Genomic DNA, 114,554 nt, shown 5'->3' with positions numbered 1-114,554 from the left:
GGGCAGAGCAAGAGAAGAGCTAGGCCATCTATCCATCCATCCATCCAGAACCAAAAATTGGAAAAGACAATATGTGCATTTGTCATAGATTGGGACCTCTATGCTTTGCTCTCTGCTCTATTCCTACAGTTTAGTCCCCACCCCACCCCCCAATACAAGGAGAACAGACACAATTTATCCTGCTTGTGTGTTTTCTGTCAGCTGCATCAAAAGAGATTTGGGCAAAGGTGGGTAGAAAAAGCAGAAGAAGACACATCACATCTCAGAGCAAAGCACAAGGAGACAGCAAAATGATCTTCAGTCTCCCATCCCCCATCCTCCATCCCACCTGCATTGCAAATATGTTGCTGTCAATCTGCAAAAATATTTCTTAGTCAGATCAAGTGATGTGTAGGAAAAGTGGGCAGCCATGGGAGAGTAATGACCTAAAACCCCTAGAAGAAGCACAGGGAATTTTGCATGCTAGCCTAGGACTAAGGAAAGAGGGAACATCTCTAGGGTGACCGAACTGGTCCTCTTTTGATTACATTACTAATGTACACACGGACCCTTCCAGATACTGATTTCCCCTCCAACTTACAAGTGGGTGAGGATTACTGGGGGAGGAATCCCACTCACCAGTATCAATATTACATGTAGGGAGAATCCTCTGTCTATACACAGGCACACACATATACGTACATGAATGCACACATGCATCTAGACCTATATACACATAGATACATGCACACCTATGTAAATACATTTATGTGTTTATATGGACAGTTACATGTAAGTGTATGTTATATGGGAAGACATAGATAGAGTCACCTATCCTAGCCTGCCTCTGTCTCTCTTATTCTTTTACATTAAAAATTAATCTGCACATAATAGGGAATTGTGGTTTCATATCTCGCCTCCATTTTTGTAATTTTTTTGAATCTGAAAGTCTCAGCTTCATGGACGTTTGTCATAAGAAGAATATTGGTAACAAACAAAATGAAAATGCCAGTGACAGCTGCTGAGAGAATTCTTGATGACCACTTCCCTTTGTCTCATCTCCCCTAGCAACATCTTAAAGTGTATTCTCTCGTTCTGCCCTCCTCTATCGTAGACCTCTCAAAAGCTGTGGGTTAACCACAAATGATTGTGACGACATTCACTAATATCTTGACAACCATCAGGAATGAACAGAGTGCAGAGTTACAAGTCTAGGAACTCCAGATATCAAAGAGAATGTCATCCCACTATGCACTAAACAATATCATAACAGCTAGCTTTTACTAAGTACCTACTGTGTGCCAGATGCTGTGCTAAGTGCCTTCTAATTCTTATCTCGCTGGATCTTCGTAACCACCCTGGTAGGAAGGTGCTGTTATGATCCCCACTTTACAGAGTGAAACTGAGGCAAATGGGGTAAAGTGACCTGCCCAGGGTCACACAGTGAGTAAGTGTCTGAGGCTGGATTTGAAATTCCTGACTCCAGGCCTGGTGCTCTGTGCCCTGTGGTGCCCCCTCGAAGCCCTGAATTCCATAATTTTCTACAAACAAAATTCTTAAGCAATCCAAAGCCTAGATGGTAACACAACATACATTGTGTAGCTCTTAACCAGTGTGCACATACACCAATGGTGCTTTCATATTTCGCACTTTAGCATGCACAAAAAGCACCTTCATATAAAGACAAGCACACGGCAAACATATAATTCCAAAATTGCTCATAATATGCTGAGGCTTCCTATACAACATTCATAGCAGCACATTAATTATTGGCATTGTGTGGTCTCCTTGGTAACCACTTGTCCCATTTTTCTGAGAACAGCCTGAATAGACCTGCTTATGAGGAAAATAGCCCAGGCCCTGCCCCCACAGCCACTTGAGCTTGGGGGCAGGCCGCAATTATGATCTTCCACAGATCTCCTGTCCCTAATTGCAGCTAGCACCACTTCTGTGAATCACCTCTGCTCCTTGGAGCCTCTCCACCTGGAACGTTAGAGAATAAAGAGAGAGCAATCAACCCTCCCCCACATCTCCTTCCTCATCTAAACTGGACTGGGGCTTTTGTGTTTGAAGATCTTCATTGTCTGCATCTTCTTCCTCACATCATCTCAGGCATGGAAAAAGAGCTGGCCCTGGAGTCAGAACGACTGGAATTCAAATCTCACCTCAGACACTGCCTAGCTGGGTGACCCCGGGAAAATTGTGGGAATCAAATGAGATCATGTAAACGTGGGGCGTGCGAACCTTAAGGTGCTGTCATTATCATAGCTGAGAGGTGCTTTTCTTGTTTCGAGAAGTGAGCGGGCTCTTAAGATGCTGCTTGGCTTCCCATCCCTTCTTCTTGTCCTCTGGCTGACCAGTGAGGACGGCCCCCAGCAGGGGGCGCTGTCTGGTCCCCATTTTTACAAGTTCGTGCCACTCTCGGGGCTCCCTCGGTAGAATGTCCATGATGCCTTTCTTTTCTATTTCCATATCTGGGAGGAGGTGTTTACACCATTAAAGAGGTTATTTCTCTTCCTTTGTTTCTTCCAGTTGGAGACTCCAGGGCTCTTTGGAAGGAAAAACACAAGAGAATCAGATAGATGGTCGAGGTGGTCCTCAGTCCTGATGGGGAAAAGGAAACCTCCTAAGGGTCATTTTTGGAGAATTTAGGATCAACATCAGGAAAGTGTTCCTGAAGAGCACAGCCAGTAACTGATGCTGGAAAAAAAAATGATGTAGAATATCAGCAGCAATTTATTGTAGAGACTAATTACTGAAAGAAGGAAGTATGTAAGTCTGCCCTGATCTGTTCACGTTCAGATGATATCCAGAGGGAAGAATGCTTGTTCTGAAAAGGGAAGGGAAGGGAATAAGCATTTATAGAGTGCCTCCTGTGTGCCTTGCACTGTCTGTGCTCAGGGCCTTTGCAAATGTTATCTCATTTGACCCTCATAAGAGCCTTGCAAGGTTATTGTTATCTCCATAATAATTATTATGCTTTCATTATCTCTGCTTTGCAGTTGAAGAAGTAGAGGCAAACAGGTTATGTGATTTGCTTAGGGTCACACAGCCAGAAAGTGTCTGAAGCCAGACCTGACCCCAGGCCCAGTGCTTTAGCCATGGTGACACCTAAGGCCATCTTTTTTTTTTTCCTAAAAAAAGAAAAAAAAAGCAACACATTAAAATAATTAATAAAATCAAAACGAGACAAATTACACTTCTTTAAAATACACAGACTTTTCTTCACTTGTTTGCTGAGGAGCTAACAAGAAAACAATTTTTAATGATCCTACTGATCTCATCATTTTCTGTGTAAAAAAAAAAAAAAAGGTGAGGTGAGGGCATTAGGGTCAGAGAAATAAGACATTGGGCTTTACTACATTAATCCTGAAATAATGATGGGGTCAAAGGGTTCAGACGCTCTTTACAAAATTTGGAAAAGGATGGCTAGTACAGCTAAAATAGTCCCATAAGAAAATCAGGTGTGCTTCACAAAAGGCCAGTAGGCATTGAACAAAATGGGGTAAAACAAATCCCTCGGATGGCCTGAGGCCAATTCCAGCCTAGGTTGAAGGTTCTATGATTAGAGACTTCTGGATCACATAAGTAACAAGATGGCAGCCTAGACATTTCCTCCAATCCCCACAACCTCTCAAATCTCCACAAAACAGAAATTATACACCAAAATGAAGCATTGTCAGCTGTTTCTATGGTCTAGAACACCCCAAATCCAAAAGAAGTTTTTAAAGATCCGTGTACTGACACTCGCTGCCCCTGAGCTCCCTCAGCACCCCTCCCCACACACTACCAGCACCAAGGCTGCACTAGCAGACCCAAAGACATATCACAGGCTTACATCAAAACTCACCTCTGCACCACACACAGTCCACCCTCCTTCTTTCCAGTGCCATGGAGACTTTGTTCATGCTTCTACAGCCAGCTTGACCACAGTCCTTCAGGAGCAAAGCCTGCCAGGGGCTGAAATCTGGAAATATCAGTGACACAAAGCTGTGACTTGCCAGTGGCAGGAAAGCAGGGTCTGAACTGCCAGTGCTGGACCAGAGAACTAAGAAACTAAGAACTCAGGAGTGGGCAGGACACCAGGACCCAACACTGCATGTTGAGAGCTGTGTAGCACTCTACCAAGCCCGAGGCATCGCAGGAGCACAGCATTCTGCCGGAGCCAGTTCTGGCAACCTAAAAGTCACTCGGGAAAGGGAACCATAAATTGCCTGTATGGGAGTAGGCTGAGACTTTTTGAGATGGAGACCCCCAGGATACCACCATCAGAGGGGAGGGAGTCAGAAAGTAAGAGCTCAGGAAAATAAGGCGGGGGGGGGGGGGGCGCTGAAAGGACCAGAGATTCCAGGAAGAAAAAATCTCATAGACATTGAACATAAACAGATAAATCAACAGGGAAAGCCATAACAGCAGAAGATCTAGTAAACACATTCAGCCATCTAGGAATAAATGCTGCAAACAAAGGCCACCGATGCCGCCACACTTGATGCCACAGAGGATCCTGTGAACTTTGGAGAACAGAACAGCACAGAGTACTGTTCCTGAGTGGTTTCAAAGAGAAATGAGAATTATGAGAGCAGAACTCGTGGCCTGCACAGCAGGATCTGCGATGGCAACCCTCGATCGACAGGGAATATGAATGACCATCTCGAAGACAAGAAGCAGAAACCAAAACCAGGATGCAGAGATCACTGGTCTCCCAGAAGAACAGGACAGGACAAAAAAAATCCATCGTTCATCCTTCATTTTTGAAGAGGACCAATGACATCCCAGGCCTTGACTAAAATAGGACAAAAGTCAAGATGCCTAGTGACAGCCTAGGATACAGTGGATGACCTCGACATTGTTGATGTCTGACCAAATGCTAAGTGCCCCACAGTGCCTGCTTCAGCTGCCCTCATGGCTTTTGGAACAAAGTGTTCTCATGCGCCCATTTCACCAGGGGAAATCTTAATATGCTTGGGGTAAACACCCCTCTCACTCAGGCCCCTCAGTTACCCTCACCCCGGTTTAGACAGTCTACTGAGAGGATTTTACTGAGGTGTGGCCACTGTGCATGCTACAGCTTCTTGGAGCTGCAGGTGAGAACTGAGAGACAGATGGACACCACAGGTGGATGAGCAGCCTTGGACAGGGTTCAGAAAGCCTTTACCCCAGAGGTGCTAGTCTTCTCTGATCACCCCATGCCCCCCTCCCCCAAAAAAGTGCTTAACGCTATAGTGAAGGGAATAATAGAAGAGAGCTGCCCAGAACTTCCGAATACAGAAAATGAAATTCCAATGGAAAAGATTCACGGATCACCTCCAGAAAAAAAAAAAAGAAAAAAAAAACCTCAGGGCTGAAAACTCCAAGAGACACAGTGGTTCTGAAAGCCATCAGGAGAAAGACCGTCTAACACAGAGGAGAAGTAGAATAATGTGTTCTGAAGAGCAATGAAGCTCAGGACGCAGCCCACGGTGAGCAATACTGCAAATCTGAACTTAAGCATAAAGAAAAAATAATGAACATTCAATCATAAGGAAGAGTTGGAAACATTTTTAGAAAGAAAACCAGAACTGAAGAGATGATTTACTTCTCCAATACTCCAAGAACAGAAATGTAGGGGGAGGGAATCAGTGCAGACAGCGATAGCAGTAGTAACAACAGTAAAACCAGTAAAAAAGAGACTTCTTTGTAAATGCACACAAGAAGGCCATGGCGAAGTGAAAAATCTGGGAGACTAACAGTGAAGAGCTGTGGGGCGGGGGAGGGGGGATTATGAACAGAACCTGACAAGACCCTGCCTGCAAGTGAAAGAGGGGCAGGAGAGCAGGGGTATGGAGAAGACTCAGGGTCAAACCAAGGGCTAACAATGTGGTCTCAGAGAGAGAAGAGGAGAGTGGGTGAGGAGGAAGAGGGAGGACGAAAGGAGTAAGAAAGGAAGGAGGCCTTACTTTGAGAGGGTTCCACTGACAAACGGTCCTATGGGTGAAAGGAGGATGATGAGGACTGGGATATTTGGTGCTTAAAAAGTCTGCTTGGTCTGGAGGGAAGAACTGAAACCTCTGGGGGCAACTGGCACCTGGAGGGGTAGGAAAGCGTGGGCACTGAGAGGGGATTTCCGGGAGAAATGTAGGAAAGGAATAAAAGTCAACAAGAGAAGGTCTAGATCTGTAGAAGGGGCCCTACCAGAGGCAGTGTCCTCTCTGGCACCTGCAATGACTGGCATTGTCCTGAGGCTGAGCCACAACAGGAGAAACCCTAAAAGACAGTGGCATGAAGTGCCTTGAAGGGACAGCCTAGAAGGGATATCTTGGAAACTCTGATTGTACAAAGAAAATAGAGAAAAGAGAGAGACCAGATCAGTATAAGAATCATGAATCAGAGAATAAGGCTCTAGAGTAAATAGGGGAAAAATGGATAATGAAGTGTGGGAAAAATCCTTTATTAAGAGGGATGCAAAAAATAAAGTTTAAAAACTAATGCATAAGGCTAGCCGAAGAGGAGGAGAGGAAGGGCAAATTTACTTGACTAACTGAGAGGAACCAGATAAAATCAGGAGAGAGGAACTAATTAACAAAACCCTAAAGGGAGAGTGGTGACAGATGAGAAGATCAGGCATGAGGGAAGAGAGCCAGTGGGAACAGGGCCACCTTTAGCAAAAAAAAATAACGTAACTAAAGGAACATGACATTGTATTTATAGCATAAAAGGGAAAGATCGTAACTTTAACAAAAACTTTTAGAGATAGAAGAAAATATAAACCTAAATCATAAATGTGAGTAGATTAAACAAGATTAGATTTTTAAAAAAGCTCTACAATTTATTGCTTACATTTTTTTTTACTATGTATCAGATGAACGTAAAAAAGCAGAAGTTGCCATTATGCTATCAAACAAAGCAAAAACAAATGTTCAAAAGGGGATAAACAAGGAAAATATAGTATGCTAGAAGGAACCATAGAAACAAACCAATATAGGTGATAAACTTAGACATTCCATATTCCTTAGCATCCAATTTCATAAAGAAAACATTATCTGAGCTTCAAGAGGACATAAATAGGGGGCACCTAGATGGCACAGTGGATTCAGGAGGACCTGAGTTCAAATCCGGCCTCAGACACACTTACTAGCTGTGTGACCCTGGGCAGGTCACTTAAATTCCATTGCCTAGCTCAAAAAAAAAAAAAGACATAGATAGCAACACAATGGAGACAGGAGACTTTAGCATCCCTCCATCGGTTTTTGGACAAGTCTAACAGAAAGATAAACAAAAGGGAAAATATGAAACTAAACAAATTTCTGGAGAAACTAGAATTAAAAGACTTATGGCATCTTCTAAACACAACAGTAAAAGAATATTCATATTACTCTTCACCACAGGGAAATCTGGCAAAAATCAACCCTGTATTAAGGCACAAAGATATTGCATAGAAGTATATGCAGTCAATACATCCTTTATAGATTGTAATGCAATAAGAATAGAAAATGAAAAAAAAATGAAACAGAAACAAAAGATAGAGACCCAAATGGATCTTAAATCTTAAATAATGTATGGGTCAAAGAACAAATAATAGAAACAATAACTATGTAAAATAAAATAATGATGAAACTACATAGCAAAATTTCTGAGATGAAACTAAAGCAATTCTCAGAGGAAAAATCATAACCTTACAATCATACATTAACAAAAAAGGAAAAGGAAGGATTAATAAACTGAATCTGCATTTAAAAATCAGAAAACTAGCAAATAAACCTTTTTGAAAGAGGAGATATTAAATATTAGAGGGGAAATAGATGTATCAGAAACAAATGATGAAACTAAAAAGACTAATAATATTGATAAACCCTCAGCTAATCTAATTAAAAAGAAGGGAGCAGAAAATCAAATCAATAAAATAACAAATGAGCAAGATGAATTCACAGCAAAATCAGGATAAAGAAAAACAATAATCAGAACATAATAAGGATACCTTTTTGCTAACAAAACTAAGAACATAAAAGCAATGGAGTAATGCCTTCAAAATATATAGCATCCCAAATTCTGAGAAGACCAGATAGAGATCTTAAATAACCCCATCTCAGAAAAGGAGGTAAAGGCACTACCCAAAAAACCCAAGCTAATCCCCAAATAATGAATCAACTTTTGGAGAGAGTAAAAGTGGGTGGTAAGAGCGTAAGAGTCTGAAACCCCCTCTTTTACTCCCTTAGTTGTTCTGGGAATTTAAGAAATTGGGTAGAGGGAACCTTGTGAACTACAGTGGAAGGAAGAAGGACCCACTTTCCCTTTCTGCATCAAGATAGGGCTTGAAAATGTGTAGATCCATTTTATATTTGGAATTGTCATAACTGAATAGCCTAATTAACAGTGTCAGTCACATGGTTTTGTTTGGATAGGATTGGTGTCTACCATTTTCATTCTCCTGTTGAGACATGAGACATTCCAATTTTAGGTAGCCAGGGTGGGTTGATGATTAGACATTTCTCAATCTAAATGTGACATCGGATTCAATTTCATAATGTTAATGTTCACAATGTTAAAATTCTTGGACAAATCAGGCTATTTGGGGATTCTTCATTGCTAGCAAGGTGGAATCAGTTTCAGGGAAGGATTAATTTAATAGTCCCAATGTTGTGGGTAGGTGAGAACCAACCCACATGGAATAGATGAAGTTTTGAGAAAAACACACATTACCATCCTCTACTTTACGCTTTCTCTTTTATATCAAATACTCTCCATGAACCAAGTTGTCATAATCTTGTTATTCTTTAATGATGTGAAGCAGAAAACCATTCAGGCAAATGACCATTTACCCAATTGCCATTTAGCAAAAACAGTGCTTATTTGTACTGATAAATAATTCTTGGTTGTCGGGCCTCAAACCTACATAAGAGAAGAATTATCCTCTGGCTTACCTGACCGAACACACAGGAGGCTTGTTTATCCAGTAATCACCTGGAAATGGCCAGATCAAGAAAGGGACACAATTCTTACGAGTCTGAGAAGTGATACCATTTTAGATTGAAAGAATAGCTGGGCAGAAGGTGACTTTAGGGGCAGTTTGATCCTATGCTTTTACTGCATCCATGTACAAGGTTGTAGCTTTGCTTGTCAAGTCAGCCACTTACCTGACTGATCTTCAACAATAGATGCTGTGAAAAATTGGAAGAAGTGGGAGAGGTGGAAGAGCAGACTTCGCCAAACTTATCCTTAAATAATTGCAGGGTAAAAGGCTTCTCATGCTCTGTGAAAAGTGTGACCAAGTGTGGGGAGTGATACTATCCATCACACGTAAAGCCCAGGCTTGTTGCTCTAAGTCAGTTCAGAAAGATATTGGACAAAATGGCTTCAAACAAAATTCCAAACAACAAATTGACTCGATGAGGATGACCTCTAGCAGAAAATCTTTAAAAGTCCTTCTTTATAACCTTAGTCATTTTGGGACAGCAATAAAATGGGCAGAAGGACCACACCCAAGCCCACTTGGGCAGGATAGAGCAAGGGAAAAGGTTCAACTTTCCCTTTCCAGCTCTGAGAGCCCTACATCTTTGCAGAGACCTATCACGCCTTCACTGGATCAACCAGACTCACGGAGTGGCTCCCACAGGATCTTTTTGGGCAAGACTTCTTGCTGCCTACCACACCTCATTGACCTGTCTAGCCAGGACTCATTTGTAGTTCATCAAAGCTGGGAGATGATAAGATGTTTCCATATTTTCGTAAGACGGAAGAATCCATTGTATGATGCGAAAATTCTCTAAAAAATTGGAACAGAAGTCCAAGAGTAGAGAAAGACTGTTGAGGTCCCTTAGCTATTGATAATGAACTTGGGACTATTTTTTTTTTCTAATGCATGACCTTTATTTTTTTAAAAGATTTGGTGCAGGCCAAATGCATTTATTTTCATTTTTAATCTGTAGATGGTAATATGTAAGGTGATGGCAAGGATCAAAATTCAGAGATTGGGAGCTAGAAGGAACAGTTTTTCTGGTTTATCTCAGTGGGATCAAAATTATAGAACTCTGATCAAACACTTCCAATTAATAAGGCCATGATCTGGCTAACTGTTCAGATTCCATAATCTTTTTTTAAGTTTATAAAATAAACTCTTATAAAATCTTTCTATAAAGTTTTATTTGTCATCATAGTTTTGGGCTCTACTATGAACCTAGTCAATTTCTCCTCCCTTCTCCCAACTCAGAAAGAAAGATAGCTGGGTGGAGAAAGGAAAAGAAAGAAAGAGGAAAAAAGGAACCAGAAAGGGGCAGAGAAAAGAAAGGAAGAGAAACAAAGGGAAAGGGAGGGAAGGAAATTCCCAACTTTAGGAACAAATGCTTCTCTAAGTTGATGCAGCCGAAAAACTGTTTTAAACCTGTATTTATTGATTGGTCTAAAGAGCACTTCTGGATGTGAAGTGAAGAAAGTGAGGAACTAAAATAAAATGCACTTCCTTCAACATTTTTCATATCAGCTGTTCTATTTTCAATAACATCATTAAAATTGTCACTGAATGTAGGTTTCCCCCATTTCTAGATGTAAATCAACTAAACAGGCAGTTAAGAGGCAACTGGTGGCACAGTGGATAGACAGTTGGGCTTGCAGTCAGGAAAACCTGAGTTCAAATCCAGGTTCAGACAATTAATACCTGTGTGACCTTAGACAAGTCACTTAACTTCTATTTGCCTCAGTTTCCTCAAATGTAAATTTTGAATAATAGCAGTACTAATCTTCCAGGATTCTGAGGATGAAATGAGATCATATTTGTAAAGTGCTTAGCACAATGCCTAGTATATGCTAGGTACTACATAAATGCTAATTTCCATCCTCCACCCAATCCAGCAATTCTAAATGGACTCTGTTAGCAATTATAGTGTCTCTAAGCTGCTCTGGGGACCCCGAGTATCTCTGAGCTCCCATGTCACTGAGGCCTTTATCCCTGAGGCTGAGGCAAATGGCAAGAAGACTGGCAAGCCTATAACAAGCATGTTTTCTACACCCTTGAAGGGCTCTGGACTTTCTTTTTTTCACCCTAAGTGACAAATCCATCATTGTTCCTTCACTTATTGCATGTTCTGCTTGCTTTCTTGTTCTTTGTCTACAGTAGGGAATTTTTCAAACTAACTTTGTCCCTTTACTTTCTAAATATCTGACCCTGTTTTCTCCACTAACTCACAATTCAGATTGCCACATCACTGATGGATGCTGGCTACACGCATCTCTTCACTACAAAGATATAAGCCATTAGGTGGGCCTAAGGCAGTCAAGTTGAGGTTCCAAATAAGGCTTGGCTTTTACTGCCTTTAGAACCTTATGAAGAAAGACACAGAGGGCAAATGTCCAGCCCCATCAACATCCTGTAGTTTGGCAAACCCTATGTTACTGATCCACATATGCTAACAACAAGAATGCTGCTGGGCTAAAGAGGTCACTTCTTTGCTTATTCTCACTAGGGACCCAAAGTCTTTCAGCACATGAGCTGGCATCTAGGCTTTTCTGTTGTGGCCTTTAGAAAGTCATGTTTTTTGTTCGGGCAAAGCCCAACGCAGACGGTCAATATTTGAAATACATGTCTCTGTAGAGACTCCCATTCTCTTCCTCTTCAAGACAGTCCCCCCCCCAAAATTCAAACACACACACACACACACACACACACACATGGTTTTTTACAACTAGCTAACATGAATTCCTTGCTGAATTCTCTTAGTTTAGGTTTTAGAGCACAAGAAAATCAGAGTGAACCAACCCAGGTCAAAGTTAGAATTCCCAGGGAAAGAAAACAAGGTCTCTTTTCCCTTTCTGGTCCTAGCCATGACTTTGAATATAATAGGCACATGCAATGTGTAGAATTTTGGAAAAGGATGACATACAATATATACAGTGGTTCCCTAACTGTTTATTCCAAGGAGAAGGCTCCTCTCTGGGCCACCTCCACCCCCACCCCCACCACCACCACCAATTGCAGTGGCCTCTATTGCCAGGACAGGCAGATGACTGGATAATCCTTGGTCTACAGAAGGGCATATTTACTACATTGTATGAAATTCTGTAAAGAACCAAAGTAAGAGTTGTCCTAATTATTGGCAGCTGGGAAGGACTTCTTTTCATTTTATACCTAATATTCACCATAAAGCAAGTTGTAATAATACTGTTTTTCATTAATAGTGCAAAACAGAAAGACATGATAGATGACCTTCAGCCCAGTTATTGTTGAGCAAAAGCAGCATTAAATTTGACGTTTAAACTCTTAACTGATTTACTCTAACAATCTTTATCATGTCCAAATTTATTTGAGAGCCCAGGTAGAGATAGGATGCTTTGTGATTAAGAAAGGGACACTCTTCTTTTGAGCCTGGAATGTCTGACTATCTTTGAATAATGGACTATTTGGACAAACTGAGACCTTAGGGGTGATTTGCTCCCCTGAATTTAGTAGGACATGTTTGTAGTTTGGTTTCTCAAGTCAGCCACTTACCTAACTGCCTTCAAAGTGATGGTTGTTAAAAATGGTCAGCGGATATAATAACAAGCAGGATGATCTCAGAAAAATCTGGAAAGACTTACATGAACTGCTGCAGAGTGAAATGAACAGGACCAGGAGAACATTGTACTTAGTAACAGCAACATTGTAGCAATGATCAGCTGTGAATGACTTAGCTGTTCTCAGGAATACAATGATCCAAGACAATCCCAAAGGACTCCAGAGAAAACTGATATTGATTGAACACAGACTGAAGTAGTCTAGTTTTCACTTTTTCTTTCACTCTTTTTCTTTTATTCTAGTCTTGTACAAAATGACTAATATGGAATGTTTTACATAATTGCACATGTATAATTTATATCTGATTGCTTTCCATCTCAAGGAGGGGTAGGGAAGGGAGAGGGGAAGGATAGAATTTGGAAATCAAAACTTAAAAAAAAATTATAAAGTGTTTTAATATGTAATGAGGGGAATAGTGTGAGTGTGTGTGTGTGGGTGTGTGTGTGTGTGTGTGTGTGTGTGTGTATAAAATAAAAATGATCAGCTAAGAGAGGAGGGATGGGACAGTGGACTCTACCACATGAAGCTTTAAGGAGCAGAACTCTTATTTAAAGACCAAAACACACTTCTCTTCTAAAGAAATACATACTTTGTCTAGTGTGCTGTTTAGCAAGAAGGTAGCAAAAAATTTTTAATAAAAATTAATGTATTTCCTTTCATATAACATGATTGCTGTTAAAATGGGGAAAGCAACAGTCCCCCTGACTTCAGCTCTGAATTAATCATTAAGTAATAATCAGATGAAAGAATTGATGTACTCTCTACAAAAGGCCACAGAATGTGACTGACAAAACAAACCACCTACACAGATCAGCTTCATTCCTTTATGTCAATTTGATCAGGCATCAAAGTCAATATTTCAAAATAAAAACAAAATCCTCTAAACAACCAACTCATTTTGGAGGGATGGTTTAGCAAAGATAGGGGTTGGGCACTGGGAAGAAATTATAACCCAGGGGACCAACTGAGGCCAACATTGTTGATCTTAGAAACAGAAAATGGAGGAGGTGAGGGAGTCTGTCTTCCCTTTCTGGCCAGGTCAGCTTGACCTCCTGGTGCTAGCTAGAACTGACAACTTTCTAGATATTCATCGTGTCCAGAATTTTAGAAAAAGATGACAAAACAGGCAGAGTAGGTCTTGGCTGGACACTCTCTCCACCAGCTCCCGTACACTTACTGTCCTGGGATCCATTTTTTGGTAGGCAGATGACTAGGTATTTCTAGATCTGTATGGAGAAACATATTAAATTATATAATTCTGGGATCTTGTAAAGAAATATGTAAAAGTTGCCAACATAATTGGAAAATAGTGAGGGCATCTTATATAATAATTTAAACTTATAAATATCATTTTTCATGCATAACAAATATTTTCTTAAAGGAAGAACCCAGTGGTGATTGCTTTTGAAAAAGTCAAGTGTATTTTTTATTTTTAATCTTTAGTTAGTAACATTTGACTTCAATTGGTGATATCATAGTGTCAGAGATTTTGGACTGGATGAAATTTAAGAGTTATCTAGTTTAACAAAAGAAAATTCTAGAACGTGCTGTCAGAGTATCCATCTTCCAAAGCTCAGGAAATGTCTGTTTTAGGAAACGTCAGAAGACTTGGAGTGTGAGTTCACATTTTTTTTCTGATTTGTCTCAATGGGACAAAAAGGATAGCACTCTGGTTAAGCACCTCCAGTAAGTGATGTAGAAACTATTAGAACTTTGTCTTGATACCTCATTTTAAAAATCCCAGGGGCAGGGGGGACATTTTTTTTTTTTTAGCTAACCAGATCCCCTCCTGAATTTCCTTAGTTCAGTTTTTAGAACACAATCCAACCCCAGTGGAATGGAATTTGGGGATTCCTTGTGATTTTCTCATTAAGATAAGTTTCTGTGAAAGATTTCTTTCAAAGTTGCATTGATTTTGGTCACGTGAGGGTGAGCAGTGAGGGTGGCAAGAGAAGTTCAGTAAACATGGAGAATGAGACATACATTGCTACCCACTGTTTTCTATTTTTCAATTCCCATACAACTTTCTCCATGAAATAAGTTTTTTTTTAAAAGCCTATTATTCTTTAATGGTGTGAAGGAAAAAGTATAGAAATACTTTCTGTTACTACAGGTGTAGCCTTAAAATCTTTTTTTTTTTTCTGCATTAGCAGCAGATAACCATCCGTGGACAGATTTTTAGAGGAATAAGCTACAGCTGTGCTTCCTGGGCAATCATGGGATTTCTGTTCCAGTGAATGCCTAGAACCTGCCAAGTTAAGAAAGAGAGTCTCTGCTTGAACTCCTAAGCTGTTATATAATCTTAGAAACCTAGAATTTCATAACTGAACTTGGCCTCATAAGAACATAGTATGTACTAAATAAACACTTTTCCGTTGATTCATTCCTGCCAGCACCTCAGAGAGCACACTTTTACTGTGTAGTGTTGTTTGTCAAACTTAACTTTTTCCTTTGTGTGGTAGGAGATTGGTGGGTTGATGACTTGAGCGTGACTTGAAATCTGCCAGGTCACCATACAAAGAGTGTCCTGAGACAACTGGCACGTCATACAGTCTTAGAACCATCTCTGCTGAAATTTCCTAAATTATGATTTGAATGGTTTTATGTGTATTTTAATGAGTTGGGGGGAGGGGCATACCAGTATATAGAGATTGTTTAAATAGGAATAAAATATTGTAAAGTTTGTTGGAAACAAAAATTGGCAGATCTATTGGGTTACTTCAAAAAAAAAAATGAAACATGCTTGCTATTTAACATCAGAGTAATATGCTGGAGAATTGAAGATTGAGATTAAATCTCTACCTGCTCAGGTTCACTTTCTCAAAGCAGTTTCAGTTTGTCAATCTATGAGTCTAAAGTTTTTGGTGCCAGTCTGTGGAAAAGAGAGACTTAAAAAACATCACTTAAAGGAAATGACAAATTTGTTGATTCTTTTTTCCTGATTAAAAGGCAGAACAGGAAAATTTTAGACCACTTTCAGTTTTCTGTCTCCAAAAGAATGAAAGTAAGTAAAGTTGGAATTTATTTACCCTTCTGTTGCTTACTGCTTTTAAACAACCACCCTGAAGACACCAAGTGAGGTAAGCCCTGTTACTAGCTCCTATACTGGGACTCCCAGATTGAAGACCAATCCCAAACGGCTCCCTCAGAGAGAAAAGTTGTTTTTAAAATAAGAAAGCAACTGAAAAGTAAGTAAAATTTAATGTTTTCCTGTGAAGGCTGTAAGAGTTACTGAAGAAGAAAACAGAAGAAATGGATTTAGCCTTTGAGTGATTTCAAAGGAAATAGAGAAAAGATTATACCTTGAGCCCTTCAGAAAATTATAGTCTCTACCAGACCCTGTTTTTTTAGTAATGCAATTCCTAATAATTATAATTAATATGTGAATTCAAAATTGTTTTTTTAAATAAAAACAGGTATTTTAAATCAAGAAATTGTTATGCTACAAATCAAGGGTCTTCCTAATTCAAATCATTGTTGACCATTTGACAATAAGACAAATTTTATTGTAGATCATAAAGGATAATAATCTCCTTTACTATCAAAGAGTTAGTGAAAATGATATAAAGTCATTATATATATCTGTAGGAAGGGGAAGGCTATACCTATGTTCTATCAGTCTTCTTAAATATAAAAGACTGGGCATATAGGTGGTTCAGTGGATAGAGCACTGGGCTTAGAATCAGGAAGATTCGTCTTTTGAGTTCAAATCTAGCCTCAGAAACCAGCTGTGACCCTAGACAAATCACTTAACCCTATTTGCCCCAGTTCATCATATGTAAAATCAGCTAAAGAAGGAAATGGTAAACCATTCTAATATCTTTGCCAAGAAAACCCCAAGTGGGGTTACAGAGAAACACAACTGAACATCACACAAACATCAAAGAATTTATAAAGTGCATTGTTGTTTAATTTATGTTTAACAGAATCACAATTACATCCCAGAAACTGTACTCTCCTCATCACTTTTCAACTTGACTTAATCTTATAAAATTAAAAGCGTAAACTAATTGATAACAGTGGGCCCTGAAATTTTAAATCCTGGCAGTTAGAGGCCCTTATAAAAGTTGATATTTTAAATTGTTAACATTAGTGGTCATATAGCTATGTTTGATTTAGTTGAATCCAAAAATTAAGTTAGCATGTGGATATTAAGTAAGTATATTAAGTAAAATCCTTTAAGGATTTCTGTTCATTTAAAATCATCAGAAAATTAATTTTTCTTTTGAAGAGAGACAAACATAGCCCTCCTAACTGCTTAATTAGATACAATAATTTAATAACCTACAGTATTGGAAAATATCATAAATTTTGTAAAAGGAGGAGGCAATTAGGAAGGAAGATCTGTCAGAGTTAAAGAAAAGGTGATTCCTAGTTTCTTGACATATTTAAGTACCGGTAATCAAAATGAAGTTGCTTTTACACAATAGAATAGAAAAAAGAAAATAGTTAAAATGTGAAGAAAGCTGTTGAGTATTTGATTTAGAGTACACGATAAAGTCAACAGTAATAAAAACTTCCTGCTCTCAGAGGAGTGGCAGGGACTCTGGAAGGTACCAATGGCAGTGACCTTCCTGTATCAGTCTCCAGCTCTGGCCAATCCTCCTGGTCTGCACCAAGCAAACACCTTTGTGAAAGGGGTGGGTGAGTGCTTCTCCAGGGTCACCCTGCTTGCTGCCCAGTGTGACACTTTACAGTGGAGACCTAGGAAGAACCTTGAACTTGGGGAGGAATTAGGTCCAACAAACCGTTCCTCCCAAAAGGATGAGGAAACATCTCCTTTTACTTGACTATTAGCTTCAACACCTACAATTTTCACTATTACATTTTATGGAAATGATTCTTCAGGTCCTTGTCCTATCTGCTTTGTTTATAAATAAAGAAAGTTAGAGTGTAGGTTTTGTTGGAATCTTGAAGGAAGGGTTCAGACAGACAATGCTTTCCTGTTCCCATAACTGTAAAGTGCAAATGCCAAGGCCTGCCCTGGAGTGAAGGCTAGCTAATTGTCTCCTACTGCTATTGAGTGACTTTGGTTTCTAGAATGAATGAACTTTGATGAAAGGCAATGTGAGGACCTGTTCAATTGAATTACTGTCACCCAAATTGAAAGAAGTCTTGTTTCATGTTTTGCAGTACATGAGATGGTGAAGAGAAACAACTTCACTTCACATCATGCGTTGAGCTGTCAAGGTTCCTAACAAGCTAACAACTTAACATTAACCCAACACGTTAATCATTGAATGAGGTATTTATTTTTTTGAAATGGTTAATAATGATACCTTACAGTGGGGATACAAATTTCAGGCACGAATTTAAACTCATCAGAGGTCTCAAGATCTTATCAGCCAAACTGCAGCTAAAGTAAAATGGAAACCTAATAAGAAACTACCCCAAGTGAGAAGATCTGGGAGGCCATTTGCCCACTGTTTCTGAAGATTGTTGTGCCTACTCTAAGCCTACCTAGTAACAACAGGCCTTAAATTTATTCTTTCCACAAGTGCCTCATTCATTACTTCTTCCATCTCACTTCCTTGCTTCCCTCTTTTACCCTTCCTTCCATTCTTTCTTCCATCCTTCTTCCCTTCCTTCATCAAATTCTTTCCACAAATGCCTCCATCATTCTGTCCTGCTTTTTATCCATCCTATGTTTTTGCTCCATCCTTCTTTCCCTTTTTTCCACCCTCTTTCCATCCATCTTGCCTTCCTTTCTTCCTTCTTTTCTTCCTTCCATAAAGCTACCTTCTTTCCTTCATTGATCCTCCATTACTTCCTTCTTTCCTTCTCTCACCCCCACCCCTCACCCCAGGACCATTTCAGGTGCCTCTTGGAGACACAGTGTATAAGATGACAATCTGCCATGTTGACTGCCACGAAGGAAGTTATGTAGGTGATATCTGACAAAACTGTCACTCAGATACCAGGGTGGTCAAGTGGTTGAGGTGTTGGGCATAAGATTCAACGACCGTCTGCCCTCCTGAACCCCACCCGTGGTGGCTCCTTTGCTTTCCCACTCTCCATTTTGGCTCCCAATCCTTCAGAAGCGGGTCAAGGATTTTCTGCAGGGTGAAGTCATACTTTGTCCACATCCACACACCCCAACCCCTCAGCGCCTTCCCTGATGAACCTAGTTGCGAGGCGCCAAGCGTCTGCTCCCTCAAGCACCTTTCCTAAGGAAACCAGGGCCCACCTGCCTGGCTCCTCCGGGATCAGAGCTCCCCCTCCGTCTCTGCTCTGGGCTCGCGAGCCCCTTCAGTGCCCTCTTACAGCTGACATTTACTTTGAGCTGGGAAGGGGCAAAATCCCGAAGAAAGCCTGGGAGGGACCGGCCTCAGGTCCCCAGAGCAGGGTACGTGTACGGGCTGTGGCCGCGGGAGACCAGATGACTCTCGGGCCTGACCCCGCCTCCCAAAAGCTCCGGAGACTCAGCCTCGACGCCAGCTGTGGAGGACTGAAGGAGAGCAGAGCTTGGAGCCGGGAAGGTACCGAACTCAGTGGCCTCGGCCCCAAAGACAAAATACGAGAAGACCCCTTCGTCCCTCCCCTCCTTGCCGGCCTTGCAAAGGGGGCGCGGATGCCCGGAGAGGCCGCGGCACCCTCGAGGGGTGGATGGATTGGAGAGCCTGGCCAACGCACACGAAGCGCTAGAGGGCACGCGAGAAGCTGCCCGGGAGAGCGGGGGATGCACGCCTAAGGGATGCAGGTGTGAGAAGGGTCCGAGGGACCGGGGCGACCGCGACTCAGGGCGGGGCTTAGAACTGCGGCTGCCCAGCCTGGCCGCGGGTTCCAAAAATAAAATTAAAAAAAAAAAAAAAAGTCGGCTGGACCTCGATGTGACTGGAACACGCAGCCTTCTCATCTGGAGTCAGACGCACTACCGTTGCGCGCCAGGTCCGCAGTGGTCGGCTCGGTGCCAGCCTTTAGGATGCTGGGTCATTCCTTGCCCCCCAGGTGGCCGCCAGTCCGCAGCTCTCCCGCGTCACGGCCACGCTCTCCTGAGAGTGAAGGGGGTGGGGAGGAGCCCTGGCACCCCTCAGACCCCGCGTTCTCCCTCCCTCCTGGGAACCTCGAACCAAACGCCCAGGCTAGCCCCTGCCTCTCCTTTCCTCTCCCAGTCTCGGCCGCCTGTCTGCCAGCTCACACTGGGGCAGGGGGGACGCTCCGGGGATGCAGGCGGGGCGCAGCCCCGGCCTCTGGTGTCCCTCCTGCTTTGCCTGGCGGAGACCGCAGTACCAGGGGCCTGGGAGGAGGGGGCCACCTCTGTTCCCCCCCCAACCCCCAACCAGCTTCTCGTGAGCGTCCCTCTTAGACCCTGAGTGAGGATGGAACTAGGCTCTTGGGGCCGAAGGCACCCCATAGAAAGGGCAGGGGGCCTTCTCTGCTCTGTCACCCTGTTGCCACAGGAAGGCTCTGCGACCCCAAGCCCACCCCTGCCTGCCCTCTGATCCTCCTGGCCCCCGAGTGCTACGGTACTCAGGTCCATCCTGAGGCCTGATCCGGGCCTCTCGCTGGCTCCAAGGGCGCCCCTTGGGATCCTCCGGCAATGGGCCCCTTCTGATAAGAATGCCCGGTGCCACCATTGCTGGCCGACTTGGAATTAGGACCACCGGAGGGACCTGCCGGCAGCCCTGGTGGCTGAGCCCTACGGCACACCTGGGTAGGACCCGGCAGTCAGAGCCAGCCAGGGCCTCCTCCCCAGGTTCACTGAGGCCACCAAGGAGTCCTTTCTCTTCCAAGATTCCTTTGGTCTGGAGGCATAGCCCGGTGGTTTTCCTCATTTCCCTGACCCAACAGTGCCGTGCCATAGAGGGCCCACTCCTGTTTTTTCAGGGCCTATGGTTTTGTGAAGAGTTGGAGGCTTTCTCTTGGGTACCTATTTTCTCCTGCCACAGGAGCTGACTCTAACACTTTAGAGAGAGAGGGTCCCTGCTAGGAGAGAGGCTGTCTTTGTGTGGCCCTGGAGGAAGCCAGAGATCACTAGCCTCTTCTGTCCCTGGCCCCACCCTTTCCCAAAGACAGAAAAGCCGGAAGTTGGGACCAGTGAACAGAGAGAGGGGGCACTGGGCTAGAATTCTATCCACGTGCTCCCATCAATAGTGTTAGTATGAGGGAGGGGGCCAGGGAGAAGGACCCCATGCTTTACACCCAAGGCTTGATTCCCTAAAAGCAAATTGCAGCTCCACCGTGAATACACATCGGAAATAATACTCATCCAAAAAAACCTAATTTATCCAAATTAGTAACAAAACAGAAATGAAAGAAGGTGGGTAAAGGAGAACATGGGCCCAGCAAGAGTGAAGCGATTCTCTCATTGGGTTCCACCAGAGGCTTGGCTCTCACCCAAGGGCAAGTTTCCCGAAGTCTGATGTAGCAAGCCTAGGATAAGGTATGATTTATCCATTTATTAGCAAGGCTGAAAAACCAGCGATAAACTGAGATCAGTGATCTCTCTAGGTAACCAAAGGAGCATGTCAAGCCAATTTAAATCCACATCTCTTCCTACTGACAGCGCCTCATCAGACCGCCCCTGGCAAACGAAGGCCAGCCCTGATTGGTGGACGTTTAATAAGGAGGTGGGCTGAGTTCTCAACTCCTATTACTTCATCGCTGTGAGAAGAATAGCTGGAGAATGCGCCCTGGTCACGGGACTCAAGCTGCCTCCAGCAATCTGGGCTGGAAAACCCACCTAGTCAGGATCTCCCCGGCTCCGTTTCCCCTTTATACACCCAGTCACCCCCAACTTTGATTTGAAAGTAAGGGCACAAGGGTGGACTGGCAGGCCTTGGAAGGAGCTAGATTAGAATGGGATCTCATTTCTCAGCTGGAATAGGAGAGGTCTCGCTAAGAGCTATGCTGAAAGGTGGAGCTTCAGAAAAGGGCGTGTTGTATTTTAATATTAATAATCAAAGGATACAGCGTTAAATTTAATTTTGCTCAGTGGAAAAAAAGATACCCCAAGGGGAAAAATGTTTACATACCGATAATGACCACTTAGGAGCAAATGAAAATGAGAATGATTCCACCAACAGAACACAGAGTGAAACTGAATGAAAATAGCAAACATTTATACAGCATTTTCTGGGTGTTTTACACCTATTATCTTATTTGATCCCCACAACAACTCTGGAAGATAGGTGCTATTCATTCCTGTTTCCTAAATGAGGGAACTGAAGCAAACAAAGGTTAAGTGACTTGCCCAGGGTCACACAGCTATCAAGGCTGGATTTAAACTCAGGTCTTCCAGACTCCAGCTCTGGCACAGCCCTTATCTATTGTGCCAACCAGCTGCCCCCAAGGAAAGGACAGAAAAGATCTCATTTTGATTGAATTGAGACCATTTATTTACATGTAAATAGTTACCAAGGAATTTTATTTGATTGTAACTGTGTTCTATGATGTCTAAAGCAACCCTTAGCTGCCAAATGGCCTACAATCCTACCACATCTTCAGACTACAAGGCAGATGATTTTTAAAGAGTCTTCAAACAACCACTATTGCTACTCCAAAGGTGAGCTCTGTTGTCCAAAGATTAGTGAACTGATGTGTTCTTAGAAGATTGGAGCCATCCTTGGAACACAAAGGGAAGTCATGGCTCCTTGGAAAGATGTCTCCCAAGCCCACCTTGGAGAAGGAGACCAACAATTACATTGGCCACTTCCTCATCTCCTCCTCCAGGGTTCAGGATGATGAAGGAAATCGAAAAGACCCAAACGAAGAGAATCACAGCTTATGCACCAACATCTGTGGGAGAAGGTACAGGAGAAAACGTGAAGATGGATTCCAACCAAGCCAGCAACATGGCAGCCATCATCACTGGGTTGTTTCTGGGTTTGTCAGGCACTCCACAGATGGTGTGCTGTTCCATGGTGCTCAGTAAACCCTAATGAGAGAGAATTAATTCAGCAGCAAGGGCCAGAAGTGGCCCAAAGCCCCCTTCTCTCTCTCTGTCCCACTGCTTGTGACTATCCCTCACAAAGGTTCTGGAAAAGCATCTCGGAAGAGTGGGGTGGATTCAGAAAATAAAAGAGACTGTGACTCCTGCCCTTCTCTTCATTGTGAACAGGGTGAGCAACCACCTTCAAACAGAAAAGGAGAAATGCTGTGACTCAAAGGCAGGGCAGGGCCAGTGATGTCAGAACCATCTGTGTGGGCGCAGAGAGACCAACGTCTAACTAGCACAAATAAAAGCCAAAGTTAACAGAAATTTAGAAGTGCCTTAACTGGAGAAGGCCCTAGGCCCAGGGTGGGGAACCTGCAGCCTTCAGGCCACCAGCCGCAGATTCTCCACCCCTCCCCTGAGACCAAGAGCCAAAGCTTCCCCCAAACTTAAATCAGTCAAACAACATACAGGAAAAGACAGTCCAGATATTTCCCTCCATCACTGGCATTTCCTGCAGACTTAACCACCATGAACAACAAGGACCCTGGAGAGTCTGCCGTTTTCAGGACTCACTTCTTCCTCCAAGATGACCCTCCTTCTCTCTTCTGTGGGCTTTCATTTGGCTGTTGCCAGGAATGCCATCTCCCAACTCTTGGAATCCCCAGCACTCATGATCACCAGCAGGTCTTTTCTAGTTGGCCCAGCTTCTAGTTCCACTCCCACCCCACAGGCCACTCTGTATTTATTGTGTTGGCTCTGCCTGGTTTAGGTGGTCTCCCCTATTAGAAGGTAAGTGTCCTTAAAAGCAGTTTTGAGGGGGTGGGGGGAATCTTTTGCCTCTTCTCTATGTAATGTGGCCAGAACTTAGTACAGTGTCTGGCAACTAGTCAGCACTTAATGAATACTTATTTATTGATTGCTGGAACAAAGGTTTGGAAATCAACCTCAATGGTATAGCCCCTTAGAGAAGAAAGATAGAAAATTAAGACCAGTGAGCAAGGCTTGCCATCAGACATGCAAAGTCTGCAAAAACTATTATTATTGTAATAATAAACATGTGGGCCTTAAAGCACTTTCCATGTTAGCTCATGTGGTCTCTACAACTATCCTCAGAGGCAGGTGCTGTTATTATCCTCATTTTACCGAGGAGAAAATGGAGGTGAAAGGAGGGGCCACTGGCTTGCTTAGCATCACATTGCCATCGTGGGCTGAATTCAAACTCAGGCCTTCTAAGCTCTTACTACGTACTCTATCATAGGACTGCAGACTTAGTCCTTGAAGGGACTTCAAAAGCCACCGAGGCCTCGGTCCCCATAGTTGACTCAGTCACACTGTCATGAGAACAACAAAAAGATGGAAAACACAACAAAGATTGTCATTTTCACCACCCATGACAGCAGTGGCCACAGCACATCCTTTCAAGCCTATGACTGAACAAATATTCCGGGCCGCATTACGCCATTGCACATTAAGGGGTCCCATTTTCCTTCATCTCCAGCAGGTGCTCACTGGCCACTCCCTGGCTGGGCATGGGTGTCAATAAACATTTCCCCAGATTGAGGGAAGGATTCTTCACTCCTGAAAGGGTCTGTAAGGTAAATGATAATGCAGGATCTTGGGCACTGCTGTTTGGGGGCAAAAACGTGCCATTTCTGCCTTCTCCAAGAATGAGCTCAAGGGCAGCTAGGGGGTGCAGTGGATAGAGCACCAGCCCTGAAGTCAGGAGGACCTGAGTTCAAATCCGGCCTCAGAGCAAACACTTGACACTAGCTGTGTGACCCTGGGCAAGTCGCTTAACTCCAATTGCCTTAAAAAAAAAAAAAGAATGAGCTCAGTTGGGGGACTGGTTCTGGAGCTGGCCACTCTAGGTATGAGTACGTGACAATCTTTGGAGAAGGAAGTCTCTGAGAGCTTGTCCTCTCTGAGACAATGGAGTGAAGAAGCACATCTGGATCATCCCAAATGAACTCCCAGAAGACAACCATGTGGGAGACTCAGAGGGACGTTTCCAAAAGATTTTCAGGAGGGGAAGATGTCTGCAGGAAGGAAACATTCATAGATGATAAGCTGATTTTAGGAAGGCAGTCTTCTGGCATCCCTGAGGCATGGAGCCTCTCTGTGAAGGTCCCAGGTGAGCCCCAGCCTTTGCTTAATTGAAGCAAATCCAGTCTCCCCCTGAAACAAGGGGGAGAGCCAGGCCCAGCTGTGAGCTGCTCCCTGGCCTCCAATATCCTGAAGTCTCTGTTTCGGTTTTTCAAGTGACAACCACACACCTCTCACCCCTCTTTCCAAAGGAAGCAAGGATCATGCCCCATCTCTCTTCTCTTCCTCATATGATAGAGCCGCTAGACTCTGAGCCTTCTCCGACGGCCGCCTCAGAATGGCATCTCAGTGTCCCTCCTGGAAGGAGGAGCTCAGGCTCACAAGCTGGCTCCTGCTCATTGTTTATGCCTGTGTAGACGTGGATGCCCTCTGAACTTTACTGAGCATAGGGGCTCACAGCCCAGGGTCTTCTTTCCCTCATCTCAGACCCTGGAAATGCCATGCAAAACTTGATGGAGAGCCCTAGCCCCTGGGCCCAAAAGCCTGATGAATGTTCTACTAGCTGAGCTGTTCAGGCCCTGAGAATGAAACTCATGTGTTTGCTTGTTGGAAGAAGACTCAAGCTGTCCCAAGTCCAGCCCAAACCCAGGAAAACAGGACTTCCTCCTTCCTTCCTTCCTGCTGAGATGGTCTCAGCAGCCTTCACCACTCTCCCTACACTGTGCTGGGCAGGGTTCATCACCTGGTTGGGGGGGAGGGAGGAAACTGGCCAGAGGGAAGCCCTTCATCTGACTACTGGCCGCTTCTACTTTCCTCCTTGAGAGCAAGTCCTTGTTCTGGACTTCTTTGTGCCCTCCCACTGCAGGCCTTAAGCCAATAAAATGGCAGCACATGGGCCTTAATGGGTCAAGGAGAGCTGGAGACTGGTCAGAAGGTCTGCCCGGAAAAAGGGCATTCCCTGACATTCTATGGTGATGATGACCATTGGGTCATAACATAGATCATAAGGCACCTCCCTTACATGATGAACCCCCAGAAAAGTTGCTCTGAGAGTCTCTGAGCCTCTTCCTCTACCTCATGTATTTCTTTTCTTTAGTCAGCCAGAGGACTACAGGCAATATGGTACAGTGGAAGAAGCTTGGGCTCTGGGTTCAAATTCCTTTTCAGATGCTTCCCACCAGCTATTTGCCCTGGTCCTCGGTTTGTACAATGAGGAGGTTTGCAGGATTGAAGCAGTCTAGATTTGGAACTGGAAAGAAGATAGAGGCCATCTTATCCAACTCCTCATTTTGTAGATGAGAAAACAGGCTTTGATCCCAGTCGCATGGACTTAGAAGTGAAGTTAGAAAATCACCTAGAAAAAAAAAGGTCAAAGGACACCTTCCATGGACTCCTGAGAACTGAAATGAACTTGATGACCTTGGAGGTCCTGGCCCCCTTGACTTTGCTACAGGATTTGAAACCCTAACCTTCCCTTCCCTAAGTCTGGCCTGATAGCTCTCTTCATCCACAGCCAAGCTAAGAGTGGCCATACCGAGGAGGCTAAGACCAAGTCTACGGTGAGCACTCTCTGTGGTTGCATCTAATTTTCAGCTCTCAGTCCAGGACAGCTGTCTGATCTGGGATCTGAAACTCATAAGTACCTCTCTGACTGAGCCTTCAAAGTATTCTGATCCAGAACCGAGACAAGGAAGGCAAAGTCATTGTTGCCCTCCCACCTGACCCAACTGCCTTCCTTTATTATGAGGATCCAGCCCTAGGAAGAGACCTCAACTTTGTACTGTTTTTACCCAGGAAAACCATCATTCTCTTTCTACAACTGGATGGCTGCTAGATGTAGAGTGATAAGGCATCTTAGCAGTTGCAAAGGTCTTCTGGTACAGTGCCCTCCAGCCAGTTTTAAAAGGTGAGGAAATAGACCCAAGAGTGGCTTGACCTGAGTCATACAGAAAGTAAGTAGTAGAGCTGGGTCATACAAGGAGCTGTAAGCATATGTGGGAAAAGGGCCAGAGGGTTAGGGTTAGGGTTAGGGTTAGAGTCTGAGATGCGCATTTTAGGGTTAAAGTTTGAGTGTGAGGTATTAATCTCTCTTCTGGTGAATTTAGGAGCAATATTGGATTTGCACAAAGTGACAGGCCAGGAGGCTCAGGAACATGTTTTCCTTAGAACAAAAATGAGTCATTAAAAGAACTAAGAGACCTTTCAATTGGACATGTTTCAACTTTTGATTTAGCTGATTATACTATTACACCAATGGAATCAGACATAGGACTGGGGTGTCTAGACCACAGGCAAGGTAGAGCGCCATCTTCCTCTCCACCAAGGAGGGGTCTTACCCATTCTTGTGTCATGGATACCTTTGGCAGGCTGGTAAAGTCTATGGACTCTTTCTCACCAGAATGTTTTTAGAAGCACGAAATTAAATGTATAGCATTAGAAAGGAAAACCATTGGATTGAAATACAATTATCAAAATATTCCAAAGAATAAGTTTGTGGACCCCAGATCAAGAACTTTGGCTACAGAGAAATAGTGCTGCTCAGCCCCTTACTTTCAGTCTAAAGGTGGTGATGGCTCCTTCTGGTGGATAGGTCCTTATGTGGTCATTAAGGACACCTTCAGTAAAAATACAGAGCATTCACATGAAGGTCTTCTAGAGATGAGAAAACAGATCAGTGACTATTTGTGTTCTTCCCACAACCTTTCTGTGTGGTCATCATTTCTAAAAACCATTGAGCATTTTACCCTTGGGAAAACACCTTATAAAAGCCATTCTCCCAATGGTTTCCTAATTTCCTAACTCCCCATGGTCTCCATCATGAACCCCCTTCTGTGCATTAGTGGTCTGGTCCTGCTTCCCACTGTCAGAGATCGTGAAAGTTCATTGCTACAAAATACTAGTAAATGTATCGCATTCCTCATGGTCCGTTTGTTGGGGGCTAAGTTCATTTTTCAATGGTCCAGGAATGAACTGGCTCAGTTGACTCTTAGACCAAGTCTTCAAAACATCCATTTTCAGGGGCAGCTAGGTGGTGCAGTGGATAGAGCACCAGCCCTGGAATCAGGAGGACCTGTGTTCTAATCTGGTCTCAGACACATGACATTCACTAGTTGTGTGACTCTGGGCAAGTCACTTAACCCCAATTGCCTCACCAAAAAAAAAATAATAATAATGCAAAATAGTCATCTTCCCCTTCATCTAGAGGCCCTACTTTGCAGAGATACTGCTTGTCTTCTCCCATCATTTTCCTCCAAAATAAGTCTAATTTTTACTTGGGTGATGCTTTGAATACCTCGGAGCTGGGAGTGCCCAGTCCTCTTCTGGCCACATACAGACGTGCGGAGTCACCTAAAAGCCTTTGGTTCCTTACACTACTTTGCTGTCCCATGACTGCTTTCCCATAGAAGTGAGGATGTCTGCTCACTCTTTCTCTGTCATTTGAACCAGAGTGTCTCCCCTGGAGGCCACTCAGCCTGACAGACATTTAAATCACCGAGCCACCCAGAAAGCCGCACTGAAAGATGACATGAGATGTAGCTGGCACTGCAGGAAATGGAACTTCACTGAAGCCAGGGATTCTAGGAGAAGAGAGAGGGGGAGGGGCATTCCAGGCACGGGGCACAGCTGTGCAAAGACACAGAGGCCGAGATGGGAAGAAAGCAGCAGGCACATGGACAGCACACCAGGGAACCGGGAGATGAGTTGTAAAATGAAAGGTTTTTAAAGCCAACCTGAGAAATCGGTGGTGATCCTGTAGGCCAGAGATATCAGACTCGGGGTCAAAGAACCAGATTAAAGTGGACATGGGAAATGTTTAGCAAAATCACAGACAACATGAATTTGAGTGGCCCTCAGGGATCCGTTTCTTTTTGAATCTGCAACGCCCTGCTGCAGGATAGAAGCAGACACTGGGAGATCGATTGGAGCTCGAGGGGGAGGGACGTGATCCCCTGGATGGAGAAGAGCCTTGGAGAGGCTTCAGTGGGGGTGGGGAGGCTAGAAGGAGACACAGCAGGGCCACACCTGTGGCAGCACATAAGAAGGAACGGGAGAAGCTGCTGAATAGCCAGAGGGTGGCCACCAAGCAGGTGAGGGACCCTGAGCTCACGCCCCACTGGGATTGCTAGGGGTCTGTTTGAGGGATCTGTGCCCAATACTTCATGGAAGAGAGGAGATTTGGTGAGGATGGCAAAGGGATGGCAGCTGTTGTCAAGTGATTTAGTCAGGCAATGGAAGAGAGGGCAGACTTTTTTTCTGTTTGACTTCAGAGTGTAGAAGCCAGAGCAATGGGGATAAGCTTCCGAGAGGCCAGCTGAAGGTAAAGATTAGGGTAATGTCCTAACCAAGAGTGGCCTAGAGGCAGGGACAGCAGCTCCCTGAGGGTCCTCAAGAAGGGTCAGGGAGACCACTTGTCTGAGATGTGGCAGAAGAATCCCCAGTATGGGCTCTGGACTCCCTAGGAGTCGTGATTGGGATGAGGCTGGTGGGGTCTCTGTGCCCTTGGGGAGTGTGGTCCATAGGAACAGGGATTGGCAAACACACTTCCTCACCTGGAAAGACTTTCCATTTCTTCAGAGCTACCTCCAGAGCTGGACGTCCTTTTTGTTTCTCCAAGGAACAAGAAGGGTTTCTGACCTAGAGACGATATTGGAGCTACTCTCTGAAGTGTCATCACACCCATCAGGGACCTCTGCAGAGATTGAAAGGGTCAGATCTCTATTTTCTCCTACAGCCATTTAGTGAAGGTCTGAGCTAAAGCCTTTGACAATTGGGAAATTCCCAAGGAATGAAAACTATCCCAGAAAGGGACTGACTCAGGCCATGGACAATTAGCTTCAGGGGTGGTATTTGGGATTTACCCAGTGGGTTTATTGAGTTAGCAGCTGCTGACACCTAGGAAATGGGGTAGGGGTTAGGGTTATGGATTACGTGCAGTTCAAGCCCAGAAAGCCAGGCCTGCAAGGACCCCTGGTAGGGAGCCAGCACCCAGCATTTGGTGGGTGAGTAGAGTGAAGATGGCGGAAGGAAGGAGGGAGAATAAATAAACTGGGAGGAAAGAGGAAGTGTCCCTGAGGAGTGCGGGCCATGGGGCTGGGGACTCTGATGAAATGGCTTCAGTGCAGGCAAAGAGAGCAGGGTGATTCCCAGCGGACCTGCCCACTGTCCTTCACTTACATTTAAGCCTTTCTCACCATACTGGTGTGGCCTTCTATTATCTCCCACAAAGTGATCCTGGGCCAGATTTAGGAGGGGGAAGGTAAGCTATGATTTCATTAATGTGGAAAGATTCTCTACCAATATACATAGGCATATCACCTTTGGGTATTGTCTGAGGAGCATTATCTGCTACGTTAGGAGGTTAAGTGACTTGCCCAGGTCACATAATATATTAATTGTAATAATAACTCTCAATTATAAAGTGCTTTAAACTTTGTAAGGCATGTTACAAGTATTATCTCATTTTATCCTTACAACAAGGCTGGGAGCTAAATGTCATTATTATCCCCACTTTACAGATGAGGAGATTGAGGTAGGCAGAAGTGAAGTCACATAGCTAGTAGGTGCCTGACGCTAGATTTGAACTTGGCCCTTCTTGACTCCAGGCCCATGTATCAGAGGTGGAATTTGAAGCCTGTTTTCCTGGGAACTCTACAGGGTGCCAGAACCCAACAAAACGGGGTAGAATCTTTCTTCCATGACCCCACCCCAATCCCATGAAGCTCTCTCTTCCACTGCCCCAGTACATGAACATTTCGAGGTGTGCCGTGTCCCTCAATTAAATGTGAGCCCTTGGAGAGCCAGAGTGGTTTCATGTTTCCAGTTGTATTCCCAGGAGTTAGCACAGGCCTTGACACATGGGGGTGTTTCCTCATTCCTAACTCTAAGGGGATCCTCCATCCAGAAAGCCCAGGCTGGAGGTAGCTAGGTGGCGCAGTGGATAGAGCACTGGCCCTGGATTCAAGAGGACCTCAGTTCAAATCCGGCCTCAGACACATAACACTTACTAGCTGTGTGACCCTGGGCAAGTCACTTAACCCCACTGCCTAGCCAAAAAAAAAAAAAAGAAATCACCAGAAAGCCCAGACTATGTGTCCCTCAAAAGCCAGGGCTTTCAGGATGCTCCAAGAGAGCAATTCTCCTGGGTTGTTTTTTTTTTTGTTTTTTTTGTGCTGGCCATTCACACCTCCCCTTTTTGCTGATGGGGAGGGGGGATTTGGAAGTCCTTTCAATTGGGGGAGATTCCTTCACCTCTGAGACAGCAACCACTGAGCCCCACAGACCTGCATTGCTGAGCAAGTTTTGGTCATCCTTCCATCTGAAATCCGTCTTCTGGTACAGGGCCATGTGGTTCATGTCCCCTCCATTGGAGGGGGCTGAGAACAGAGGATCCTCCCTGAGATGGGGCTTGAGACAGACCTCCCCCAAGCCTGGCCCTCTCATCATGCCACCATTGTAGTTGGCTCCTTCGCCTTGTTGCTGGACCCTGAGCCCCACAGCCACCCCCACCTGTCTCACATCTTCAGTCACCTCCGTGACCTTATTTCCTGCCCAATTCCCATGTAGCTTTTCTGCTCTGAGAAAGTCAAATGACTTTGGTTGAATGAGTCCTCTCATTGGACTCGGCCTTCCAAAGCACCTGTCCTACCCATAGCCTGGCTGGAGCCCAATTCTACCTTCTTACAAGGCAAGGTTGATTCAAACTGGAGACTTCAAACATGCTTCTCTTCACTCTAATTCTCCACACTCAGTAAATAATTCAGGGAGAAAATTAGTCTAAGATTCCTGGCACGGTGTGAAGATGTTGGGAGCTTGGCACAGTTTCTCCTCCTAAGTTTCAGCTTCCCAGCTGTGCCTGGCCCCTACACAGAAGCTGATACCCAGCCCCCAGCTCTGCCTCCTTCCTTGTTACCAGCCCAGGTGACCCCCAGGAAGGCTGAGCCATTCTCTTTTCATTTCCCCACCCTGTCCATCAGTCCACCCCACTTCGAAGGGCCATTCCTCCTGGGCTAAGCATCCTCCTGCCTCCCAGAGACCTGACTGCCCTTCCCGCAGGGCTAGGGGGGCTCACACCTGGAACTCGCTGTCTCCGTCTTCTAGCCTGAACCCAAAAGGACAGAGCAAAGAGAAGCAGGACCAGCAGGAGGGCTCCAAAGATCCAGGGCAGAGCAAAGCCTTTGTGTCCTGAGAAGGAAGAGAGAGAGATGAGCATCCAGGTCCCAGGCTCCAGGCAAACAAAAATCCAAAGGCTCCTAGACTCCTAGGAAAGACAAAGCATTCCAGTGATAAACCTTCTTCCTCTCCTGAGGCACAGATTCCAGATGTACCAAGGCATTGGGTCCCAAATCTGCCTTAAACCACAGCTACTGTTTTGGGGGAAGGGCTCACATCAAAGATAGTTCTCATGCCCCACTACTAGTCAATGAAGCTGCTCAGCAGACGAGAACTAGGTCTGAGGGCCCCTTCCGGGTGGACCTCTGACTGAAAAATATCCCCATGCCTGCTAGGAGTCAGCAGGCCTGAGACCTGGCCAAAGACAGTGGGCAGTGCTGAACCTATTTTTTCCCCCACTGGCTAGTGGCATTATCAGTGCCTCCCGTCATGATTCATCACAGTGACTGGATGGGCAAGGATGTTGTACCTTCAGAATGTCCAGTGGCCTTGGAAACACCTGCAGGAAGAAGGAGAGGGGAAGCTGCAGTCTGGGCTCAAGGGTCGGGGTAGCCTGGTTCCTGTCTATGCCCCTAGGGTCAGTACAAGAGTCCCTAAGACTTCTAGAGTCCCCTGGTCTCCTCCCACAGGACGGAGAGGTTTAAGGATAATATTGGCAAAGGCAGCATCTCCAAAGACCAGTGGAGACCTCAGCTATGCAGCCGAAGGCCTCCTCCCCTTCCCATGACCCCAGGCCATCATGTCACAGCCTCCTTCCCCAACCAGGGGCCATTGTTCTCAGTCTCAGGCCAGCTTGTAGATCCTTACCTGAGCACTTCACACTGGCATCTTCCTTGTGCCCACACTCTACCTGCCCCCAAGGATCGGCAGGACAGTCCCACAGAGATGACTCATTTCCTTGGCAATGAACGTTACTCAGCAAGACGGGCCCAATCCCTTGGCCAAAGGCAGCCTCTGGTGGGGCAGCTAGAGCAGAGCCACAGCCCAGCTGCTGGCATACCACCTCTGCATCAGCCAGGTCCCAAGAGTCATCACACACTGTGCCCCAGGAGCCTTTGTACCAGACCTCCACACGTCCTGAGCACGGGGAGCTTCCTCCTTGCAGTCGGATTTTATCTGGAAGTGCAGAAGCAACCCTTATTAACCTGATGGCAGAAGAGCCCAAGAAGATGCACAGGAATGTCAGGTGTGAGCTGCCTGCTCTGGTTCCAGTCATTCTGTCAACCAGAGAATTAACTAATAACATTAGGAAATTATTTTTCTCTAGCCAATAGCTCAGTAATGTTCAGACTCCTTAAGAGCCTGCCTAGGGGCAGTTAGGTGGCATAGTGGTTAGAGCACCAGCCCTAGATTCAGGAGGACCTGAGTTCAAATCCAGCCTCAGACACATAACACTTACTAGCTGTGTGACCTTGGGCAAGTCACTTAACCCCATTGCCTAGCCCCCCACCCCCCCAAAAATAAATAAATAAAAGAGTTTGCCTGACATGACAGATGTTCTAATAAACCTTATCTTTGGCTGAAAGAAGGCTTGGGTCAAATTCTTTTGGGCAGGACCCCTGTGTTATGATTTTGGGATCCCAGCACCCTTACATCCCTAAACCTCAACAAAAGCCAATGATTCCATGGGACACCAAGAAATAATTAGACAAAGTCAAAAGAATTAAAAATAAGAACAAAATGTGAAATATGTCATTGGAAAAGGAATTGACATGGAAAATGGATTGAAAAGAGATAATTTAAGAATTATTGGACTACCTGAAAGCCATGATCAAAGAAAAAGCCCAAACATTATATTTCAAAAACAATCAAGGAAAATACTCTAATATCCTAGAACCAGATGGCAAAACAGAAATTGAAATTATCCACTGAATCCACCTGAAAGAAACCTCAAAATGAAAACTCTAAAGAGTATCATAGCCAAATTCTGGGAAAGGAGTAATATTAAGTGTATCTTTTTCATATCATAATGCAATAAAAATTACATTCAATAAAAGACCGTGGAAAAAAAAAGGAAATTATTTTTTCCTAAGATTCTTCTCCGGTTCCCTGGGTGGATACCTAGAAAGGGGAAAACAGTTGCAGTCTCTGCCTCAGCATGCCTGATATTGTGGAACCCCATCCTTTAAACATAGTTAAACAGCTGTAGGTCCCTAACCAAAGAATCCACACAGATTCATCACACCAAGCCCCACCAGGACTTTCATTCTAGAAACTGATGGCTTGTGGGGAGTGGGGAGTGGGGACTGGGAGGGGAGCACACTGAATTCTATTGCTATCTCCTCTACTGCTGAAAGGTTTCAAAGAAGCCTGTTCAAACTGTGAAGAATTTAGGGCATTTGGAGGGTGGGTTGAAGAGAAGCCTGGGGAATAGGAAGAAAGTCTTAGTGCCCAGATTTCCTGGTGTCAAGGGTGGAACCAAAAGTGTCTTCCAACATACGGAGTCGAGTTAAGTGACTTAGATTGGGGGGGGGCAGGGGAAAGCATGCCAAGGGCCTTTGAAACGAAATGGCAGCTCACCAGGGGGAGAAAACCACACCAAGCCTCAGGGCCTTGGGCCTAGGATGACAGAGAATAGACAGATAAAGCACACCCTAGGTCAAAAAAGAAGGTGAATTCGGTCATTGTTCCAGAGAGTGCATTCTAGCGAAGTGGCCTTATGCCTATGGGGGGAGGTGAAGAGATCTCTGAGTCCCCCAAAAGATTTCTCCTTCTCCAATCCCCTCTACCAAATCAAGACAAAAAGGTGCAGCACCTAGCTTTGGTCCACTCTTTACCTAAGATCTTTATGGCATAGATGACTGACTGTTCCCCTCCAGAGCACCCCAAGTGCCCTAAGACACCTAGACATCCCAAGCTCCCTGAAACCACAGCTGAAAGTTTCCAGGAAAGGTCCATGCCAAGGGTCAGCACTCACACCCTAACACTGGGGAATAGGCTGGTCCCAGCCAATCAGTGGAAGGGTCAGCAATGGAGCTGAAGCTGCTCAGAGCATGAGAACTGGATCTCAGTAGATGTAGAAAAAGGAAAAGAAAACCGAGAGCTAAGCAGGAGTATTGAAGCCTTCCATACTCGATCCTGCAGTACAGATGAGGAATCTTTTTAAAAATCATTTGCGGCCATTGATGCAAAAGGGTGAACAAATAAGGACCCTGCCCAGAGAGGAAAAGGAAGGAGATATCCTTGTCTCCTCTCCTTGGTCTGTTAGCCATGGGTCCATTGTGTGTTGACCCTAGCTTTGTGGCTTCCTTTATTGAAAACATTCAACAATATTTGTAAATGTCATTGAAATTCACATTTTTTTCCTCTTCAGAAGGATAATGGTTTCATATTAAGTGCTCTCTTTTTATCCATTTGAGTCTTAGTGGACCAATTATCTGGGTAAGTGCTAGTCCAGTGCCTGGCACATCTTAGGTCCTTAATAAATGCCTACTTCTTTTCCTCTTCCCTGGAAATCTAGAGGAGTCGAACCATCCTTGGTCCTCTCTGATAATGATAAAACAATTACATGAAGAGTGCCAACTTTCTAGGCTAATATTGGCCAGTTGGGATCATAGCCTGTTGGACTCCCTCATCAGTATAGCTCTACCCTGGACAGAGCCCATGAATGGTGAGTGGAAATCAGAATAGTACAAGATGAGAAGAAGGGGTTGGATTGCCTTTGAAAGATGCAGAAGCCCTTTGCTGCCCCCAAACAGCTCCCTGAAATGAAGACCTATCTTCATCCTACCAACATTCTATCAGGGGCAGCTAGGTGGCACAGTGGATAGAGTACTGGCCCTGAAGTCAGGAGGATCTGAGTTCAAATCCGGCCTCAGACCAAACACTTGATCCAAGTTGTGTGACCCTGGGCAAATCACTTAACCCCAATTGCCTTAAAAAAAAAAGTCAAGAGAAGCCCCAGCCCACTGGGGGAAGGACATATGGACAAGAGTCAGGTGGATGGGGCAGCTATCCACATTGAAAATGAGATTCCAGGTCCACTGGAGTGGAGGCCCTGTCCTGCTGAGCCTCGGTCATGGGTCACTTCCACCACCTACTTGACCACTTTTGTTCCTTCTCAGGGGCTACACAGTGAAGCCAGGGAAAATCACAAAACTGTGCTTATTGGGTTCACTACAAGTTTCATGTGACACAACCTGGACTGGGGCCTCACCGCTGCCAGGCCATCTGCTTAGAACCTCCTAATGACCTTCCTCTCCCACTCTCCACAGGGCTCTCCCTGCTCCTACCCTTTCAGCTGAGATCCTGGTCTCACATGTCACTGGAGCAAGTCTCTGAGAGTCCGAAGTAGGGTTATTCCTTCTCATCTCACAGCACCCAGAGGCCTTCTGCTGCTCTCTCCTCCATGCCTGTCTCCTATGAAGAGGTGGACCTTCTCCTTCCTAAATCAACCTGCTACCTGTGTGAGTGATTCTGCTCCATCCCATCTTCTCCAGCATGCTGCCCTCTCACCCATCTGCAGTCTGTCTGCTTGCTGCTACCCACACACTGCCCTTGTCTCCTCCATCCCTAAAAACCCATCTGTCCATCTTGCTGTGGTCCTACATCTCTCCTTTCTCTCCTTTTTTAGACCCTAGGCAGGTTGGCTCCAGGCCTCATTGCTCAAGGGAAGCTGCTCTCTCCAGTGGTCTCCTAATGGCCATATCACCTGGCCTTTTCTCCGTGCTTGCCCTCCTTGACTTCTCTGCTGTCTATAATATTGGCCATCACCCTTTCTTCAAGATACTCTCTTCTTTAGGCTTCCACGCCATATACCCCTTGCACTAGACATTTTAGATTTACTACATCAGAACCTGAACTTATTCTCTTTTCCCCAAAACATCCCCTCTTCAGAATTATTTTGGGTGGCCCCATCATCCTCCCAGCCCCTCATACAACTTAGGTGTCATCCTGAGCTCCTCACTCTCTCCCCCCATATTCAATCCATTGCAAGGCTTTCAAGTACCAGTCCCACTTCTCTCCTTTGATGCTGCCCCCACCGTGGGGCAGACCCTCATAACCTCACACTCGAACTATTGCAATAGCTGCTGGAGGGGTGGATCCTGCTAGCCTAAAGTCTCTGCCCCCTCCAGTTCATCCTCCACTTAGCCACCAAAGTGATTTTTCTAAATTGCAGGTTTTACCATATCACCCCCCTACTCAACAAACTTCAGAGGCTCCCTATCACCTCTAAGATCAAATGCAAAATGCTTTCTTTGGCCTTCAAAGCTCTTCATAACCCAGTCTCCTCCTCCCTTTCCAGTCTTGTCCCTCCTCCCTCCCCGACCTGTTCTCTGTGACCCAGTGACACTGGTCTCCTGGCTGTTACTTGAAGAAGACATTCCAACTCCCAACACTTTCTTTGGCTGTCCCTATTCCTGGCTGGCTCCTACCCTCCCTATCTCCCTTCAAGTCCACCTAAAATCTCACCTTCTCCAGGAAGCTTTAACACACACACACATCCCCTGCATTTTGCCCCCCAATGCTAAATGCCTTCCCTCTGCTGACCCTCCTGTCTATATCTTATTTCCATGTCATTGTTTGCACGTTTCCCCCTTAAGATTATGAACTCCTTGAAAACAGGGACTGTTTGTTCTTCTAAGTGCTTGGATCCCCAGTGCTTAGCAAAGTGCCTGGCCCATAGAAGTTAATAATTAATCAATTTTATTGACAGTAAATTTAATTATTTTAATAAAATTTTATTGACTGTCTTACCGGATGATAGAAATTTTGAGTTGCCTTGCATTATTATAATATCATTAAACCAGAAATTCTCATTTTAAAGAAGAGGAAACTGAGACCCAGAGAGCATCAGTGACTTTGCCAGTTCAAATATTCTGTGTCTGATTAAGAGAGAGAATTAGGATCAGATGCCTAGTTGTGTGCTCTTGGAATGTTCCCAAAGGTAAGTGAACCTGGCCAGGCTGAAAGGTGGGCAGAATGAATCTGCTCCCAGACCTCGGCCTCCTGAGCCTCCCCTGAGCCTTAACCTGGCTACAAGGACACTCACCTGTACAGGTGATCCAGGTCTCTTCCGCCGGGCTCAGGTATTTCTTCCCCCACGATGCAGATGGGCATTGCCAGACGGAGGCAGGCCCATCAGGGCACTGAACATCGTTAACCCAGGTGAACCCGGAGCTTGCCTTATGGGAAGGGGCATCTCGCACTGTTCCATTGTCCCCACAGCCCAACTGACCACACACCAGCCTGGGAGTGACTGCGGTCATTCTACTTTTGCCAACACTTCCCCAGCTCCCATTGTAATAGACCTCCAAGCGTCCGGCACAGTCCTGAGTACTGGTATCACTGTGCAACCTCAAAGCCAGGACCCCTAGAGAGAAAAGGCATTAGTGATGAAAGAGGTTTCCTGAATAACATCTGGGCATAAGATGCCCCCCCCTGCTCTGGTCAGTTCTCCAGGAACTGAGACAACCGCAGTGTGTGTCCCTGCATCGTGATGCCTCCTGAAGGAGTTGGGATTTTCACCATAGAAGGTCACTTCCACAGTTAGCTAAGCCAACTTCCACACACCTGACCTTACAACAACCTCATCCAGGCATCTTCCAAGAAACCTTCCCTTTTCCATGGACATGAGGACAACTGCATTTTGGAAAGACCTTGTTGCTTCACCCCCTCACCCTGCTCACCTTGGAAAATCATATTTTATTTATTATATAGTTATTTCATATCAAGTTATTATATATAAAGACAGCAATAGAATTCACATGAACTACATCATAATGCTTTGCTACCTGTAGCCTTATTAAGGTAGCACATGTAGGTTTTGTTTCTTTTTTTAAAATGATCAATAACTGGTCTGGACATTTCCACGTATAATCCTTTACAATGACTAGTCTGGGTTCATTTATTTTTTTCCCCTGGTCTGGGGGTAGGGGTTGGTTAGCACTTTCTTTGGTTATGTATTAACCAGTGGGGATTCTTTTTTTTTTAATGATAGTTATAAGTGTTCTATGAAATCATCGACTACAAGACCTTTTTCCAAATGAAGAGACTAAGACTCGGAGAGTTAAGTCAAGAGTGATCCAGGGTTGTTCTCATTACAACTCTGCCACTTCTCCAGATCCAGTCCAACGTATTCTCACAAACATATACTAAGCACCTGGTTGGGGGAAGGCAAGGGTGACCAGGAATGATAGGAGGGTATTTCTCCTCCTTGAAGGACTTGGTGATACCAGTTTAACAGAGAGATTTCCTATTGAAAGAAGGCTGCATGGGAGGAACTGAAGAAAGAGACAGAAAAGTGGGCAAAGGCATTGTGACCATGATCCAGACATTTTGGGTAACAGAATCCACTGGAGGAAGGGAGCTGGTTCCTGGACTTGGGGAGTCATAGAGAGAAGCTAGAAAAAGGAAAGGAGAACTCTCTCCCGCCCAGCTCCTGCCTTCATGCTAAGGCGTTTCCACATGTGAACTGAGGCTCCCTCCAATAGCCAGCTTCCCAGTTATTCTCCTCAGTCCCCTTGACTCACTCCTCCAGTTCTCTCAGCCACATACAGAGATAGCCTCACTCTGGATCCAAGTTCATGAACTCTGGAATTCCTTTATCTGACCACAAGTTTTGATCATTCCAGTTTTCCCAATGCCTTCAGATCCTTAACCCTGTTCTTCCCCTTCCTTGGGACCTCCATGTCCTCCACCTCTCAGGCAATCAATGACCCCTGCTCTGTCTACTCTACTCATTTTTCAATTCCAGTCCTTTGGGGAACCAGGGCTACTCTATACCATGTTCTACTCTCTAATCCCAAATTTCCCCTTGTCCAATCACCCATCACACCTTGCCAAACACCAGTCCTTAACCATTCCCATCATCTACCTCTTTCACTCCTATTCATGTGCACACATATATAACCTATAACATATGGCTTACCATGTTAAGGAGGGGGGAGGGAAGGGGGGGAGGGATGGATAGAATTGGAACTCAAAATTTTAAAAAGAACAAGTGTTAAAAATTGTTTTAACATATAATTTGTGGGAAAATAAAATATTATTAAAAAAAAAACAGAACACTTGTTCTTGACTTGTGGCTAAAAAAGTAAACTTCTAGGGGGCTCTTTGTGTAAGGGCTAGCACCACCCCCACTCGTCCCCACCCTGCCCAATCCAGGTACTGTCAGTCAGACTTTGCCTATGACTTCAGGGCTGAGGGGCTGTAGCTGGGGCTAGGGTTTCAGAAACCCCAGCCCCCAAGGTCAGGGTTAAGTATGGGGCTTCTCCCTTCGCAGTGAGCCATTCTCTTCCTCCCTCCCTCTGCCTTTTCTCCTCTCATTGACAGACCTGAGCAGATAACTCCTGCGTCTTCTTTATGACGGCAGTTGTGACGACCCCAGCCTCGAAAAGGACATTGCCACACCTGGGATTCATCCCCAGAGCACCTCAGGTCATCGAGCCAGATGGGCCCTGATCCTCGTCCAAAGTAGGCCGAAATGGTGGCATTCAAGGCCCCTCCACAGCCCAGCTGTCGGCACACTACATGGGCATCGTTCAAGTCCCAGGAGTCATCGCAGACGGTGCCCCAGGAGCCTTCATGGTAGAGCTCCACTCTGCCAGCGCAGCGGTCTCCTCCATCCATAAGGCGGATCTCACGGATCTCTGCAAGGAACAATGCTTGGTGAGACTCAGTGCTGACTTATAGGGCCTCACACTCCCTGGTTCAGAGGAGTTCCCCCCAGTTCTCACCTGAGCATCCCGTAGAATTCCTTGAGCGAAAAGTAGCCCCAGCTGGGCTGTGCAGGGAGTCACTGCATGGGGCCCATGTTTCAGTCCGGTTTCCTACAAACATGTATCTGCTCAGCCCACTGTCAGACATATATGTGGAGGGTGAACAGGTTGGCCAGTTGGGGGGAGCAGGGAGGGGGAGGATTGAGTAGAGGGTGTTGTCCAGCCCAAGCAAGAGTGTCCTTGTTCTTTGTGGTCCGTCTGAATTGTTCCCTGCCACAGGGAAAGCCCCCTTCTCCTGGGAGCAACTCCCTGCCCTCCATTCTCCTCACCTGTGATTCCCTGAGGCTCAGGCTAAGGCCACCCCTTCACCCTTTCTTCCAAAGGTGAGTCCTCTGCCCCTGGATTATGGCCCTCCAGTCAATTCCCTTTTGTTACCTGAGCATATCACTGAGGCAGTGTCTCCACTGGTACATGCAGGAGCCCCCAGAGCAGTCACAGGACAATCCCCCAGGTGGTGCTCCATTCCTGAGCAGTGAAACATGTGACCCCAGATCTGGCCTCTTTCTTCTCCCGAATGGGCTCCTTTGGGAATTGAGAGAGCAACTCCACAGTCAAGCTGATTGCAAAGGACATTGGCATTAGCCAAATCCCAGGAAGAGTCACACAGGGCTCCCCAACCTTCTTGGATCTGAATTTCCACTCGGCCTTCACACCTAGAGCTTCCAGCAGTCAGCCGGGAGCCCATGTACCCTGCAGAGGAGACAATGTTTTGGACTAGAGTCCAGAGCCAAGTTGGGTTGAATGGGGCTGGGCCAGTAGTTCAGAGGGAGGTCTAAGCATAGGTACGGTTATTCTGAGTCAATGGGGCTACTTAAAGAGTAGAGACCTCATTCCCAAAGGGTCTGAGAGAGAAGGGAAGCCCTAGAAGGGGGCAGTCCTATGAGGAAACATTGGGGACGATGCCGCAAAGCAAGCTGGCAGACAATCACCAGATAAGGCAAAACAGATACGGGAAGGACACGCATAGCCGTCCCAGATGTCAGCACCTGGGCCAACCAAGAACGAAGTAGAGGTGAAGAGGGAAGGGGAGGGGGAGGAGAGAGGCAATGAGCTCTCTGACTCTCACGGGAGCAGATGACTCCGATGTCCCTGCCGTCAGTACAGCTGCCCTCTGGGAGGAGCACCCTGGGACACAGCGACAGATGGGACTCGTTGCCTTTGCATCTCAGTTCTTCATCCAGGATCTGTCCTTTTCTTTCTCCAAAACGAGCTGCCTCCACCACGGAGACAAGGTCACCGCACTGAAGCTCACCGCACAGCACTTTGGCTGTGGGGAGAGAGAAGTCATGTGCACAGATGGAGCCCCAGGTGCCGTTGTGTTTCACCAGAACTCTTCCTGAGCAGGGAAAGTGCCCTCCAACCAGCTTTGCCTTCATGTGCTCTGGGGAACAAAAAGGCTTAATTCAGAGTGGGTCCTCGATGTTCCAGGGCCAAGAACGCAAGGCGGACAATTCCACTGGAGACATTATGTGACCATAGGCAAGTCCCTAATATCTTTCTTTAAATATTTTATTTTTCCCCAATTACATGTAAAAAACATTTTTAACATTCGCTGTAAAGTTTGGAGTTCCAAATTCTATCCCTCCTTCCCTCCACTATCTCCTCCCTGAGATGGTAAGCAATCTGACATGGGTTATGCACGTGTAATCGTGTAAAACATCTCCATGTTAGTCGCTTTGTCACCTAATATCTTAGTCTCTGTGTTTGGCGAAACACCGAGGGTGCTTAGGACAAAACGTGGGAAAGATGAACCACAGCTAGAAGCGGAAGTCATTCCCATTATCCTCCTGTGCCTCCCCCATCCCGAGGGCACACACGTGCCACGTTTGAGGAAGAGCGACTTGTGGGCCCAGCTGCCTCATGTGCTCGCCTTCATTCGGTGCCATTCAGTCAGCAAGCACTTACTGAATACCTCTTATGGGCAAGATCTCAAGGAGTGCACAGAAATCAGCGTGACCATCCCGTGTGTTATCTGGCAGATAAGCCAGAAGCACCCTCCTTAAGCCCTTCCAGAGTGTGTTCTGCTGCTGATGTCTCCCCTGTGAGCGTCTGAGCAGGGCACAGAGCCTGACTGTTTCATTCCATCCAGCACACAGTGAAGGGAAAGTCTATTGGTTGGCTTCCGAGATAGAAGTGATTATGTGTACACAAAGGGATGAGCCTTCTCTTCATGATGGTGAGTGAGCAATGATTTACAGGAGCCTCTGGGTGTAGGGAGAGGTACAGCCAGGGACAGGGGCCATGCGGCACCTCTCTCCCTTGCCTATGTGCATTTGTTTGTCTTTGGTCTTCAGGTCTGTGACCTTCTAAGTTTCAAAAGGTCAGAAGAGTAGAAACTGACCAAGATGGCGAGGAGGGAGGAAGCGCTGCAGCCCAGCTCACAGAACTACTTCAACAAAGGCTTAGACAAGCTCCAGACCAAGCACTCATTGGGAAATCCAAGGAAAAATCATGATGAGTCACTTTCCCAGCCCAGACTGGCATGAAAAGACAGACCAAGGAATACAGACACTGGAGGCAAGATTTAGCCAGGACAGCACCACGCAGCATGAGAATGCTGAGCAGGGTGTTGGGACTGTGCATTGGCCAAGAGAAGTTAGAGCTACAGGTCTGATACAGCACACAGAGAAGCTGGGTCACAGATCTAGTACAGAGAGAAGAGGAACTATGCACCTCAGTGTGGTGAGCTACACAGTCGCAGGTCTGAGGCTATGCACCAGCCAAGAAGCAGGAACACAAGGGAGTAACAACAAGTGTGTGACTTTGACCTAAAAGCGAGGTCTTAGATCCAGCCCCAGGCGTGCTCTGAGAGCTACAGTTGAATGACCAGGACAGACAGCTCAGATGAAAGGGGTGGCTTTCAGTTCTGTCTCTGAATCTGCCTCAACTTACAGGTGGCTAATGGTGGCCAAGGACAGCTGCAGTCTGTTGGAACTCCAACCAGGGCCAAGCAGATGGTTATATTGCCCCAACTCAAACCTTGTCAGGAACTTGTAAAGCTCAGATCAGTAGGGCAAGGATCACACCATGCGATGAATAAGATAGCTTTGGACACACTAAAGGTTTGCAAGTTCCCACGCTGAATCTCCCCTGAGATTCTTGAGGAACACAGCACTCAATACCCAAAAGGATTCAAGAGTATACAAAACAGATTTATACAAGACTCAGACATTCCCTCTAGAAATTTACCAAACCTGGCCCTAACACAAAGTCCTAATTCTGGAAGTAAAGTTGGAAAAGTGAATAAACCCAAAAGAATCTCACAAAGCACTATTGTGATGACAGGGATAAGCCAGAAAAAGAAAATGACTTCAAAACATCTACAAGCAAAGCCTCAAAAAAAAAAATAGTTCAGACACAAGTTCAACTAGAATTCCATCAATGGGGGTTTGGTACTGGTTAAAAGATAGAAAGACCAATTAGTGAAACAAATTAGGTACAAAACATACAAAGAAACACAGGAGACTGGTGTTTGATAAACCCCCAAACCCCAATGAGTTGAACAAGAATGCAGTATTTGGCTAACTCTAATTGAAAAACTGAAAAGCATTCTGTCAGATATGAAGCATAGACCAGCATCTCACACCATGTACCAAGATACAAAGATACATGACTTCAACACAAAGAGTGACATCATAAAAAATTAGTAGAATAAAAAAAAAAGATTGCCTTTCAGATCTATTGATAGAAGAGTTCATGACCAAACAAGAGATAGAAAGGATCACAGAAGATAACAGGGAGAATTCTATTATATGCAATTGTAAGGTTTTTCCACAAGCAAAACCAATGTAGCTAAAATTAGAAGGAAAACAGTTAACTGGGGAAAAAATTCTTTGTAATGCTAGGCGACACAGCGGAAAGAGCACTGGGCCTGGAGTCAGGAAGATTCATTTTCCTGAGTTTAAATCTGGCCTCAGACACTTACTAACTGTGTGACCCTGGACAAGTTACTTAACTCTGTGTGCCTCAGTTTCCTCATCTAGCAAATGATCTAGAGAAGGAAATGGCAAACAACTCCAGTATCTTTGCCAAGAAAACCCCAAATGGGGTCACAAAGCATCAGACAAAACCAAAAACAACTGATGAGCAGGTTTCTCTGACAAGGGTCTCATTTCCAGCATATACTGTGGAAATGCCCCTGAGATGTCTGTTTTCTCTGAGTTACCTTACCAGGTAGATGCACTGGATACAGAGTAAGTCTGTTTGCTGAAAGGAGCCAATCGAGGAGCCTGCAATGAACCAAAGTTTTGCTCACTCCTAGATGCCTTTGCTAGGGCTCATTGGCTGACCTTGCTGAACTGTGTCCTTCACTGCCACCATCCCCACTGCCAACCAACTAGCCCAAACCAGCCTTGCATTCAACTGTTCCTGCAAAACGTTCTGCTTCTCTGCCCACCTGTTCTTGGGAAAGATTGTCCATTCTTTTTCTCAACTCCTCCCTGAACCTCTTCTTTGTGGTTTTCAAGCATAAATCAACCCTGCCCCTCCTGGGCTGTGGACTCCTTTGTACCTAGTACGGGGGCGGGAGTGGGGGCCTCAGCACTAGTGTCTGATTTTCTTCCTAATAAAACTTTTCTGCTTTCAACCCAGCTTAGACTCGTCCACATTTTGAGGAGTGGACTTCACCTAGCTGACTATATGTATGTGTGTATACATATGTGTACATTTGTGTATATACACACACACGCACATAAACATAGGTGTATGTATACATACATATCAGTTGGACAGTGGTCAAGTAAATTATATTACTTGAATTTAATGGAACACGTCTGTGCTCTAAGAAATGATGAAGGGGATAGTTTCAGAGAAACCTGGGAAGACTTGTATGAACTGATGCAGAGTAGGGTAGAACCCCCCAAAATTTGTACAATAATGACAACATTGTCAACACAAACAGCTTTGAACTTAATAACTCTAATTGACACAATGACCAACTGTGATTCCAGAGGACCAGTCATGAGATGTGCTACCCACCTCCTGACAGAGAGGCGATAGAACCAGGCTGTGGGTTGGCATTTTTTTTGGGTAAGGCTGATATAGGGATTTATTTTGTTTGACTATGAGTACTTACTACAGTGTTGTTGTTGTTGTGTTTTTCCAATAGAAGGATGAATGTGGGAGAGAAAGAAAATAAATTTTTGCTAAATGAAAAAAAAAATTTTTTTGGTGGTAAGGCCCAGGTGCAGGGGAAGGGAGCAGTTTGGGAGATCCACAAGGGGTCTAGGAACTGGAGCCCATGCCAGAGTTTGCCAGCAGCTGAGGCAAGGAAGGCAGCAGCAGCAGCTCACTAGGCATCAGTGGGTGCACTCTACGTCCGCCAAGGAGAGACTCCTCTAGTGGTTACGCCACCTTTGGAAGTGAACTGCATGGGGCAACCACTTGGTGGCAGCTGATTTAAGCATGATCCAAAAAGATGTAATGGAGGGAAGACTGTATCTCTGATGCTGTGGGGGGGGAGGGGGCGGCACTGTAGCTCTTACTAAACCCTCTTAGAAAATATCTTTTTGTAAAAACTAATTGAGATTAGTTGTCTAAATAACTTGAGAAGGAGAATCACTGAGTCAATAATATGGGACAGATAATTACTGTAAAAGGTCCTTTATATTGGGGAAAACCCAACAGAATGGGGGCTCAGGCTGAAGCATTGCAGAAAAGTCCCTTCAGGGATATCCCCTAGAAACCTGAAGGAGAGTTGTAGCCAGCCCTGAAGAGCAGTCTGTGTGAGCTAGTCTGGCTAAAGCTGGTCAGGAGGCAGAGGAGTCACTCACTGGCCAACTGACCCAGGCCAGCAGATAGCTGATCTCTGGTGACCAACACGCCATGTCACACAAGCAGAGTGACTAGTGAGTGTGTGGGCTTTGACGTCCCCAGAAGTGAACTTGGTGGTTGGAATGCCTCCCATCACTGACTGTGTGACCGTCTGTGTGTTTCTCTATAACTGTGGGGTGGGGGTGGATGTGAACACGTGAAGTTCGTGCTCCATCCTGGGTGCCCTCCCTGAGAGTCTGTCCTCCCTGTGTTCCATCCAGTGTGTGTACTGTTTCTTTCTCTGGGGGCCTGGAAATGGGGCAAGACTGAGGCAAGGAGGCCAAAGAGGGCAATGCTGAGTCTGGCAGGTTCTTCCTGATTGAGCTTCCCCTGGATCCTGCAAGGCAGGAGACCAACCTGAAGTGTATGCCTCCTACTCTACCACGTCCCAATGGGCGGCAGCCACACAAGCTCCTCCTTCCAAGTGTGAGGCAGGGGTGGGGCTCCAAGCCCCAGGCCTCCATGGGACATTGAAATGGAAGCCCCGATGGTTCCCCAGGCCCTCTATCTGTGTCAGACCCAGTGTCCTGGCAAAGGGGGAGTGTGGCGGCTCTTCAGGTTGCAGCCTGTGGACAGGAATTTCTCAGGAAGGGCCAGGAGGTTTCTGCTCCTAGCAGAGGGTCTCTGGCACTCCGAGAATCATCAGGATTTGCTCTACCCTAATGATCCCTGGAGTCTCGTTGGGATTAACTTAACTCCTGTAAGCCTCTTCTAGGACCCTCACCACAAGTCCTGAAGCCTATCAGTGTTTGAGATCCAAGGTTTGGGGTTGTGTTGTCTCTGGGGACTGTGGAATGGGGTCTGGAGGACCAGCCCAGGACTCAGAAGAGTGGTTGGTTTGGGGATTGGTTGCCTCCGGTGAGGCTGGAGCCTCGGCTTCACCGCCTACAAGCAGGCAGTGGATCCCCTTGCGCTGGATCGCAGGCACAGCACAATCTCATCTGTGTCTGGGACCAAGACTTACCTGAACAGATGACTCTGGATCCGGCGTCACAAGGCTTTGTTCCCCACCACCAGCTCTTGCAATCCCAAAAAGATCCCTCTTCCCCATTGCAAGTGACGCTGTTGAGACCTCTGCGCACCGTCACCTCTTCAAAGCCATCCATATGGGAGATGCTGACGGCGGACCCACATCCCAGCTGTCTACACACCACCGCAGCTGCTTCCATGTTCACTGCCGACTGGCACACAGTGCCCACCAGGCCCTGCATCTGGACCTCCACAGTCCCAGCACATTGACTGCCACCCCCAACAAGCCTCAGCTCCAATTCGTCCTCATCTGTAAATGAGAGAGATTTCCATCATATGAAAGATCTCCTAGAGCCAGACCTTTCAGACCTTGCTCCCTCCCTTATCCATTGCCCCACATACACAAGCACACGCATGAAAATTGGAGCCCCCACCAAGTCTTGGCACCTCAGGTGGGTTTCCTGATTGTGTCTGGTCTATGGATAGGTGACCAGATATGGGATGGATGCTTTTCCCTCCTCCTCTTTTTTTTTTTCTTGAAGCAGTCAGGGTTAAGTGACTTGCCCAGAATCACACAGCTCATAAGTGTCTAAGGCTGGATTTGAACTCAGATCCTCCTGACTCCAAGGCTGGTACTCTATCCTGAGCCACCTAGCAGACCCCCTCTCTTCCCTCTTGACAGGTGCTTCTTTCTCAGTTTAGGGACAGAGAATCATCACATAGAATAAGCTTGCCAGATCCCATGATGGGGTCAACCAGCATCTCTGCATGGCCAGGTTGTGCCCTCTAAGGCTGTGCCAAATGTGGGCTTGACTGTGCGGTAGGTCCATGGGACTTTGACAAGGCCACTCTATGAGGGTGTGCTTAGAAAATATTGGTAAGATTAGATAGAGTTACATTTCCTGTACTTCCCCAGTAGAATCAGGAGGTGTGGGGAGAAGGCGGAGAGATCTGCGTGGATTTGCCCTGAGGGTGAGATGCCGTCTGCCTCAGCCCAGAGACTGATCTTCTCTGCACTGTCTTCCTCTGTTGGAATGGAAGCTCTTGGAGGACAGGCCTCCGTTTGTATGCCCAGTGATTATGTCTGGCATATAGTAAGTGCTTGATAAATGCCTGGTAACTGGCTAACTAGTCTCCCTCCTAGAAGAGAGGTTGAAGGAACTGGAGGGACATCTCCCCCCACTCTTCATTATGAGGGAAAGTGAAATGTTCCTGATGAAACAAACCAGACCAGAAGTGAGATATCAAAGCAGGGAAGTGAGGGTCTGCAAGGGGGGAGGGAAAACTTGACCTGGTTAGGAAGCTGAAGAGTTAATTTGGGGTCTTCAAGAGGAGGAGGTGAAGGAAAAAACAGCAGCTTGAGCGGAGTGAAAGAGGGGAACCGGAGGCTTATCCTGCCAACGCAAAAGGTGACTGCTCTGAGGAGGAGGGAGCAGCCGCCTTCCCTCCCGGGGCTGTGAAACAGAGCCCAGAAGATGCCGGGGGTGGGGGCGGACCGAGTGCGGATAGCCATGGCAACCCTGCGCAAGGGCACCGAGGCTGTGGTTTGTGACTCTGATAAGGGCTAAGGCACGTATCCAAGACACTTCAGGGCACCTCTCAGGACTCATCCAAACAGGTGGTGCCTACACGCTCCTGGTGATTCATGAGGATAGAAATCACACTCACTGCCAGAGATCTAGAAGGTATTGTCGCAGATTGTGAAGTCTTGGGCAAGCAAATGAAGATTGCTGGGATCCAGGCTATAAAAAGAACACTGAATTGGGGGAGGAGGGGATGGGGTCACCGGCTGGCCAAGAAAGTGGGGTCTGAGAACTAGGTTTAGACCTGTGAACCACATCTGAAGACCTAGGCATGATAGACAGAGAGAGAATGGGTTCTCCTGGAGTCATCCATCTGACAAAAGGACGTTAACATCGCCAAGGAGAGGGGAAGAGGACCAGCTATGCATGCCCAGCAAGATAGAAAGGAGCTACAAGAAAGGAAAAGGAAAAGCAGTGTGTACCCCTAAGATTTTGAGAAAAAGCTTAGTAATAAAACCACTGACTTCATTTTGCCTGAACACAAATATCTGACGTTTAAAGAACCAGCAAGCAAAGGACCTGGGGATTCTAATTCAAGGAGGCAGATTTGGTCTGACAGGCATCACTGAGATGTGACGCAGTGAAACCCCTGCTTGGAAGATGGCTCCGAACAGGAGTAGCCTTGGCAAAAAAAAACAGGATGGAGGCAGGGGGAGGGGAGAAGCATTCTTTCTTCAAAAGGCAATTCAGGAGTAGGGAGAGCCCGGCAGAGACAGGTGAGGGTCAACCGAGGGAGAAACAGAAGTGATTTCATCATTAAATTATGCTAGAGAGCATCTGGATAAGAACAAGGAAGTGACAAAGAGCTTAAGAAATAAATCCCAAGCCTGGCAGGGTAGAGTCCTGATGCAGAAGGGGGAAAGCACCTACTGCATACTAGTCTCTGTACTGTGCTTTATCATTCGATGGTGGATTTTATTTATCCACTCATTGGCTCGAATTCTCTCTGCCAAAATCAGAATAGCAAATAATCCCTTGACTTGCCTGTGTGATCCTCTCAGTTAGGTTAGCAACGCAGGCCTAAATCAGCGTTTCCAAGGATGCTGAGGCTGCTGGGTTGCTTGAGCTCAGAGGTTCTGACCTATAGTAGTGGGCCTGAGCTGATCCGTTGTCTCTACCAAGCCAGGCACCAACACGGGGAGCCCCAGGAGAAGAAGGGGGGCCCTACCAAGCTGCCTAAGTCAGGGAGAACCAACCAGGTCAGAAATGGAGCAAACCAGAGCTTCCAGGCCAAAGCAGGATTGGGTCTGGGAGGATGATCACTCACTTGGCCCTGAACTGGTTAGCATTGCTCTCCATGATTTGGATTTGCTGGGGAGGATTATTAACATACTAGATAAAAGACAATCTTGGCAGCCCAGGGGACTGGGCTGAACTGTAGGATGAAATTAATCGGGATAATTGTAAGGTCTTAACCATGGTCCAAAAAATCAACATCACAAGTACAAGATCAGAAAATAGAGTTAGACCTAACAAAGCAGCTGGTGAGGAAAAAAAAAAGATCTGGGGGTTCGATTGAATTCAAGGCTGAAGCTGAGAGTGAGGTGAAGTGACTTCTCCAAGGTCACACAGCTAGCTAGCAAGTAAGGGAAGATTTGAATTCAATCTTCCTGACTCTAAGTCCTGTGCCCTAGTGACCATGCTCCCCTGAGGCCATGAGCTGGAGAGCAGCTAGAAAAGGCGCCCAGGATGGGGAAGGTAATACAAGGATTGGCTGAAGGAGCTGAACCTATGTGGGAAAAGTCGGGGCGGAGAGGGATCGAGGCAGAAGTGGAGAGAAAGGCCCACCCTGTGGAGGAGGGCTCCTTCCTGGGTCTCCAAGGATGAAGCCAGAAGCAAGCTGTAGAAATGATATTGGGGGCCCCACCTGGAATGAGCTGCTCCGGGGCAGTGTGGGCTCTCTTTCCCCAGCACGGGTTGCCTAGCCATTTGCAGACTAGGGAAGAGGGGCCACACCTCTAGATGATGTTAACTGGTGGCTTCCTAAGGAGGCCATCTGATGGAGGCACCTCTCCCCTCTCCACACCAGCCTTTCTTCTGATGTCCCTAATTTCTTGGGGACTACTAAGTCTGTCAGGGACTGAGAAGTGGCTCCCTCCAGGAGATGAAGGGGAAGTCAAGCACAGAAGTGACCACGGGGGTGGGTGATGCAGCTTCTCAAATGGTCTGCCCAGTGGCTTCTGCTCTCCACCCTCTCTAAGGTCATCAGGGGCCATGACAGTGGCACCTCCTCACACTCGATCCTTAGGCTCCCTAAAAGGCCATGTGGAGGAATAGACAGGATGCCAGCCTTGGAGACGCCAATCCTTCCTAACAATGGCACCATGGGCACATCAGTGAGTGCCTTCCTCCTCCACCATGTACCTGTTAGTAATTGCCTCACAAGGCCTCTGGGAGGTGCACATGAAGGGCTATCAGTGTGTCCAGTGTTATTACTTCTCCAGAGCATTTGGTAACTGAGTCCTGCTCTGACATTGCCTTCCCTTCTGCCTCCTTCTCGCCGGCCTGGCTGCCCGGCCCTGCTCTGCTTCCCAGGGATTGATGCCCTCAGGCCTCCTGCAGACATAGGTGCCCAACCTTCACCATTTAAGGGATCAAAGGCCATTCTTCACTTAAGACCTGCACCTTAGGGTCACACTTTCCCCCTTGCTTAGACCTATGAAAATTTGTTTTTTCTGTCTTAAAGTAGATGGTCCTAAGGTGAAAGCCCATTGGAAAGGACAGTGGGCAAAGTTTTCAGAGACACTGATTTGACTGGATACAAGGAAAATCCTGTTCCCCATAAGAGCTGTTCTGAGGTTGGAGAGGGGGTAGGTTCCTCCTCCTGGGAGGTCTTCCAGCAGAGGCGAGGTGACTGTGTTGTTGTGGAGATCCCTTCATGGAAGGGTGAGAGAAGATGGCCACTACGGTCCCTTGCAGCTCTAAATTCTGTGACTCTGAGTTCTACGGCAGGAGCGAGGTGAGGAGCTTAATCAGGCAGTCCTCTGGCCTGTCCAAGAGTCTGAGACTGAAAAGGAGGGGAAACCAGCACACTCTGTGGCTTCTGGGGGAGATAAAGTCAAAGAAAGCATTCAGAGGACTCAGGAAGAGAGGGAAAGTTTGAAAGCTGAAATTCCCAAAATAGATGATGAGACCAAGAGGAGTGAACTACACAGAGACCCTGGCCAGTGTTTAGAGACCTCATCCGTCAGAGACATCTATGAAAGATGGAAGAAGCAGCTGGGAGACAGGGACAAACATGGGCACGGGCAAGTGACTTCACCGCTTGTGTCTCCAGCAGCTCCATACCAAGACTACAGATTACGATGAGGTGTTAATTTGCCTTAGTGGAGAGTTTCCACACTGAGGATCTCATGGACTCAATCATTGAGACAACTAGTTGGTACGGTGGATAAAGCTCCAGGCCAAGAGTCAGGAAGAACTGAGTTCAAACCTGGCCTCAAACACCTAGCAGTGTGACTTCCCTTCCTTTATCATCTCTATCCTAATGATTCTCAGATCTACTTCTCTGGTCCCAACCTCTGCTCACTTCCAATCTCTCATTTCCAACTGCCTTTCGGACATCAAGAACCAGACGGTTAGTAGACATCTGAAACCCAACACGTCCAAAAGAGATCTTTCTCATGATCTTTCCCCCAAACCCTCCCCCGCTCCTACCTTCCCTGCTACTGTGGAGGGCACCCCCCCCAGTCACCCAGGACCACTGGGTGACATCCTCAGTGCTTCATTTTTTCCCCATTCCCACATCCAATCAATTGTTGCACCGTTGTAACATCTTTCCAATATAGCTCCTTCTCTCCCATGTCACTGGCCCCATCCTGGTTCAGACCCTCACCATCTCACACGTGGACTATTGCAATAGCTGTTGGGAGGGAGGCTGCATGCCTCAAGTCTTTCCCCCACCCAATCTATCCTCCATTGAACTGTCAAATCCAGCCTTCTGAAGTACAGGTCTGACTCGTTACCCTCACACTCAATAAACTCCAAGTGTCTCTATGTCATTTCTACAATCAAATAAAAAGTTCTCTGTCTTTGAAAGCCCTTCGTAACCCAGGCTCTCCTCCCTTTCCGGTCTTCCTACACTTCACTCCTGGACACATCCTCTTCAATCCAGTGCCCCTGGCCTCCTGTCTGCTCCTGCACAAGACCCTCCATCTCTTGATTCCAGGCATCTTCACTGGTTGCCTCCCGTGCATTCTCCCTCCTCATCTCTGCCTCTTGGATTCCCCGGACTCCGTCAAGTCTCTGATAAAATCCAACCTTCACAGAAAGCTTTTTCCATCCTTTCTCATTTGAGTGGCTTCTCTCTGTTGATGTTCCCTAATTTATCCTGTATCTAGCTTGTCTGTAAGTAATAATAATAATAATAACTGTCATATGCACTTATTTTATGCCAAGCACTGTGTTAAGTGCTTTATTTGATTCTCACAACAACTCTGGAGGCTGGTGGTATTATTATCCCCATTTTACAGATGAGAAAACTGAGACAGAGGTTAAGTGATTTGCCCAACCCTAGTTGTTGGAATGTTGTTCCCCCCATTAGACTGTAACCTACTTGAGAGCAGGGATCATCTTTTAGGATTAAGGCAAGATTAGGTCTTCCCGGTGCTTAACATATACTAAGTATCCTAGCACATAGTAGGTGTTTAACAAATATTTATTGACTGACTGATGAAATCACATCAGGAAAATAAATAACAAATGGGAGCAAAGGAGAGTGACTGAGAGTGACCACAAACTGTCAGGAGCGCTGTGCCCAGAATTAGCTGAGGCAAGAAATGAATGGGAAAGGCAAAAAAAAAAAATTGTTTGGCACCATACTGAAGACCAGGGCAGGGTCTATGAGAAGCCATTTCCTCCTTGGGGTGGATGGGCTGAGAACAGCAGATGACAGGGAGAAGGCTCCATCACTGATGGACTGGAAGAGCCGGCACTGAGGCTGCTGTGAATTTGGAGGGAAGTCTCCTGGAGGGGACTCCAGAGATCCATTGTTGGCATGCTGCCCAACAGTTTGGTCAATGACTTAGATGAAGGCATAGATGGCAAGGGTGTCACCTCTGCTGGTAACACCAAGTGGCAGGGAGAGTTAGTACATCATCTTACATCCAGTGGGAAAAAAACCATCACACACCTGAAGAGTGGCCTTCTTATAGGTGACTATTGGATTTTCACCTTCTCCCTGTCCCCTTTGTCTCACACCTTTTAATCTCTTCTGGGAGCTAACCCTTTCAACCATCCCTAACCCTCCCATTTTCATCCTCTGCTCTTTCACCATGCTGATTGCCTACAATGTGTTGATGCCAAATGCTCTGACTTTGACCCTTTTCTGTTTTCATGCTGCAAACCTCTCTCCCTTGATGATCTCATCTTCTTGCACAGATCCAGTCATCTGTCTCTTCACTGATGACTCCAGAATCTGTCTATCTAAACTTAACCTTTCTTCTGAACTTGGGCTGAGTGCCCTCAAATTCCTGCTGGACATCTCCACCTAGATGTCCCTCGGGGTACCAAACTCAACATGAGAATTATTCCTACTTTCCTCCATGCTCACCCCTCTCCTAGCTTCTCTATTTCCATCGAGGACACCTCGGTCCTCTCAGTTACCCAAGTTCATTCATAAAATGGATACCATTCTGACTTCTCTCCTTCCTCAACCTCCTTAGTTAAACCTTCTCTCCACCCACACATTCAGGAGCTTAGGCCAAGCCCTGACCAACTTTCACAGAGAAGAATCTCCTGTCTAAGCCTAACCCCTCCCTACGGTTGCCAACTCAACTTCCTTAAGGCCAGACCATATCTAGGGAAATGGAGGCATAAGGTTGTAGTTCTACAAGGCCAGAGTCTGCTGTGGAGATGCAGGTAAAAGGTGATTGGTCAATGGGAATAGATAACTCAGAGGTCAAGGGACCTTCTCTGGGTCTCCTATCTTCAAAAGATAAGAAAGATCTCTAGGTAGGAGCTTGGCTCTGAGGGGAGAAGCTAGGGATCAACTCACAGATGGAATGATGGCAATAAAAGCGTGCACATGGGGCAGCTAGTTGGTGCAGTGGATAAAGCACTGGAGTCAGGAGGACCTGAGTTCAAATCCAGCCTCAGACACATAACACTAGCTGTGAGACTCTGGGCAAGTCACTTACCCCAAATAGAGTGTGGGCATACATGCACTATAAGGTTTGCAGAGCATGACCAATATTATCTCACCTGGTCATTATCACAACTCTGGGAGGGAGGTGCTATCATTATTCCCCATTTTACAGATGGGGAAACTGAGGCAGGCACAGGTTGAGTGACTTGCCCAGTGTCACACAGCTAGTAAGCATCTGAGGCTTAACTTGAACTCAAGTCTTTCAGCTAGCAGCCTGTGGGTAGAAGTAAGGTGAAAGAAAAGTTCTTGACCAAATGCCTCCCCGCCTCCACCGCCCAGGTGACTTACCAGAACAGATGACTTTAGCATGGTTCTGGGACCCACAGCCATAGTTAGACCATCCGTTGTATTCGCAGTCCCAGAGGGCCGACTCATTCCCATGGCAGTGAACATTGCTGAGCCAAATCTGCTCCACCTCCTCGCCACCATCAAACCAGCTCACTGCGTTCTGGGGGGAGGGACATCCGAGCTGCCTGCACACCACTCTGGCAACATCTTTGTTCCAGTTGTCATCACAGACTCTCCCCCACTGTCCGTGCACTCGCACTTCCACCAGCCCAGAGCAATTTTTTGTTCCACCCACCAGCCTCAGCTCCATATCTGCTCCTTCTGCAAGAGAGACATGGAGAGAGAGACGGCAGTGATGGGGAAAGCTGGGAAGGAGGAGGGAACTTCACAGTAATTCCTGTGATGGGGTAGAGGTGAAGTTAGAGGACGGAGGGGGAGAGGGCACAGGACGTAGGGAATCCTGGTACAAAGCCTTGTGGGGTCAGAGAAGAACATGTTTCCCCTATGGGCCTGGACTAAGTCTTAGGGCCCGAAAGTACTGTCCCCTGGGTCCTGAATACTAATGTTCTGGCAACCCCTCATGTGTCAGTTCCTGTGGCCCCAAAAGTGTTCTCTCTGAGGCTGAGGCTGTGGAGGGCACAGGGAAGGTCTGAACACTGAACATTTGGAGCAGCTCCCGCTGTCCACTGGGACCCTCCATTATAGAACCCCGAGGGCCTGATCCAACCCATGCTTTGGGATCCCCGGAAAACATCTCTGGATTGTTGCTCATTAGCACCATTGTAACCCCAGAATCTAGTTCAGTGCCAATTAATTCAATTTAATATTAATAATCAATTACGTGAAGCAGCCCCCTTGCCTAGGGAGTTGTCCTGAGTCCAGGCCAGGTCAGAAGCTGGCTGGCTTTCAGGCGCTGCCCCTCCTCCATGTAACCTCATGCCCAGCCTTCTTCAGTGGGGGCCTCCCCACGGGCCTCACCTGAGCAGACCAGCCCCACGTCTTCATGATGGTTACAGTTGTGCTGACCCCATCCTTGATGGCTGCAGTCCCAGAGAGACGACTCATTGCCATGGCAGCCAACATTATCCATCCAGATGGTGCCAGTGCCAATGCCAGGACCCACCGGCTTCTGAAGGTGGTAAGCTGTTCCACAGCCCAGCTGCCGGCACACGACCTCGGAATCCTCCTTGCCCCAGAGGTCATCACACACAGTCCCCCACTCACCCTGGACTTTTACTTCCAAACGTCCTGTGCAGCGATTTGGGCCACCAGCCAGCCTCACTTCGAAGTCTGCTCTGTCTAGATGGGGCAAAGCTTCTGTCACCAGAGAATATGTCAGGCAGATCCACACACATATGCATACTTACACACTCACATATACCCACACACATATACACTCACATACATATATATATGTGTAGACATTTACACACATTCACACACATACACACTCTCACACATTTACACACACACACACACACACACACACACACACACACACACACCAGGAACCTGGGCTGTCAGGTGAGGGTCCTAAATTCTCTGGTACTTTTCCACAAGAAGTAGACCGAAAGCTTAGGATGGCAGTTAAGGACTGGGAGTGCCCAGAAGGTATCTCCTTTTCCCTTTTCCTTCCCCTCTTCCCCTAGACACACTTCCTCTTCTTCCTGAGGCCCTGACCTTTCTGCCCTGCCCTTCCTTGGGATCACACACCTTAATCCCATTTTCTAATCCCATTGACACCCTCTAGAACCTTCTGTTTCAGACTGGATCCTTCCAGCCTCTGAGTGGGTCTTCCCACTTTGACTTCAGAGGTACCATCAGAGAGATGCCTAAGCACCGTATCAAACCCCTGCACACACGCATGGACCCAGGAGTTCTGCTGAGACCTTGGGCATCTCTAGATCAAGCCCTTGGGCATGGCCTTACGCTGCCATCATGCTAGAGAGGGGGAAGGGGAAGGGGATATGCATTCACATAGCATCTAGCATGTGCCAGGCTCTGGGATAAAGGCTTTTTACAAGTATCCACTGCTTTGATCCCAGAGGCACACCCCAGGGTGCAGAATGCACCCCTACCTTGCCCTGGCCATTCACATCAGGGAGGTATCAGGCAGGCATCAGCCCTAGGGTGGAGGTGCTGGTTCTAGACACATTGAAAGGCTTCTCTCAGTTCAGTTTCTCTCTATGTGTATTGTGACTAATGAATTCCTGCCTCCTCTCCTTTCATCCTTGGGTCCTCTGCCCCTTCTTACCCCAGTCCCTGGTCCATTCCACCCTCCCTGTCCCCTAGGCCATTTCATACCTGCCTCAACTGACAAATTCTATTTCAGATCCCATCTCTTCCTACCCAGTCCCTCCATTTTCTGGTGTGCACAGATGCCCATCTGTCTCCTGGCCCCTTCACCAAGGTGGCTGCTCCATCTTGTATCCCCAGCTTCAGGAAAGGAAGTGGGTGGGCTCCCAGCTCCCCAAGCCACATTCAAATGGCCCTCTGCCACAATCCCTCATCACTCGCCTCAGGTCCTCCCCATTCTTCTCAGACACTCGTCACCATCAGATCACTCCCCCTCTTCCCCAATTCATAGTCTTCTGCACCCCCCCAACATATCCTGTTCCCCTGTCCAGTTCCCATGACTTCTCTCTTCTATAACCTCACTCACACACAAGGACAATCAGTCACACCTCAGACCTTCTTCTTCAGCTCTTCCCTCCCACTCCAGACCACCCTTCCCTCCATCTCCTATAGAGCTATAGCTCAGCAGCTTGTATGCTGGGCCTAGGATTGCCCAGGGGGAGGTCAAGCTGGACCACATCAATGAAACCAAACTTCTCCAGGACATGAAAAGCCATCCCCTCTCTCCTTCCCCTGCCCCCAGCTCTTCAGTCTCAGAAGCATCACCATTCCAGGTGACCCAAAGGTCAATGAGAGAGTATTCTGCAACATCCTTAGTGATGATCAGTGAGAGAGGGTCTCACAGCTAGTAGGGGAGGTGGGCGACAAACCCACAGAGAGCCCAAGAGTCACAAAGTAGCCTCAGGGCCCCAGGGTGCTGGGCAGAGTACCTGCCCATGCCCATGCTTGGGACCCTCACCACAAAAGAAGGTAGGGATGAGGTGAGATCTGCTCTAGGGAAAGGAATGCCCACATCAGGGAGATCACATGAGTCTTTGCCAACATTTTATCACAGTATTTGACTGTAAACTCCTTAGGGACAGTGGGCTCTCAGCTAATCTTTGATTCCATCTGTGGAACTCTCAATATAGAAACCACTTCAGCTGAGGGGGATTGGCAGCTGCGGGGGGCCAAATAGGCTCAGTGAGCCCACTGGGCCATGAGCCATTGTCTGTATCTGGAGGAGATGTGAGGATGGAAAGCCAAGGTCTCATTATTGATGCTGGTGTCAACCTGCCTTGATGCCTCTCTTGATGCTTTATTTTTCCTTCGGTTCCCTAAGAAAGTTCCTTTGAGAATACCCAACTTTGACTTAGCTGAACTGTGATGAGAAGAAGTTTATCCAGCCAGCTGGGCCAGGAGTGGAGGTGGTTCTAGCTGACTCCCACCTACCAAGGTTAGCCAGAGGAACTGGGGCTTTTAGAGAGATGGAAGCCTGGGAGAAGGAGAATAAGGGCCAAGCTCTTGGGGCTGGTCCCTTCCCACAGGAGATGAAATCCCCTTGACTCTGACTCATGAAAGTCAAGCAAGGGGGAAGATGGGAAGGTTGGCAGCTGTCCAGAGAAGGAAGGGGGCCCTAGCTAGGCCAGATCTCAGGCAGCCCAGAGGCAGTCTCCTAGCTCATACATACAGAGAGGGTAGGGGGTTCTCTGACATGCTCAGATGTGGGCACGGTCTCGGTACTTCCTGCTTTTCCCAGGTCAGATCCGGGAGCCGGGTCTCTGGGTGAATGCATTTATTCCCAGGAAGTTGGCTTGTCCTTCTCTTTCTGGGGATGTGGGAAGAGGCAGGTGAGTCTTACCTGAGCAGTTCACCCAGGCCTCCTGCCTAGGCGTGCAGGGCTGCTGACTCCACTGGCTGTGTCTGCACACCCCAAGAGCTGACTCATTCCCGTGGCAGGAAATATTGCCCAACCATGAGTGTCCGGATGGATCACTAATATTAGACCAGCCTGAGCTGCTGACAGCAGAGGGACACCCCAGCTGCTTACAGACCACAGAAACCTCATTTGTGCTCCAGCTGTCACTGCACAGCGTCCCCCACTGGCTCTGGAATTTCAGTTGCACTAAGCCCTCACAGGGGCTGCTTCCATTGACCAGCCTCAACTCGGGCTCTGAATTCCCTGCAAAGGAAAGGCAGACCAGAGTCACATGAGAGACCAAAGGTCATGGGATCAGGATTCTGCTGTATGAAGGCTTGATGGAGGCAGCGATGTGGAAGGTGCTAGGTGACCTGTTACTATACGTGTGGACATGCTGGCTTAGCCTGTCACGTGGGTGTGGGCTGACTCACTGGAAGAGCCTGAATCTTTAGAACCATCTGGCTGGACCCCACCAGGGCTTTTTTTTTCTTCCATGTTAGAAGCTAAAGGACTGTTGCAATCAGCCCATGTGGTCAAGGGGGAGAGCCTCAGAATCAGCTTTCTCCCTCTTCCCACCAGATCATGGGGCCCCAAGAAACAGGGCTAGGTTTTGTTCTTTTGGTCCCCGTGCAGGAAGAACACTCTCAGATCTGGCCTGGGCACGTAAGACAGGACCTGGGAGTCCAGGGGCCCAGGCTGGATGTTTCAGCCAATCCAGCAGCTCCATCTTGAGAAGCAAGACCAATGTGGTCCTCTTGTGGATAGTGGGCCCTTGGCTAGCCAGCAGAAGCACTGCTGGCTTGCTATGTAGGAACTGAGCTGTGTGTTCCCCACCAGAAGTGGTGTGGGGAAGGGGCAGGTATGGAGAGGAGGGCATTGGGGAGGATTTCATCCCTGAAATATTGGGAGAAAGAGGGAAATGTTTGTTCTGGCTATATCTGTGAAGCAAATATCCCTTGTAAAAGCTAATCCAATGCTGAGGGGCTCAAGGGAATTGAAATGCTAGTCACTATGCCCCCCTTAAAAATGTGGGGACACAGCTGGTGTGGGCCTGAGCTAGGGCAGAGAAGAGAGGCACCCCCAATCCCTCCAGAGCACGTCCTAGAGAACCCTTGGGGGAGAGGTGTGGGAAGGTCAAATGTAACAGAACTGGCCCTGAAGGAATGGGGCCAGGGTCAAGCCACTTCACATGGGGATTCTCTAGGGTCCCTCAGGCTTGCTCTGTTCCCTTTGCTCATTCAGAAACAGTTGTCTGAATTCTACCAGCCATCTCAGGCTCTAGGGCCAGGCTAGGACAGATACTGGGTAGAGCCCCAATATGATGCCCCCACTCAGATCTGCTTCTCTGATACCCACTTTTCTCCTGCAACCATCTCCTCACATTTGTATCTTTTTACTCTTTAAACCAGAGGCCCTCAGGTTGAACATTTAGAACCGGAAAGAACTCCAGGGTCCGTAAGCCAGCGTCCTTATCTTACAGATAAAGAAACAGGCACAGAGCAAGGTCTGGTGGTGCAGGCTGGAAGCCACTGACACATTCCCATCCACAAGGCTGGCCAGGACTGCCCACAGACACATTGGAAAACCTGTCTCCTTCACAAGCTCCCTTGAGATAGAGTTGAAGGCAAGGACACTTCATCATGCTAGCATCACCTATTACAGCATCTGCTCCCAGATCCTCAGAATCCCGCCTGGCCTCAATATAATGCAACAGCAGCCTCTACAGCCCTTTGCCTGGTGGGTCTGGCCTTGGCTATTTTGTGGCCTTCCTCATTCTTCACCCTTTCCTCCTCTTCCTTCCCAGGGAATTGCTTTCTGGAATTTTGAAAGCAGTCACAATTCCTTTCTTCCTTCGCCAGATGACCACAACATTTTTAGGGTTAGGAGGGTTTGGAGGAGCATCAGGTCTTTTCAGTTCCCAGAGGTGTGACTTCTGGGGAGGGTACATGACAAGAGAAGAGCCAAGGGCCAAGCAGACTCAAGACCTCGCTTGCTAGTTCCACCAAACGGCTGCCCTATGATGCTGGCAAAGGCACTGTGTAAATTGGAGTTGACGACACAAACAAAGGGCAGGGGTGAAAGAAGTGCCCCAGAAGTTGCCCGGTGCTAGACCAGGGCCAGCCCCTGTTCTGTGCTGGTGTATGCTTTAGGCTCCCTGGGACTTCTTCATAGCTCCAGACTAGGAAAATGGGGAGCAGAGGGACCCAGAACCTACCAACACAGCTGTTGAGGAAGCAGGTACTGACCAGCAGGAGGGAAAGGCCGCAAGCCCAGAGAGGCAGTTGGTGCCAGCATCTTCCAAGTTCTGTAGGGATGAGAAAACCCCAAGGTAGAGTCGGAGTGGCCTCAGGGCCTTGGCACAGGGAGGCAGTCAGATCTAGGGAGACCTTCTTCCTCCTCCAGAACAGAGTGACCCAGAGACACAGACTCAGACTGAGGAAAGTTCAGATCCAAGCTCAGGGGAACTCTGGGGGCACCACGATGATGCCAGGCCCCTGGCTGAGTTCTGGAGGAGGAAGGCTTTTGGGAATGAGACTGAAGGCACGGCTTCCAAGTGACCCATTACAATCATCTGCCCCTAACTGCATTTATTGCTTCTACTAGAACCAGGACGATGATTATTGCTTCCTTATTGGCCAGCTTTGAGTGTTTGGAAGGTGCTGCCCTTATCTGATTCACCACTTCTCCCCTCCCTCTTCTGCGTAGCCCCAGGCCAACACTTCCACTGCTTCTTCTCCAGATGCCTTCTCTTTCCCTTCCCTCCAACCTCTCTCTGTTGACCATTGAACCAGAAGCTCCTTCACCGCTAGGTCCACTCAACTATTCCTTCCCTCCCCCAGTTCATTTGTTCCCTTTCAAAATCTATCCATGAGTATGGCAGAAACTGGGCATAGACCAACATCTTACACCCTATACTAAGATAACGTCAAAATGGGTACAGGATTTAGATATAAGGACTATATATAAGCAAACTAGGAGAGCAAGGAATAGTTTACCTTTCAGATCTATGGAGAAGGGAAGAATTTATGACGAAACAAGAGATAGAGAGCATTATGAAATGCAAAATGGATCATTTTGATTACATTAAGTTGAAAAGTTTTTGCACAAACAAAGCCAATGAGTCCAAGATTGGAAGGAAGCAGAAAACTGGGAAAGAATTTTTACAACCAATGTCTCTGATAAAGGCCTCATTTCTCAAATATATAGAGAACTGAGTCAAATTCATAAGAACACAAGTCATTCCCCAATTGATAAATGGTCAAAGGATATGAACAGGTAGTTTTCAGAGGAAGAAACTAAAGCTATCTATATGAAAAATGTTCTAAATCACTATTGATTAGAGACATGCAAATCAGACTCTGAGGTACCACATCACACCTATCAGATTAGCTAACATGACAAAACAGGATAATGATAAATGCTGGAGAATATGTGAGAAAATGAGAACACTAATGCATTGTTGGTGGAGTTGTGAACTGATCTAACCATTCTGGAGAGCAATTTGGAACTATGCCCAGAGGGCTATAAAAATGTGCATAGCCTTTGATGCAGCAATACCACTTCTAGGTCTGTATCCCAAAGAGATCATAAAAATGAGAAAAGTACAAAAATATGTGTGGCAGATCTTATTGTGGTGGGCAAGAATTGGAAATTGAGGGGATGCCCATCAATTGGGGAATGACTGAACAAATTATGGCATATAAATGTAATGGAATACTATTGTGCTATAAGAAATGACGAACAGGCTGACTTCAGAAAAACCTGGAAAGACTTGTACGGTCTGATGCTGAGTGAAGTGAGCAGAACCAGGAGAACGTTATACACAGCAACAGCCACACTGTGTGGTGACTGACTTTGACAGACTAAGCAAGGATCTAAGACAGCTCCAAAACCCTCTCAGTAGAAAATGTCCACATCCAGAGAAAGAACATGGAGCCTGAATGCCGATGGAAGCAGACTGTTTGCTCTCCTTTTCCTTTGTTGTTTAGTTTTATTGATTCATTATCATGGTTCCTCCTGTTGGTTCTAATTGTTCTTTACATCATGACTAATGTGAAAATCGGCTTAATATGAATGTATAAGGAGAGCCTATATCAGATTGCATGCCATTCGGGGAGGCGGGGAGAAGGAGGTGGAGAAAATTTAAAACTCAAAGTATTATGGAAATGAATGTTGAAAACTAAAAATAAATAATTTTTTTGAAAAAAATGCAAAAATCTATCCATGGCAAATATTATTGCCAAGGTTCATAGGAGTCCCTAGCACCCCACACACATACACCCAGAAGCTCTAAGATGGTGGTGATGGTCAGAGCCGAACACTCTCCCAGCCATTGATCTCCTCCACCCTCCCTCCTCTAAGCCTCGGAGCAGATGAATTTGCTCTGGTCTGTTGTATAAAGTGGGTGCCCAGTAAAGAGGGCCGTCATCCCTCCTGGACCATCTGCTGCTGGTGAGAGAGCAGACACACTCTTCCCTCCTTTCTTCTTTTCTTCCTCTATACTTTTCCTCCTCTTTCCTACTCTGTGCTCCCTCTTGCCTTGCCACTCCCTCGGACCTTGTCCAGGAGTTCACCAGATTGTGAAATTTTCACTGGAAATACTGACACATCATGGTTTGATTTCTTGTTTCATTCATTGCCTAGACTTAAGAAAGTAAAAACATTAATAATTCAGATTCAACTTAAAAATGTTTTCTGCGATTTTGGAAAGCCAGTTGTTAAAAGCACCACCTAACTCCCACTTTATCCCTCAAGGCCAGCTTTGCTCCTGTTCTTATCACAGGCAAATTAATTCCTTGAAACCTTATTGTGCCTCCAGCCCTATTCAGAGCTCCCTCATGCTTTCCCCATGTCTTCCACATTTCAGATCTTTTCTCAACCCCCATGTCCATGTTCTCTGGACTGTAAGAATTTCCCCAAAGACATCGATGGAGACAAAAGAAGAAACCTTTACCTGCATGTTTAGAGCGTTCAGGTAGCCACATTGTGGCTCTGCCCATCTCTGCCTTGTGATGACCACGGGCTCCCAAAGAAGGGGCACAGCTGAGCTCTGAGGGTTCCCTCCAAGTAGCAACAATCTCACCTCAAAAGGAGAAGTTAACCAGAGAGCTGATGTTCCTTTTTATCCTTGCCTTCTCCCAATCATGGAACAAGGAACAACAAGAGGAAATTGAGAAACTTGGCCCCCAGATTTTTTTTTAAGAATTAGGAAATTTTAAACTAACATACTGAATTCTGATGAATTTTCATATTTTTATTTCTTCATTTTATGTCAACACTGCTTTGCCTTAGAGAAGGGATCTATAATAGTTCTTCCCAAAGAAAGGAAAACCTAAAGGAAACCAGGTCCAACCTTGACTAAATAAATAACTTCTCTCCTCTCGATGGACAATGAGGGAAGCTGCCGTGGGGAGTCACTTCTGTAGGAAAATGCTGATTCAGCTTATCCCTGAAACCCTCCTTCACAAGGACAAGTACGACAGCAGAGGCTTGCAGGAAGCTGGTAGCCAAAAGAACCCATTCCAGACTCCTGGAAGAGCTGGCAGGGGTGGCTGCTGGGTCAGTCAGAGATATGGAAACAGTCACGGAAAACAGGAGAGACACATTAGGAATGAGCAAAGGCAAATGTGCCTATTTCCAGAAAGAAGGGAGAATAGAAAACTATGGGCCAGTGGTCTGGAATTCCAGGGAGAATTCTAGAGCATTCATTTAGAAGGTGGCTGATGTTCAAAGAAAAGTGAGTGGCTGATTACAAAGAGCCAGAAGGAACCTGTCAAGGTTCCTGTACAAGTGCAGTCGGACCATAATAACCACAGCTCACGTCTCTGGGGCAAGTTCAGGTCTGCAAAGTTCTTTACAAAGATTCTCTCATTCGACTCTCAAAAGAACCTTTCAGAGTAGCTGCTGTTATGATCCCCATTTTACAATGGAGGAAACTGAGGCAAACAGAAGTTAAGTGACTTGCTCAGCATCACACAGCTAGTAAGTGTCTGAGGCCAGATTTGAACTCAGGCCCTCCTGACTCCAGACCTAGGGCTCTGTGCACTCTGGCACAGCAGGGCCTCTGTCCCCATTTCTTTTTTTTTCTGACAGGGTTATTAAATGAAAACATTATAAATCTAATTCATAATGATAATAGCTAATGTCTCTATAGTACTTACTCTGCGCCAGGCACTTGACAAATCTGCTCTCATTTGATCCTCACAACAGCCTTGGGAGGTGGGGGCTATTTTGTCTGAGTCTGGATTTGAACTCAGGTCTTCCTGACTCCAAGTCCGGCCACTGTGCCATGATTTAGCTCGGGAGCTTTTGATAAAGGGTCTCACACTCCTCTTGTGGAGCTGGACCACACCACTAGATGGATGCTACAGATGGACTCTGGTCTGGCTGAGGGGTCAGAGGCACAGAGGAGTCCTTCATGGATCAGCGTCTCCAGTGGAGGAGAGCCCCAGGGAAGCCGGATCAGGGACTCAGATGTCCCTATTGGTGGCACAGCTACCAATTAAGCAAATGGCATGAAGCTGTGGAGGAGAGCATGCCTACCCTGAATGATTGGGCTGGGATCCCAGAAGACTGTGAGGCTGGAGCATGTACAATAGAGATAGATACAAAGGATCTGGAAGAGTTAAGATCCAGGAGGCATGGTTAAGGTGGTTAGGCTTGGGGGAGGGTGAGCAAACTACAGGGAATTGACCATGAACTACAATGACTACAATGAATTAGCAAAGTGGTGTGGCAGTCTTAAGAGGAACCCAGCTTTCAGGAACAGGGAGGAAAATTCAGGAGAGCCCCAGCAAATGTTTAACAACTAACTCTCTGAAATTCAGTAGACAGCTCTGAGTTTAATCTGCATTATTGGCATTGTCTACATCACTTTCTTAAGTTAGACAATCAATAAAGCAATAAATCAAGTCCTGATGCAGCATTTGCCAGCTTCTGCAGTGTACATGCTCTCACTGAAATCGATGAGCTAGCTACTGCGCCCCCTGGAGGTGATGGGGTCCCCCACCCCAAGACTCTGACCTGGTCAGGTAGATTCCATCTAGAATGTTGTTCGAGGTTCTAGGAAGCCCATTCATGAGCTGGAGTGTCCAGACAAAAGTCACCAGGACAGTGAAGGGTCTCAAGGATGTGTTATCTGAGAATTGGTTAACGATAGAGTTGGAGTCAGGGACATAAGGACAGTCATGTGAAACTCTGATGAGATTTGTTCTAGAAAGCAAAACCAGAAGCGATGGGTGGAAGATACAAAGAGGACATTTTGGCTTGAAGTCAAGAAAAACCTCTGAACAAATAGTGTTCTCCTAAATCAGAGCAGGCAGCTTCAGCATGGGGTGAGTTGATTTCCTCGGCAAAAGCTGGCCAGCCATGCTAAGAAGGGTCCCTTTGGGGATATAGGTTGGGCTTGATGCTCAATGAAGTCCCTCCAAAATCTCAACTGTTTGTGATTCTGTGATGGGAGTTTTGGTGTGACTTGGGTTACAAAGGGTTATCCAGGCAAAATTCACCAACTATAAGTTCTCTTGGTTGAGTACATGTTACCAAACATAATCTTTTGGCTTTTAACCTCTCTGTCTGCCTTCCCTTACAAAACCCCGCGCTTCATCCACGACATGGCCTTGAATCCTCAGATCCTTCAGATCTCTCATAGGCCACCTAGCCACTCTCTCCTCTTTGCCCTATCTTGACCTCTTAGAAAACCAATTCAACCTACTCTATCCTCCTCTCTTGAAACCCTACTCCTATCTATTGGTGGATAATGACCAGTCAAGCCTCAGCTTTGGATCACTCCCACCATCCACTGCCTTCCCTTCTACCCACAAGATAAAATCACACAACTATTCTGACTGGGCTCACTACAAATTTATGCTACACAGCCTCACCTCAGTCATCCTTTTGCCCCTCCCTAATTAGCTTACCATACCACTCTCTACTGAAAAGCTTCCAAGCCTTCTTATTTTTCCTCAAAACTCCCATGGCTCTCTCTTCCCCCCTCCCCCACCTTCTCAGGTGAGAACCTTCACTCATATTTTACAGAAAACATTGAGGTCATTTGCCATGATCTTCTCTTCCTTATCACCGAATACTCAGATATCTTCTGCCATTCTTTCCTCCTTCACTCCATCTCCCATGATGAAGTGGCCTTACTCCTTACCAAGGATAACCCCTCTACTTGCTCAAGTGACCCCCTTTCATCCCATCTTCTTCAACAGATTGGCCCTCTGTCATCCCCATTCTCTGGTTTATCTTCAATCTCTCCCTCTGTACTGGCCCCTTCCCTACTGTCTACAAACATGGCTGTGTCTCCCCCATCCTGAAAAACCCTCACTTACTCCTTCCATCTCTGGTAACTATTGTCCTTTATCTCTTCTGCTCTTTGTGGTGAAACTCCTCAGAAAAGTCTTTACAATCAGTCCATCTACTTTCTTTCCTCTCACTCTTTTCTTAACCCCTTATAATCCAGCTTCTGATCTCATCATTCCAGCGAAACTGCCCTTTTCAAAGTGACCTATGATCTAGTTGCCAAATCCAATGGCCTTTTCTCCATCCTTCTTCTCCTTGACCTCTCTGAAGCCTTGGGCACTACTGGTCACCCTCCTTCTGGATCCTCTCTTCTCTCTAGATTTTCAAGGAACCCTCTCTCCCCCTCCCGCTTCTCCTCCTCCTTCTCTGACTGCCCCTTCCCTGTCTCCTTTACTGGATACTCACCTATATCATGCCCTCTAACCATAGACATCCCATAGGGTTCTGTCCTGGGCCCTCTTCTCCCTCCATACTACTTTACTTGATGATCTCATCAGTTCCTATGCATTCAATTGCTGCCTCGATGCTGACAATTCTCAAATCTACTTGTCCTAACCTCTCTGCTGACCCCTAGTCTCTCATATTCAATTGCTTTTTAGACATCTTGAAATGGATGTCCAGTAGACATCTTAAATTAAATATGTTCAAAACTAAGAGTATTATCTTCCCCAAAACCTCCCCACCCACTTTCCTTGTTACTGTTGAGAGCACCACCATCTTCCTAGACCCTCAGGTTCACAACCTAGTCATCATCCTAGACCTGTCACTCTCTCATAACCCATATCGAAGCCAAGTCAAGGCCTGTCAGTTTCACCTCTGAAACATTTCCTGTATATACCCCATTCTCTCCTCTGGCTCTGCCCCCACCCTGGTGCAGACTCTCATCACCTCATACTTGGCCTATTGCAATAGCTGTTGGGAGGTCTGCCTGCCCTAAGTTTCTCCCCACTCCAATCCATCCACTAAAGCAATTTACCTAGAGCTCTGGGTCAATTCTATCACCCCCCCCCCCTCAATAAACTCCAATGGCTCCCTATGCCCTCAAGGAGAAAATCCTCAGGTATTCAAAGGCCTTTGTTATCTAGGTCTCTCCTACCTTTCCAGTTTTTTTACACCTGTATACTCTTCAATGTAATGCCAGTGGACCCCTGGCTGTTCCACAAACAAGATACTCCATCTCTCCTCTTTGGGCATTTTTTCTGTCTTCCATGCCTGGAATGCTCTCCCCATCATCTTCAGCTCCTGACTTCCCTGACTTCCTTTAGGTCCCACCACTCAGTTGAGGAACTTGACACAAGAACAGCCCACTCCCCTAGCCTGGAGAGTGATGTGGATGAAATAAGTAAGCAAGGAAAACTCCAAATACCATGAGGGAATGATGCGGTTTAAGGATTCAGGGGTGCTGGGACCCCAAAATCACAACACGTGGGTCCTGCCTGAAAGAATTCAACCCAAGCCTTCTTTCAGCCAAAGACAAGGTTTATCAGAACATCCATCATATTGGGCGGACTCTTAAGGAGTCTGAACATAGGTAAGCAGTGGCTAGATTATAAGAATCTGACCAGTGGCTAGATTATAAGAATCTAAACTGTGGCTAGATTTTAAGAATCTGAGCATTGGCTAGATTTTAAGAATCTCAGCGTCTTAATAGAGACAAGATGGACCTTATATACAGAAAGACTGTGGGAGGAATCTAGGCATGGCCAAGTAGTTTGGGGTGATGGAAGGAAGGGCCTAAGGAGATCTGGATGGGAGTGGCTAGTAAGCTGGGGTGAACAGAACTCCTGGGACCTGGACCTCTTGGCCAAGGGAGAATGGAGCCTAGCTAGGATTAAGGGTGGGAAATGGCCAGGGGACATTTTGAGGTAAGACAATGGAGGGGAGATTGGGTGTAGCCACAATGAAAGGCCAGTTGATGGGATTATAGCCTCAGGGGAATGACAGAGATTTGGCCATGTGGCAAAGTCCAGGGTTTTTCCTTTCTGGGGCCCAGATTCTAACACCATCAGGAGTACCTTGGACTGAGAGTAATCCAAGGGCTAAACTCTGAGGAAGGTAGTGATGCCACCACAAATCCAAATAAAGCCTCAGACAAAAACAAAACAAAAAAGTACTATTCACAAGTTCTACCAAAGTATCTGGAAGAAACAAAACAAGAGATACAAAATAAAACAGCTAGGGAAGAAAGAATGGTAAGGAGAACAGACAGTAGAAAAACTCAACAAAAACCAGAATTTCCTGAAAATTATAACAGGTCAAACAGAAAGCAAAAGCTCAATGAGACAATAAGAAATATTTTAAGTCAAAATATTGGGGGGAAAACCAGAAAAAAAAATCTAAGAAATATATCAAAAAATAACTGACCTTGAAAACAGATCAAGCAAAAATAATTAAGAATTATTGGACAATCTGAAAACTGCAATCCAAAAAAGTCTAGAAAGGGCAACGGATAGAGTACAAGGTCCGGAATCAGGAAGGATCATCTTCCTGAGTTCAAATTCAGCCTCAGATACTAACCAGCTGTGTGGCCCTGGGCAAATCACTTAACCCTATCTGCCTCACTTTCTTCATTTTTAAAATGACCCAGAGAAGGAAATGGCAAATGACTTCAGTATCTTTGCCAAGAAAACCCAAGTAGGGTCATGAAGAGTTGGACATGACTGAAAACAACTGAAAAGCCAAAAAGAAAGAGTTCAAGTAGCAAGAAGTCCCCACAAGACTTGGCAACTGCCACAATAAAAAATAAGCCCTGGAAATATGATAGTCCAAAACTAAAAGAGAAAGGCTTACAGCAAAGCAGAACCTATCTGTCAAAACTAAGCATAATCCTGCCAGAAAGAAAATTAATCTTTAAGGGTAGAGAGGATTTTCAAGTTTTCTTGATAAAAAGACCAGAACTGAGCAGATATTTTGAAATATCCATGTACCAAGAGAAGTACAGGAAGGTGCATGTTTGCTTGATTGGAAATAAGTATGTGGGAATGGAGGGTTTATGTTAATGGGAAATAAGAAACAAATGTCTTCTCAGAATCCTCATATATTTAAGGTAAAAAATACCATTTTTGGTGGTTTTGTTTTGTGGGTGGTTTTGTTCTGTTTTGTTGGTCTAAGAAAAGATTAAAAACGGGAAGGACAAGGGGAGTATACTGGGGAAGAAAGGAGAAGTGGAGTAAAATCATTATCACACAAGAGAGGTACATTATATGAATATAATCATGGAAGAAGGGATGGGAAAGAAAACGGGCACCCCATGAATCTCACCTTCCACTTAACAAAATAAAGATTAAACACAGTGTTGAAGCAGAAGACATACAGTGCCCTGAAAACTAAAAGCTTTTTAAAGAAACAAATTTTAATTAAGAGTTATTTTTCCAGCTCCTTGTCAGGCCCCTCCTGAACTCGAACCAGCTCTCCCAACCCTAAACCTCAACAGTGTGAGAGAGACAAAAACAGAGACAGAGCTACAGAGAGAGGAGAGAAAGACAGAGAGAGAAAGACAGGGGAGGGGGTCTAAGAGTGAGGGCAGGATAGGTAAGGATTATAAGTCATAAGAAAAACAAACTCACATGTTTAAAGAGAAAAAGAAGAATAAAAACCCAGGATTGAGGGTGGGGCAAGGGGAAGAAAAGAGTGGTAAGAGAGAGGAAATGGGTCTCTTCATTTATAGAGAACAAGTGTTAAGCAACTCACCCATAAAATAGAAGACCATAGCAGAATGGATTAGAAAACAGAATCAGACAATGTTATTTATAAGAAACATACTTGAAAGAAAATGATTCACATGAAGTCAAGATGGAAAAAAATCAATTTTATTTCAGCTGAATTTTAAAAGTAAGGGTAGCAACCATGACTTCAGATAGGTCTACAGTAAATATGAAGAGATTTACCTTTGCCCCTTTTGGACAATTCCCAGAAAAAACCTTGAAGCTTTTAGATTCCTTGTAGACTCACTTTACCTCTCTCAATTTGAAAACTTATTCAAATGCGTCTTTCTTCTCTGGCCCTGAAAAGAACCTGGCTTCAGTTTGTTTACTAGGAAACCCTTAAAGTTTTAGAAACTGCTTTATTTCGCTCTGAAAGCTCTCCTTATCTCCCATTTGAAAGCAAACTTCCCCCCCCTTTCAGCTCCCTTCATTGTCTATTCTCATTGTCTGTTCAAATGCCTCAGACATTCCAAAGGGAAATTCTCACCTGGACCCTTTCTTTTCCCAACCAACCCCCCCTTCCTCTGGCCACCCTTAATCCTAGCTAGGTGCCACTCAGTCCCGGACCCAGGAGTTCTGTTCACTCCAGCTTGCTCGCCACCCCCATCCAGATCTCCCTAGGCCCTCCCTCTCATCACTCCAAACTGCTTGGCCACTCCTAGACCCTTCCCCCAGTCTTTCTGTACTTAAACTTCACCCCAGCCCCCATTCAGATGCTGGGAATTTCTCCTGCCCCTAGAGGATGAGACCCCATGCATGCTGGCGTCACCTGGCCTGACCACCTTAGACACCAGCCCCCACTCAGACGCTGAGCTTTCCTCACACCCAAGAGGTTGAGACTGCCTCACCTGACCACCTAAACCCCCATTTAGATCTTTGATGTTTGGGTTCCTTTGGAGTCTGGCCTATATGCTTATCTTTAATAAACTTTTTCTCTGGCTGGAAGAAGATCTGAGTTGAATTCATTCAGGCAGATCCGTGCCGCGATTTGGACTTTTTCCCACCATCCTGGAGTGCCTCTGTGGATCTAGGAAGCACCCCAAAACCCCTACCTTCTTCAAATATACACAAGATAAAAAGAGATTAGCGGGGAAATTACCTTACGCTTAAAGGCACCCTAGATAATGAGTCAATGTCAAGACTTAATATATGTGTAGGGTGTTGCAAAAGTTTTGGTACAGTATAAAGTTATTAAGGCTTAACACTGAACTAAGGCTTTTGGCACATCCTATATATACATCAAATAGCATAGCACCTGAATACTTAAAGGAAAAGTTCTTTAAGTTAGAGGAACAAGTAAAGTATAAAATTGTAATGGGGTGGGGGCTTAATTACTGCTTTTAGAAATTAAGAACATGAATAGGATTTTTGAAAAGTTAGAAATGATAGATCTCTGGCAATTAGTAAGTAGTACTAGAAATGCATTCACATATTTCTCAGCTGTAAGAACCTTTACAAAAACTGACCACATATTGGGGAATAAAGACCTTACCAAAAATGTAGAAAAGCAGAATGCTATACACACAATTTACTGATCACAAAACAGTAAAATTATATTCAATCAAAGGCACTTAAAGAATTAAACTGTAATTGGAGATCGAGTAACATAATTCTCAAGAACTAGCGAGTTAAAAAACGGCTTGTAGAAATAATATAAAATTTCATGAAAGAAAATAACAGTAATGAGACAACAGACCATTTCTTAAGGGAAATTTTCTGTCTCTAAATGCTTTCATCAACAAAAGAAAGAACAAATCAATGAGTCACACATTCAACTAAAAAAAAAAAGTTGAACAACAACAAATCCAAAATCCCTAACTAAGCAACAAAATACAAATTCTGGAAATTAAAAAAAAGAGAGATTAATAAAATTTCATGCAAAAAAAAGCACATTAAATCAGTAAATAAAACTCAGAGCTTTTGGAATTAAGGTTAGTTAATCTGATATTTAAAGAGCAAAATCAAATTGTTTGTATCAAAAATGAAAAGGGAGCACTCACAACAACTGCAGAGGAAGTAAAGGAAGCTATTTAAAAAGCCTATTTTGCCCCATTAGATGCTAACAAAAGGGTAGCCGATCAGGTTAGATGGCCCAGTGGCTAGAACCCCAAGCCTGGAGTCAGGAAGACTCTGCTGACAAACATCCGTTCTGAAGAGCCTAAGTGAAATAGGCGGGTTCTTCTGTATCACAACAAGGCACTCGCAGGTGCAGAGAAAGGAAGAGCACGTCTGACTTAGCCAAATCCAAAAAACCTTCGAGCTTAAAAGAATTATTGAGGAGTCTGTCACTATTGAAAGTTTGTTTGAAAAAACCTCTGCTGCCATTGGGAAGCCACAAAATGACCACACTCAAACAGATGTGATTGAAGAGGCCCAGAAGCAGAAAGACAAGAAACACAAACTTGTCTTAAGGAAACAAAACTCTCCAGAGACTGGAGGACAGACAGACAGGTGGAAGAGGCTCTACTCACTGCCTTCCACAGGCAGGGACCAGCCCTAGTCTACGAGGACCCCAAACAGCTGTTCGTCCTACTCACTGATGCTGGTTTGGAGAGAGCTCTCCTCTACCAAAAGAATGACCTTTGCCAGCAGAGTCCTGAATGACCCATTACTTCATTCACAAGCTGGGGTTCCTCACAATGAAATGTGGTAACTGAAAAATTCAAAGACAATGCACACGGGTTGAAGTTACAAGTCTGCACAGATGAAAATTCACTGTCGTCAATTGTGACCAGTGCCATCGGTTCAGGGTAGTCTGTGGGTCTATAATCGGAAAGCTAAGCTCATAAGTCCCTACTGCTTTGCCTTCGATAGACAGTCCGAGGACATAATTCGCTTAAAGCAAAGACAGTTACTTAAATGGCAGAGTAAAAATAATAGTTACAAAAATATACATGCATGCATACATACATACGCACATACATATAGACACATATATACATACATATATACATGAACACACACACAAACACAGACACATCCACGTGTGCATACATACATGTACACATATATGTGCACGTACACATGCGCATGTGTGTGCGCGTGGGCACATGAATTCCCCTATGTTTACGTGCACGCATATGCATGCACATATACACACATGCACACATATGCACACCAGTCTGGGGAGTCCTGTCCCACAAATACACACAGTATCCGAGGGAAGACTGGACAAGCATGGAGCAAATGCTCATACCCAAAGCATTCTCCACCTCCAACACTCCAACAGTGTCTGTCCTCTTTTTGGTGGCTTTCTATCACTCCCCCTGAGGCTAGCCTCTCTGCTGGGTATGTGATGCCACTGAATTTTCTGGATCCTCTTCTCTCTACTCTTCAGATGCATCTATACCTGGACGCTCCCGGAGCATCCTCTCTGTTGGGCATATCATTTCCTACTGAGGATGTTGCTGCCCTGTAAGATAGCATTCTTAATGGGGGATCACCCTCCATCCCTGCACTCTGAAAGGGGTGAAAGGGGAAAAGGAAGGGCAGCTATCTCTCAAGAGCAGGACTTCTCATCTGAGCTGGCTGGCATCTCAACTACCAGGAATGACTCCCCCTCTGGGCTTGTTTTTTATTTTTAATGCCACCAAGCAGTTAGGCCTTCATCCAGGAGGTGGCTTACAGAACATCTTGACTCCTAATGGTCCCTCGAAGCCTGGAAGAGGGGACCCCCTTTGTAAGCTACGAATGGATCACTTTCAGGGGCTACAATTTATGTCTGGATCATTCAGAGTCTGAGTTATTTATACTTTCAGGCCCTTAGCAAGCTGTGGATACAACCATTCAGTTTAAAAGTAAAGCTCTGCAAATCGAAACAACTCTGAGATACCACATCACACCTATAGATTGGCCAATATGATAAAACAGGAAAATGATAAATGTTGGAGAAGATGTGGGAAAATTGGAACACTAATGCATTGTTGGTGGAGTTGTGAAATGATCCAACCATTTTGGAGAGCAATTTGGACCTATGCCCAAAGGGCTATAAAAATGTGCCTTTGACCCAGCCAATAGCACTTCTAGGGCTGTATCCCAAAGAGATCATACAAATGGGAAAAGGACCCACATGTACAAAAATATTTGTAACAGCTTTTATTGTGGTGGCCAAGAATTGGAAATTGAGGGGATATCCATGTGGTATATGAATGTAATGGAATACTATTGTGCTATAAGACATGACGAGCAGGCGGACTTCAGAAAAACCTGGAAAGACTTACATGAACTGATGCTGAGTAAAGTGAGCAGAACCAGGAGAATGTTGTACACAGTAACAGCCACACTGTGTGGTGACTAATTTTGATAGACTCAGCCCTTCTCAGCAATGCAAGGGCCTAAGACATCTCCAAAAGTCTCATGATAGAAAATGCTATCCACATCCAAAGAAAGAACTGTGGAGTTTGAATGCGGATCGAAGTATGCCGGTCATGCCATGCACTCTCCTCCTATAAGGAGCAGGCTGCCAGGGTCATACTACTTACCAGTCTTTCCCGGATAAACACAGAGACGAGCCGATCAGGAGTTGCAAACACTCAAGCTTTATTCAGAGGCCATCACAGCAAGGCCAAGCAGGAAAGCCAGAGCAAGAGAGCAGGAGCAAGGAGAGCGAGCTCCAATCCCTACTGTTCCTTAAGTACCTTCTTAGCCCCTCCTCCTCAGCCCGCCTACTAGTCATTGATTGTAGGATCAGATACCGGAAGGGGATGTCTGGGGTTAGTGCCTAGACAAAGGGAGAGTACGTGGCACAGGAAGTGAAGCCTAGATACTGGAAGGAGGCGTCTGGGGTCAGTGCTACACAAAGGGAGAGTACGTGACCCAGGAAGTCAGGTTTGGACACAGGAAGGAGACATCTGGGGTTAATGCTGCACCTAGGGAGAGGACTAGACAAAGGGAAGTCGTTCTCTGCTGTCCCACTCCCACGTGGCACAGCCCCCTGCCTCAGGAGCACATGCTCCAGCTACTTCCTTGTATCCTGTTCCTTCCCCAGCTTATCACAGCTCCACATAGCACTGCCCACTGCCTCAGGAGCATGAGCTCCGGTTACTTCTCCGTATCCAGTTCCCATCCCAGTTCACCACAACTCCGCCTAGCACAGCCCCTGCCTCGGGAGCGTGAGCTCCGGTTACTTCCTAATACCCAGTTCCTGCCCCAAGTTGCCACAACCGTCACTTGGCAGTAGCCAACATCACACAATCCCTCACATCGAAGCATACTATTTGCTCTTTTTTTTCCCTTCTGTTTTGTTTTGTTTCCTCTTTCTGGTGGTTCCTCTTACTGGTTCTAATTCTTCCTTACAACCTGACTAATGTGAAAAATATATTTAATAGGAATGTATATGTAGAGCCTATATCAGATTGCGTACCATCTTGGGGAGGGAGATGGGAAGGGAGGAGGAGAAAACTTTGTAACTCAAGAGCTTATGAAAGTGATTGTTGCTAAATCAAAATAAATTGATAAAAAAAAAAGTAAAGCATCAACATTTCACTGTCATCTCCCCCTGCCATCCAATCGTTTCATCACTTGATTGATCCCCTGCTGCAATGTGGGTTGTCCCCAGTATTGCGCCAGAATGGACCTCAGAGATCATCCAACCCAACATCTTTATTGTATAAATAAGGGGACTGGGGTTCAGGGAGGTTGTGACTTGTCCACTCCCATGTATCATAAGTGGATGAGGTGGGATTTGAACCCCTCCCCTGACTCCAAATTCACACCTGCAATGTGTGACCTCCTCATCTCTGTTCGTTAGATTTCCTAGTTTCCTTCCAAACTCAGCTCCAGCACCACCTTCTACATGACCCATTTCCTGACATCTCCAACTGCTGGTCCCAGCCCCAGTCCTGGAAGAATCTTGCTTTTACTTTGTGCATACATAGATGTTTATGGAAGAATTCCTTTGATAGAATATCATCTCTTTGAAGACAGGCAGAAACTGTTTCCGTTTTATCTTTGTAGCCTCATCCTCTAGCGCAGTCCCTGGCACATACTAGGTCCTTAACCCTCTTTTGTTGAATCACTGGTGTCACTGCGTCCCTTTGGAGGAGGTGTGAGCTGTTTGTTGGTGCACCTGACTCCCATGTCGCTCTCTGTCACGCTCCCTAGCCTTAACCTACAGATTCTTTACATTCCACGAATTCCCAGAATTATCGAATGCCTCACTACATCTTGCTAGAGTTCAGAGGCTGAGCGTCCAAGTCTCTTGTATGGTATTCACAAGATAGTCATAGTGATCGATTCTTCTGTCTATCACTCATTCGTCTCATCAGAGCATCTTCCATGTGCTTCCTTGGTCCTATGCCTCTCACATTCAGAAGGAAAAGCACTCCAAGATGAACACGCAAAGGAACTGAGGGGTTCATTCAGTTCTTTTCTCTTTCCTCTCTTACCAAGTACACATTCTTGCCGCTATCAACAAGAGCCCTGTTAACCTCATTTCCTTCCTCCTCCCCTGTATGTTGTCCACATTCTTCCCAGCTTGCAAGCTGCAGGATTTCTTATTACTAAGTTCTGCTCCAAGCAGGAAGCTGTAATCCACAGGACTCGATTCTACTCCTTAACTGGTCCTAGAGTCAGCAAAAACTCATAGTCATGCATGGGGTGAGGGGCTAGGGGTCAATATTTCTTCCACTTTATTTACTTGGTGTGTGTGGATAAGCAAGTCCATGAAAAAAAAATGGACTACCCACCCTGAAGACTAAGCATCCATAAATAATTTGGTGGTATAATCAAAGGAAATCTACTACTTGGGCTGACATGTTTAATGGCACGCTTCAGCTTTTTAAGAAAGACTGTATGTCCAGTTATTCAGGATGTTAATGAAAAGATACCTACCCATTTCTTAAGGAACCTTATCAGAGGTTTATGCCATCCAAAGAAAATCAGGGTAAGGTCCCCCTTGAGTAAGAAACTGGGGGCTTCTGCTAAGATGCTAAGATGGCCATGGGAAGACTCGTATCTGAGTCAATTCCAACAATAAGAAATAGGTTAAATAAAGTAAAAGAAGACAAAAGTGAGGAGAAATGACAGGAATCATCACAAGGAAAACTGTAATGGAGAAAAAAATACAGAAGAAGTAAGAAGAAAAAGAAAAACCCCAGCTCCTATGGCGTGAGACCACACAGAAAAAATATACAGACGCTAGTTCTGAGACAATGGCATCTAAAGACCCCCCTCCCCATGAGATTAGAGCAGCCCCAGGAACCCCAAGGTTCCAGTTAGGGAGCTGAAGGAAGCCCCGAAGGGAGGAGCACAGATGAATCAAGTGCCCACAAGGTTGAGCTTGGAGGTGCAGAGCAGCACCAGAGCTAAAGCTGACCAGGTGTCCTCTGCATGAAGGTGGGGGGAGCCTTTGAGATCAGGGGACTGCCAGGCTACCGAAGAAGGGTCTTAAAGCCACCCTAACCCTGCTCAGCAGTAGTAGGATAAAGCCTATTTGGGACTGCAGCATTTCTAGCATAGGCAAGACAAGGAGAGAAAAATGGTGCACCACTCCAGTGGTTTTGCCAAGAAAACCCCAAATGGGATCACAAAGAGTCAGCCACACCTGAAATGACTCAACAAGAACAATTTTAAATTGTAAGCTCCTTGAGGGCAGGGACTATCTTTCTTTTTCATGTTTGTATCCCCTGTGCTTAGCATTGTGCCTGGCACATAGTAGGTACTTAATAAAAGTTTATTAATTGAGACCCTGAACCCCAGAAGGAAGGTAGCTAGGTGGTGCAGTGGATACCGTGACAGGCCTGGAGTCAGGAAGACTCCTCTCCCTGAGTTCAAATCTGATCTCAGACACATACTAGTTGTGTGACCCTGGGTGAGTCACTTTACCCTATTTGCCTCAGTTCCTCACCTGTAAAATGAGCTGGAGAAGGAAATGACAACCACTGAAGTATCTTTGCCAAGAAAATCCCAAATGGGGTATTGAAGAGTCAGACATGACTGAAAAACGACTAAACAACAACCCTAGAAGGAACAAACCCTGATGTGCCCATGGTCCAGTCTCTGCTCAAGCCAGCCCAGCTGAAGAGCAGAGGCAATCCTGATGAACTTTGAGAGGATCCCCCACCCCCTGGGGAGAGAGGTCATCCATCTGGGCCCCGCCGTCCTGGGCTGGTGAGTTGGTGAGCACCACTATGATTGTTCTTCACATGTCTGCTCACTATTTCCCTTCTGGACTCTGGGCATATCTCTGGGAGAGCATGCTCCTGGTTTGGGAGGGGCGGGGAAGACTTTATAATGACTGGGGCAGCCACGTGGTTCAGTGGAGAGTGCTAGAAAGTCAGGAAGATCTGAATTCAAATCCAATCTCAGATACTTACTAGTTGGGTGACCCTGGGCAAGTCACTTGATTGCTGTCTGCCTCTGTTTCCTCATCTGCAAAATGGTGATGATAAAATCAATTTTATCAGGGGTTTTGTGAGGATCAAATGAGGTAATACACTTGTAAAGTGCTTAGCGCAATGTCTGGTGCATAGAAGATGCTATATAAATGTTAGTTATTATTATTATGGCTGTGGCATTTGAGTCAATGCCTTCACCAAAGAATGCACTGAGTCTACTGGCCACTGTCAAAGGGAAAGCACTGGTGAGTGTAGGCATTCAGGAGGATGACCACAGCCAGCCCTAGGAGCCTGGGAGCAGTAACAGCTGTGACTCTGAGGACCCAACCAGCCAGGAGTAGTAGGAGATGGATGAAAAATCCCTGAGGGGCATTGAGCTTGGTTTAGCCTAACCATACTTCTAGATTTCCTTTTCTGGTCTAAGATTGAAGCAAGTGAGCACAAACGTAGTGGTTTCCCTATTATTGGCCATGAAAATGATCACTGCAAAATTCATTCATTCAATAAGAATTTGTTGAGCACCTACTATGTGCCAGGCACTGGGGATACAAGATAAAGAGGGAACAGCACCTTCCTGCTCTTGAGGACCTTGGTTTTCATTGGGTACACACAGTCCATGAGTTTTTTGGTTTTGGGTTTTTTTTTTTGGTTGTTGTTGTTGTCTTTGTTTTCGGAGGGGATGGGGGTAGGAATGGGCCTGGCCACTGACAGCATTAAGAAAGGCATCCCAGAGGAGATGGCATTGGGTTGGAGCCTTGCAGGAAACATGGTATTCTAAGCAGTAGAAGCAGAGAAAGGCTGGATCCTGAGCAGGCAGAGGCATTCAAAGGGGACAGGGAACTTCCTCTACAGATAATATCAAGTTTGGCCAGAGCCCAGGTTGCTTGGAGGAGAGAAATTCACTCTAAGCCTGGAGAGGTGGACAGGATACAGATTGGTGAGGGCTTTCAGCGCTCTCCAGAGGACTTTGCAAATTATCTTGAGGGCAGGAAACACAAGAACTGCCATACTGCCTTGAGCAAAGCAACGAGGGGTCTCCATCCAACTCTAGAAATACTAGTTTAAGCATTGGCCCTGGAGTCAGGAGGACCCGAGTTCAAGTCCGGCCTCAGACACTTGACACTTACTAGCTGTGTGACCTTGGGCAAGTCACTTAACCCCATTGCCTACACCAAAAAAAAAAAAAAGAAAAGAAAAAAGAAAGAAAGAAAAGAAAAGAAAAGAAAAATAGAAATACCAGTTTATTAATTAGCTGCCGGAAGGATGGGTTCAAGAGGGGAAAGACTGCTCAATCTGTGGCTTCCTTCCCTGTTTTCTATTGCAAGTTTAATTTATGAATGCTCAGCATAATATGCCTTTCTTGGGTCTCATGCCAAGTTTCCTGCAAACCCATTTCCCAGAGATTTCAATTCACAAAATCACAATATGGGCAAACAGCTCTGGGCCATGTTAGTCCCACCCATATTTGTTCAGGAACAGGGAAAATGGTGACTGGATGAAACCATGAAGTTACCCCTAACCTCCACTTGAACTGAGGTTAAGTGACTTACTCAAATTGCTAGCTCATGTCTGAGGGAGGATTTGAACTCAGATCTTCCTGACTCCAGGCCCAGCTCTCTATCTACTGTACCACCTATCTGTGTTATAAGGTTAAAGGTTATCTTTATAAGAACATGTCATGGGGAGGAGGCACAAAAGGAAGGCCAGTCCTTGGAGCATGCCAGGTGTTCTCTATGGCTACATATCCATATGGAGGCTCAGAGCTGCCTACAGATCTGCGTGATGCTTGGTCTGCCTCCAATTGCGAGTATGTATAGGTGATGTCCTTTGACAAATATTACCTGTCAGCTAGTAGGTGATAGCAGAAAGCCTTTTACTGATTTTTACTTTTACTGAGATATTGCTGATCTGCTGAGACAGATCTGTGTGCATATAAAGGGCAGACCTAAATAAAAGTTCTGTCTTCTTTCCTGGTGACTTTTGAGTGGGAAAGCATTATTGTGTGTTTCCAAGCCAGGAAAGGGGCAGTGGCACTCATCCCCACCCCAACCCCTCTTTCCTTGTCTTAGGTAAATAGATGTTAGGGGACAGAATGAGCCAGATCATGACCTTGTGAGCCTCAAAGTCCAGGAGAGTCCCCAGAAGTCCAGATCTGGAGTCAAATTTGCCAGCCAAGGAACCATCCACTTGTCCCAATCAAGCGGTGAATTAATCTGGCACCATGTCTTGGAAGGAAGGGAGTATATCATTGATCAGCTGTGCCAGCACCCAGAAGTGAACTTGGAGGGGGCAACACTTGGTAGTCGCCATTCTAAGTTTGAATTTGCTCTTCTTAGGGACTGAGTGGGAAGGGAAGTAAAGTAAAGGGAAGAGTGTACCCCAATTTGGAGGGAAGGGGTGTTACTTTTGTCTTCGTTCTACTTTCTTTGTAAACATCCATTAGCAAAAGGATTACTCAATACATACATTGATATTGGGGGTGGCTAATCATTGGTTAAGTTACGTTGGGAAGATATTAATTAGTTGATTGATATTGGGGGAGCACACCATCCCAACTGCCTGGAGCCTCTCTAAGAAACTGAGAACTACCCAAGCTCTGAAGACCCTCCAGCCTGCCAGTACTGAATGGGAGAGTGTGAGGGAAACTGAGAATGATCTTCCCCAGCGCCTCATGAAATTGCCTCATGACCTGACAAAAAGAATGTAAAGTGGAGTTAACATGCATGGCTGAGGTTACCAAGGAGACAGAACGTTAAGTAAGCAACAAACTATGTTACCTGGGAAAGCAATTCTTATCTCAAGGAACATTTTTCTTGAGAGAAGTGTGTAACTGTCCAAGGACTTGATCCCTCCTTGGATACTTACCCAACAAACAGGTATTTGGGGCCCTGATCAAGCTCCCACCTTTGTCAGAATGTGTGCGTATCCAGGACCTGAGCACTCACCAAGGATATGTACACAAAACAAAATATTCAGATTATTTTTCCTTGGTTTACATAGATATAAAAGGGGCATCTGAAAGGGAATTTTTTGGAGTACTTTGATGTCAGAGATAGGAACGCCAAATCTCTGTTGTTGTTCAAGGGCAGATCGCATGCACGGACCTTGTTGTTTAAGAGCAGGACGCTGCTCTTTTGGCCTCCTGATCAGACCTCTTGATCGTCTCCAGTCTCCCTGGTCTTGTAGGTATTTGAGCTCTCCTGGTCAGTTAGTGTGTATCCTTTTTTTTCTTATTCCTCCTTTTCTTGATTTGGATTATTATTTATTGTATTGAATGTTACTCTTATCTTCATATGCTTGTGTTGCCTTAATCATTATTAATCATTGTAAAATAAATGTGATTGTTAAGTTTATACTGAGTGCGTGTCATTATATCTTGAGATCTGAACCCAAAGTGAAAGTACTTCGCAGTCCGTAATCCTTTCGGTTACAGAGAGTGAGCCCAGCACCTGTAGGCTAGAGTTTAATTTGAAGAAACTTTAGTTATACTAGCCCCTCCCCCAGATTGTCTTACATCCCTATGCTCAGGTGTGTCCTTCTTCTTATGGGGACAAGCTGGACTGTAAAATGCTACAAACCCATACCTAAGAACGGCCACCCTTTCCTTACTTCTGGTATGAACATTGTGACTTAGCAACTACAGTGCCTAACATTATTTGCCTCCTGCTTCATTTTCCCCACAGATAGAAGCCATGAGAAAAGCCCTTGAGGGCAGGTCCAGCCAGGGTCACTCTGTAGCAGGGCTTGGGGTATCCATAAAGCTTCTCCTCCTGCATGTGAGCTGTTCCTCCCATTCCTTGCCAGGAAATACAGATGAGGAAGTAAGGACTCCGGGAAAGATCTGAGGTCCTCCTTCCCTCCCTCAGGTCTCCCTCTCAAAGGAGGGGTGAGATAGTGTCAAAATGCCTTAGGCTGCATGAGCCTTCCTAGAAGTCCTGCTTAGAAAGATCCATGGCTGCTGTGGGCAGCAGAGATTGCTTCCTCTTTTTTTCAGCAGTTGTTTGCAAAAAACAGGAACATAAACTCCAATGCTATTTGGAAGCAAAAGCTTCTCAGTTCAGCTTTCTGCAAGGCGTGGTGGAGAGCAAAGAAGATGTGGACAGGTCTGAATCCCACCCCTCAACGCACGGTCCTCTGCCTCGCACGAAAGAAAATCAGCCTCGTCCTGGCTCCATCATTGGCTAGCTGGCTGAACCCGAGTAAGACTCGATTCTTTTAACGAGCCAGACCTTGCCTTCCTCACCTGACTGTCAAGATGCAAAGAAATTCCACTTGGGTGATAGGGCTTTAAATTCCCTGAAGCACCCTGTGGTAGAAGGTATATGCATATACCCTTTGGTACAGGTATTATTACATCTTACCTCAGGGCTTCAAATGCCCAGAGATTTCATCACTGTGGACGTACTCCAGAAGTTCCACCAATGTAAGACCAGTCCATTGGTGCTTCAACAGAGAAAATCATAACTCCAGGGTTTAAGGGCCTCATTTAATCTCTTCTAGGGCACATTTTTAGCTAGGTTGGTCATTGGAAAATAGACACAGCATCTGTCATTGGGATAGCACTCAAATCCTTTTCAGCTTGGTAAGATCTACCAAAGTTTGCTCAATGGTGATAGAACCTGTGTCTTTAAAAGCATTGAATTGTAAAGATATGATCTCTTAGCCCCCATATCCAAGCTGTTACCAAGGCTAGCTGATTTCACCTCTGCAGCCTCTCTCCTTTGACACTGCCTTCACCCTGGTGCAAGCCCTCATCACCTCATACCTAAATTATTGCAGTAACCGCTAGGGTGTCTTCTTGCCTCATGTCTTTTCCCATACCAGTCCATCCTCCATTCAGCCACCAAAGTAATTTTCCTAAAGCTCTGGTCCAACTGTATCACCCCACCCCCCAACACACACACACACACTCAATAAATTTCAGTGATTCCCTCTGCCCTCCGGGATCAAAATACAAAATGCTCTATTTGGCATTCAAAGCCCTCCATGCAGCCCTTTGCAGTTTTCTTCCACCTTCCACTGCCTCAGCCCCCAGCCCTCGTGGACTCTTCACTCCAGGGATGCCAGCTTCCCGGCTGTGTCCATCTCTCAGCTCTGAGCATCTCCCAGGCCTTGAACTCTCTACCCACTCTGCTCCAACTACTGACCTGCCACGTTTCCTAATCTCCCCTTTCACAGAAGCCTTTCTCATGCTCTTTTACTTCCAGGGCCTTCTTTGGGCTCATTATTTCTGATTTGGCCTGTACTGAGCTTGTTGTCCACTTGTCCTTGTTGTCTCCCAATTAGACTGTGAGCTTCTCAGGAGCTAGGAGCATCTCTGCCTCTTTCTGTATCCATAGTGATTAACCCAATCCCCAACACATACCAGGTGCTTACCAAATTCTTGTCACCTGACTGACTGATAAGGTGATTTGAGCAAAACTGCCCTGAGGGACTGGTGCCTAAGACAGCAAATATAAGCTACTAAAGGGATTGTGTTTGTGTCCGTCCCCCCCCCACCGAGGCCTAAGGCTTAGAGAGAGATGACTGGATGAGGAAAGGACAAAGACCCAAAGAGCTCCCCCGTTCCTCCCTTGATACAGCCAGGAGTGACCTGAGCTGAAATCCTACCTCAGATCCTTACTAGCTATGGGCAACTCACTCTACCTCCCCAAGACTCAGTTTCCTCCTTTATAAAATGGAGACCATAATGTCTCCCTCACAAAGTTCTTATGAGGCTCAGATGAGAAAAGTTGATGAAGAGGGTTCTATAAAAGCCAGTATTATTAACTCCTCATCATCTAACCTCCGCAGTGTTCCCCTCACCCCACATAATAGCTTTAGGTCTGGCCTACGATATGTGTAGTAAGTCTAGAGAGAGCCAAACTAGATAGATCTGCTCTGGTTTTCTGTGACAGACCTCTCTATAATGGTAAAAGACACTATACAAAAAGAAACTCAAAGGGGTAGGGCAGGGAGCGGGAGGAGATCTGGGAGCAGAACAGTGGATGGAAAATGAAGAAAGAAGAAAAAAGAAAATGAAGAAAGAAGAAAAAAGAAAATGCAGAAAGGCTCCTTCAGAGAAGCGTATGTGGTGGGACACTCGGGTGGAAGCACTTCCCTTCCTGACTTCTAGGGTTAGAGAGGGGGTTGGAGAAGAGTTGAAGCCCCTCCATGAGCCAGCTCCAGGTGACTGGGCTAGCCCTCAGATAACAAGCACATGGCCTGTTGGACTCAGGACTGGACTTGAAATCTTTCCATTGAGGAAGCCTTCAAAAGCCCATGGTTACCCAACCACCTTGATGAGGCATCAGAAGCAAGTGAAATAATTAAATTTAAATTCTTTGGGGCTCTCCAGCTGGCTAGGAGAGTTGCAATGCATGGACAGGAAGTGCTAAGCCTGGAGCTAGAAGCACAGAACCCCTCTCACAAACATCTTAGACAATGAGCCCACCCTAACCCTGACCTCTCCTGCTGCCTCCTGTCCCCAGCCTGAAGTCCTCCCTTCTCAATCCTTCCCCACCTTGGGCAGACAGCACCATCTGGTGACTGGTGTGGGGAGTTATCTGACCCAGATCATTCACCATTTCTTTTGCATTCGACTCTTCATGACCCCACTTGGAGTCTTCTTGAGAAAGATTCTACAGTGATTTGCCACGCCCATTTTACAGATGAGAAAACTGAGGCAGATAGGGTGACGTGACTTGCCCAAGGTCACACAGCTAATAAGTGTCTGAAGCCAGATTTGAACTCAGGAAGATGAGTCCTGACCCTAGGCCTGGTGCCCTGTGCACTGTGGTGCCACCATTTCTTTGTTTCCCTGCAGAGGGGGTACTTTCCATACCATGTTCTCCTCCATTCTTCTGTCTTTCATATCTCATGGATCAACTGCTTTTACCCCCGACAAACACTTTCGCACACACACACAAACATACTCATCCCTTTCCCCTTTTCTATCCATCTTCTTACCAATTACCTAAGAAAAATCCCTCTCTCCTCATTTCATGTTCCTGAGCCAAGAGTAGGTCATGTGTAAAAGAAGATGCCAGAGGCTAGCTTCCACAGACATCATTAAAGGGAGAAATCCCTTTGGAGACTGGGTCCACCTTCCCTGCTACCACCAACACCAGCTACGGACATGCCGCCACCCACCAGCAGAGGACGGGGCCTGGGAATGCCATCACCCACCCATCCCCATCCTCACCTCTGACCAGTCCAGTCCCCAAAGTCATCAGGAACCAGCCATCCCCACCTAGTGTCACCTATGGGACAGGAAAACCAGAATAGCTGGCACAGGAGAGACAGGAGGTAGCAAGTGCCAGGCAGGTCAAACCACCACCATCTCCTCTACTCAGGCTCCAGTGGATATAGCTCAGGGTACTGAAGCCAAGACCACCAGTCCTTCTTCGAGCCCAGCCCCCACAGCCATCACTGAGGGAAGCAATCACTGTGGAAAAGGGGCCAACCTTCTTCACCACTACCACCATCAACCATTGACCAACTGCTTATGGCTGACAGGCAAGCCCAAGTGGCAGCAGTCTCCCTACAGAGCATCAGCCCTGCTTCCAGCCTTGTGCCCTCAGCCGTCCTCTTGGGAAGTGACTTGCCCAGGGTCACACAGCTAGTAAGTGTTTGAGGCCGGACTTGACCTCAAGAAAATGAGTCTTTCTGACTCCAAGCCCAGCACTCTGTCCACTGTGCCACCTAGCTGCCAATTAGAGTCCAAGGTCCTTCTGCAAATTTGTCCAGCCATTCTGAAAATTTGTTTGAAACTAGAGCTTAACACAATGCCTGGCACATAGTAGACACTTAATAAATGGTTATTGACTGACTGACTGAACTATCCCCCTAAGCTACTGAACCAAATATACTCCAGGCCTATGCCCCAAAGCAATCAAAGAAAAAGGAAATGGACCCATCCATATAAATGTATTTATAGACACCTGTTCTGTACTGGCAAAGAACCGGAAACCAAAGGGTGTGCCCATTAGGCACAGAATGAATGAATAAGTTGTGGCATATGAATGTAATGGAACTCTCCTTGGCAACAAGAAATGGTAGAACATGTGGTTTCAAAGGAAACAGGAACAGTCTCTATGAATGGATGCAGAGCAAAGGGGGAATAATTTATACAGTGACAACATTGTAGAGAGAGACTTGAGGCTCTGACCAAGACAATTCCAAAGGACTGTGAATTGGACCAGAACTGGCCTCTAACCTGTGAATGGCCAGAGCCACACAAAGCAGGCCAGAGGCAGCTGTGTTCAGAGTCAAACAGAAGTTTAATCAATCTCAGAGTGAGGAAAACACAAGTGGAAACACCCCACCACACCCACAACCCCCCCCCCATCCTGAGAAGGATGCGTGCAAAGGCAGGGTTCATACACATGAAAGGGACTGAACCACAACACAATCAATCTTAGGTCTTGAGGAAGCAGTTCCTATGGTTAACATTTCTTGGGTTCCATGGGAACAGTCTCTCAAGTCTTAAGGGTCATCAAGTCTTGTGATCAATCAGCGGGATACAGAACCAAAGTTAGCATGGCAGAAACAGGAGTGCAGTACCTGGTCCAGTTCACTTGGCTATTACATAAACACAGGGATTGTGAGAATATCAAGAGATGTGATGCATGGCTTTAGGTTGCTTCTGGTTCTTGGGTCCCTGGGAAATAGGGGGAGCTCCAACAAATCTAAACAGTTATTGATTAATTTGAAAATCATAAATCCCTCAGTGAACAACTGGTACTGGTCAAAGTAATACACTTTGCCAGAGGATGAGATCATCCAGAGTGCAAAGGATTGTTGTTACAGCAAGTTCAAGGCACTGCCTGCTTGCTGAGCCTTAGCTCAGGGAAATGGGGTGTCTCCAAATACATTCACAGGACTCATGATAAAAACTGCTCTCCACCTCCAAAGAGAGAACTGAAGCAGATTTTTTTTACTTCCTTTATTTAGGATTTTTGTATCCATATTTATCAACAAAATTGGCCTATAATTTTTTTTCTGTTTTTACTCTTCCTTGTTTAAGTACCAGTATCATATTTGTTTCATAAAATGAATTTGGTAGGATCCATTCTTTGCATATTATTTGAAATAATTATTTAAAATAACTCTAGATAGTATAAAATACCTGGGAGTATACCTGCTGAAACAAACCCAGGAGCTATATAAACAAAGTTAAAGAAAGCTTTATACAAATAAAATCAGAGTCAAACAATTGGAGAAATATTCATTGATCATGGGCAGACAGGGGCAATCTAATAAAAATGACAATTTTACCTAAACTAATTGAAATATTCAATGCTATCCCAATTAAATTACAAAAAAAAATACTTTACTGAATTAGAAAAAGAAATTGGAAGAACAAAAAGTCAAGAATATCAAAGGAACTAATGAAAAAAGTAAAAAAAAAAAATAGAAAAAAAATAAAGGAAGAAGATGTAGTAGTACCAGATCTTAAACTATATGGCAGTAAATTATCAAAACTATCTGGTACTGGCTAAGAAATAGAAAGGTAGATCAATGGAACTGAGTAGACATACAATTTACAGCAGCAAACAAATATACTAATCTTGTGTTTGATAAGTATAAAGACTTAAGACTTGGGAATAAGAATTCATTGTTTGGTAAAAAAAAAAAAATTGTTGGGAAAAGTGGAAAGCAGTATGGTAGAAACTAGGCATAGACCAGTATCCTACATTATTTTGAGAGAAATTATTATTAATACTAATGATTTGGGGACAAGGTTCCCTTTATTTTTTCAAGACCTCAGTCTCTGAAGGTCAAATTAAACTTTTCCTCTATCTGACCCAACCCAACCCTACAAGGAATCTCTAGTCTCAGGTGAATTTCATTCATTCAACTTGGGTGGAGACAGATCCTTTCCTCTAGAAGGCCCAGGGCTGGGGGTGGTCTGAACATAGAAATAATTTCTTTGTCCAAGGATGACATACCACTCTCAGTCCCTCATTTTAATACAGCTCACCTCCTACTGTGTTAACCAATCAGAGATGATGGCTACTCCTGTTCCAAAAGAACACATAAGCCCTGAGCTGCCACCATGATTACTTTTGGTCTAAAAGAGATGGCAAAATGGGCTTCCTCTTATTAATAATGTACTGGCCTTATGAATAAAAGGATTAAATTACCCAGAAACTATGTCTCTCAAATTTTTTAATCACCACCATTTACCAAGAGAAGGTCAAAATGGGTACATGACCTAAATATAAAGAGAGATTATAAGAAAATTAGAAGAACATGAAACATAACATATCAGACTTATGGATAGGTGAACAATTTATGAATAACCAAGAGAGAGAGAGCATAGTTAGGTGTAAAATGGATAATATCAATTACATTAAATTCAAAAGTTTTTGTGCAAATGAAACAAATGTAGCCAAGATCAGAAGGAAAGCAGAAAATATAGAAGAGGGGATTTTAGACAGTTTCTCAGATGGAAATGCTTGTTTTATTCCATAAATTAAAAATAAACTAAATAAAAATAAAGTATCATTAAACATCAAAAGAGAAAAAAACCCAAGATGAGCACAGCCATCTTGGCGGGGAAGCCTGGAGGAGCCAGGGGGCCGGAGACTTGAACATCTTGTGGGGGGGGGGGAATTTGAAGAGAGGTTGGATTTGGAACTGAGACTGTGTATTCTACAGGAGCCCAGCTAAATTATGCATCTAATCCCTTTCCCCTCCCTAAAGACTATGGTAAATATAGGAGGGGGAGGGAACATTCCTCCCATGGATGGGGGGGAGGGTAAGTTTGTATAATTGTGATTATATCTTTGAAGTCAATATCCTTTTCAAAAAGCTTATCTATTAGTAGTTAAATGTAACTGGGGTGCAAAGACCACCTCCTACACTTGGGGGAACACCATCTATGAGGGGCTGGAGCCATTAGTAGAGATCTAGAGAACCTGGGGGTGAAGTTAGGGTTAGTAATCTCCCTGCCTTCAGGCATTGGGGGGCATGATAACACAAGTTGGCAGCCTCTCTCTTACTGGTTAACAAGCACACATTTAGGCTTAGGGTTAGCACTTGAGGCCCAAGCATCGTTCTGGGTGCTGGGAAAATCAAGCATAAAGGGCTTCAGCCCTTCAACTCTAGGAGAAACAAGATGGAGATTTAAACTGATCAAAGTAATGAGGGCGGGGGGGGGAAGAGCACCAGCAGCTGGTAGGAATTAGGAAGGAGTTCAAGAAGAACTGAAGACCAGAGTGAATGAGACCCGGTAAGCGAAGGAGGTCAGAAAGGAGAGCACTCCAAGCATGGGCGTTTGGGGGTTTGTGGGCAAAGACCCAGAGATCAGAAAGGAAATGGAGAACAGCATGAAGGTCAATTAGGTTGGACCACAGAATGGTTAAAGACAAGGAATACGAAGAAGGACCAGTGAGGAGGAAGGTGTCAGTTGTGTTGGGATGTTAGCCCAGAAGCAAAAGGGAGTCAGTAGAGGCCATTGAGCAGGGGCGTCAGACCACTTTGGCGGATGTGGGCAGGATGGATTGGGGAGGAGAGAGGTTAGAGGCAGTGAGACCAGTGTTTGTAGAGGTCAGGGAAAGAAGCCTGTTTGAATAGAATTAAAAGAAGTCAATCTCAAACAAATCTGCTGAGCCAGCCGATCTAGTTACCCCAGGTACCTCAGCACAAATTGGAAAAAAGCTAGGTCAGTCACTACCCGACCCCAGTCTGTGGGACTGCCGCTGAAAGCCAGCTTCTTCACCCGGACCAGGATCAAAGGATTTATTTTGCGCAGGTAGGCCAGTTCGGCGCCAGGAATTCGAAAGTGGGCCCCGCTGCAGCTGGATGTCTCCTCTGGTGGCCTTCAAGGTGTTGAGGGACAAGGCTAAGACTCGGGAACATTGGAAGTTCTGGACCCAGGGACAGGGCCTGAGCTGGGGCTGCTGTTGGGGCCTCTGGACCAGGGCTGCTGCTGGCACGGGTGCGATTGTCGCTGCGGTTGGAGCAATCATAGGACCGGCCCAGGAAGTATCCCGATCACCACCAGAAAAACATACATGAGCAATTCATGGCTTGCTCCATCGGACTGGCGCGGGAGGCCGGCCCACAGCGCATTTAGGGTGGGAGTCCGGCAGCCTGGGCTCGGCCTCCGGCTCCACCTCAACCTGGAGCGGCATAGAACGGAGACAAATCTGGGGAGCCTAGATCGTGTGCGGCGCCCATCGACGCAGCCCCAAATCCAATTCGTAACCCTCGATCTCGTCCTCCAAGTACGTGAGGGCCGAGCAAACGCTGCTGGGGCCCACCCTGGCCTCGGGTCCAAATCCTCCAATTGGAAGACATACTGCTGCTGCAGTCTGGCAGGCAGCCAGAAGGGCTGCGAGGAGAGAAGAGTCGGGCTGGGAGACGGGCTGTCAAGCTGGGAGGCTGCTCCCGGAGTCCGGGCGCCTCCTGAGCATCTCGGGAGCCTCCATTCTGGCAGCCTGGAGCCGCAACCAGCGCTATCACACTTCTTCAGTTCCCCAGCCAGCCACCTCCGCCCCGCCCTCCCACGCTGCCCAAGGCCCTGGGGTGGGGCGCAGCTGCCCCACCTGCTGGCAGCCTCCGCTTTCTGCGGCAGAAAGTAAAGGGTCCCTTCCAGGCCTCTTTGAGCAAGAGTCAGCCGGAGAGCACTTGGCTTAGACGACTTCCTCGGGCCTGGAGCTGGAAGGCAATTCCACTGCATGTCAGCCACGCCTAGGCCTAGATGTGGGAGCTTGGCTGATCTGCTTGAGCTCACGTGCAGCGAACAGCAGGGCCAGAAGCCACACGCAGGTTTCCTGCCTGCAGACGAGCTAGCCGGTGCTGGATTTTTTTGGCACCATTAGGTTGATTCCCTAGGGATAAACCCTTTGGACAGGACACCCTGAAACATGCCCAGGAAACCAAGGGAACTGGCTTCAAAGTGGCCAATGCTGTAACCCAGTGATAATGCAAAAAGGAATTGAAGATATCAGTAACCATCACACACTGATCTCAGAACGAGCTGAGCCCCTCAGGTCCTATCCACTGTCTGCAAGCCCAGCCAGTGTGGAATAACCTCTCCCCATTCTGGCCGCCCTTGCAGCCTAGGCCAAACAGGAGTTGCAGCCAAAAAGAGGGGTGGCTCACAGGTGCTTGACCGGAGGGGTTAAAGAAGTCTATCAAGGAAGCGTTTACTAAGTGCCAACTGCGTACCAGTCCTAGGGCTCAGTGCTTGGGAAAATAATGGCACCTGTTTATATAACATTTTGTTGAAGGTTTGCAATGCATTTTTTAAATATCTCACTTCATCCTCACAGCAGCCTTGGGAGCTAGGTCTATTATTTGTAATTCCTGGTTTACAAATGGGGAAACTAAAGCAGAAGGAGGTGAAGTGCCATGCTGAGGTGACTAGTAAGTATCAAAGGCCAAATTTGAAATCAGGTCCAGCCTTTGGACAGAGTGCCAAATACCTGTCTCACAACACACATAGAGACAAATAAAACATCAATGAAGGGAGGAGTGTTTCATCATGAGCCGGAAGGTCACATGAAATGGGATGTCCTTTCCCAGGGCCCTTGGCAGTCTGCTTTGCAGTGGTCATGACAAGTCAAAGCAACAAGACTGCCACAGAGACATGTCCACTCAAGTGACAGCAGCTGCCACAGAGGATGAAGAAGAAAACGATCATTTAAGATTAAGAGACAAGACATCCGAGACTTGTTGACGACCCAAAACCCTCAGACCGGTAGGTCCTGAAACTTTAACTGAGGAAGTCAGCATCCGACTGCACATGGAGCACCATCACAGAAAAGGAGATGGACCCGAGAGAATGGCCCCTTCTCAGCTCTCATCATCCATGACCAATCTGCACTAGGGGATGCTATCGAACAGCCTCTCTACCTGGATACCTGGCCTTTCTCCTGGTTTTCCTCCTACTTCTCTGGTCACTCCTCAGTCTCCTTTACTGTATCATCACTCATGATACAGTAATCATGGGGATATGCCCAAGACTCTGGCCTAGGCCCATTTCTCTTTATTATCTACACTCTCTCACTTGGTAAAATTCATCAGCTTCCATGGGTTTGATTATCATCTTTATGCAGATGACTCCCAGAACCATATATCCAACCCTAGTCTCTCTCTTGAGCTCTGGTCCTGAAATAGCCAAGTGGTGAAGTGTATAGAGTGCTGGGCCTGAGGTCAGGAGGACCTCAGTTCAAATCCTGCCTCAGACCTTTACTAGCTGTTTGACCCTGGGCAAGTCACTTAACCTTAGTTGGCTTCAGTTTCCTCAACTGTAAAATGGGGATGATAATAGCACCAACTTTCCAAGGTTGTTGTGAAGACCCAATCAGATTTTTGTAAAGTGCTTACCACAGTGCCTGGAACATTTCTATATAAATGCCAGCTATCACCATTGCCATCACCATCACCATCGTCATCATCATCATCATCATCATCATCACATTCATCCTTGCTTTATTACCAGCCAAGCTGGCTGTCTTATCAGCATCTCAAACTCTCTTCCCCGTCCAACCATCCCTCTTCTGTGGTTTTCTATTATGGTGGAGAATACTACCATGCTCCCAGGTCTCCACATTAGCAATTTTTGCATGGCTGTCAACTACTCATTCTCCTTCACTCTGATGTTCTTTGTCCTTCATTTTTGAAGAAGACAAATGCCATCCCAGAGTGATGTCTTGACTTGCTTGTGAATTGGATTTAAGTGAGCTGCACAAAGTCACCAGCCTCATTCTCCCTTCCAGTCACTGACATCCAGTGGCAGGACAAAAGTCAAGATGACTGGCAATGGCTTGCAATGCAGCAGATGACCTTGGCATCTCTGGTGGCTGACCAAGCTCTAAGAGCTCCAGCCTCCTTCATGGCTGTTGGGACAAACTGTTCTGATCTGCCTATCCCACCTGGTGCTTGGGGTATATCTATCTCCCTAAGTCACCAATGGGTTTGAGGCTTCAACCTGTTTTAGCCCATCTGCCAAGACAGTTCAGCAGGGTGTGACCACTGCGCGTGCTGCAGCTCCTTGGATCCAGGGATAAGAGTTTGGTGAAGGTGGACACCAAAGAAGATGAGCAGCCCTCACCCCAGAGGTGCTAGTCCTCCTGAGCACCCCTTACTCTACAGCCAATCACTTGCCAAACCATCTCTCCTATCTACATATCCTCTCATATCTACATCTCATATCTACATAGCCTCTATTTCCCTGGCACAGTCCCTCATCACCTCCTATCAGACCAACCCAGAGGCCTCCTCTTGGGTCTCCTGACTTCCAGGCTGTCCTTTGTCCAGCATATCCTCTAAACAGCTGCTAAAATGTCTATCGGGCCACACAAGCTCCCTGGGCAACATACTCCATTTGCTTCCTATTGCCACTAAGGTCCGATAGAAACTCATTTATCTTGTAAAGCTCTTCCTAACCTGGTCCTTTTCTCTTCCCCAGTCTTCTCACACATTATTCCCCTCCATTCATTCCATGGTCCAGCAATACCAACTGACTTGCTTTTTTCTTCATCAAGCATCTCCATACCTTTGTGCTGGGCATTGCCCATGCCTGGCATCTGGCCCTCCTCCTTTCCATCTCTTGGTCTTCAGCTCCAGCATCACCTTCTGCAGGAGGCCTTTCCTAGTCCATCCAAGCTGCTTGTCTCCTCCCTCCTGAAGACACCATTAGTCAGTCAGTCAATAAATTTTCAGCACCTTCTATGTGCTAGGCATTAGAATTCATTTTGTCTGGATTATTCTGTGTGTACATGTACATATACATATATTTGTATGCATGTGAGTGTGTATATATACATAAATACATACACGTTATATATATGGGGGGGGTGTTGTAAGCTTCTTCAGATGGGAGCTCCAGAGGCCTCCAAGAGCTGGCTTCCCAGTGCCCTTGGAATGCATATTTGGTGTCCCATCCCATAGTGTGCAGACAGCCACAGAACATGTGTGTGTGCCATCGGGTCACCGAGCCTTTCCAGAAGCAGCCTCTCATGGAAGTAGAGAGGATAAGGTCCCACCCAGGGCTCTTCTGGGTCTGGAGGACATCAGCAGTTTGTCATCTCTCCTGCAGTGCACCATGATTATACTGGGACAGGAGGAGAAGGAAGGTTCAGAGAAAACAGGAGAGGGAAAGGAAGAGGCTTTGCCTAAGCAATGAATAACCAACTACAAAGATTTACAGAATTCCAGAGGTGCCCTTCAATCGATGTATGTGTGATGCCATCAGAATGGCCCTGATGGTAAAGGGAAGCTCTCGATCCTCAGGTCCATCTGGCAACCCTTGGGCTCCATTCCTGGCCCCAGACTAAGCAGAGGGGCCGAACTGGCTGAACTGCATCCAGATGATATTGAATCAGACCTTGAGTTGCACTGCTCTGAGTCCAGCCCATTCCATCCCTGAGGCACACTGAGGTAGCATCTGAGGCTGAAGCTAAAAGCAGGATTTCCTGACTCCACGTGCAGCTTCTCTCCACATTGCCACATTGCCTGGACAGGAGGCAGAGGATGGACGTTTATAGAACAGTTCCTGCTCAAGTAGAGCTGGAATGGAGAGCCATGATGGAGAATAAGTGCAAAGGCCAGCTGGGGCCAGACTGTGGAAGACTTCTCCAGCTTGATACCTTAGAAGACAGAGGGAGCCCCAGAAGCCTTTTGAATGAGGAGGGACCAATACCTGAGGAAACACAACTATGTGGAAGATGGATTTGAAAAGGGGAAAGACCAATGAAGAGGCCGTTACCATAGCCTGGGCCAAAGAGGCTAAGAGCATAAAGTAAGGGGGTGACTGTGGGAATAGAAAGACTAGAATCAGGGCTGAATGCTGCAAGTGTTACAGAGTCATGAAACTGAGGGTGAAGTAGAGGAAGGGTACAGGACAACTTGACTCCTCCATAATGAACTTGGGCGTCAAAGGAGGGGAAACTGTCGCCTTCAATAGCAGTTTGGTAAGAGGTACAGGGTCAGGAGTGATCCCGGGCTCCCTGTGGGGACGTGCTGATGTGGAGACGCCTCTGGAACATTCCGTGGCAGTTGTCCAGTAGGCATGGGCAGTACAGGACCGTAGCTCAAGAGAGAAAAAAGGACTGACTGGGTCTTTGGAAGGGAGAAGAAGGTTAAAGGAAATTATTTCCTGTAATCACTATAATCCTATACTGCTCACCTACAAGTCTATACGAAGAGGAATGGGTGGAAGGAGTAGCTAACACAGCTGCACTCTCATCTGAATTGGCCAAAACAATGAAGAATACACGTGTGCACACACATTTCACTTAAGAAGAAAACAGGAGGGGAAAGGGAGAAGGGAAAGAGGGCAACAAGAGAGAAGGCATATTAAGGGAAGGATTAATGCTAAGTAAAATCTCTACCTAAGGGTGTGCCCCCAAAATGTTTATAGGGTTCATTTATTTATTTATTCATATTTTGCCTGGCAAAGATTTGGAAACTGAACGGGTGCCTATCAATTGGGGAATGGCTTAACAAATTATGGCATATAAATATATTATATAAGAAATGATGAAGGGGATAGTTTCAGAGAAACCTGGGAAGACTTGTGAAGTGAACAGAACCAGGAAAACAAATTTTATAACAATATTGTGAATACAGCTTTAAAAGACTTAGAAACTTTGACCAGTGTAGTGACCAAGATCAGTTCCAGGGGGCTTATGATGCAGCCAGACAGAGAGGTGAAGGACTCAGAGTAGAAGGGGTCATTTGGGGAGGCTGGCATAGGGGAACGTGGCCAATACAGGGCTTTGGTTTTTCTTTTCTTTTTTAATTGAAGGTGGGTGGGAAGGCAGGTTTGTGTAGATTGAAAAAAAAAAATTAAACAATAACAAGACTGAAATATTGAGAAGTAGAATTCCCAGGATCTTACGTGTCAAAGCAGAACGGACCTTAGGGGCCGTGAGGTCCAACTCTCTCATTTTACAGATAAGAAAACAGAGTTGAAGCATGTAGTAGAAGCTAGTAAATTCCAGTGTGTAGGTTCTCTACCCACTAGAGTTAATCTGGGCTGACAGAGATTCCCAAGTGGTGAAGGAATCTTCCAATAGATTAGAACATTTATCCATGAAGTGAAGACAAACTTGCCCCCTGGATCAATAGCTGGGGGCACACGTCCTTCATGCACCAAGCCCTGGAGCAGCACTTGACCCTCCCATGGCAGGGACAGGAATGACTCAGTCTGCAAGCATGAATGAGCTTTCCCTGGGAGGTCCAAATCACTTCTTTTCCCTTTTTTGTTCCTTCTTAACCCTAAATGCAATTTGTTCCTAACAACCTCTGGCTCACCTCCCCTGGCCCTCCTCCTTCAGCATCTGCCCACCGTCCTCTGGGGCTGCTCACACCTGCCCACACCTACACTCTGACCTCTTTTCTGTTTTTTGGCTAGGCAATGGGGTTAAGTGGCTTGCCCAGGGTCACACAGCTAGTAAGTGTCAAGTGTTTGGTCTGAGGCCAGATTCGAACTCAGGTCTTCCTGAATCCAGGGCCAGTTCTCTATCCACTGCACCACCTAGCTGCCCCTTGACCTCTTTTCTTAAGAGCATGAATTAATTTCAAAGCCCACACCTGCTGTATGGATTGTGTTGAAAATGACTTTCCTGGGGAGAATAGGAGGGGTCCAGAAGCCTCATTACCTTTTATTCTGTGCCCATCTCCACCATCCTCCATGAGCACCTCCCTCCTCAGGGGTTCAGGACTATCTCCTCCAAAAACTCTTGGGGTGCTGGAAAGCAAAGGGGTCTCTCTTATCTGCCACACCCCCTGCCGGGCCTAGTGTATTCATGGTGGCAGCAAGGCTTAGTCCAAATTATTGATCATCTGGGGGCCAAAGACTTCAAATTAACATTTTTATTTTCAAAAATGAAACAGATTTCAATGAAATTCATGTCTGGGATTTAATGAAAGGCTTCTTTACACTCAGCCCTTTGGCACTAGAAAGGTAAAAACAGCTCATCTGAGCTCCATCCATCCTGGCAGGATGATAATGACCAACCCCGCCCCCAAATCACCATAGCAACAATAGAGAGTTCAAGACAGAAAACCCAAAGCCCCACAGTGCTCCATTCCCTCTCCCCAGCTCTCTCCTTGGCTGCTGGCTGCTAGCCAGCTTGGTCATTTCTGTCTGGATTTGGAAAATCACAGACTTCTGGGGCCAAACCTGGAGAGCTTTGCAAGCCCCTTCAGAGCAGCCCACACAAAGCAGCTGCCCACCAGCCAGTGGCTCACTGAGCTCACTGAGCTCACTGAGCAGAAAGGGCCGTTTCATGGGGCAGACAACACTGGGCCCATCAAGGGGCAGGATTGATGCCCAGGGGCACCACCACAGGGGGATGGTGCAGAAACAGAACTGGCTTCTGACCCATCGGAGGAGCTCTGCTCCGACTGCACCCAGTTCCCCTGCACGCGGGTGGCGAGGTTTGGCAGATGACCCTGCATGGCGGCTGGGCCATAAGAAGCCCCGCTGGTCTGTGATCCTGTGGGATAGCTCCAGCCAGTGTGCCCCATGGGGGCCTCCAGGGGGCTGGCAGAGTAGGGGGTTTGGAGGGCCATCTGGTAAGGAGAAGACGCCTCTCCATAATTCTGGAGCCAATCCTTTGAAACCTGGTTGCTCCATCCTGAATAGTTTTCAGGATGATTGTTCACAGGGTCCATGTGAAATGAAGAGGGGAGGCTGAGGCCCTGTGGTCCAATTGCTGGTTCCAGCTAAAAGAAGGGGGAGAAGGGTTATCTGAAGGACTCTGGAGCTCCAAGCAGGGTTGCCCATGGCCAGCCCCCTTCCAAACAAGACAGAAGAAGATCCCTGCTCCCTAGGGACCTGAGGGAAACTCTGAGGGGTGTGTGTGTGTGGGGGGGGGGTTTGTAACCCTGCTCCTCTTTACCTGGGGCAGCCGGTGATCTTGGTGGTCATGTGTTCTGCACACAGGCACAGTCTGCGATCTCTTTGCCTTCAATCTTTGGTTCTGGAACCAAGTCTTGACCTGGAAAAGTCATACAATGGTAGTCTCTTCCTCGGCTAGAGGACAGACTCCAAGGAGGAGAGGCCCCTGCCTCCCACCTCACTCACACTGTAGTAGGCCCCACTCTGAGGGGAAAAGGTCACTTCTGGGTCCCCCTGAGCCCCTCAGTTCCATGGATGCAGTGATACGTGGTGCTGGTGGCAACCCCAACCCTCACTCCAATGTGCATTTACCTGTTTGTAATTTAGTCCTAACAGCTCAGCCAACTGGTACCCCCTCTCCCGGGTAATGTATCTGGACACTGCAAAGTCACTCCTCAGCAGCCTCAGCTGCTCCTGAGAGAACGTCGTCCTGATCTTCGGCTTCTTGGCCCGGCTCTGTTCTACTTTATTCTCCTGGACGGTGGGCGTGTCTGGAACCAGCAGATCCACGGGTGAGGAAGCAGGGGGAAAAGCTGGAGGAGGAGAAAGCAAGGAAAGGAGAGGACATCTGTCAGCTTCGCCTGAATGCCCAGCAAGGGGCCAAGCTTCTTGTGGAGATGTGGAAAAAGCAGAGAAGGACAGCTTCGGAGGGACAACATGAGCATCATCTCGATAGAGGTAGAGGTCATCAATTGGTAATTAGGCCAAGGACCGCTAGGTGGCACCATAGTGCACAGCCTGGGAGAATCATCCTCCTGAGTTCTAATGTGACCTCAGACACATACTTACTAGCTGTGTGACCCTGGGCAAGTCACATAACCCTGCTTGCCTCAGTTTTCCCATCTGTAAAATGAACTGGAAAAGGAAATGGCAAACCACGTCAGCATCTCTGCCAAGAAAACCCCAAATGGGGTCACAGAGAGTCGTAGGACAGACTGGACTAAACAACAACAAAAATTAGACCAAACACAGGACAACCCAGGGAGGCAAATGGGGCATTGTTATGAGGATGAAGGGAATACTCAGGGCTCACAGAAGTTAACTGTGGAAAGCAGTATTGGCGTCCAGCCCAACCATTAGATGCCTGTCTGTGGCAGAAGCAAGCTCCCAACCAGGCAGAGGGCGAGGGAGGATCTCACACCCTCGAACCCTGCAAGCAGCCAACACAGGGTCAAAGGCAAAGTGGCCATTCTAACGCTTCGAATGAGCTTAATGAGACCCAAGATTTCCCAGTTTCCCCCAGTGGTTACTCCCAAGGACCAAGGAATAAGCAGGACTAATCCTGGAGGGCAGAGACCCCACCCTTCTTCCCTCCCATTCCTTCCTTCCTTTCTTCCTGAAGCCAAATGGCTCCAAAGGGCTGGGCTCAAGATGGTTGGGGTTCTTTCTGGCGAGTCGGACCTTAGCATCTGAGTCTGTCCTCTTCCTCTCAGACTTGGCTGGTTAGGAGAGTTGAGAATTGGGGTTCACGATTGTTTGCGTGGGGAGCCCCTTCAGGGGCAAGGCTTTTTAATCTTCTCTTGGTGTGGACCTTAGACAGTGCCTTGGACATCACAGCACATACTATACGCCTGTTGGCTTAATTTTCTGTTCATTAGGGTCAGAACACGAGCTCTCGGGAGTCGACAGCCCTAAGGGAAGGCTGTTTGACCTGTAGGGCAAAGCGTACAGAGCTTGGAATCTGACAGGGCTGAGCTAGAACATCGCCTCGGGCACTTGCTAGCTATATGACCTCATCTTTGAGCTTCAGTATCCTCACCTCCAGGGTTCTAGTTAGGACTGACCTTAGAGTGACTTCTGCTATTGCGCCCCCCTCCGCTGCCTTCCTGCCTTCGGGGCGCCGCCGTCTATCAACCAGCCTAGAAATAGGGGCACCCTTTGCAGGCCACAGCTGCCCCGATAGATGCCCTCCAATCGAGTCTCCATCCTAGAGCCCTTGGGGCCCCAGCCCGGCCGAGCCCAGCCCAGCCCAGCCCAGCCCAGCTCAGCTCACCCGGGCTTTCTTGGAAAGTTGCGGAAGACGAAGCGTAGGGCTCCGCGGGCGGGATCGCAGCCCAGGCGTCGGGGAAGGCACCCCCCATGGCTTCTGGGAGCCTGCAGTCCGTCGGAGAAGAGCCCTGTGGCCAGGCTGAACCAGGGTGGTGGAAACGTTCCATGGCAAGGTTCCAGTCCCCAGCACCCTGCTGTGGCCCACACGCCCTGTGCCCAGCTTCGTGCTGGGTCTGGCGTGGGAGCAGCCGGCCTCCCCTTCGGTCCCCGCCCCCACCAGCCAATTTTAATCCAGTCGGCCTCAACCCTCCCCACCCAAGGCCATCTGACCGTGATTGACAAAGGTGAGTAGGAGCCCAGGGAGGGATGGGTGTGGTTTGGACCCTGGAGACCTGCGGGGCCAGGTTTCGAATCTCTAAATCCTTGTGGATGAATTAGGGTTCAATCAATGTCAGTAAGTATTTATTAAGCAAGATAAATCTTATCCTCTCCCACTTCTTTCTGCTAACTCTTCCTTCGGCCCACCTCGCACTCCCATCAGGCCCAGTACCGGCTGCATCTTCACTCATTGTTCTCAGCTCACAGGTGGAGTCAGGGAGGAGTCAGGAAGACTTAAATTCAAATACGACCTCTGTGTGACCTTGGGCAAGTCCCTTAACCCTGGTTGCCTCAGTTTCTTCATCTGTAAAATGAGCTAAAGGAAATGGCAAACCACTCCAGTATCTTTGCCAAGAAATGGGGTCACAAAGAGTTGGACGCGATTGAAACTAAATGCTCCCCATTGCCACTATCAGATTCTCCCCCTTCCTCCATCACTCCAGAACCTCCATATTCACCTAATCAAAATCCTGGTAGCCATTTTCTGCATCCCCCTTCCCCCTCCAAGTTATTCTCCTTCCTTCCTCAATGAGTTCAGTCCCGGGTTCACCATTTTTCTCTCCTCCCCAGCTCTTGCCCTCATACTAAGGGACTTCAACACATAAGTTGACTCATCTTTAAATGCCCTAACCACCAAGCTCCTTGGCCTCGTCTCCTTTAACTGTAGGCGTCCCAAAGAAGTCTGGCCAGCCGGCTTCCCTCTTCTCCCTCTGTGCTACTTCATTTGGTGAACTCATTCAGCTACCCTGGATTCAATGACCATCTCAATGCTATTGATTCCCCAGTCTCCTTCTCCTGCCTCAGCCTCTCTGCTGTTCTTCAATTTCTCATCTCCAAGTGCCTTCCAGACATCTCAAACTGAATGGCCTGTAGACATTTTAAACTCAAGTTACCTTTCCCCCTAAACCCTCCACCCCTCCTACCTTCCCAGTTAATACCATACTCCCAGGCCCTCAGGCTGGAAACCTAGCAGTTGTTCTGGACTCCTTACTCTCTCACCTCCCCTCCATATCCAATATGGTAGAAAGGCCAGTCAATTTCACCTTTGCAAACATCTCTCTCCTTGTCTCCTCTGCCACTAGCCCCAACCCTCATGCTTGGGTTACATAGCTGCTGGGGGTGAGGGTGGGGGTCTGCCTGCCTCAGGTCTCTCCCCACTCTAGTCCATCTTCCATTCAGAGGGATCTCCCTAAAACCACATCATTCTCCCCCCCCCACCCCCCATTCAGTAAACAGTAGTTACCTCTGGGATCAAATCTGAAATCCTCATTTTGGCATTCAAAGCCCTTTACAACATGATCCCTTTCCTATCTTGATAAGACACTGGCTTCCTTGCTGTTCCTTGCACAAGACATGCCATCTCCAGACTCTCCCCCATTTGCAGTCCCCATGCCTAGAATGCCCTACCTCAGCATGTTCTCTCTCTACCTTTCCTGGCTTCCTTCAAGTCGCTGCTAAAATCTCACCTGCTACAGGAAATCTTTCCTGATCCCTCTTTATTCTAGTTAATTCCCTCTGTTATCTCTGATTTATCCTGAATGTATCTTTAACTCCAAGATTCCACTGCTAGGCATATACCCCAGCAGGGTCCAAAGGCGAGAGACTGTCTCTTACCTTTCTTTGTGATTAGCACAATGCCTCTCAGGATAAGTATTGATTGATTAATTGATTGATTAGGAGATAGATCTGAATCAGCATCAGACTGAGCTCTTAGGGTCCTCATCTCACAGATAAGAAAACTGACATGCCCCACAAAGGCCTCCCCACTCCTCCCTAAATCCTGCCCTCTTGTTATGAGACCAGGAATCCATTCCCTGAAAACGGAGGACACCTCCACCAGAATACACGATCCAGGCCAAGAGATCAGGACACTCCCTGTGGCATTTAACTCTGAAACCCTGGAAGGAAGAGACTAGAGAGTGACTAGATGAGCCGAGAGGTGCAAAAGGGGCATTTAAAGCAGGTAAAAGTTACTTATTCAGAGAGCCTTGGTGTTGCTAGGCTTTATCTATCTGTGCTCTGAGACTGAGTCAAAAATTCCAGAAAAAGTCAATAGTCAATAATAGTTAATAAACACTGTTAGGTGGCACCATAGGGCATAGAGCACTGGGCTTAGAGTCAGGAAGAGTTCCTGACTTCAACTTCCTGAGTTCAAATCTAGCCTCAGATACTTACTGTCTGTGTGGCCCCAGGCAGGTCACTTCACCCTGTTTGTCTCAGTTTCCTCATCTGTAAAATGAGCTGGAGAAGGAAATGACAAACCACTCTAGCATCTCTGCCAAGAAAAGCCCAAACGGGGTCGGGAAGAGTGGGACCCGACTGAAACAACTGAAGAACAAGAGTTCATTGCTCCAGCCTCCCATCAGGGAGGCAGAGGGTGTGGATGAGGGGCAGGCCCTGGGCTGATGAGTCCTCCCAGGATGATGAGGTTATCGCAGTAATGAACTTCCTGAAAGAGCAGAGGAGCCAGGTGAGAAAAGGAAGTGATGCTTTTTGTGCTTTCAACTGAGAAATGCCTTCCCTCTCAGATTCCCTTCTGTCTCCTTTGTCTCTATCTTGTATGGACCCCCCAGGTGGAATTTCTGGGACATTTCTTTGCATCCCTAGCACCTCAGTGCTGAGCACAGTGCCTCCTACAGAGTGAGTTCTCAATCAACGTTTTCAGTGTTTTGTAAATGGGGCCTCTCTTTTCTTGTCTCTGACCTCAACTGGGTCCATAGATGCCTAGCAGTGGAATCTCTGGGTTAAAGGGCATGGACTTCAGGTCGCTTTTTTGAAAAGGCACAGAGAGGCGCCATGCTAGGGAGTTGGTGCAGAGACAAAGAAACGTGTCTAAGAACTCGAGAGGGCCCTCAGGAGGCTTCTGCTCTTCTGAAGCCCTCTGGGGAAAGGCTGCCAGGGGCTGTGCTGGGGATCTTCCATCAATTTGTGAATAGGAGTAAAGGCAGCAGCGCATGTAGTGGTGATCCAAGGCATGGCAGGACAGAATTGGCAAAAGGACGAGGGGGAAGGATCTCCAGAGAAGAATAGACAGACACAGAATCAAATCGAAACTGGAACCCACTGTACTATACTAGTGATATGGCAAACAAAATGTCTGACGTGAATTCAGGAAATTAGAAGGGAGTTGCCACTGCGCTATCAAACAAAGCAAAAATAAAAATTCATGATGCCAGCAGAGGGGAACAAGGAAAGCAGGCGATGCATAAGGGATCTCTGAACAGTGAATCAATTTCAGTGTTCTACATCTAAGCAGCAAGTGGCGTAGCACCTACATTAAGAAAGAAACAATTAACTAGCAACAAAACACAGTAACACGGTAATAGCAAAAGACCTAAACATTTCTCTATCAGAAGTGAACAACTCTAACCAAAAGATAAACAAAAATATGTTAAATAAAAAAAGGAAAATATGGAACTTAAACAAATTGTGAGAGAATTTAGAGCTAAATGATTGGTGGTATCTTCTGAATGACAACAACAAAGACTATGCATATTTCTTAGTACATGTGACACCTTTGTGAGATATGATTCACCTATTCCTGCTCCATTCCAATCAGTATTAATCAGTTTGATGTTTTGCATTAAGTCATATAGAGATAATTAGATAAGATAGGTTCTTATAGTAGGCCTTTATAGTGGGTCTCAAACTTTCATACAACATTCACTACTTGTTTACCAGTTATGAAGCTCACTTGCACAACCACAAGAATGTTGACAAAGATCTCCGTCCCATTTGCTCAAATTCCATGTCCAGGCCTCGCAAGGGTGGGATACCTTGATTCTTTGGAAAGTTGCCCAACTTCTTTGTGTGCCTCCGGACCACTCTCTCTTGTCCAAGATGAGCAGGTGACCATCTTATAACCACTTAGCGGAGATGACCCAGGCTTCACCCACCCTGTGACTCCCTTGCTGATATGTCATCTTTGGCTCCCAAGAGCAAGATCTATCAACCAAAGAGACTCTGTATTTTACCATCTTTTGCATATTTGGGTATCAATCCCTATAAAAGTAGGATCCTGAGGACCAGGGCATCTCAGATCGTGAGGAAGATCTGAGGTCTACTTCATTAGAGGAGGCCATGGACCCTTTAATAAAGTGGTGCTATTGGCTTGGAGCTTTGCCTTGGTGGTTTTTCCTGCAGATTGGACAATCTTGGACCCCACACCTTTACCCAAATGGATTATGCACTAGGACACAGGTAAATTATAAATAAATGTTTAAAAAAAAAAGTAGAAATACCAAAGAGACAGATCCCAATGAAGAACTGGTATCAAAATCCCCCAGAGTGAGTGGGTCATAGAAACAACAAATACCTATGTGTTAAGTAAAGCATTCACCTCTCCCCCTCAGAAAATTAAACCACAGCAGGCCCAGAATGTAATCACAAAGCAGAAAAGAGGCATTTAAGAAATTTTCCCACTAACACAACGAATGGGTGGAAAAAGTCCTTGGTCAACTTGAAAGGGTTTAGGCCCTTAGCCACTGGACTGAGACAACTGTCACCATGAAGGGAGAATTTTGTGGTTGTTCCCCTCAGCCTCCAGATTACGGATAGAGTTCTGGGCCTGGAGTCAATGCCAGGCACCAAGCTGAGCACTGGGAATACAAGCGAAAAGAGGGATGATTCCTGCCCTCAAGGAGTTTACCTTCTAATAGGAGAGGACAGCACATAAGAGAAAGCTGAAAAGCAGAAGGGGAAAGGGACACACAAAAATGAGGCAGAGAAAGTCTTGGAGAGATGAGGAAATTGTGGGCGGATGGGAGATTCTCCCTCAATTGGAGGCTGTGGGAGGAACCGGCCGATCAGAAGCTGAGGCCGTGGGGGTTGGGGTAACTCCCAGTCTAGGGGTGGAGTAAACTTCTGAGGTGTAGAGGTTTCTATGCATGGAGATGAGCCAACAGCACAGCCAGGGGAGGGATGAAGACCCAAGTTCAAATCGAGCTCCAGACACTTGCTAGTTATGTGAACCTGGGATAGTCACTTAACTTCTATCTTCCTCAGTTTCCTCAACTGTGAAATGCAGAATAACAAGAGCACTTACCTCCCAGGTTATTTTGAGGCTCAGATGAGATCATCTTTGTAAAGCAATTAGCATAGTGTCTAGTACAGAGCAGGTGTTTAATAAATGTTTGTCCCCTTCCTTCCCTCTGCCTGTACCAGAAGGCAGAAGGGGAGGAAGGGGAAATTTCCTCCCCTTTTCCCCTACGTGTCATCCCCAAAGCATCTAGATGGTGCATAGAGTACAGAGCCTGGAGTCAGGAAGTCCTGAGTTCAAATCCAGCTTCAGACACTTCCTAGCTATGTGACTCTAGCCAAGTCACTTAACCTGTGTCCGCCTCAGTTCCACATCTGTAAAATAGGGGCACTAATAGCACTTACTTCTCGAATGAGATCATTTGTCAAGTATATTGCAAACCTTAAAGCACCATGTAGTAGCCACTGCCACCCACAGGGTTATCCCCAGACCTTGAGAGAGCAGTTGTACTCTTCTGTACTCTTCTGCAAATGACTGTGGATGATTCGCACCTGGGTTTATGGAAGTCCCCTCCTCCCCATGCATCTCCGACTCCCAGTCCAAAGAGCATCACTGTGGCGACCTCAGGGAGCCTGGCCTCCCTGAACCAGCCTTTCTTCTGCCTCTGTTTCTCTTTCTCCCCCCCCCCCCTTCATAAGCATTCTCCTCCTGCTGCTGCTGTTTCTTCTACTCACTGATATTCTCCTTCTTTTCATCCTTTCTGTCATTTTTTTTATCTTTCCCTTCTTCTCAGTCTCTCTGGCATCTCTTTTCTTTTTTTTCCTCCCCCAGAGATCAAAGGCTAGAAAAGGCAAGTTAATCCAAGCCCTTCAGTCCGGTTCTGTCATTCCGACAAATATCTCTGTCTCCTCCTCTTCCCTCTCTTCCTTGGGCCCACTCATGCCTCCTTACTCCCCTTCCACAATTCAGTGACCCTGCTGTCTTCTCTATGCATCACTTGACTACCTCTGTGTCTTAGGGTCAGTATCCCCTCCCTCTGAAGGGTCTTACTCGCATGGAACTTGGCAGTGCCCCTGTGGAAAGGTTCCCAGTCAGTGTCCATGGTGCTGGGAAGTTGGGACTCAGTGTCTTATTTTTTTAAAAAAAAAGTAATCCTTTTTCTATTGATAAAAATACATTTCTGCTTCCCCCCCCCATTCCATTGAAAAAGAAAAGAAAACCTCCCTCTCCCCTTTCCCTTCCCCCCAAGTCCAAAACCTTTGTAACAAATAGGCTGAGGTATAGCTGGTCTCTGGCTGTGCCCAAGAAGGGAAGAGAGTGCAGTGGCTTGCAACTCCTGCCTTAGATACTTCCTAGCTATGTAACCCTGGCCAAGTCACTTTACCTAGGCCTGCCTCAGTTTTCTCATCTCTAAAATGGACATGCTAATAGCACCTTCATCACAGGACTGATGTGAGGATCAAATGAGATAAATGTAAAACCAAATTCAGAGAGTCACCGGAGCACAGTTGTCCTTTGCTTGTTGGGTCGTGTCTGACTCTTCATGACTCCGTGGTCCATAGCAATCCTCCATCATCTCCCAAAGTCTATCCAAATCTGAGTTCTCTGTTTGGATAATGCTATCCATCCGTGTCATCCTCTACCATCCCCTCCTTCTGCCTTCAATCTTTCCCAACATCAGGGTCCTTTCCAACGAGTCCATCCTTCTCATTATGTGTCCAAAGTATTTAAGTTTCAACTTCATCTTTGACCTTCCAGTGAACAGCCTGAATTAATGTCTTTAAGTATTGACTGATTTGACCTCCTTGCTGTCCAAGGGACTCTCAAAAGTCTTCTCCAGCACAATTCAAAAGCAAGGATTCTACTGTGCTCAGCCTTCCTTACAGTCCAACTCTTACATCAATACATTGTCACAGGAAAAACCATAGCTTTGACTATATGGACCTTTCACATCAAGGTAATGTCTCTGTTTTTTAATCTGCTGTCCAGATTTGCCATAGATTTCCTTCCAAGGAGCAGGTTCTTTTAATTTCATGGCTACAGTCACTGTCAGCAGTGATCTTTGAGCCTAAGAATATAAAATCTGGCACTGCTTCCATTTTTTCTCCCTCCATGTGCCAGAAGTGATGGGACTGGTTGCCAAGATCTTACGTTTTTGTTTGTTTGTTTGTTTGTTTATGGCCCCCTTTTACACTCTCCTCTTTCACCTTTATCAAGAGGCTTCTTAATTCCTCTTCACTTTCTGCCTTAGAAAAATATCATTAGCATATCCGAGATTGTTGATATTTCTCCCAGCAACTTTAATTCTGACTTTTGATTCACCCAGCCTGACATTTCAGGTGGTGCGCTCTGCACAGAAGTTAAATAGATAGGGTGAAAACATCCAGGCTTGTGCTCCTTTTCCAACCTTAAGCCAATCAGTTATTCCACATTGGATTCTAACATTGCTTCTTGATCTGCCTACAGATTCCTCCAGAGACAAGTAAGATGACCTGATGCTCGCATCTCTTTGAGGACTTGACACGTTTTGTTGTGATCCACACAGTCAAAGGCTTCAGTGCAGTAAATGCAGCAGAAGTAGATGTTTTTCTGAACTCTCTTGTTTTCTCCATAATCCAGTGAATGTTGGCAATTTGATCTCTGTTTCTTCTCCTCTACAAAACCAGCCTGCTCCTCTGATAATTCTTGGTTCACATATTGCTGAAGCCTCACTTGCAGAATCTTAAGCATAACCCTGCTGGTATGTGAGGTGAGCGCAATTGTTCAGTAATTTGAACAACTTTTGCCATTGCTGTTCTTTAGGATTGGGAAGTAAACTGATCTGTTCTAATCCAGTAGCCACTGTTGAGCTCCAAATTTTTCTGGAATAGTGAGTACAGCACTTTAACAGCATCATCTTTTAGGATTTTAAGCAGCTCAGCTGGAATTCTGTCACTTCCATTAGCCTTTTTTAATAGCGATGCTTCCTAAAGCTGGCTTGACTTTATTTTCCGAGATGTCTGGCTCTGGATCAGTAACCACACCATAGCAGTTATCAGGGATGTTAAGGTCTTTCTTGGATACTACTTCTGTGTACTCTTGCCTACTCTTCTTAATCTCTTCTACTTCTATTAAGTCCCTACCATTTTTTTATCATGCTCATTTTTCCACAAAATGTTCCCTTGAAATCTCTAATTTTCTTGAAGAGATCTCTAGTCTTTCCCATTCTATTGTTTTCTTCTATTTCTCTGCATTGCTCATTTAAGAAAGCCATCTTATCTCTCCTTACTATTCTCTGGAATCCTGCATGCAGCTGGTCGTATCTTTCCCTTCCTCCTTTCCTTTTCCCTTTCTTTCCTTCCTCAGCTATCTGTAAAGCCTCATCAGACACCGTTTTGGTTTCTTGCTCTTCTTTTTCTTTGCGATGTTTTTTGTTGCTGCCTTCTGTATAGTGTTGGGAACCTCTATTCAGGCCACCTGTGTTGGAATAAGGTTAGGGGAAGATTCACTTTCAGGCTGATTCAGGCTGATTCAGGCTGATTCAGCCTGACTTCTTCCGGTCAGTCCAGTAGAGAAGCAGTTGATCCTAGGATTCACAAAATCAAAGAACACAAATGACCAGTGTTGCTATTTGACAAGAACTGCTGGGAAAACTTGAGTTTGGCAGAAACTAGGACTAGGCCAGGATTTGATGTCACACACCCTATAGATTTCAAATAGATATGGGACCTTGTTATAAAAGAGATTGTAAAGAATCTTAACAGTGGCAGGAGACAAATTTCAGAGTTATGGCCAGAGAGACAATTCCTAACCAGACAAGATAAGCAGATCTGAAATGAGATACAATTTCCAACTGCTGTAAAACATTGTAAAAGCTTTTGCTCAATCAAAATAGATGCAGCTTGGGCACAAAAGGAAGGTGTCAATTGCAAGAAAATATTTACAACAAATGGTTCTGCTAGAAGCCAAGATATCTAGGGAATGAGCACATGCATCCCAGACCAAGAGTAGTCGTTTCCCAAGAGACTAATTCTCAAAGAAGATAAAATTTTCAAAAAAATTTAAAACTCTCGACAGCCACGTGACATACAGGCATCTTCGAACCACTGATCATAAGCCAAAGGGCTGCAGAACAATGCTAGGTTCCAGGCTGACAAAGAAGACCAATGACAGAGTTGTACATGTTGGAGGGGCCCCGAAGGCTGGGCACACCAGTACACATGGACTCTTTGTGCCCCAGCTGTGCTAGAACATTCTGAGCTAGTGTTGGCCAGAGCAGCCCCAGTCAGATGCACTCAAACTTGACTCCGGCACAGGAATGTCCTTCTGGCCCTCTTCAGAAATGAAGGACAACAACCACACTGTTGAGAGGGACTGTAAAATGATCCCTCATTCCAGAAGACACATTAAAACATTAAGGTCCCAGAGATCTCACTGCTAGGCCTTCGAGGCCCCATAAGGTGAGTGTCCACAGCTGGGAAATGGCTAGGCTAGAATATTGTTTTGTCAGAAGAGACAACAAATATGAAGAACATGAAGAGGAGAAATGATATTTGTGAGGCACTTGCCACAGCGTTTGGCCCACAGTGGGTACTTAATAAATGCTTCCTCCCTTCCCTAGCCAAATAGGGGCTAAAGTGAGTGTAACAGACGAATTGGACAATCTGTCTGACTCGTCCCTTTTGGGGAATTTACCCTGGTTTTTTCCTTCCTTTGTGTTCCAGAGCTTAGCACAGTGCTTGACTTGCAATAGGTACTTAATAAGTGCTCATTGACCATTTCAATTACATACAGTTTAAAAACCAAGCCAATGTAGATAGCATAAGAGAAACTGCATCAGAACAGTGAAAGTTCCCCTGGAGCATTAAGGCAGAGCTGTAAGAAATGATGACCAGAGAATTTCAAGAACCAAGGGAAGCCGGAGTGGGGAGCAGGGAGCAGCTGAGGGGCCCCCACAACAGCCTCAGTGAAAAGATGGCCTTGAGGCTCAGCCTTCTCCTTTGCGCAGAGAGGGACGCGATGTGCAGAATGCTGGCAGCACCGGGCCCAGAAATGACTTGTTTGGTTGGAGCAGGAGCTTACCTAGCTTTGTTCCAAGGAAAGGTTGAAGGGCCAGTTATGGGCAGTGTGGATCCCCAAACGGCCACAGTATAAAGATGACGACGACAATGATGACTAGCATGTCTATAGTGCTTAAAGGTTTGAAACAAGAGACGTTAATAAATCCTTCTTTTAATTAAAAAACTTTAAAACTCAACAAGAGGCATGATTCCAAATTATCATGAAACCACTGGAGATGGTGAGCCTGGCACTAGGGGTAGAGAGACAAAAGCTCTAGGCAAGCCCAGCCTTCGAAGAGCTCACATTTCACAAGGAAGAGGGCTGGGAAAGGGCACAAGGTGCAATGTGTTCACAGTTGAGTGACTGCAGGACATAGACACAACAGTACTCTGGGGGCATTAACATATCCAGGGTGGGGGAGACCCTAGGGACCAGGGTAGTCACTGTGTAGGTAGTGGCATTGAGCTCAGCTGTGGCTTCTAAGAAAAGAGAAGTAAAAGAACATTCCAGGCATGAGAGAGAGCTTGTACAAAGGCATGGAGGTGGGAAATTAGCATGTAAAGTAGGAGGAACAGCAAGAAAGCCAATCTGGCCAGAACACGAGTATGTGAAGGAAAGTTATATGCAGAGGAAGCTGGAGTCAGGTCAGAAGACCTATAAACAATAACAACCCCAATAATAGCATGCATTTCTAGAGTGACTAACATTTGCCAAAACGCTTCCAAAACATGACCTTCTTTGAACCTCAGAATAACTTGGGGAGACAGGTGCTGTTATTATCCTTATTTTACAGTTAAGGAAAATAAGGCAGACAAAGAGTCCATGACTTGCCCAGCGTCACTGAGCTATTAAGTGTCAGGGCTTCCAGACTCCCGGCCCAGGGCTTCATCCCCTGTCCTAACAGGAGGTAACGTGGTTGGAGTGAGCTTTAGGAAAATCCTGGTGCGGCAATGTGGCTGAGAGCTTAGAGAAGATCCCGACTTGAGGTGGACAGAACAGAGCTGGCTATTGAAGTAGTGGAAGCAAAAGAAAATGAGGAGGGAACGATGCAGGAGATCCTCTGGGCACGGATCAGCAAAGCATTAGCAAAGCATTAGCTGTGTGGGGTGAAGGAGAGGGAAGAGCTCGCATTTATCAGGCCCCTATGAGGTCCCAGGCACCGCACCCATCCTGGCTTACAATCCAATGAGAGATGGCGTGCACTACCAACATGGCAGGAGACACTGGTGAGAATGAGCAGAGGGGAGGCCTGGAAAAGTTTTTTGCAGAAGATGAGATGTTAGCTGGGACTATAACCAGTCGGCAGAGATAAGGACGGAGCACTTCCAGGCAGGGGGGACAGCCAGGCAAAATGCTGGAGGGGGAAAAGAAATGAGAGAATGTGGAGGAGAATGAGGTGCAAGAAGGCAGGAAGGATGGAGGTAGGGGTGGGGAGGACAGGCCAGAAAAGGCTTTGAACATAAACATGATGATGAGGCGTGATGGGGGGGCAGGGCAGAGAGAGTCACTGAAGTCTATGGAGCAGGGGTGACCTGGTCAGTCTTTAGGATGCTTTGAAGTGGGGAGGGCCTAATGGCAGGGACATTGACCAGCAGGTGCCAGGTGATGGGGTTGGAACAAACTCAGTGACAGTGTCAGAGGAGGCGAAGAGAGGGATAGACCTGGAGTCATGGAGATCTAGGCTGAAACAGACCTTTAACCAATTACCAACTGGGTGATGTTAGTCAAGTCACTGTGCCTCAGTTTCCTCAATTGTAAAACAGGGCTACCTCCCAGAGTAGTTGGGAGGATCTAATGATATCAGGCAGTCAGTAGGTATTTCTTAAGTACCTACTGTGTGCCAGGCACTGTGCTGAGCACTGGGGATACAAAAGAGGCAAAAGACAGTCCCTGCCCTGGAGGAGCCAAACAGTATTTCTAAAGTGCTGAGCACGGGTTCCTGGCACACAATAGGTGCTGTACAAAGCTTGCTATGGTCATTGACTAGAAATGTTGTAAAGGTAAAAACTGACAGACCTCAGCAACAGGCTGGAGACCCAGGAAGGAGAGGGCAAAGCTGTCAGGATGACACGAAGGCTGTAAGCCTGGGGGGCCCAGGAGGTGGCTATTGTCCTGGAACGTGGGAAAGGAAGAGGGTTTGGTGGACAAGATGTTGAGTATGAGATGAGCATAGTGGGGATCGGGGCTGGAGAAACAGATCTGGGCACCCTTGACACAGAGGCGGTGGTTCAATCCAGGGGAGCTCACGAGACCCCCAAGAAGGTCCAGGATAGGGCCACAGTTATCAGATCTAGCTCAGGAGAGGAGGGGGTCAGAATGGGGGTGGGAATGACCAGGGAGAGTCGTCTTTGTCCGTGTGGAGGCATGTCTGACTCTGACCCTCCGTGACCCCATGGGGGGGGGGTTCTTGGCAAAGATATTGGAGGGGCTTGTCACTTCCTTCTCCAGCTCATTGTGCAGATGAGGAAACTCCTATGCAGAATGGATGATTAACAAACCCTAAACCCCACCCCCCAACCTCCAGCAGTGAAGTGGCACCATAGTACACAGAGTACCAGGCGTAGAGTCAGAAAGACTCCTCTTCCTGAGTTCTAATCCAGTCTCAGACACTTCCTAGTTGTATGACCTAGCTGGGCAGGTTGCTTCACCCTGTTTGCCTCAGTTTCCTCATCTGTAAAATGAACTGGAGAAGGAAGCCATGAAAACTCCAAACAGGGTCACCAAGGGTCAGACACAACTGAACAACAGCAAAAATTAGAAGCCTCTCTTTTAGTTTACCTAGAAATATTAAGAAGGAAGGTTTTTTTTTTTCTCATCCAAGAAGACTTTCTGGGCCTG

General features: G+C 46.3%; 1 protein-coding gene across 4 annotated transcripts; it reads right to left on the bottom strand.

Moving 5' to 3' along the window:
* Positions 1 to 21,813: 21,813 nt before the first annotated feature.
* Positions 21,814 to 64,218, bottom strand: CD163 (CD163 molecule). Of its 4 annotated transcripts, XM_027840493.1 has the most exons (18): positions 64,096 to 64,218; positions 61,357 to 61,446; positions 59,082 to 59,402; positions 56,084 to 56,404; positions 55,106 to 55,426; positions 47,085 to 47,399; positions 41,376 to 41,690; positions 40,685 to 40,999; positions 40,268 to 40,360; positions 39,866 to 40,180; positions 37,582 to 37,902; positions 32,397 to 32,705; positions 32,059 to 32,088; positions 31,491 to 31,601; positions 30,701 to 30,793; positions 28,970 to 29,054; positions 26,970 to 27,071; positions 22,149 to 22,237 (listed from the first exon to the last, which is right to left on the bottom strand). In XM_027840493.1, the coding sequence occupies exons 1-17, from the start codon at positions 64,139 to 64,141 to the stop codon at positions 27,014 to 27,016; spliced, it is 3,459 nt and encodes a 1,152-aa protein (XP_027696294.1). In that variant the 5' UTR covers positions 64,142 to 64,218; the 3' UTR covers positions 22,149 to 22,237; positions 26,970 to 27,013. The 4 variants fall into 4 exon arrangements, with proteins under 4 accessions (XP_027696293.1, XP_027696294.1, XP_027696295.1 ...); XM_027840492.1 differs by lacking the exon at positions 26,970 to 27,071 and having other exon boundaries at positions 21,814 to 22,237; XM_027840494.1 differs by lacking the exon at positions 26,970 to 27,071 and having other exon boundaries at positions 22,151 to 22,237; positions 28,970 to 29,109.
* Positions 64,219 to 114,554: the final 50,336 nt, after the last annotated feature.

This window comes from Vombatus ursinus, unplaced genomic scaffold (genome assembly GCF_900497805.2).
Source record: "Vombatus ursinus unplaced genomic scaffold, bare-nosed wombat genome assembly UNPS02014845.1, whole genome shotgun sequence".
Lineage (NCBI taxonomy): Eukaryota > Metazoa > Chordata > Mammalia > Diprotodontia > Vombatidae > Vombatus > Vombatus ursinus.
The sequence above is the reverse complement of the archived record's forward strand: the minus strand, read 5'-3'. Positions and strand labels throughout refer to the sequence as shown.

Excerpts from the sequence above, each read along its gene's own strand:
- CD163 (XM_027840492.1), bottom strand. The coding sequence starts at position 64,141 with ATGGGCAGAGCCACAATGTGGCTACCTGAACGCTCTAAACATGCAG. Across the intron at positions 47,400-55,105 it reads TGCTAAAGTCATCTGTTCTG|ATGAGGACGAATTGGAGCTG; the intron begins GTAAGTCACCTG and ends TCTCATTTACAG. Across the intron at positions 40,361-40,684 it reads TGCCTCAGTGATATGCTCAG|GAAACCGGACTGAAACATGG; the intron begins GTAACAAAAGGG and ends ACATGTTTGTAG.